This window comes from Acinonyx jubatus, chromosome D4 (genome assembly GCF_027475565.1).
Source record: "Acinonyx jubatus isolate Ajub_Pintada_27869175 chromosome D4, VMU_Ajub_asm_v1.0, whole genome shotgun sequence".
Classification (NCBI taxonomy): domain Eukaryota; kingdom Metazoa; phylum Chordata; class Mammalia; order Carnivora; family Felidae; genus Acinonyx; species Acinonyx jubatus.
In genome coordinates, this window is record NC_069391.1 from 62,422,213 (window position 1) to 62,547,564 (window position 125,352).

A 125,352-nucleotide genomic window follows, 5' to 3' on the forward strand; every position below is an offset into this window, starting at 1 on the left:
TCCATCACCTTACATGATGATTCATGAAGAGTTTCCATGCTCATCTACCTCTGACTTATTGAAAACTTTAAAGAACCTTTAAAGATCCAAGAATGTCAGTCAATTGTCCAGAGTCACCTATATGACAGATCTGAAAATCAAAGTGCCATTATTTGGTGTCAGGTCCATGTTTCAGTTCATTTATGTTTAATGAAGAGTAGTGATCTTTTATGTGGCGGTTCACAGTTTGTTTATCCATTCACCAACTGATGCATATTTGGATAATTTTCAGCCATGAACATTTATATACAGGTTTCTATGTGTGGACATGTCTTCACTCTCTTGGGTGAATACCAAGGAGTGAATGACATTGCTGGATCTCATAAGAAGTGTATGTTTGGCATAATAAGGAGCTGTCATACTTTTTCAAAGTGGCCGTACCATTTTTCATTTCCATCAGCAAGATGTGAGGGGTCTAGTTGCTCTGCATCTTCATCTGAATTTAATGATGTCAGGTTTTTCTATTTGAGCCATCATATTGCTTTGTAATGGTATTACATTTTAGTTTTAATTTGATTTTTCTAATGTATAATAATGAGTATGTTTTCGTTTGTCATCTGTTCCTTTTTGATGAAGTGCCTATTTGATCTTTACCTCATCTTAAAAAGTTGTTTCTTACTGATTTCAAGAGTTGTATATATGCTACAAAAGTTTTTCCAAAGATAATGATTTGTAGATACTTTCCCTTAGCCTGTGTTTTTTCATATTCTTAATAGTATTTTTCAAAAAGCAAAGGTTTTTACTTTAAGGAACAAGAAAAACCTCAAATAAACTAACCTTAAACCTAAAGGAACCCCCCCCCAAAAAAAACCAACAACAACCTCAACAAGTGAAGCTGAAAGCCAACAGAAGGAAGGGAATAATAAAGATTAGAGCAGAAATAAATGATATAGAAACAAACAAAAAACAGTAGAACAGATCAATGAATGAAACCATAAGCTGGTTCTTTGAAAAAATTAATAAAATTGATAAACCCCTTGCCAGGCTTATGAAAAAGGAAAGAGAAAGGACCCAAATAAATAAAATCACAATTGAAAGAGGAGAAATAACAATGAACAGCATAAAAATATAAACAATAATATAAGAATATTATGAAAAACTATATGCCAAAAAATTGAACAAGCTGGAATAAATGGATAAATCCCTAGAAACATATAAACTTCCAAAACTGAAACAGGAAGAAATAGAAAACTTGAATAGACCGATAACCAGCAAAGACATTGAATCAGAAACACAAATCTCCCAACAAACAAAAACCCTGGCCTCACAGGGGAATTCTACCAAACATTTTAAAAAGAGTTAATGCCTATTCTTCTCAAACTATTCCAAAAAAATAGAAAAGGAAGGAAAACTTCCAACCTCATTCTATGAGGTCAGCATTACCCTGATACCAAAATCAGATAAAGACTCCACCAAAAAAGAGAACTACAGGCCAATATCCCTAATGAACATAGATGTAAAAATTCTCAGCAAAATGCCAGCAAATCAAATCCAAGATTCACTCACCATGTTCAAGTGGGATTTAGTCCCAAAATTCAAAGGTGGTTCAATAGTCACAAATCAATGAGCATGATACACCACAATAATACAAGAAAGAATAAGAACCATATGATCCTTTCAATAGATGCAGAAAAAGCATTTGACAAAATACAAACATCTATTCATGATAAAAACTCTCAACAAAGTTGGTTTAGAGGGAACATACCTCAACATAATAAGGGAGCCATATGCAAAAAATGCACAGCTAATATAATAATCAATGGGGAACAACTGGTAGCTTTTCCTCTATGGTCAGGAACAAGATAGAGATGTTCTCTCTCACCACTGTTACTTAACATAATACAAAAGTCCTAGCTATAGCCATCAGACAGCACAAATAAATAAAAGGCATCTAAATCAGCAAGGAAGAAGTAAAAGTTTAACTATTTGCAGATGACATGATACTCTATATAAAAAACCTGAAAGACTCCACCAAAAAATTATGAGAACTGATACATGAATTCAGTAAAGTCTCAGGATACAAAATCAACATAAAGAAATATGATGCATTTCTATACACCAATAATGAAGCAGCCGAAAGAGAAATTAAGGACTTCATCCCTTTTACAATTGCACCAAAAACCATGAGATAGCTACTAATAAACCTAACCACAGAGGTGAAGGACCTGTACTCTGGAAACTATAAAACACTGATGAAAGAAATTGAAGAAGACACAAAGAAATGGAAAGGCATTCCATGCTCATGGATTGGAAGAACAAATATTGTTAAAATGTCTATACTACACAAGGCATTCTATACATGCAATGCAACCCCTATCAAAATACCAACATCATTTTTCACCAATATAGAACAATCCTAAGATTTGTATGGAACTTCAAAAGACCCCAAATAGCCAAAACAATCTTGAAAAGAAAAAACTGAAGGCATCACAATTACAGATTTCAAGTTATGTCACAAAGCTGTAGTGATCAAAACAGTATGGTACTGGCACAAAAATAGACACAGATCAATGGAACAGAATAGAAAACCCAGAAATGAACCCACACCTATAAGGTCAATTAATGTTACACAAAACAGGAAAGACTATCCAATGGGGAAAAGACAGTCTCTTTAACATACGGTGTTGGGAAAACTGGACAGCAACATGCAAAAGAATGGAACTGGAGTACTGTCTTAGACTATATACAAAAACAAATTCAAAATGTATGAAAGACCTAAATGTGAGACAGGAAACCATTAAAATACCAGAATAGAACACATGCAGTAACCCTTGTCATCAGCCACAGTAACTTCTTTCTAGATATGTCTCCTGAGGCAAGGGAAACAAAAGGAAAAATAAACTATTGGGAGTTCATCAAAATAAAAGCTTCTGCACAGCAAAGGAAACAATCAACAAAACTAAAAAGCAACCTTTGGAATGGAAGAAGATATTTGCAAACAACATAACTGATGAAAGGTTAGCATACAAAATATATAAAGAACTTAAACAGCTAAAAAACAAATAATACAATTAAAAAATGGGCAGAAGATATGAATAGACATTTTTCCAAAGAAGATATCCAGATGGCTAACAGACACATGAAAAGATTCTCAACATCACTCATCATCTGGGAAATACAAATCAAAACTACAGTATGACCTCACACCTGTCACAATGGCTAAAATCAACAATAAGAAACAACAGATGCTGGTGAGGATATGGGGAAAGGGGAACCCTTCTACACTGTTGAGAATGCCAACTGGTGCAGCGTTCTGAAAAATGGTGTAGAGTTTCCTCCAAAAGTTAAAAATAGAACTCTTCACCCAGAAATTGCATTACTGGTATTCACCCAGAGAATATAAAAGTACTACTTCAAAAGGATACATGCACCCCAATGTTTGTAGCAGCATTATCGACAACAGCCAAATTATGGAAATAGCCCAAGCATCCATTGACACATGAATGGATGGCAGATGAATTTATATATATATATATATATATATATATATATATATATATATATATATATATAAAATGGAATATCACTCAGCCATAAAAAAGAATGAAATCTTGCCATTTGCAACAATGTGGATGGAGCTACAGAGTATTATGCTAAGCGAAATAAGTCAGTCAGAGAAAGACAAGTATCATATGATTTCACTCATATGTAGAATTTAAGAAACAAAACAAATGATCATAGGGAAAGGAAAAGAAAGAGGGAGGCAAACCAAGAACCATACTCAACTATACAGAACAAACTGATGGTTACCGGAGGGGAGGTATGTGGGAAACAGGTTAAATAGGCGATGGTGTTAAGAAGTACACTTGTGATAAGCACTGGGTGTTGCATGTAAATATTGAATACCTGATTTGTACACCTGAAACTAATATTATACTATATGTTAGCTAATTGGAAATTAAATAAAATCTTAAAAAAAAAAGAGCAGAGGTTTAAATTTATCAATTTTCATAATTTTCAATGCTTTTATTTCATGGGTGTATTAATCTATTTGGACTGCCATAACAAAATACCACAGACCAGGTAGATTCAACAACATAAGTCCAAGAGCAAGATGTGATCAGTATTGGTTTCTGGTGCAACCTCTCTTCCTGGCTTGCAGAGGGCCACCTTCTGTGTCCTCACATGGCCTTTTATCTGTGCACACACACAGAACGAGAGTGTTCTCAGGTGCTTCTACCTCTTCCTCTAAGAACATCAATTCTATCAGATCAGGACCCCACCTTTATCACCTCATTTAACCTTAATTACCTCCTTATGGTCTGGCCCTATCTCCAAATACAGCCACATAGGGGTTAAGGCTTCAACATACATGGGAGACACAGTTCAGCCCATAACAGTAACTTATACTTTTTTGTGTGTCTTATCTAATATTTGCCTAATATGGTCACAAGCCTGTCACTTTTTTTTTCCTTTTATAAGTTTGAAAGTTATAGCACCATTTGTTGAGAAGTATATACCTTCTCTGTTGGATTGCCTTGGTTACCTCTGTTGGGAATCAATTGAATATAAATATGTGCCTCTGAAATACAAGTCTGGTTCTGAGTACTACCTCCAGGGTTTAAATGGATCTCTTTATTGATTCCCCATTACCCTAGCAGAGGACCCAGAGTGAGGATGTGTGTACCCTAGTGAGTCACTGGTATACAGGAAATGATTATGGGAAGCTTATTTATAATGACTTTATCTTTAAGAAGGTACTAAGTTTGGGGCACATGGGTGGCTCAGTTGGTTAAGCGTCCAACTTCAGCTCAGTTCATGATCTCATGGTTCATGGGTTCGAGCCCCGTGTCAGGCTCAGTGCTGACAGCTTGGAGCCTGGAGTCTGCTTCAGATTCTGTGTCTCCCTCTCTCTGCTCCTCCCTTCCTCTCTCTCTCTCAAAAATAAATAAATATTAAAAAAAATTTTTAAGGCACAAAGTTTTATCAGTAGTAATATTAACTGGTAGCATATGTACATATTTTTGAAATATATACAGATGAATTAGGACACGAAAATAATATTGATACTAATTGTGTGATGCCTCAGAGTATAAGACAGAGTTAGGTTTTTAATAACATTTTATAATTTTATTTATTTTATATTTTGTTTTAAACTGTTAACAGTAAACATTATATAAGAGTTTTCAGAGGTCATGTCACCAGTTTCTAAACACTCCAGATTGATCAGAAATGTGCTGTTACAGGCAGCACCATCATTCAAGGATGTGACTGTGGAGTTCACCGAGGAGGAGTGGAAGCATCTGGGCCCTGCTCAAAGGACTCTGTACAGACACATGCGCATCCCGGTGGATGAGCAGACCTTGCCACGTCATTGCCTCGAGAATGCAATCCTGTTTTTCATGATTGCTACTTTTATCATATGTGTCATATCCTGTTCTGTTTCTACTAATTAACTTTTCTCCTGGTTAAGGGTCATATGTGCCTTCTTTGCATGCTTTGTAATTTTTTTTATTAGATTCTAGTTGTTATGGATTTTACATTATTGGGTGCTATATTTTTTGGTATTTTAAAATGTTTTGGGGCTTTCTCTGGAATAAAGCTATGTTATTTGGAATTAGTTTGATCCTCTCAAGGTCTGCTATTAAGCTTTGTTCTGTAGGATTCAGAACACCTTCTGGTTTAGGGCTAATTTTGTTCCAGTACCAATTTTGTTCCTGTAGCCTTCAGGTTATTCTACATATCCTCCATTAATTAAGAAACCTTTCCACTCTGGCTAGTGGGATAAAAAACTTCTTTTTTCTGTGTTTTCCACTCTACACCTTCCGAGCAGTTCTTTCCCTAACCTTGAATAGTTTTCTTACATGCAAGCACAAGTCCATACTCAGCCAAAGATTCACAGAGACCTTTCTGCAGATCTCATGGCTCTCACTTAGTGCAGCTCTTTCCTCTCCAGTGTTTTGTCTGGCAAATTCTAGTTGCTTCAGCATTCTAAACTCCTAACATTGTCTCCTCAACTTATTAAGACTGTCAGGCTTTTTTTTGGAGGCGTGGGCGGGGCGGGGGGTGGGGGTCCCTTTGTTATGCTGTGCCATAGAAATTTTCCAAACTCTGGCCAAAATAGGGTTCACCCAAGTTGTTTCCTTTTTCCTAAGAGTTCCCTGTCATTGTCCGATTTTGCACTGCCTATTGTCCAATTTTGTATGGTTCTCTACTTTGTTTGACATGAGGAGGTAAAGTGAAATCCCTATGTGGTCCCTTTTATAAAACCCAAAGCACCTGGGCCATTTTTAGAAGTTAATATTATTTTGTCCTGAGATTCAGGGATCTAAGGAGATTCATTCTTTTGTCATCTCCTCAAAAATGAGCACCTCAGATGAATCCCATCAATGTGCAGCTCTTAAGCTATAGCTTCCTTTACATTCAGAAGTATTGAAGCACATGCAGCTGATCTAAATCCTAAATTATTTTCCATTTATAGAGTACAGTATTAGAAAAACATATGTGATCTTCAAGTTGGAGGAAGGAGAAAATCCATGGTTATTAGAGGAAGAATCTCTAAATAGGAGCCAGACAGATGAGTTATTGAGTACTAGCAGAAGGTATCCAGGGAAAATTAAATCCAAAGTGATCAGTTACAGATAGGAATTTTTAGAGGTTTTTATCTTTGGAAATTAACAAAGAATGGATTCAGCATACTATGGAAGGTGAAAGTGTAACATAACCAATGCAGTGTAAACATATTGATTCTTTCATCTTTAGAAGCTAGAAGCCCAATTATATCATTTACAACTGACAAATCAAGTTATAGATTTGTATTTAATAGTAAAATGATAAAAACTGAGAAACATTTTAAAAGGCGCTAAAATAAGGATTAAAGGATGGTTAGAAAGAAAGAAAAAACATTAATTTTATCATTGGTTCTATAATATGGAATTATTAGATACTATGGAAATAGAAGATTCATAAAATACAAAAGTTTATAATAAAGTATTATAAAGTATAATAAAGTATTATAAAGGTACTTAGTAGAGCAGAACACAATATTTTGTAATTATAGAAGAAAAATCAATGGAACAATGAGAACAGAACTATTACTAAAAATATTTTTTTCTTTTACTTTTTTACAGTATAATTCAGCATAAAGTACAACAAATTTATCTGCCACATCAACTAATATAAAGTTACCTATTAAGTGCTATCAGATTGTAAAAAAGAAAGATATCCAAAAATAATGCAGACTGTTTGAAATATAAAATAATACATTAGTAAGCCAATAAATGTACAAATAATTCAGGGTTTATTTACCTAGCTGCCACATGTTGAATTCAAACAAAACAATATTAAATCAGAAAACCAGCACTCAAATGATGTTTTTAAAAGACCAGTTTCAAGGGATAGTAAAAGTTTTAAATATCTGTGTATCAAATAAGTTATCAGGATCCATAAAAACATTGTAAGAGCTATAAGGATAAAGGGAAACAAATTAGGTATAGTAGACCTTAATATACTCCCAGATTTTATACCAAATGTAGTAGAGAGCAATTGAAGTTCTGGAACAAAGGTTGGCAATACAGTACAATACAATACAAACAATACAATACAAAGGTTGGCAATACAGTGCAATAACTACAGGCCTTGAGCTGAATTCAACCTGATACCTGTTTTTATAAATTAAGATTTTGGAACTCGGCCATTTCAGTTCTTTTATGTATTGTCAGCTACTGCCTTTATACTACAAAGGCATAGTTGTCTAATGACAGGGACCACATGGCCTACAAAGTCTGAAATATTTATTATCTGGCCTTTTACAGAAAAACTTTTTGCTAATCCATACTCTAGAACAATGGTGCTCAACAGAAGGTGATTTTGCCCACCACAGGACATTTAGCAATCTCTGGAGATATTTTTGGTTGTCACAACTGAGAGATGATATTACTAGTATTTCATGTAGAAACTAGGGATGCTGCTAAATATCTTATAAAGCACAGGACAACCACAGCTACCTCCATCATACATGCACACAACCAAGAATCATCTGGTCCAAAATGTTAATAGTGACAAATTTGAGAAACTCTGCACTAAAATATATACATAGAATATTTAAAAAGTGAACCTAATAAATATCTAGATGCATCTTTTAAACTGTGTGCTCTAAAAATAATTAACCAATGTTGACGGTACATTCAGAAAATATAAAAGTATATTAGAACCAAAAAAAAACTTTCAATAAACTCCACAAAATACAAATATCACAGTTCAGTAAAATTAGAAATTGAAAATAATGTAAACAAAACTAAAATCTGATCATTTAAAAATCTTGAAATGAAATGAAATGAAATGAAATGAAATGAAATGAAATGAAAAATCTATTCAGATATGTAAGCACAACTGTGGAGTAGGAGGCTCCAAGCTCTTGTTTCTCCCATAGAACTACTGGGGGGGGGGGGGGGAATCCTGTCTGAACCAACTTTGTCATAGCTGTGGAAAAAGTCAAAGGTTTATAGCAATCAGGCAAACATCTGATCAAGAAAAAACATCTTCAAACTAATAGGAAAGTTTTGTGACACTTGTACTCATTCCTTCCCCTTGCAGTCATGACAGTGATTTTGGTGTTGAAGCAGCAGCAGCAGTTCAGTTTCCAGTTCCCTTCCTTGAGCTGGGAACAAAGCAGACCTTTCTTGAAAGTTGTGTGTACCTGTTTTAAACTGGGAGATACAAGGCACATGTCTGTTACATATAACTTGGAAGTTGGGCAGATACATGGTGGGAGCTGCTCTTAATACCTATAAGATTCACAGATGTCTGGGGCAAGAGATTACAAGTGAAAATATATAATAGGCCATTTGAGGTCTGGAGAAGCTGAGGTGAGACTGTTTAAGAAATTAGAACATTCGGTAGCAGCCATGTATACAAAGGACTTTAGAAAGCCACATGCATGCCCAGAAAGACCTAAGAAGACTTTAAGCTTTCACCTTGGGTTGATTCCTAGGCTCAGGACAAATTTAGCTAAGTGCTAAAGGACTACTCTAACATAAGGTCAATTTGCAAAGCCCAAGGGGAGTTCTTGGTATTCAGGGAAATCTTTGTTAAAACATTAGCTAAACATGAGCTAAAGGAATAGAGACTTCAGTTACCACACAGAGCAAAAAGCAGTTTTTGCAAAAATAGATGAGAAGTCTCAAAAAATGGAGTACTACAGTCTTTGACAATCAAAAAACTAAACACCAGACCCTAAAGAATGGGGAGAATCTGAATTCCAGAGTTACCATGTTATAATAGTCAAACAAATAATTTTCAACAACAACAAAAAATCACACATAATATGGTGATCCCAGGAGAAGAGAGAGAAATAGAAAGATTATTTTAAGAAATAATGGCTGAAATTTCCTCAAATTTGCTGAAAGATACATATCTACAACAAGGTGAACAAACTCCAAGTTGGATAAACTCAAAGAAACTCAACTTGGGACACAGTATAATCAAATTACCAAAAGACAAAGACAAAAAGAATCTTCAGAGCAGCAAGAAAGAAACAATTCATTACTGCTTCATTGATAGTCTCAGCCTATCAATAATGACAGCAGCTAGGAATTCCTGAGGCACTCCCTTGGGCCCATGCTGCTTGTGACACTTCCCAGCTGGAGCCAATGTTGTAGTGGGACCAGCCCTGGCAACTCTTATATGATTATAAGCTGCACGTCAGAAACAACTGTCAGGGAACTTTGAAAAAACAAGGCTTTCTGAAAGGGGAACTCAATGGGTGGAGGAGGCTTGACTCCTTATTTAGTTGTTTAGCCAGTAGTTCTGTCATACTGGGGGCAGTATGTTTATTCAAGATGGATATCTTTGAAATGGATGTCTCCAACAATCAAAGCTTAATGTCAGCCTCTTACACTATAATCAAAAAAGCTAATGTCAGGCACTTACACTATAATTACTTATAAGGGATCTTCAAGGAAATTATCAGGTAATTTCTAATAAGAAACCTTGGAAACCAGAAGACAATAGGATTGTATATTTAAGGTGCTAAAAGAAAAAAAAAAAAATGTCCAGCCTGAAATTCTATATCCAGCAAGACATTTACTGAAAAACAAGGCAGAAATTAAGACCCAGATAAACAAAAGCTGAGGGCAGTCATTACTACTACACATGCCCTTTTAGAAATACTAAAGGAAATCCTTCAGGTTGAAATGAAAGAATGCCAGACAGTAATTGGAAGCCACATGAAGAAATAAAGATCTTTAGTTAAAGTAAACATGTGGGCAAGTACATACACCAATATTATTGTAATTTTGGTTTTTAACTTTTTTCTACTGATTTTAAGAGACAGATACATAAAAAATAATTATAAGTCTATGTTATTATACACATAATGTATAAAGATGTAATTTCTGATATCAGTAACATAAAGAAGAGGAATGGAGCTATTTGGGAGGAGATTTTTTGTATGCAATTGAAGTTAAGTTGGCATCAATTAAAATTAGATTGCTCCAACTTCAACATATTATATATAACATCTATGGTAACCACAATAAAAGTATCTATAAAATATACACAAAATGAAATGAAAATGGGTTCAAAGTGTATCACTACAAAAATCAAGTAAACACAAATGAAGGACGTAATGGAAGATATGAGGAGCAAAAAAGCTGTAAGACTATACAAGGAAATAACAAAATATCACAGGTAAGCCCTTGTTTATCAGTAATTACTTTCAGTGTAAATAGATTAAACTCTCAAGTGGGTAGTGATTAGCAGAATGAATTTTAAAATGATCCAGGAATATGCTGCTTACAAATGACATACTTTGGATCTATTTCAACAAAAGTGAAGGGATAGAAAAAGATGTCCTATACAAATAGTAACCAAAAGACAGCTTGGATGCCTATACTATTATCAGATAAAATAGACTTTACATCAGAAACTGTCACAAGAGACAAATGAAGGTGATATTTTATTGATTAAAGAATTTATTCACTGAAATAAATAACAATCACTAATATACATGCACTGAACACCAGACCTCCAAAATTTATGAAAAAATTGACAAAATTGAAAGGGGAAATAGGTAATTCTACAATTACAGTTGGAGACGCCAATACACATAATCAGTAATGAATAGAACAACCAGTCAAAAGATTAATAAGGAAAAGATTATTTGAACAACCTGCAAACTAATTAAACTTAACAGATGTATAAAGAACACACCACCAAATAACAGCAGAGTGTATATTTTTCTCAAGCACATGTGGGTCATTGTCCAGGGCAGATTATATGTTAGAACACAAAACAAATCTTAATAAATTTTAAAAGAATAGGGGGGGTGCGCCTGGGTAGCTCAGTAGATTAAGTGGCCGACTTCATCTCAGGTCATGATTTCGTGGTCCGTGAGTTCGAGCCCCGCGTCAGGCTCTGTACTGACAGCTCAGAGCCTGGAGCCTGTTTCAGATTCTGTGTCTCCCTCTCTCTGACCCTCCCCCATTCATGCTCTGTCTCTGTCTCAAAAATAAATAAACATTAAAAAAAATTTAAAACAATAAAAGACTGAAATTATAAAAAAAAAAAACCAACTCTTCTCATCACAAACCTAGAAAAAAAAAACAAAGAAAACTTTAAAATTCACCAATAAATGGAAATTAGACAACACAACACTCTTTAAAAACAAAAAACAAAACAAAAACAAAAAAACCCAGAAGACAAGAAACGTCCCAGTCAGTATATCAACAGCATCAGGGTAAGCAAGAAAAGGACTTCACAAAGAGACTGACATTTACACTTTTTGACAAAACTGAAATACACTGAATTACAGAGCAAATTCACTAAAACAATAAAGAAAATCTGTCCTTGTGAAGGTTATATTTTTACCCCCCCAAAATTGTTTCAATTTTGATAATTACACCACACACTGGTTAAGAAAATAAAGCATGGTATTTAGCAACAGGACAATCCTAACTACCTTGAGAGACACTGTGCTCACACTCACTGGCAACCACTGAAATCAGCAGGGCCAGGCGCATAGATGGCCACCTATTTCTCTGCATAAGCCACTGCTGTCTCCTTACTGAAGCTCTGGATGGTGAGATCATAGACCACCTCCTCTACTTTTTTCAGATCATACTTGAAGCCATCACAGCAATTCCTCAGGGAGTCATTTTTCGGGTTGGGAAGGCAGAAGCTAGAATTCAGTTCATTAATGAAAGTGTAGATGTGGAGGATCTGGGAGTAGCCTCCAACAGTCACACTGTTGACAGAGAGCCTTGAAAATTCACTGGCAAGAATTAGAACTCCTGAAAGATGATCTTCTACATCCAGATGAAATCCTTTCTCCCAATATGGCTCACTGCCAAGAACTTCAGTAACCACTTCTGGAGTCATTAGTGTTTCTGATTCCAAATACACAACAAATGTTACCAAGAAGACCAAAAGCTGCAGCACAAACCCCCAGTGCTCATGAAATCCGTAATACTGTTCAGCAGAGAACTTGGTCTCTGAAGACATTAAATGTGTTTTTACTGTACCAAAGTGTTCTCAAGCTTTCAAACACCTCTTTGGAATATCCTGAAAACCAGGACCCTGCTGGACCCCCTGCAGTAGAGTTAAAATCGCTCAAGCTGTTTGTTATAAACTTTGTACAACTTTTCAGATTTCCTCTTAGATGTCCTGCTTGGCAGCCAAAAAGCCCTGCAGCTCCACGAAGATCTCACTCACAGACATGCTGCCAGCTGCACAACAGTCAGCCAGTGCACACAAGTGTGACCACCAAAAAGTATTTCAGAGACCACCAGCACATCAGTCACAATACCCAAGGCCACCACCATGTCCACCAGTTCCTATGCTTAAACGACACTCTTAACAAAATAGTGGGTCAAAGAAGAAATCACAGGGAAATTAACAAATACAAAGCAGTGCTGAGTTAAATTTATAGTTGTAGGCTTCTCGGGAAAGTGGAGGAGTAGGAGGATCCTAAGCTCACCTCATACTATGGATACTAGATAACACCCACATCAGTGTAAATAACCCAGAGAATAATCCAAAGACTGGCAGAACTGACTCTCCAAAGCCAAATGTAGAAAAGAGGCCACATCAAGGAGGATAGCAAGAGCAGAGATATGGTTGGGAGCTAAATGGACCTGCAGGACTGTCTGAGGGAGGGACACCATGGGCTCAGAAAGGGGAGAGAACAAGACCCTCATTCCCAGCACTCCAGGCATGGGGAATCTGCACACAGAAGATGAATCTCCTAGAATTTGGCTTTGAAAACCAGAAAGGATGAATTTCATGAGTTCCCATAATCAATGGGGCTCAATACCCAGAACTTTAAAAATCAGCAGGCTTGGCTCTGAGAGAGCCAGAAGAGAGAAAAGAAACTCATTTGTCACCCTTAAAAAGAAAGTGCAAATAACAGCCCACAGAGATACAACAAAGAAGCAGCAGTTTGAAAAATCACTAAGGTATATGAAAGGGAGCAGATTTCAGAGCATGTGCTGGAGGGGCAAAGATCATTGGGAGACTTTTCCAAGAACAAAAGAGCTGGCAGGCACCATTTCCCTCTTCCACCCCCCAGTCTAGGTACACAGACACCTGAAAGAACTAGTTCAGCACCAATATTCACCACCTAAATTTCTAACAACATGCCCCTACCCCCTCTAATATGCCTTGGCTGGAAGCTATCCAAAACAATGCCACAAGCCTGGCAGTGTGCAAACAGCCCCAACAGGGACCAGCACTAATCCAAAGTTAACTCTTGCCCTGGGAGATTGGAAACATAATCACACGCATCAGTTCAACTATGCCCCAGGAGTGGCCTGGGGGAAGATATCAGATCTAACTACAGGCCCCACCCACCAATGAAGGCCTCTCAGGGGACCATGCAGGAAAAGCTCTCTGCAGCTTGGTGGTACTATATCTCTGGCAAACACCTGGTTTGACTCAACTCAAGCCAAAAGCAGCCCCAGACTGACCCACTGATGACACAGGACCCAAACCTTGCTGATAACAGGTGAAGAACCATTGCAGATGACTGTACTGAAGGCAAAAGCAACTCAGCCACAACAGCAGGGTGTGTATAACACACAAAGCACACACCCCTGAAGCACCATGTTCTGATAAACAGGTGACAATGCACTGCAGGGCAAAACAGGATCTCTTCTTCATAAGGCCACTACTTTCAAGAGCAGAAGACATAGCTGACTTTCCTAATACATACAAACAGACACAGAATTAGACAAAAGAGGATACAGATGAATATGTCCCAAAATGAGAGAACAGAACAAAATCAAAGCAAGAGACTCAAGCGAAATGGAGATAAGTAATATGCCTGATAGAGAATACAAAAAAAGAAAAAATGGTCATAAAGATACTCACTGAACTTAAGAATGGAGGACCTGGTGAGAATCTTAACAAAAAGATACAAAACATAAAAAAGAATGAATCAGAAATAAAGAACTCAGCAACAAATTAAAAATATACCACACACAATACATAATAGATTGAAAGAAGCAGATCAGTGATCTGGAGGACAGGGTAATGGAAAGAAAGAAACTGAACAGGTGAGAAAAAAAATAATGAATCAAAATAGACTTACGGAATTCAGCAACACCATCAAATGTAAAAACATTCCCATTATAGGAATCCCAGAAGGAGAAGGCATAAAACTTATTTGAAAAATTAATACCTGAAAACATCTTGAATCTGGGTAGGAAACAGAAATCCAGATCCAAGAGGCACATACAGCCTCAAACAAAATCAACACAAAAGTCCGCAATAAGACACATAGTACTTAAAATGGCAAAAAACAGTGATAAAGAGAGAATTTAAAAAGCAGCAAGAGAAAAGAAAACCGTTACATACAAGGCAAACTCCACAGGGCTACCAACTGAGTTTTCAGCAAAAATTTTTCAGGCCGGAAGGGAATGACAAGATATATTCAAAATGCTGAAAGGAAAAAAACCTGCAGCCAAGAATACTCTATCCAACAAGGCTACAATTCAGACATACCAGGAAGATAAAGACCAAATAGTAACACAAATCAAAAACCAATAACAGATATGCACTAAACAAAGAGAAAAGAATCCAAGTATATCACTAAATAAAGCCAGCAAACCATGAGAGAAGAGAGCAAGAAAAGAAAGTAACAGAGAAGAACTACAAAATCAACCATAAAACAAGTAAAACAAACAAAAAAACAAGTAAAACAAGTAAAAACAAAAAAAAGTAAAAAATAGCAATAAGTACATGTCTACCACTAATTACTTTGAATATAAATGGGCAAAAGTCTCCACTCAAAGGATATAGGGTGACAGAATGGATAAAAGAGCAAGTGCCATCCTTACACTGCCTACAAGAGACACATTTCAAACCTAAAGACACATGCAGATTGAAAATAAAAGGATGGAGAAGTATTTATCATACAAATGGATGTGAAAATGGGTAGCAATACTTGTATTGAACAAAATAACAAAAATTGTAACAAAGAAAGACACTATATAATCATAGAGGGAACACTCCAACAAAAAGATATAACATTTGTAAATATTTATGCACCCCAAATGGAAGACCCAAATACATAAAGCAGCTAATAACAAACCTAAAAGAAGTAATTGATAGTAATACCATAAAAGTAGAGGAGTTTAACACCAATTTACATTGATGGATAGTTCAATCAAATAGAAAATAAACAAGGAAACAGTGTTGTTGAATCACACAGATCTAACAGATATATTCAGAACATTCTGCCTTAAAACATCAGAATATACATTCTTTTCAAGGGCACATGGAACATTCTCCAGAATAGATTGCATATTAGTCCACAAACAAGTCTCCACATTAGGAAATATCAAATTATACCATGCATCTTTTTGACAACAATGCTATAAAACTAGAAATCAACTGCAAGAAAAAACCTGGAAAGAGTCCAAATAAAGGGAGATTAAATAACATGTTACTAAACAATGAATGGGTCAACAAAGAAATCAAGGGAAAATAAAAAAATAACTTGAGACAAATGGAAATGAAAACACAACAGTCCACAATCTTTGGAATGCAAGAGAAGCGGTACTAAGAGGGAACTTTCTAGCAATACAGGAGTATAAGTAAGAAAAATCTCAAATAAACCACCTAACCTTACACCCAAAGGAGGTAGAAAAAGAACAAATGAAACCCAAAACCAATAGAAGAAAGGAAATAATAAAGATTAGAACAGAAATATGAAAAAGAAACTTAAAAAAAATAGAATTCTGTTCTATTCTAGTCTCCTATTTCTAATGAAATCAGGAGCTGTTTCTTTGAAAAGATCAACAAAATTGAAAAACCTCTAGCCAGATATATCCAAAAGAAAGAGAGAGAGAACTCAAATAAACAAAATCAAAAATAAAAGAGGAGAAATATCAATCGCCACCACAGAAATACAAAGGATTAAAAGAACATTTTATGAAAAAGTATATGCCAACAAATTGAACAACCTAGAAGAAATGCATAAATTCCTAGAAATGTATAACATTCCAAAGCTGAAGAAGGAAGAACTAGAAAATATGAACAGACCAATTATCACAATGAGATTTAATCAGTAATCAAAAAACTCACAACAAACAAAAGTCCAGGACCAGATGATTTCACAGCTGAATTCTACCAGACATTTAAAGCAAACTTCTCAAACTATTTCAAAAAATAGGAGTGGAAGGAAAGCATTCATTCTATGAAGCCATAATTACCCTTGATACCACAATGAGATAAAGATACTATACACACACAAAAAGAGAGAATTACAGGCCAATATCTCTGATGAACATAGATACAAAAATCGACAACAAAATACTAGCAAACCAAGTCCAACAATACATTTAAAAAATTCATTCACCCCAATCAAGTGGGATTTTTCCCAGGATGCAAGTATGGTTCAATACTTGCAAACCAATCAAAGTGATAACACTATGAAGAGGATAGAGACACAGTGTGGAGAGACTCTACTCTGGAAGAGGGGAATGGATCTGCATGGTGCCTGGTCTTTTAGGACTTCAAGTTTTGAATCCCAGCTGCACGCCAAAGAAAAAACGCAGGAGAGTTGAGGCACAGAGCGAGCTGACTGCAGTCACTATTCTGTGAGGGCTGCCTGAATAGTGTGTGGGGTGTGAGATCCCCTGTCCACGGACAAAAGATTGGGGTGGCACCATTTTTCCCCAACACCACCACGATGGGACTTCAGAGAGCAACACAGCAGGCCCCAGTGAAGGTAGGACCCGCTTACAAAAAACTCGCCCCCTGTGCCTGCAACTGCTTATTCACTAGGGCAAGAATGACTCTGAGCAAACACAGTGGGCCTCTCCTCCAGAAGACCACCACAGCCAGCAACCCCCATGCACCAAGGGCACTTAAAATCAATTGCTTCAAAATGACACCTGCAGTACTAGCGGAAATAGAACCAAGCTTACTTTCCCACCCCCCATCCCCTTATTCTTTTTTTAATTTTTTCTTCCTTTTTCTCTTGGAATCAAGCTCATAGTCTTGTTTTTGTTTTGTTTTGTTTTGTTTTCATTTTCTTTTCTTTTTTGGGGGGGACAGATCAAGCTTCTTTCTTCTTTTGTTTTTCCTTCTTTTTCCTTTTCTTTTTCCTCTTCTTCTTCTTCTTCTCCTTTCTTTTTCTTTGAAATCAGCCTTATAGTTTTTGGGTTCTCTGGTTTTTTTTCTTCCCTTTGCTTTCCTCTTTTTTGGGGGGATCGGGGTTTGTTTTAGTGTTCCTTTTTTCCAGGCTTATTTTAACAGACAAATCAAAGCAAACCTAGTTAAATGTCCAAAACCCATTGCAAACAAGGCTGAGCTGTGCAGAGGACTGACCAGTGGAAAGAGCAACCAAAACACATTTTGGCAGAGAAACAGTGTACGTAGCAGAATGCACACAGCATACACCATAAACACTTCCTGAAGTGCCAGGCCCTGTACAGTGGATGGTTCCTTTTTCATATAGCCTAGCTCTCAGGTGCAGAAAACATTACAGGCTTTCAAAACACACACAACAAAAACCCTAGAAACCTAGCCAAAATGACAAAATGAAGGAATTCTCCCCCAAATGAAAGGTAAAGAAGAAATCACATCCAGGGTGTGGATGCCCAAATCCACAAAACAGATATAAGGAATTTATCTGAACAAGAATTTAGAACAGTCATAAGACTACTAGCTGGGCTTAAAGAAATGTAGAAGACACCAGAGAAACCCTTGCTGGAGTGATCAAAGGCCTAAACTAGTCACACTGAAATAAATAATGCTATAACTGAGATGCAAAACCGACTGGATACAGTCACAATGAGGACTGAAGAAGCAGAGAAGAAAACAGGTAATACTGAAGATAAAATTGTGGAAAATAATCAAGGGGAAAAGAAGTTGGAAAAGAAATTATTAGATCATGAAGGGAGACTTAGAAAACATAGTGATTCCATAAAATGAAACAGTATCCCTATCATAGGAGGCCCAGAAGAGGAAGAGCAGGAAAAAGGAGCGGAAAGTTTATTTAAAAAATTATATTTGATAACTTCCTTAATCTGGGGAAGGAAACAGGAATTCAAGTCAAAGAGGCATAAAGAACTCCTCTCAAAATCAACAAAAACAAGTCAACACCATAACATATCATAGTGAAACTTGCAAAATACAAAGATAAAGAGAGAATTTGGAAAGCAGTTAGCGACTAAAGATACTTAACCTAAAAGGGTAGACACATAAGGTTAGCAGCATACCTGTCTACTGAAACTTGGCAGGCCAGAAGGGAATGGCAAGAAATATTCAATGTGCTGGCTGGGGAAAGTATGCAGCCAAGAATTCTTATCCAGCAAGACTGTCATTCAGAATAGAAGGAGAGATAAAAAGTTTCCCAGACAAAAACTAAAGGAATTTATGACCACTAAACCAGCCCTGAAAGAAATTTTAAGGGGAATCTCTGAGTACAGGAAAAAAAAAAAAAAGAAGAAGACCAAAGCAGCAAAGACTACAAAGGACCAGAGAACATCACCAGAAATACCAACTCTAAAGGTGACACAATGGGACTAAATTCATGTCTTTCAATAATCACTCTGAATTAAAAATGACTAAACGCTTCAATCAAAAGAAATAGGGTATCAGAATGGATAATAAAAAACAAAACCCACCTATATGTGACTCAGTTTAGCCCTAAAGACAACTACAGATTGAAAGTAAGGGGATGGAAAACCATCTATCATGCTAATGAATATCGAAAGAAAGCTGGAGAACCCATACTTATACCAGACAAACTAGATTTTAAAACAAAGACTGTAACAAGAATGTCATTATATCATAATTAAGGGGTCTATCCATTAAGAAAAGCTAACAATTATAAATATTTATACCCTTAACTTGATAACACACAAACATATAAATCAATTACTCACAAATGTAAAGAAACTCATTGATAATATTACTATAAAGCTAGGGGACTTTAATACCACACTTACAGTAATAAACAGATCATATAAGCAGAAAACCAATAAGGAAACAATGGCTTTGAATGACACACTGGACCAGATGAACTTAACAGGTATATTCAGAACATTTCACCCCTAAAGCAGCAGAATTCACATTTTCCCTAAGTGCACATGGAATATTCTCCAAAACAGATCACATACTGGGTGACAAATCAGCCCTCGACAGGTACAAAGCATCAAGATCATAGCATGCATATTTTCAGATCACAATGATATGAAATTTGAAATCAACCACAAGAAAAAAATTGGAAAGTCCTCCAATACATGGAGGTTAAAGAACATCTTAGTAAAGAATGAATGGGTTAACCAGGAAATTAAAGAAAAATTTTTTTAAAAATACATGAATGCCAATGAAAATGAAAACACGATGGTCAAACCCTTTGGGATGCAGCAAAGGCAGTCCTAACAGGAAAGTATATTGCTATTCAGGGCTACCTCAAGGAGCAATAAAGGTCCCAAATGCACAACCTAACATCACACCTAAAGGAGCTAGAAAAGATGCAACAAATAAAGCCTAAACTCTGCAGAAGAGGGGAAATAATAAAAATTAAACCAGAAATAAACAATATAGAAAGAAAAAAATAGAATAGATAATGAAATTAAATGCTAGTTCTTTGAAAGAATAAATAAAATTGATAACGCCTCTAGCCAGACTTATCAAAAAGAAACAAGAGAGGACCCAAATAGATGAAATCACAAATTAAAGAGGAGAGATCACAACCAGCACTGCAGAAATACAATTATAAGAGAATATTATGAAAACTTACATGCTGACAAACTGGGAAATCTGGAAGAAATGCATAAATTCCTAAAAACTCACACACTACCAAAAATGAAACAGGAAGAAATAAAAAATTTGAACAGACCCATAACAAGCAAAGAAATTGAATCAGTTATCAAAAATCTCCTGGGCCAAATGGCTTCCCACGGAAAATTCTACCAGACATTTAAAGAAGAGTTAATACCTATTCTTGGCTAACCGATCCAAAAAATAAAAATGGCAGGAAAGCTTCCAAACTCATTCTATGAAGCCAGCATTACCTTGATTCCAAAACTAGACAAACACCCCACTAAAAAGGAGAATTATGGGCCAATATCTCTGATGAAACTGGATGCAAAAATTCTCAGCAAGAGACTAGAAAATCTAATTCAATAGTACATTAAAAGAATTATTCACCCTGATCAAGTGGGATTCATTCCTGGGCTTAAGGACTGGTTCAGGATTTGCAAATCAATCAACATGATACACCACATTAATAAAGGAAATGACAGGAACCATAGAACCCTCTTAATAGATACAGAAAAAGCATTTGACAAAATACAGCATCCTTTCTTGATAAAATCCCTCAAGGAAGTAGGGATAGAAGGAACATACCTCAACATCAAAAAGCCATACACAAAAGACGCAAGGCTAACATCATCCTCAATGGGGAAAAACTGAGAGCTTTCCCACTAAGGTCAGGAACACAATAGGGATGTCCACTCTCACCATTGCTATTCAACACAGTACTGGAAGTCCTATCCTCAGCTATCAGACAACAAAGAAAAAAGAAAAGGCATCCAAGTAGGTAAGGAAGAAGTCAAACTTTCACTCTTCACAGATGACATAATACTCTACATGGAAACCCCGAACAACTCTACCAAAAAACAGCTAGAATGGATACATGAATTCAGCAAAGTCACAGGATATAAAATCAATGTACAGAAATCGGTTGCATTTCTGAAGCAGTAGAAAGAGAAATCAAGTAATCAATTCCATTTACAGTTGCTTCAAAATCCAGATACCTAGGAATAAACCTAACCAAAGAGGTAAAGGATCTATAGCCTGAAAATAATAGAAAGCTTATGATAGAAACTGAAGATGACACAAAGAAATGGAAAAACATTCCATGCTTATGGATTGGAAGAACAAATATTGTTAAAATGTCTATACTACCCAAAGAAATCAACACACTCAATGCAATCCCTATCAAAATAACAGTAGTATTCTTCACAGAGGTAGAAAAACAATTTTAAAATTTGTATGGAACCAAAAAAGACCCCGAATAGCCAATGTTGAAAAAGGAAATCACAGCTGGAGGCATCATAATTCCAGACTTCAAGCCTTATTAAAGCTGTAATCATCAAGACAGTACAGTGTTGGCACAAAAATAGACACTCAGATCAATGGAACAAAATAGAAAACCCAGAAATGGACCCACAAAGATGGCCAACTAATCTTCAACAAAGCAGGAAAGAATATCCAATGGAAAAACACAGTCTGTTCAACAAATGGTGTTGGGATTACTGGACAGAAACATGCAGAAGAATGAAACTGGACCACTTTTTTACACCATACGCAAATATAAATTCAAAATGAATGAAAGACCTAAATGTAAAATAAGAAATCATCAAAATCCTACAGGACAAATTAGGCAGCAAACTCTTTGACCTTGGCTAAATCAACTTCTCATGAGACATATCTCCATAGGCAAGGGAAACAAAATAAAAAATGAACTATTGGGACCTCATCAAGATAAAAACCTGCACAACAAAGGAAACAATCAAGAAAACTAAAAGGCAGGCAACAGAATTGGAGAAGATATTTGCAAATGACATATCCGATAAAGTGTGAGCATCCAAAATCTATAAAGAACTTGTCAAACTCAACACCCTAAAAACCAAATAATCCAGTGAAGAAATGGGTAGAAGACATGAACAGACACTTTTTGAAGACATCCAGATGGCTAACAGACACATGAAAAGATGTTCAACATCACTCATCATCAGGAAAATACAATCAAAACCACAATGAGATACCACCTCACACCTGTCAGAATGGCTAAAATTAAGAACTCAGGAAACAACAGTGTTGGTGAAGATGCTGAGGAAGGGGAACTCTTTTGCACTGTTGGTGGGAATGCAAACTGGTCAACCATTCTGAAGAACAGTATGGAGATTTCTCAAAAATTTAAAAATAGAACTACCCTACAACCCAGAAATTGCATTACTAGTTATTTATCCAAAAGATGCAAAAAGACTGATTCAAAGGGACATGTGTACCCTGGTGTTTATAGCAGCATTATCAATAATTGCCAAATTGTGGAAAGTGCCCAAATGTCCATCAACTGATGAGTGGATAAAGAAGATGTGGTATATATATATACACACACACAGTGGAATATTACTTAATGATCAAAAAGAATGAAATCTTGCCGTTTGCAACAATGGATGGAACTAGAGTATATCATGCTAAATGAAAAAAGTCTGTTAGAGAAAGACAAATATATGATTTCAGTCATATGAAGAATTAAAAAACAAAACAGATGAACATAGGGGAAGGGAAGGAAAAAAAGAGACAAAAACAGAGAGGGTGGTAAACCATAAGAGACTCTTAAATACAGAATACAAACTGAGGGTTTCTGGAGGAGAGGTCAGTGGGGAAAGGTCTAAATGGGTGATAGGCATTTAGGAGGGCGCTTGAGATGAGCATGGGGTGTTATGTATAAGTAATGAATCACTGGGTTATACTCCTGAAACCAATACTACATGATATGTCAATTAACTTGAATTTAAATAAATATTTTTTTTAAACATTGCATTTTAAAAAAAAGAAGAGGGTACTCCTGTGTGGTTCTGTTGGTTAAGTGTCCACCTCTGAATTTTGGTTCGTCATGATCTCATGGTTCGTGAGATCAAGCCCCATGTCAGGCTCTGTTCTGACAGCACAGAGCTTCCTTGAGAGTCTCTCTTCCTCTCCCTCTCTCTTTCTCTGCCCCTCCCCCAATTGCACTCTCTCACAAAATAAATAATAAACACTTTTAAAAAATAAAAAATAAAAATAAAAAAGAAGAGGATAAAAACCATACAATCATTTCAATAGATGCAGAAAGGTATTTGACAAAATACAACATCCATTCATGATAAAAACCCTTAATGGAGTAGATTTAGAGGGAACATAGCTCAACATAATAAAGGCCATGTATGAAAAACCCACAGCTAATATCATCTTCATTGGGAAAAAACAAATAGCTTTTCCCCTAAGGTTAGGAACAAGACAAGGATATCAACTCTCACCACTTTAATTCAACATTGTACTGAAAGTGCTGAGACACAACAGTCAGACATGAAAAATAAATAAAAGACATCCAAACTGGTGATGAGGAAGTAAAAGTTTCACTATTTGCAGATGACATGATACTGTATATAGAAAGCCTTAAGGACTTCACAAAAAAAAAAAAAACACCAAAAATGACTAAAACTGATAAATGAATTCAGTAAGGTTGCAGGACACAAAATCAATGTACAGAAATCTGTTGAATTTCTATACATTAATAACGAAGTAGCAGAAAGTGAAATTAAGAAAATATTTCCCATTTACAATTGCACCAAAAAGAATACTTGGGAATAAACTTAAACAAGAAGTTGAAAGACCTATTGGATTCAATTTGCTGTTTTATTGAGAGTTTTTGCATCATGTTCATCAGGGATATTGGCCTGTAATTCTCTTTTTTATTGGGGTCTTTGGTTTTGGAATCAAGATAATGCTGGCTTTCTGGAATGAGTTTGGAAGTTTTCCTTCCATTTATATTTTTGGAACAATTTGAGAAGTAGAGGTATTAATTCTTCTTAAAATGTTTGGTAGAAATCTTGTGGGAAGCCATCTGGACCTGGACTTTCGTTTGTTGGCAGATTTTTGATTACTGATTAAATTTTACTGGTTATGGATCTGTTGAAATTTTCTATTCCATCCTGTTTCAGTTTTGGTAGGAATGTTTCTAGGAATTTATGTTTCTATGTTTCTAGGAATTTATCCATTCCTTCCAGATTGCCCAATTTATTGACATATAATTTTTCTAGTGTTCTCTTATAATTGTTTGTATTTCTGTGGTGTTGGATTGTGATCTCTCCTCTTTCATTCATGATTTTATCAATTGGGTCCTTTCTTTTTTCTTTTTGATAAATCTGGCTAGGGGTTTACCTATTTTATTAATTCTTTCAAAGAACTAGCTCTTAGTTTCATTGCTGTGTTCTAATGTTTTTGTTCTTGTTGTTTCTATATCACTTATTTCTGCTCTAATCTTTATTATTTCCCTTCTTCTGCTGGCTTTAGGCTTAACTTGTTCTTTTTCCAGCTCCTTTAAGTGTAAGGTTAGATTTTGTATTTGAGATTTTTGTTGCTTTTGATGTAAGCCTGTATTGCTATAAACTTCTCTCTTATGACTACTTTTGCTGCACGGCACAGATTTCAGACCATTGTGTTTTGACTTTCATTTCACCTGTCAGAATGGCTAAAATTAACAATAAAAGAAACAACAGACGTTGGTGACGATGCAAAGAAAGGGGAACCCTCTTATACTGTTGGTAGGAATGCAAACTGGTCAACCACTGTGGAAAACAATATGGAGATTCCTTAAAAAGTTAAAAATAGAGCTACCCTATGATCCAGAAATTGCACTACTAGGTATTTATCAAAAACATACAAAAATACTGATTCATAAGGACAGGTGTACCCTGATGTTTATAGCAGCATTATCAACAATAGCCAAATTATGGAAAGAGCCCAAATGTCCATCAACTGATGAGTGGATAAAGATGTGGTATATATACACAATGGAATTACTCACCCATAAAAACAAGTGAAATCTTGACATTTGTAACAATGTGGATGGAGATAGAGTGTATTATGCTAAGTGAAAAAAGTCAGAGAAAGACAAATACCACATGATTTCACTCATATGTGGAATTTAAGAAATAAATGAGCAAAAGGGGAAAAAAAGAGAGAGGCAAACAATAAAACAGACTGAACTATACAGAAGAAACTGATGGTTACCAGAGAGGAGGTTGAGGGGATGGGTTAAATAGGTGATGAGAATTAAGGAGTGCACTTGTTGTGAACACCGTGTATTGTATAGAAGTGTTGAATCACTATATTACACACCTGAGACTAATATTACACTGTATATTAACTAATTGGAATTTATATAAAAATTTTTTAAACCCTACATTGTCCAGTATTAGTACAACCCCTCCATCTGTCTGTTGGTTGTTATTTGCATGGTATATCTTCCATTTTTTTGCTTTCAACCTGTGTGTCTTTGAATCTAATGTGTGTCTTTTGTAAATTGTTATAGTTGGATCTTACATTATTACCTATTTTGCCAATCTCTGCTTTTTAGTTGGGTTGTTTGGACAATTCATATTTAGTGTAGTTGTTAATAGGGTCAGAGTTACAGTTGCCATTTTGTTATGTCTTTAACTGTCTTGTTCCTATTTTCCTCCCTTAATAACTTCTTTTGTATTAAATAAATCTTTTAGTATATCATCTTAATTCCTCTAATAATTTTTTTTACTATATTTTTAACCATTTCCTTAGTGTGTGCTCTAGAAATTCCAATATGCATCTTAACTCATTACAGTTTATTTCAAATTGATGTTAACTTGATTCCCATGAAATATAAAATATTTTCTCCAACATAACTCTATTCTTTTCCCCTCTTGTGCTATTATTTTCATATATATTACATGTGTATATTTTACAAAACCAACATTACAATGTCATAATTATTTATTTACACAAAGTTATATATTTTAAAGAATTTAACAGAAGAAATGTGAAAATATATTTAGATTATTTTATTTTTAACATGGATATTGATTTCTTCTACACTTTTCATTTCTTCCAGTCAATTTGAGCTACCATCTGGTGTCATTCTCTTCTACATTCCAAAGAATTTTCTTTAGTATTTTTCATAAATCAGTTCTGATATCAAGGAGTTCTCTCAATCGTTTTAAATTTTGGAATGTCCTTATTTTACCTTTATAACTGGTAGATAGTTTCACTGGATAAAAAATTCCTTATTAGCAGTTTTTTCTTTCAGTATTTTGAATATATCATTTCACTGCCTTCTAGGGTCATTTTTCTCTGATGGGAACTTAGACATTTTCTATATTGATGCACCCTTGCACATATTAAGTTGTTTTTCTCTTGCTTCTTTCAAGATTCTTTTCTTTGTGTTGTGGCTTTCAACACTTTGGCTATGATGTATCTAGGTATAAATCTCTTTGAATTTGTCCTAATTATGGTTCATTAAACTTCTTGGATGCGTAAGTTAATATTTTTTTAAACAAATTTAGGTAGTTTGAGGCCACTATTTCTTCAAAGAATCACAGTTACTATTGTACCCACAACTTGAGGAAGTATATTAGATGAAATTTTAGACATTTATTGGGAAAGTCTAAGAACTAGGAAATTGGAATGAGTACATGTCTTTGAATTCAAACCATTTAGCACAATGAGTACGTCTTGATCCCATAAGCAGTTTTTTCTCCCTGTGTGAGTCTGTTTCTGCATTGCTGGAATTCAACTATAAGATGAATTTCTAAATTATTACCCTGAACTTTTAAAAAGCCACCACAAGGGGCCGCATGGGTGGCTCAGTCTGTTAAGCGCCCAACTTTGCTAAGGTCATGATTTCACAAGGTTCTTGGGTTGGAGCCCCACATCCGGCTCTGTGCTGTCAGCTCAAAGACTGGAGCCTGCTTCAGATTCTGTGTCTCCCTCTCTCTGCCCCTCACCCGTTCACATTCTGTCTGTCTGTCTCTCTCTCTCAAAAATAAATAAACATTAAAAAAAAATGTTTTTTAAAGTTACCACAAAATAGTATACACTATGTGATTCCTTTTGCATGAAACTCTAGAGAAGACAAAACAAATCTATAGTGACAGAAATCCAGAAAGAGATTTCCAAGATGGAGTTGACTCAACAGTTTAAAAAGTGATCCAATATATTTGGGCTCTCAATAGATGGAATTTATGTCATGTATTCATTCAGATAAGGTTTGAATACAAGAATATCTTCAAGAGAGACATTACAGTTCTGTAATGTCATTTATAAAATTATCACTACCCATACGGGGATGGATGTCAGGTAATTACACCTTCTCCCCCAATCCCTGGTAGAGTGGACTTAGAGTAAGGTCAAGATCAAGGTGACGATCTTTGACAAAGCAGGAAAGAATATCCAATGGAATAAAGACAGTCTCTTCAGCAAGTGGTGCTGGGAAAACAGGACAGCGACATGCAGAAGAATGAACCTGGACCTCTTTCTTACATCATACACAAAAATAAACTCAAAACAGATGAAAGACCTAAATGTGACAGGAAACCATTAAAATCCTCAAGGAGAAAGCAGGCAAAAACCTCTTTGACCATGGCCACAGAAACTTCTTCTCCAGAGGCAAGGGAAACAAAAGCAAAAGTGAACTATTGGGACCTCATCAAAATAAAAAGCTTCTGCACAGTGAAGGAAACAATCAGCAAAACTAAAAGGCACTGAAGGAATGGGAGAAGATATTTGCAAATGACTATCAGACAAAGGGTTAGTATCCAAAATCTATAAAGAACTTAGCAAACTCAACACCCAAAAATCAAATAATTCAGTGAAGAAACGGGCAAAAGACATGAATAGACACTCCTCCAAGGAAGACATCCAGATGGCCAACTGACACATGAAAAAATGCTCAACATCACTCATCATCAGGGAAATAGAAATCAAAACCACAATGAGATACCACCTCACACCTGTCAGAATGGCTAACATTAACAACTCAGGCAACATCAGATGTTGGCGAGGATGCAGAGAAAGAGGATCTCTTTTGCACTGCTGGTGGGAATGCAAACTGATGCAGCCCCCCTGGGGAACAGTATGGAGGTTCCTCAAAAAATTAAAAATAGAACTACCCTGTGACCCAGCAATTGTACTTCTAGGTATTTATCCAAGGGATACAGGGATGCTGTTTCAAAGGGGCACATGCACCCCCATGTTTATAGCAGCACTGTCAACAGTAGCCAAAGAATGGAAAGAGCCCAAATGTCCATCCATGGATGAATGGATAAAGAAGAGGTGGTATATATATACAATGGAGTATTACTCGGCAATCAAAAAGAATGAAATGTTGCCATTTGCAACTACATGGATAGAACTATTATGCTAAGCATAATTAGTCAGTTAGAGAAAGACAACTATCATATGACTTCACTCATATGAGGACTTTAAGACACAGAGCAGATGAACACAAGGGAAGGGAAGCAAAGATAATATAAAAACAGGGAGGGAAACAAAACATAAGAGACTCTTAAATATGGAGAACAAACAGAGGGTTACTGGAGGGGTGGTGGGAGGTGCTAAATGGATAAATGAGTAAGGGGCATTAAGGAAATTACTCTTGAAATCATTGTTGCACTATATGCTAACTAACTTGGATGTAAATTTAAAAAATAAAATAAAATAAAAAATTTAAGAAAACATTTAAATCAGTAAAAAAAAAAGATCAAGGTAAGGAAATTATATTACTTCACTTAGGTGGATTATCTGGTATCCAGGAAGCCCAAAGTTATTATCAGAAAAGAAGGATATGGTCAAACGTCTATTAGTAGTTGGTCGAAATAGCTATTCTCTGCTTTGTACACTTTGCCTTTGGTGTACAACTAGGATCAAAAGCAAGTTAGGGGCACCTGGGGGGCTCAGTCAGTTGTGCATCCGACTTTGGCTCAGATCATGATCTCACGGTCTGTGGGTTCGAGCCCCACATCTGGCTCTGTGCTGACAGCTCAGAGCCTGGGTCTTGCTTCAGATTCTGGATTCTATGTCTCCCTCCCTCTCTCTCTCTCTCTGTCCCCCCCTTGCTTCTGCGCTCGCTCTCTCTCTCTCTTTGTCTCTCTCTCTCTTTCTCCCTGTCTCTCTCTCTCTCTCTCAAAAAAAAAAAAAAAGCAAATTAGGCCTTTGAGGCTTACAGGGTAGTTCAGGTTTCATTGTACTTGGCACACTCTGCAATTTTAAGGCTTTTAAGATTTACTAAAAATCGCTGTTTGTGAGGAGCTGAGAAAAAAAAGGAAGGTTAACTGACTTCTGACAGTGGCTCTCTTTCTCTCTAAATCCTAAGGGGTGGCCCTAATACAACTTACCCCTAAAAAGGAATGCACGCTGTCCTCAGTCTTTGCCTGTACAACCTCCCTTGCTGGTTCCAGGCCTATAGTGAGAATAAAAACCCAGCTATGCTCAGAAGGAAAATTGCAAGGGCTAATCCAGAAATTAAAACACACACACACACACACACACACACACACACACACACACACACGAACTCAAGATCTTGCTCAATAGTATAAGCAGAAACTAGGTAGCATATATGAAGGTGGATCCTTAGGGTATTAGGCCAAGAAGGATGAATTGTTTTTGGACAAGGCCAAATTTATCAATAGATGTATATTCACTGTGGACTCAGGAGCAACCCATGGTGCATTTCATACCAAAGAAATATATACAGACATAACTTATTTAATTGCACTTTATTGCACTTTGCAGATATTGTGTTTTTTACAAATTGAAGGTTTGTGTCAATCCTGCATTGAGCAAGTCTATTAGCACCATTTTCCAACATCATTTGCTCACTTCATTCTTCTGTGTCACATTTTGGTAATTCTCACAATATTTCAAACTTTATTATTCTATTTGTTATGGTGATCTGTGATCAATGATTATGTGTTGCTGAAAGTTCAGATGATAGTTAGCATTTTATAGCTATAAAATATTTTTAATTAAGATATGTACATTGTTTTTTAAGACAAAATGCTATTGCTCATTTATCAAACAATATAGTATAAATATAACATAAGTGTTATACATTGGGAAACAAAAAAAATTCATTTGACTCACTTTATTGCAATATTCACTTTATTGTGGTAGCCTGGAACCAAACCCACTATATCTTTGAGATATGCCTGTGTTTCTCTAATGGGATCCTGACAAATATTTTTTAAAAGCCCTCTGAGTAGTTCTCATGTGAATTCATCTTTTTTTGGTGACCTGAAGGGATCTGCAGTGGTGGCTCTTTGATCCATTGAAATTAAGTAGGTGGCTACCTTATTAAGATATTTCTTAAGATATATATCTATATATGAAATTCTGGGTCTTGGGGCAGGGAGCTGGGTGGCGAAGTTGGTTAAGCATCCAACTCTTGATTTGGGCTCAGGTTTTGATCTCACAGTTCATGAGATCAGGACCTGTGTCAGCCTCTGCTATACTGAGAGTGCAGAGCCTGCTTGGGATTCTCTCTCTCCCTCTCTCTGCCTCTTTCTCTCTCTAAATAAATAAATTAATTAATTAATAAACTTAAAGAAAAAAAAGAAATTCTGGGTCTCATGGGAAGAAGACTAACACAAGTGATTATAACAGGGATTCAGATACTCTTTCCCAGTCCTTGGTATCTCCTACCTTACAGACAGGAAGCTTTGACTAAAGGGCAGACTGGGTTCCTTTGACAAAATTCCTCATAACTTAGTCATAAGTACATACAATTAATCATTCCCCAAGAGTCCCCTAGGGAGGCCTGTGACTATATACCAGTCAAATTGACTTCAAATTGAGTCTACAATGTAGAGTGTCATCATTGGAAGTATGGCTTCTGCAATTACAGTCTCACTTAGCAGTGGCTCTGAAATGTGTGTTGAAATCTTCCCAGTGGGCAGAGTTTAAGTAGGTATATTTAGTTATTCACTTTGTGAAGAAGAGATATGTCTTAAGTTTATATTTATATGAATTCATGTCCAATAGTTCAATTAGTTGTTCAGTGGTAGGGTGCTAGACAAGACTTGAAATTTGGTGACAAAAAGGTCTGGAGAAGATATGTGTGGATGGAATTCTAGAACAGGTATTGAATGAGGTTTATAAATACTTAACTGAGAATAGGGCATTAGAGGGAAGAGTACAGTGAGGTTTGGATATTTATTCCTTTGGCTCTCTGTGCTGAGCCATGTAACAGCCATTATGATGTTTCTCTTCCTAAGGCCACAGCTCTCATAAGAGTGGCCTTTTCCGCCAGATTCTGGTAATTACCTATAGTCACTATGGGCCTGGTGGTGATAATGCCTCCATATCATTACTAGTTACAGGACACTTTCCCAACCCTACCCATGTTTTTCAAGGCCTGTTTATTAGACTCTCCTCAAGGTCCTATTGTTTCTTGACAACTGACACCTCTTTCTTGAGGAGACCTATTAGTCTCCTCATGTTCAAAACATTCTGATCACAAAGTCCATGGGGATAGGGAATTTAATCTCTTTTATTTGATGTTGTTATCCCAGCATCTAGAATGATGTCTCTTGCACAGCAGGTTATCAATAAATGTTTCTTACATGAACATATGTAGTGACCACTTTCTCTCCATTAGCGATCTTTATGTTAAAGTCAATTATGACTGATTGATTTAATATAGTTTGACCAGCATTTTTGTGCTTCTATTTGTAATTCCTTACAGAATGACAAAGAATTATAAACGTCAACAAGAACAAGCAAACTGGTCTATGCACATGGAAATTGAAGGTAACATAAAAATTTGCTGAAATAAGAGAATTCACCAACAATGTTAGTGTATAAAAACCAACAGCTTTCCTATATACATTTACAACTGCAGCACCCCTCTTGACCCCCAGCAGAACCTCTAAATTGAGCTCCAAGGGCAGCAGGACCTGTGGCGATAAAGAGACAGGATGGAAGTCCCAGGTTGAAAAATTATAAAATTATAATTTTACAGCTATATCATTTCAATCCTGAATCAGTTGTCACGCCAATTTTTTTTACACAGTCAATTACATAACTTCAATTTTTTTTCACACTTCACCTAAATAACCATCATTTTAGTATTTTCAATATTCAATCCATATTCACATTTCCCCCTTGTCTCCAAATATCCTGAGGGAGGAAAACACATCAGTCGATAGCCAATAGAGGAGCACCCTCTATTCAAGTTTCACCCTTAACGTATTTGGGCCCAGAGAAAACCTGGGCAGGAGACTATTAAGAACACCAACCTCTAGCTTTCTAAAATGCGGAAATGCCAAAAGAGAGACTTCAAAAGTGGCCGTGGAGATCTATGGGAAATGTAGTCTTGAATCCTTAGGCTTCACCGCGTGGCACTCTGGGAAGAGAATTCGGGCCTCCTTCTGCGCTAGCGTAGTCGTAGCCCCGCCTCCTCATTCGTCTCGGATCTGCTGGCCAGCCGTTTGGGAGCCCACAGGTTTGCTCCGAAAGTAAAGGATGCGCACCTGGGGTGAGAGTCCAGGGGAGGTCTGTATGGGAGAGATGCGCTTGCGTCTGGGGATGGAAGCGGGAAATCTTTGGGACATCCCTGGTAGGCGCCCCGGCCAGCCCTCGGCCGCCGGAAGGCCGGTGGGGGCGTAGACTGAAGAACCCCGGCCCTCGGACTTGGGGCGCGCCGATGGGGCTGAGCCCGGTTCTGAGCAGGTGCTCGGTGAGAGCCTAGGTGTGCCGGGACCGTGTGGTCGGGCCGGCCTACTGCCCGACTTAGTGTTGGCGGGAGGGAAAGTGCATTTATAAAGCTGTTGGTGACCGTGAGTCTGCGGTGACAGCCTGAGCTTCGGAGCCAGAAAAGGCCCGGGTACATTTCAGCAGAGACGATGGAAGGAATCTGGCAGAGAGTCAGGTTTCTCATCTCAAAATGATATTATTAATATGACTGCTCCATGGGGTTGATTTGAAACTTAGATCGAAGTCATAACTTAGACAAGTGCCAAGCCCTACTCACTGAGTAAATAACAACTGCTCTTATAGTTACAAGACACTGTGTTCTTTTCATTTCATTTCAACCGCTTAAAACAAAACAAAACAAAACAAAACCTAGGCTCAGCTTGGTTGAACGATGTGGTCAAGTTTGTCAGGTCACAAACTAGCTGTGAGGAAGTTTGGATTCAGGGACAGGTGTGCTTTACTTCCAACCTCAGGCATTGTCTAAATATCACATCTGCCTAAAACCAGCATTGCAACACAGCACAACACAAAGTGGCCTGCCCCCAAGTCCCCAAGGATATAAGGGAAAGTGAATGTAGATGGAATCTGATGATGTGTCAAAGTATTCTGAGATTTTTAGTGTCTTTTCAGTCCCTTGGGTCAGACAGAGGTTCCTGACCCCTTCTGCATTGCCAGGCTGTCTTTAAGTCTGATATTATAACGAATTCCAAGAGTCATAGTTTTGCCCCTCAAATGAATTATTTTTTAGGTCCATGTCCCAATTGCCTTGAAACAAACCCTTGTGAAGTAGGAAGCAGAGGACCTCTGTGAACAGGAGTCTTACCTGGAAGAGAGGACGCCTCTGACCTTAAGACCTCTCTCTGGAGCTTCAAAAAGACAGAAGGGCCCAGAAAGGAGCAGATCCTAGATTTTCAGGGTCAGAAGCAGTTCCTGATCCCCTTGTCCAGAATAAGCTAGACTTAGTGATAACACCATCTTCAGAAGCCACCACACTGTGTGACAGTAGGGGGTTTGGGCCAGCCTTGAGAAGAGTGATGTGAGCTGGGGTGGCCTGGTGGGGGCAGGCTACTCAGGAGAGGCCACTTCTTGGAGAGCTTGTGAAGGCGAGGTCTGGGGGTACCCTTAACCAGGAAGAGGGAGAAAATTCTGCTTCCCTTAAATGGCCCCCACTCTGCAGATATTGTACTGCTGTCACACCTGTCCATCACCACATGTGACACTAATGATATTATCCTCACCTCACAGGATCTCAGAGCAGTGATAAGGAAAGTGTTTTCTAAAGTTACCTGCTTCTCTTTCGAAAGCTTTAAAGACATTGAACCTAAAAGGTTGAGTGACTTATCTGGGAAAACCCAGTTTGTGAGAGAGGAGAGTACAGTTTACTCTCTCATACATAAGTCACCAAAAACATCTTATCAAAGGGGCCTTTTGAAAAATACATAACAGCTGAAACAAACAATTAAAATTTCCTGTCTTGAAGCAGCCAATGTCTTTTAGTAGGCTTGTCATGAATTGTCTCTACCAGGCGGTAAATAATGTTACTGAGAAAAATAATGTAAATGATGCATGCAAGTTAATTTTACTGGAAGTAGTGTCTCATTCTTTGGTGTATTTTAATTCAACTAATCTTCTGTTGCTTTTCTTTGTGTCATTCAGAAGGACACATGCATTATTGTTAAATCAGAGTTTATGTTTGCTCAGTATAAAACTGCAGATTTAAGCCCATGATCATTTTAGAGTCACACATATGCTGCCTGTACATGATCCTTCTTATGCCTCTTCAACGTCCAGAGGGCCCCACGCCTGCGGGGAGAATGATCCTTGACTGAGGTGCTGAGATTTGGAGAAGTGAATGTAGGAGCTGTAAGGTCAGATCTCAGGACCCCTGTCTTCTTTCTGTCCCCTCAGCTGGACCACAGTTCTCTGCACTCTCCCAAGAGCCACAGAAAATGAACACACCTCAGGTGAGCTCTTCATTTATTCCCCACTTATTATATTGGATTTATGAGGTTTAGAAGGATCAGTGCATTAAATGGAAAAGGAGAACTAGAAATAGGTCACATCAGGGCACCTGAGTGGCTCAGTCGGTTAAGGGTCTGTCTTCTGCTCAGGTCATGATTTCGTGGTTCATGAGTTCAAGCCCCACATCGGACTCTGTGCCTGGAGCCTGCTCTGGATTCTCTGTCTTCCTCTGTCCCTCTGCCCTTCCCCTGCTCGTGCTCTGTCTCTCTCTCTCTCTCTAAAAAATAAATTAATAAACATTGAAAAGTTAAAAAAAAGAAATAGGTTGCATCAATCTTGAGTAAAAATATACACTGTTTTACTATCAACTGTGAAGTCTGCCCTCAGCTTTTGGAAGGAAACCTTTGTTAACGTAGGGTTAAGTTCCCTCCATGTACCAGTTTGCTAAGATTTCATGTTAGTCATAAATATACATTGAATTATTGATTACCTTTTGTGTATGTATTAGAATAAAACTATAGCTTATTTCCTTTAATCTAGAAATACTGTAAATAGTGTATTTTCTAATTTTAATTGAATTCCTGTATAGATCCTCATTGCTAATAAGTGTGGTAAATTGCTTCTAACGTATTTTCCTCAGGCTTTTTGCTAATGCTATATTCAGGGTTTTTATCTCTGTATCCACAAGTTGGTTTAGACTCTACCTTCTTGTTTTTCTGTCCAATTATGGTATCATGGTCATAGTCTCATGAAAGTAAGTGGAGAACTTTTCTGCTTTTCTTTTCTAGGAATTTAGATGAGAAAATTGTATTACATGAGGATTTTGTAAAATTCACTTATAAAGTTGGACCTTACACAGGTTTTTTGCATGGATGTTTGGTTGTTGACTTGTTAGTCATAAGACTATACTGGATTTGTATTGTATTTTTTTCTTTTAAAGACTTGCAGCCCCCTCCCCCCCCCTTTTTTTAATTTTAGAGAGAGTGTGCATGAGCAAGGAGTGGGGCAGAGGGGGGGAGAGAGAGAGAGAGAGAGAGAGTCTCAGACTCCGTGCTCAGTGCAGAGCCTGGGAAGGGGTGCAATTCCATGACCCTGGCATCATGACCCGAGCTGAAATCAAGAGTCGAATGCTCAACCGACTGAGCCAGCTAGGCACCCTGTATTTTTTTCTTAATATAATTTTTGTCATTACATTTTCATAGAAAATTGTCCATTTTTATTTGCATTTTTACATGTATTTTCATGTACTAATTAATAGTATTCTCTTAGGATTTCAAAATCTTTGTTGTATTAGTAATTCCTTCTTTGATCAGCTTTTAAATTTTATTTTAGCATAAAGGCTGCTAATCAGAAAAACACAAAATAGATTCTAGTTGGCCCAGTCCAAATCTAGAATTTCAGGGTCTAAGGGTCTTAATATTTTATGCTGGCAGGAGACTCTAAATATTGGGAATAGAAGAACATATACTTGCTGTATTGTGCTCTCTACCTTTGCATACCCACCTCTCAGCACCCTGTCTTGACAAAAATATACTTTCTCCATTGAGTTACCTTGGCATCTGTGGGAAACCAATTAGTAATGCATGTCTGAGTCCAGAATAGAGTCTGGACTCTATTCACTTCTGATGATCTGTGTTAATCCTATTGCTAATACCATACTACCTTGATGACTGTCTCTTAACAGTAACTCTTGAAATCAGATAATGTGAGTCTTCCAACTTTGTTGTTTTTCTAACTTGTTTGGGATATTCTAGGTCCTTACTTCTTTGTAGACAGTTTTGAAAATCAGCTTGTCTATCTCAAAAAAAGCCTGCTGAGCTTTTGATTTTGATTGCACTGAATCCACAGTGTCTGTAATGTAGATCAACTTGGGAAGAATTAACATCTTGATCGTAATGAGTCTTCCAATTCATGAACACAGTATCTCTTTCTGTTTAGTTAGGTGATATGGAGGATTTTGAGGGTTTTGGGTTTTATCTTTCTATGTCAAAAGGACAATTTTGACTACAGTTCACAAGAATAATACTGTCTACTATCTGAAGATAGACTCTAGACTAGAAGTGGGAACAATATAGGAGCCTACTTCTATAATCCTACCAAGAAATGATGATCGTAAGGGTGTTAGTTACTTTGAAGTGGTCCAACTCTGGATGTAATTTAGGTTAGAGCTAACAGTCTGAGAGTATGTGTTTCTTTTCTACAGCCTTGCAAATAGAGCATGCTGTTAAATTTACCAAATTTTTACCAATGTGATTTTAAAGATCTGTTTTGTTTTATAAGCCTTTCTCTTCTCATGAGTGAGGTGTGGAACATTTTTTTTTGTTTGTAATTCATTTATATTTCTTTCTTGTTGAACTGTTTATCCCTTGCCTGTTTTCCTATTGATGTGCTGATTTTAATTACTGTATCCAGTATGTCATTATAGCGTCTTTTCTGTAATATAAATTGCACAATTTTCCTGAAGTTTTTTGCAGTTTTGCCTTGCTCATTTTTTTTTTGTCATAAAGGCCTTTGATTTTTATGTCAAATTTAGCATTTTTTTTTTCATTTATGATTCCTAGATTTTCAGTCATAGTTGGGTATTTCCCACTCTAACATTGTAAAATAATTGTTCTGTGTAGTACTCTGGAATTTATTTTTTACATTTAGATCTTGAATACATTTTAATTTTTTTTAATGTTTTATTTATTTTTGAGAGAGAGAGGGCATGCGCATGAGCTGGGGAGGGGCAGAGAGAGGGGACAGAGGATCTGAAGCAGGCTCTGTGCTGACAGCAGAGGGCCCGATGTGGGCCTCGAACTCACGAACCATGAGATTGTGACCTGAGCCGAAGTTGGACGTTTAACTGACTGAGCCACCCATGCACCCCCCATTTTAATTTTTATCCTGCTGTGTGGTACAAGGTATAGATTAGTCTTTCTCAGATGGCCATCTGGTTACCCTGTGACTTTTTTTGTATAGTCTTTTTTCACTCATTTGAATGATGTCACCTGTATTCAAATAAGAAATTTACTCTGTTAATTATTCTTCCTATTACACACTTGGTTCTAGGTCATCTTGGATGTTCTTTTCACACTCTTATCATTTCCCTGCTACTTCTGCCCACTTCTATGTTTGTATTAGATTGTGACCAGCATTGTCCTGTTTTGCTTATCTAATACCATCTTACCCACTGTCTTCCAGAATTTGTTAAGATTTTCAGGCCTTCTGCTGGGGTATTTCCCTGTGTTTCTCTTTTGTCATGCTTTTATAGTAGGTTTTGTATTTTACCTGACTGTGGTTTGAAGGCAGGGATGTACTCAGTCTATTCCTTGAACTAGAGGAATCATGCTTATAATTCTCTTTTCTCTTAATTTCTAGTACTCTAGTCTTTCCAATTTCTCCTTCTGCCATTTCAGAATTCTTTCTCAGCCTTCATGGCCTTTCTTTTTCTACCTGCCTCTTAAATTTTGGTATTTCCTTGAATTCCTTACTTGGTCCTTTTCTTTCCTGTTTCTCTGTTCTTTTTGAGCCATTCCTTTTTCTCTGATGACTTCAGTTATCATCTTTAAAATCTTCATTTTCATTTTAGACCTCTCTCTGTTCCAAAATCATGCAACCAGCAATGAAATAAATAATTCCATCTGTATGTTCCACAGGTGTTTTGAGTACAAATGAAGAACATCTGCTTCACCATGAGCCAACCTCTGATCCTTAATTGTTCTTCCAGTCTCTGCATATGACATCAATATACCCAGTTGCTTGTGTAGCATCTCTGTATATAGTTGCACAGGAAAATAATGACCAGGTTTTGTTTCTTGTAGGGATTAGTTTCCCATTTTTCATCATGCCTGAGTATAATTTATGTCTTAAATTGGGTCTTTTGTTTTGCTGTTTAAGACATTGTCCACTGTTAATATAGATCAGTGATTCCTAACTGGAGTCAATTTTGCTCCCCAGAAGACATTTGGCAATGTTTGGAGATGTTTTTGATGGTCACAACTGGGCATGTGGCTGGCATCTAATCAGTAGAAGATAGGGATATTGATAAACATCCTAAAACATACAGGACAGTCTTCCACAAAAATAGCATTATCTAGTCCACATTGTTGGTAGTGCTGGGTTGAAGGAATCCTGTTCTAAAGCATTGCTCCTGAAATATGAGTCTGGTGGTGGGTAAATACTCCCCCAGTCTTACATGTATCTCTTCATTGGTTCTCTGTTACCCCCGCACAGATCTCCAGGTTGGGATGTGTATAATCTACAGAGTGCTCAGTGTAATCTGTTTGTGTAGGGGAAATGTATACAGGAATCCTATTTGTAATAACTTTACCTAAAAAAAAAGACATTAAGCTTTCTTATTATATTAAGTGACAATATATGTATGTAAATTAAAAGTAAATATAAGTAGGGGAGCGTTGGTGTCTCAATCAGTTAAGTGTCCGATTCTTGATTTCGGCTTAGGTCATGATCTCTTGGTTTGTGAGTTCGAGCCCTATGTAATGCTCTATGCTGACAGCACGGAGCCTGCTTGAGATTCCTTTTTTCCCCCTCTCTCTTTCTGCCCCTCCCCATGTGCGTGCACATGTTCTCTCTCTCCCTGTCTCTCTCTCTCTCTCTCTCTCAAACTTTAAAAAAAAGTAAATATAAATAAACCCAAGCACGAGAATATATTTTTTTTTTTTTACTAATCATGTGCATATCCCCAAAGTATAAGACAGAGTTAGGGCCATGCTAGTTATATCCTTTATAGCATTTTGTTTGAAACTCTAAAACAGTAAACATAGTAAGACTTAGTTTCCAAAAGTTTTTTCCATGTCCCTGATTCTGGACAGATTTATTAGAATTGTGCTGTTAACAGGCATCAGTGTCATTCAAGGACATAACTGTGGAGTTCACCCAGGAGGAGTGGCGGCAAATGGACTCTGCTCAGAGGACCCTGTACAGAGATGTGATGCTGGAGAACTACAGCCATCTGGTCTCACTGGGTAAGCAGACCTTACCATGTGACTCTCTTTCAACTGCGTATTCTGGTTTTTATTTTTAAAATGTTAATCACTTTTGCTGAAGTATAAATGATACAATGATATAATGAGGTATAAATAATACATATTATATCATTGTAGCCTCTTTTCTGTAATATAAATTGCCTTTTCACCTTGTTTCCTTTGCTGTCCAGAGGCTTTTTTAGTTTGAAGTAGTCTCACTTGTAATTTTTGTTGCCTGTGCTTCTGGTATCATATCCAATAAACAATTGCCAACACTGATGTCAAGGAGCTTTCTCTCAATGTTTTCTTCTAGGGAGTTTTAGGATTTTCAGGTCTTACGTTTAAGTCTTTAATCCATTTTGAGTTTACTTTTTTATGTAGTTTAAGAGTCCATTTTCATTCTTCTGCTTCTGGATATCCAGTTTTCCCAGTACCATTTATTGAAGAAACTGTTCTATTTCCATTGTGTATTCTTGATACCATGTTTAAGACCAGTTAACTATAGACGTATGGATATATTTCTGTGTCCTCTGTACTACCCATTGGTCTAAATGCTTGTTTTTATGCCAGTACCATACTGTTTTCATTATTCTAGTTTTGTGTAGCATATTTTGAAGTTTGGAAGTGTGATGCTTTTGCAGGAATTTTTACTTCATTACACGGGGTTTGTTATCTCACCACTTCAGGAATGAAGAGGTATGCACAAAATGAGCAGCAAGCAAAAGTTTAGTAGAGTATAAGAGCAGAAAGGAAGAATAGTATGAAAGCTGTTTACATTCACTTTCAAATGCCCACAGACTTTAGGCAATGGACTTTGTTTTATAAGGTTCTAGTGGTGCCCCCCCACCCACTTCCTTCCCCCTTAATCGTTCTCAGGTTCTACCATTATTGGCTTGATAGCTTTAGATGCTGAGTTGTCCATTCCTGATTGACTCAGTTCCATTGTATGAGGGGTGTGGCCATATCATTCCTTGTGGGTCATGTGTTTTATGGTCTACTTATTTTTAGTTAGGTCTTTTATCAAATTCCTGAGGGAAACCTGAGGGGAGTAAGTGGTGTCTCTTACATTCTTAGGAGGAGCCTTATGCCAAGGGGATTTGCTGTGGTCAGACACTCCCAGCATTGTTCTAAAATATGTGTTTTTCCCCACCCAGGGACCTCCGGTCCCAACCTTTCTCTCTCTGCCTACTGAATTCTATCTTTTCCTATCATAAGCTTCCAACATTGTTCTTTCTCAAGGTTGCTATGGCTGTCCAGGGTCTTTGTGGTTATGTATGAATTTTAGGATTTTTTTGGTACTTCTGTAAAGAATACCATTGGGATTTTGATAGGAACTGCATTGAATCTGTAGATCACTTTGGATACTAGGGACATTTTAAAAGTACTAATTCTTAGGGGCGCCTGGGTGGCGCAGTCGGTTAAGCGTCCGACTTCAGCCAGGTCACGATCTCACGGTCCGTGAGTTCGAGCCCCGCGTCAGGCTCTGGGCTGATGGCTCAGAGCCTGGAGCCTGTTTCCGATTCTGTGTCTCCCTCTCTCTCTGCCCCTCCCGCGTTCATGCTCTGCCTCTCTCTGTCCCCAAAAAAATAAATAAACGTTGAAAAAAGAAATAAATAAATAAATAAATAAATAAATAAATAAATAAAAATAAAAAAAGTACTAATTCTTCAATCCATGAATATGGAATGTTTTTCCATACATCTGTATCTTCTTTTTTTTCCATCAATGTTTTATAATATTTAGTATACAAGTCTTTCAGCTCTTTGGTTAAGTTTATTCCTAAGTATTTTTAAATTTTCTTTTCAGATAATTCATTGTTCATGTATAGAAACTATGTTGATTTTGAACCCTCCAATGGTACTAACTTTTTTAGTTTTAATAGGTTTTTAATTTTTATTTTAATTTTTATTTTTTAATGTTTGTTTATTTTTGAGAGAGTTTGAGCACAAGCAGGGTAGGGGCAGAGAGAGAGAGGGAGAGAGAGAATACCAAGCAGGCTCCATGCTGTCAGCACAGAGCCCGACTTGGGGCTCAAATTCACAATCGGTGAGATCATTACCTGAGCTGAAATCAAGAGTTGGCAACTTAACTGACTGAGCCACCCTGGCGCCCCAACAGTTTTTTGTTTTTTTTTTTAGTTGAGTCTTTAGGGTTTTCTACCTATAGAATCATGTCATCTGCGAACATAATTTTACTTTTTCCCTTCAGTTTTAGATACCTTTTATTTCTTTTTCTTGTCTAATTGCCTTGGATAACATTTCCAATAGTATGTTGAATAGAAGTGGTAATGGTGGGCACCCTTGCCTTCTACTGGATCTTACAGGGAAAGCTTTCAGTATTCCCCCATTGATTGTGATGTTAGCTATGGGCTTTTCATATATGCCTTTATTGTATTGAGGAAATTTACTTCTATACCTATTTTGTTGAGAATTTTAATCATGAATCAATGTTGAGCTTTGTCAAATGCTTTTTCTCTGTTTTTTGATATGCTAATATGGTTTTTTTTCCTTTCATTTCTTTGTATGGTGTATTACATAGATTGATTTGCATGTAAACAACCTTGTGTCCCAGGGATAAATCCTACTTGTTAATGATATAAGATCCTTTTAAATGTGCTATTAAATTCAGTTTGCTGGTCTTTAAGAATTTTTGAATCTGTGTTCATCAAGGATATTAGCCTATAGTTTTCTTTTCTTGTGATGTCTTTCTTTGGATTTACAATCGGGGTGATGGTGGTCTCACAAAATGAGTTTGGAAATGTTCTTTTTTCCATTTTTTGAAGGAGTTCAAGAAAGGTTGGTATTCTTTAAATGTCTGGTAGAATTCGGTTGTTGAGCCATGACACCCCGGACTTTTCTTTGTCAGGAGATTTTTGATTACAGATTCAATCTCCTTATTTGTCATTAGTCTGTTTAAGCTTTCTCTTTCTTCTTCTTCCTTTTTTTTTTTTTCTTTGAGAGAGAGTGCGCATGTGCTCATGCACACACAAGAGGGGGAAGGGGGAGAGAGAGAGAGAGAGAGAGGATCTTAAGCTGGCTCCACGCCTAGTGCAGAGCCCGACACAGGGCTTGATTTCACAACTGTAAAATGAAGAATCAGATGCTTAACCAACTGAGCCACCTAGGTGCCCCTCTGTTTCTTCTTTATCCATTCATCTATTTATTCATCTTGTATATTTTTAGGAATTTATCCATTTCTTCTAGGTGAATTTGTTTGTATAGTTGTTCATATTAATCCTTTATGATCCTTTTTATTTGTGAAGAATCTGTTGTAATATCTCTTTTCATTTTTTATTTTGAGTCTTTTGTCTTTTTTTAGTCTAAAAGGGATTTGTTCATTTTGTTTATTTTTTCAAAACACCAACTGTTAATTTTGCTCATTTTTGTATTCTCTTCTCTGTTACATTTATTTCTGCTCTAACCTGTATTATTTCCTACCTTCTTGGCTCAGTTCTTCTTTTTCTAGTTCCTTAAGATGTAAACTTGTTTATTTGATTTTTTAAATTTTTTAATGTAGGCATTATTGCTATAAACTTCCTCCTAATGCTGCTTGTGCTGTATCTAGTAACTTTCAGTACATTGGGTTTTTGCTTTTACTTGACTCAAGATACTTTGTATGTTACTTTTCCTTTCTGACCCAGTGTTTATTCAACTTTGTTGTTTAGCTTCCACATTTTTGTGATTTTTCCTATTTTCTTGCTGTGTTGATTTATAGTTCAGAAAAGATACTCAGAATGATTTCAGTCTTCTTAAATTTAAGATTTGTTTTGTGACCTAACATAAGATTTATCCGGGACAGTAATGTGTATACTGGAGAAAATGTGTTTTATTTTGATGGATGGAAAGTTTTGTATATGTCTGCTAGATCCAGTTGATCTATTGTGTTGTTCAAGTCAGCTGTTTCTTTCTTTATTTTTATGTCTAGATTCATTACCCATTATTGTAAGTGAAGTACTGAAGTTACCTACTTCAGTAATGAAGCAATGAAAATTGCTCTCAGCTTCTCTCTTTAGATCTATTTGGACATACCTCAGAGATTTTGCAGGTTCAATTCCAGACCATCACAATGAAATGAATACTACAATACAGCAAGTCAAATGAACTTTTTGGGTTCACAATGCATTATAAAAGTTATGTTTACGCTATGCTGTAGTCTATTAAGTATGTAATAGCATTATGTCTAAAAAACAATGTACATGTCTTACTTAAAAAAAAAACTGTTGCTGAAAAACTGCTAATCATTATCTGAGCTTTTAGGAAGTCATTATCACTGATAACAGATTGCCATTAACAAAAATAATAATAATGAAAGGTTTTTTTTAATTTTAATTCCAGTATAGTTAATATACAGTGTTCTATTAGTTTCAGGAGTACAATGTAATAATTCAGCAATTCTGTACATTACTCAGTGCTCGTCAAGATAAGTGTACTCTTAATCCCCTTTACCTATTTCACCCATACGTCCCTCCACCCACCTCCCCTCTCCTAACCATCAGTTTGTTCTCTATAATTGAGAATCTGTTTTTTGTTATTTCTTTTTTTCTTGTTCATTTGTGGTTTTTTTTCCTTAAATTTCATATATTAGTGAAATCACATGGTATTTGTCTTTTTCTGATTGACTTATTTCATTTATTAGCATTATACCATCTAGTTAGTTCCATGTGTGTTGTTGCAAATGGCAGGATTTCATTCTTTTTTAAGGCTGAGTGATATTCCATTGTATGTATATACCATACCTTCTTTATCCATTCATCAATTTGTGGACACTTGGGGTGCTTCTGTATCTGGGCTATTGTAAATAATGCTGCCCTAAACATAGGGCACTTCTTCCACTACTGGGTGGAATTACTTGATCATATGGTAATTCTTTTTTTTTTTTTGAGTAACCTCCATACTGTTTTCAACAGCTATACTAGTTTACATTGCTACCAACAGTGCACAAAGGTTCCTTTGCTCCATATCCATTGTTTCTTGTGTTTTTGATTTTAGCCATTCTGATAGGTGTGAGGTGATGTCTCATTGTGGTTTTGATTTACATTTCCCTGATGATGAGTGATGTTGAGCATCTTTCCATTTGCTGTTGGCCATTTGTATGTCCTCTGTAAAGAAATGTCCATTCATGTCATCTGCCCATTTTTAATTGGATTATTATTTCTGTGTGTGTGTGTGTGTGTGTGTGTGTGTGTGTGTGTGTGTGTTGAGTTGTAGAAGTTCTTTCTATGTTATTATTAACTGCTTTATGTGTTTGGGTGCTTCAATATTGGGTGCATAAGTATTTAAAATTGTTATATCTTCTTATTGGATTGTTCCCTTCACAATTAAATAGTGTCCTTATTACAGTCTCTGTTTCAAAGTGTATTTTGTCACTGGTTACCAGAACAGAAGTGGATGTGGGGGATGGATTATATAGGTGATGGGGATTAAGGAGTATACTTCTTGTGATGAACACTAGGTGGTATATGGAAGTGTTGAATCCAGGTGTATATTATACATCTGAAACTAATATTAGATTGTATGTTAACTAACTATAATTTTAAAAAAGCTAAAATAAAATAGTATATATTGACTATTTATTAAATAAATAAAGTCTATTTTGTCCAATATAAATATTGCTACCCTATCTTTCTTTTCACATCCATTTGCATGATAGATACTTCTCCATCCCTTCATTTTCAATCTGCATGTGTCTTTAGGTCTGAAATAAGTTTCTTGTAGGCAGCATATTGATGGGTCCTGCTTTTTTATGCATTCTGTCAACCCATGTCTTTGATAGGAGCATTTAGTCCATGTACGTTCAGTGTAATTATTGAAAGGTATGTACTTCTTGCCATTTTATTGCTTGTTTTATGGTTGTTTTTGTTGTTCTTTGTTCCTTTCTTCTCTTGCTCTCTTCTCTCACTGCTTGCTTGCTTCTTTAGTGATGTACTGGGATTCCTTGCTTTTTATTTTTTGCGTATCTATTACTGATTTCTGGTTTGTGGTTACCATTCAATTTGTATGTAACATCCTTTGCATATATCAGTTTATATTAAGTTGATGGTCACTTTACTTCCCTCCACCCCATTTTAGGTGTGTGTCACATTTTACATCCTTTTATTTTGTGAGTCCCTTGACTGATTTTTATAGGTACATTTATTTTTACTGCTCTTGTGCTTCCTACTTTTCTTTTTTTTTTTTTTTATTTAAATACAAGTTAGTTAACATATAGTGTAATAATGATTTCAGGAGTAGAATTTAGTGATTCATCACTTACATATAATACCCAGTGCTCATCCCAACAAGTGTCCTACTTAATGCCCATTGTGCTTCCTACTTTTCTTACTCCTACTTAGGGTCTTTTTTTTTTTCCCCACATAAAGAGTCTCCTTTAACATTTTGTTGTTATTTGTTTGTTTGTTTATTTTGAGAGAGAGTGAAAGCAGGTGGGGGAGGGGCAGAGAGAGCATTCCTAGCAGGCTCTGTGGGGCTCAATCCCACAACCATGAGATCATGACCTGAGCTGAAATCAAGAGTCAAACACTTTAACTGGCTGAGCTCCCAATGCCCCATTTCTTTCAAGGCTGATTATTGGTCATGAATTCCTTTAGCTTTTGTTTGTCTTGGAAACTTTCTGTTTCCTCTTCTATTCTGAATGATAGCCTTGCTAGGTAGAGTATTCTTGGCTACAAGTTTTTTTCCTTTCAGCACATTAAATATATCATGCTACTCCCTTGTTGCCTACAAAGTTTCTTGCTGAAAACTCAGCTGATAGTCGTAAGGGGTTTAACTTGTATATGACTGTTTCTTTTCTCTTGCTATTGAAATTCTCTCCTTATTACTACTTTTGCCATATTAATTACTGTGTGTCTTAGTGTGGACCTATTTGGGTTGCTTTTATTCAAGACTTTCTGTGTCTCCTGGGTCTGGATTTTTGTTTTCTTCCCAGGTTTGGGGAGTTTTCAGCTATTTCTTCAAAATTTCTGTCACCTTTTCTCTCTGTTATTATGCTTGATGATGTTGCTGAGTTTCCTAAATCTATTTTCATTTTGTATTACTTTTTTTCTCTTACTGTTCAGTTTGATTGCTTTCCATTACTGTGTCTTCCAGGTCACTGATCTATTCTTCTCCTTTCTCTAGGCTACCATTCATTCCATCTAGTGTATGAACAAAAAAAATTTTTTAATGTTTATTTATTTTTGAGAGAGAGAGAGAGAGACAGAGCATGAGTGGGAGGTTGGGCACAGAGAAAGAGAGGGAGACACAGACTCCAAAGCAGGCTCCAGGCTCTGAGCTGTCAGCACAAAGCCCGATGGGAGGCTCAAACCCACGAACTGCGAGATCATGACCTGAGCCAAAGTTGGACCCTTACTGACTGAGCCACCCAGGCGCCCCTCCATCCAGTGTATTTTGAATTTCATTTTTTGAGTTCTTTATCTCTGATTGGTTCTTTTTTATGTTTACTGTCTCTTTGTTAAGGATTTCCTGAGGTCCTGTGAGTATCTTTATGACCATTACTTTAATTTCTCTATCGGGCATATTATTTGTCTCCATTTTGCTTATGTCATTGTGATTTTTGTCCTGTTCTCTCATTTGGGACATATTCCTTTGCTTATTTTGCCTGACTCTCTGTGTCTGTTTCTGTATTAGGCAAGTAAGCTGCATTTCCTGCTCTTGAAAGTAATTGCCTTATGAAAAAGAGGTTCTATAGTGTCCTGCAGTGAAGTATCCCTTGATCACCAGAACCTGGTGCTTCAAAGGTGTCTCCTATGTGTGTTGCTTGTGCTGTCTGTTGTGGCTTAGCCACCTTTCCTTCAGTCCAGTTGTCTGCAATGTCTCTCTGCCTGTTGTGTACAGGGTGTGGTCCTGGTGGTATTAGTGGTCACTCTGGGGCTGCCTTGGGCTTGACGTGAGTCAGACCAGCTATTTGCCAGAGATGCAGCAGCATTGAACTGCAGGTTACTTTTCCTGTTTTGTCCCCTGAGAAGCTTTCTGTGGTGGGTGGAGCCTGCAGTCAGACCAGCTGTCTGCCCCCACTGGGCCATAGTCTATTTTATGTGGTTATCTTTCCCTCTCCCAGGGGCAGGAGTCACTGTGGAGTGTTGCTGACCCTTGTGTGGCTGCTTGCACACTACCAGGGTTGTGGCAGTGCTTTGGATGGGCTCTGGCCAGGAGTATATTGGCCACAGAAGTGCAGGAGATGGAGGTTGGGGGTGGGATGCACTGTGTTAACAAGGTTTGGAAGGGTCTTCTGTGGAAAGAGAGCTGGAGCTGGCTGGAGGGGGTGAGTCCACAGGGAAACGGGGCTGGGGGTTCACTATTAGCAAGTTTGGTAGTGAATGTTGGCACTGTGCTGGTTCCCACATGTTGCTTTGCTGGGGGGTAGGAGAGAAATGGCACCTGCCAACTCCTTTATTCCTGGAAAAGTCTCCCAATGATCCCTGTCCCTCTAGCACAGGCTGCAAGATTAGTAAACAAATTCCCTCCTATATACCCCAGGCTGTTTTTAAACTGCTGCTCCTGTGTGATATCACTGCAGGACTGTTTGTTGTGCTGTTTTTAAGGATGGGGTCCCCAGTTTAAGGAGGGGGACTCAACCCCCTGCTCTCCCAGAGATTAGGCTACTGATTTTTAAAGTTCTAGGTGTTAAATCCCATTGATTGTAAGAACTCAGGAGATTTGGTTCCTCTGTTTTTTTTAAACATTTATTTTTGAGAGAGAAGTGGGTGGGGGAGGGGGAGAGGGAGAGAGGGAGAGAGAGAGAATGAGTAGGGGAGGGGTAGGAGGAGGGGAACAGAGGTTCCAAAGCAGGATCCACACTGACAGCAATGAGCCTGATGTGGGCTCAGACCCATGAACTGTGAGATCATGACCTGAGCCGAAGTTGGATGCTCAACCAACTGAGCCACCCAGGTGTCCCAGATCCTCAGTTTTTAAAGCCAAATGTTACAGGGATTCATCGTTCCCATGTGGACTCTGCAGTATGCATCTGTTTCTCTCTCTTGACATCCACGCTCTTGGCATCCTTCCCATCTTGTTCTATACTCTTGGCATCCTTCCCGTCCCATGGGCCATTTAGCTCCTGACTGCATCTTTGGCCTTCCTACCCTCTTCCATGTGGCATCTTCTCTACCCTTAGTTGTGGAGTTTGTTCTGCCAGTCCTCAGTTGTTTCTGGGTTACTTACATTAATGTGAATGTTATCTAGTTGTGTCCATGGGGTGAGGTGAGCTTAGGGTCCCCCTACTCTGCCATCTTCCTTGGAAGTCCTAATGAAAACATCTGAAATATTTTGAGAATTACCAAAATGTGATACAGACACAAAGTGAGTGAACACTATTGAAAAAATGGCACCAATAGACTTCTCAGTGCGGGGTTGCCACCAGCCTTCAATTTATGCAAGGTGCAATATCAGTAAAGTGCAATAAAGCAAAGCACAATAAAATGAGATAAGCCCATACGTGCGTGTGCGTGCATACATTCTGATGTTAGGTGTGTATATAATTGTGATACCTTCCTGTCAAATTGATCCTCTTATCATTATGTAGTGACTTAGTTTCTGGAGAGTTTTTCACTTTATTTCCATTTTGTTGGTACAAGTATAGCCACTCTGCTTTCTTTTGGTTGCTATTTACATAAAATATCTTTTTCCATCCATTCTCTTTCAGTCTATATGTGTCCTTAAATCTAAACTTAGTTGCCTATAGACAGCCTGTCTCTAGGTCCTGTGTGTGTGTGTGTGTGTGTGTGTGTGTGTGTGTGTGTGTGTTTAATTCATTTAGCTATTCTATGCCTTTTCAATTGGGGGTTTAATCTGTTTACATTTAACTATTGATAGGTGATGACTTATGGCATGTTGTTAAATTGTTTTCTGTCTTTTTGTGGGTTTTTTTTTTTGTCCTTTTCTTCTTGTCTTGCTGTCTTTATTATTTAAAGATTTATGTCATTTGCTTGGATTTTTTTTATCTTCTGTGTATCTATTATAGATGTTTTGTTTGTAGTTAGCTTGACTATTGCATAAAATGTCTTGTAGTTATAACCATCTATTCTAAATTAATAACAACTTAACCTCAGTTGCACATAAAAACTGTACTTTTACTCTTTCTCTCACAATTTATGTTCTTGTCAGAATTCTCTTCATACTATGTATCCATTAACAAATTTTTAAATTAGTTAAAAGTAATTTATATACCACTATTACAGTGTTATCATATTCTGTGTTTGGCCTATTTATTTTTATTAATGAGCTTTATGCTTTCATATACTTCTGTGTTTTCATTTTGATTTGAAGAATTCCTCTGATTAAGTGTTTCTTGTCAAGCAGATCTAGTGGTAATAAACTCCCTTGGTTTTTGTTTGTTTGGGAAAGATTTTACTCTCTTCTTCATTTGTAAAGGATAATTTTGCCAGGTAAGGTATTCTTGGTTGGAAGGCTTTTTCTTTTAGTATTTTTGAATATATGATCCCACTCTCTCCTAACCTGCAGGGTTCCTGCTGAGAAATCTACTAACAGTCTTACCTTCTATTTGATGAGTCACTTTTTGCCTGCTGCTTTCAAAATTCTCTTTGTGACTTTTGACAATTCGATGATAATGTAACTTGGTGTGCTCTTATTTAAGTTGATCTTAGTTAGGGTTCTTGGAGCTTAATGAATCTGGATGTCCATTTCCCTCCCTAGATTTGAGACCTTTTTAGTCATGATTTCTTTAAATAAACCTTATGTCTCTTTCTCTCTTCTCCTGGGACTCCTAGAATGTGTGTATTGGTTCTTTTGTTGGTGTCCCATAAATCCCAAAGGTGTTCTTCACTTTTTTTCATTGCTTCTTCTTCTCTGACTAGATAATTTCAAATGACCTATTTTCAGATTTACAGATTATTTCTTCTTGATGAAGTCTGCTGTTGACATTCTCTATTACATTCATTGTGTTCTTTAGCCTCAGAATTTGTTGGTTTTTAAAAATTTTTTACTTTTATGATTTCTCTTTGTTGAACTTCTCATTTTGTTCATGAAATATTTTCCTGGTTTCACTGAGCTATCTGTGTTCTTTTTTAGCTTGCTGATCTTTTTTAAAACAACTATTTTTAATTCTTTGCCAGCCAGTTCGTAGATCTCCATATCTTTGGGGTTACTGTAAATTTATTCCTTTTTTTTTTTTTTTGGTAGTTTCATGTTTGTTGAGTTACTATAAATTTCTCTCTTTCTTTTGGTAGTCTCATGTTTGTTTTGTTTCTCATGTTCCTTGTAGTTTTGTGCTGATGTCCTTTGTAGGAGCATTCACTTCTTTTAAGCTTACAGACTGGATTCAGTAAAGAAAGACCTTTACTTAAGGGTGGGTATGAGGGGACTAGTTGGGTCGTGTATGGAAGCTGCATCCTTGGCAGGGGTGGGCAGCATACTGTGGACTTAGGGCAGCTCCATTAGCTGAAGTCAGCACTGGAGATTGTTGGCAGTGAAGGCTGCAAATGTCTATAGCAGCAGCAAGAGCTTCTGGGGTCCTGGTGACAAAGGCTGTTGGACTGCCCCTGGTCTCCGTTGCCCCATTGATGGATATCATGGCCATGAGGCTCTCTTTTGGTGCCAGGGTGCAGACACACAGAATGGCAGCACCAAAGTCCAGGACTCAAGCATGTGTTTGGTATTGCCAGGGTGCCATGGCTCCAGCCCCAAAGGGAACACAGTAGTGTCTCCTGCTCCAGAGGGTTACAACAGCATGGACTCTGGGCAGCATAGGCAAAGACTAGAGGTGTCCTTATTGGAGAAGGTTGCAAGCTGTCTTTTGTGACAGTGAGGACTGTTAAGGTTGTTGGTAACAAAGGAGGTCCTTTCTGCTCTTCTTTTTCCCTAACAAAGGAATATGGCTGAGGGAATTCCTCCTGGCACCAAAGGGTGCCATGCTAGAACATGGGGTAATACATGTAAGATGTTTTCTGTGCTTTTCTATGCCACTGTCCTCAGTTTTTGCACTCTACTAGGTTGCTACAATATGTTAATTATACTCTAGAGCTGACCCAGATCTATTTTCATCAATGGATAGTTGTTAGATCATTATTGGGAAACAATAGCTCGGACCTCCTAGTCTACCCTCTTACACTGGAGTCTTCTTCACTTTTTTTATGATTACATTTTCATGATTTATTTATTTTAAATTAGAAATTTGTACCTTTTAACTCCCATCACTTATTTCAAGCCCCTTTACCTCCTGCCTGTGACAACCACCAACCTATTCTCTGTATCTGTGCACTTGATTTTTGTTTTTATATTCCACATATGAGATCATATCCTGTTCATCTTTCTCTGTCTGAATTATTGTACTTAGCATAATGCTGTCAAGATCCATTAATGTTGTCACAGATAGCAATATTTCATTCTTTTTTAGGGCTGAATAAAATTCCATCTAAATAAATAAGTACAAATATATATAAATACATTTTCTTTTTTTTTTTTTTCAACATTTATTTATTTTTGGGACCGAGAGAGAGAGAGCATGAACGGGGGAGGGGCAGAGAGAGAGGGAGACACAGAATCGGAAATAGGCTCCAGGCTCTGAGCCATCAGCCCAGAGCCTGATGCGGGGCTCGAACTCACGGACTACGAGATCGTGACCTGGCTGAAGTCGGACGCTTAACCGACTGCGCCACCCAGGCGCCCCTATAAATACATTTTCTTATCCATTTGCTTATCAGTGGACACTTGGGTTATTTCCATTTTCTTGGCTGTCATAAATAATGCCAAGTGAACATGGGGGTTAATATGTCTCTTCTAGTTAGTGTTTTCATTTTCTTCAGATACTCAGAAGTGGAATTGCTGAATCATATGGTAGCTCTACTTTTAATTTTTGAGGAAACTCCATACTGTTTTCCATTGTGATTGTACCAATTTACATTCCCATCAACAGTGCACTAGGATTTCCTTTTCTCCCCATACTCGCCAACACTTGTTATTTCCTATCCTTTTGATAATAGCCATTCTAACAAGTGTGAGGTGATAACTCATTTCGTTTTGATTTTCATTTCCCTGATTACTAATCATGTTGACCACATTTTCATGTATTTGTTGGCCATCTATGTGTCCTCTTTGGAAAAATCCATTCAGTTGCTCTGTCCATATTTTATTTTATTTTGTTTTTATTTTTTTAATATTTATTCATTTTTGAGAAAGAAACAGAGCGTGAGCAGGGTAGGGACAGAGAGAGAAGGAGACACAGCAGGCTCCTGGCTCTGAGCTGTCAGCACAGAGCCCGATGCAGGGCTTGAACTCACAAACCATGAGATCATGATCTGAGCTGAAGTCAGACACTTAACCGCCTGAGCCACCCAGGCACCTCTGCCCATATTTTAAATAAATTTTTTGGTTTTTGCTGTTGAGTTGTAGGAGTTCTTTATATATTTTGGATATTAATCCCTTATCAGATATATGGTTTTCAAGTATTTTCTCCCATTCAAATAGGTTGCTTTTTTCATTTTGTTGATGGTACCTTTATTGTGCAGAAGCTTTTGTTTTATGTAGTCCCATTTGATTTTTTGCTTTTTTGCTTATGCTTTTGATGTTGAATCCAAAAAAGTCCTCACCAAGACCAGTGTCAAGGACCAAGCCTTTGTTTCCTTCTAGGAGTTCTATGGCTTTAGGTCTTAAATTCAAGTTTTTAATCCATTATGAGTTAATTTTTATATATGGTTTATGATAATGGTCCAGTTTCATAGTTTTACATGTGGCTGTCCAGTTTTTCCAACACCTATTTAAGAGACTGCCCTGTCCCTATTGTATATTTCTTGGCTCTTTTGTAGTGAGTTGATAGACTATATATGCATAGGTTTATTTCTGGGCTATTTCATTGCTGTGTGTGTCTGTTTTTGTGCCAATACCATACTATTTTGATTACTGCAGCTTTGTAATACAGTTTGAAATCAGGGAGTGTGATGCCCCTAGCATCTTTCTCAAGATTGCTTTGACTCTTTGGGGTCTTTTGTGATTACATACAAATTTTAGAATTGTTTCTTCCAGTTCAGTGAAAAATGCCATTGGAATTTTGATAGGGATTGCATTGAATTTGCAGATTGCTTTGGGTAGTATGGACTTTTTAACAGTATTAATTATTCTACTCCATAAGCACAGAATATCTTTCCATTTATTTCTCTTCTTTAATTTTTTTCATCAATGCCTTATAGTTGTCACTGTATAGGTTTTTCACCTCTTTGATTAAATATATTCCTAGGTATTTTATTTTTTTATTATAACTGGGATTGTTTTTGTTTTTTTCTTCTGATAGCTTGTGTATAGAAACACACCAGTTTTCTGTATCTTGATTTTTATATCCTACAACTTTACTGAATTCATGTATTCAAAGAGTTTTTTGGTAGAGTCTTTAGGGTTTTCTATGTATAATGTGTCATTTGCAAATAGTGACAGTTTTACTTCCTTACTGATTTGGATGCCTTTTATTTCTTTTCCTTGCCTAATTGCTGTGGCTAGGACTTCCAATAGGATGTTAAATAAATTAGTGAGAGTGGCATCTTTTTTCCTGATCTTAGAGGAAAAACTCTTCAGCTTTTCACCATTCAGTATGATATTAGCTCTGGGCTTGTTATATATGGCTTCCATTATGTTGAGATACATTCCCTCTGTACTCACTTTGTTGAGAATTTTTTTATCATAAATGGACATTGAATTTTATCAGATACTTTTTCTGCGTATTGATATGACCACATGATTTTTATTCTTCATTTTGTTAATATGGTATATCTCATTGATTGATTTCCAAATATTGAACCATCCTTGCATCTTTGGAATAAATTTTACCTGATCATGCTATATGATCCTTTTAGTGTGTTGTTGAACTCAGTTTGCTAATATTTTGTTGAGGACTATGTATGTTCATCCAGAATATGGGCCTGTAATTCTCCTTCTTGTGGTGTTCTTGTCTGGTTTTGGTATCAGAGTAATGCTGGCCTCAAAATGAATTTGAAAGTGTTCCCTCCTCTTACTTCACATTGTTGTTGTTGCTTTACCATTGAATTTTGTGAGTTCATATAGTCTAGATATAAGTTTTTTGTCAAATGTATAATTTGTACATTTTTATACTAGTCTGTGCCTTGTCTTCTCATCCTCTTCATAAAGTCTTTAGCAGAGTGTAAATTTTTAATTTTGATGAAGTCCGATTTATCAGAGTGTTTTGTTGTTGTGTCTAAGAATGCTTCACCAAGTTTTTGGTCCAAAGTTTTTCTCCACATTTTAAAAAATTAGGTCATTTTACATTTACATTTACATTAATGGTGCATTTTGAGTTAATTCCTGTATAGTGAAGTTTACGTTGAGATCATTTTGTTGCCTGTGGATATCTACTTGTTCTGTACCATTACCTTTCTTCCATTGAATTTTTTCCTTTGCCAAAAAATCAGTTGGCTGTATTTTCATTGGTTAGTTTCTGGGTTTTCTAAATCAGGTAAAGTGATGCTTCCCAAATCATACTTCTTCAACATTGTTTTATCTCTTCTGGTTACTTCAGCTTTACATATAAATTTAGAATAATGTTGTGGGGTTTTTTTGTTTTGTTTTGTTTTTAATTTTTTTTTTCAACGTTTATTTATTTTTGGGACAGAGAGAGACAGAGCATGAACGGGGGAGGGGCAGAGAGAGAGGGAGACACAGAATCGGAAACAGGCTCCAGGCTCTGAGCCATCAGCCCAGAGCCCGACGCGGGGCTCGAACTCACGGACTGCGAGATCGTGACCTGGCTGAAGTCGGACGCTTAACCGACTGCGCCACCCAGGCGCCCCAATGTTGTGTTTTTTAAAATCTTACTTGCTCTGGCAATTACATTTAATGTATCAGTTTCCAATTCTTATAAGAGTTAATATCTGTACTGTGTTACAATCCATAAACAAATGATATATACTTATTTAGATCTTTTATTTCTTTTATCAGGGTTTTATAGTTTTCAGTATAAAAGTCCTGTACATGTTTTATTCAATGTATACCTCAATCAGTAATCAATTTTTGATTATGTTGAGGGATTGTAAATGGCATTGTATTTTACTTTGTTTTCTTATCAGTTGCTAGTTTATAGAATATTTTTATATGTCCTTTTATGCTGAGAGCTTGCTGAACTTTCTTAGGAGTGGTAAGAGCAGTGGTAATTTGCCTTGTTTCCAGTCTTAGAGGGAAAGCATCAGTCTTTCACCAGGTTATATTATTTGGCAGGAGGTCTTTTACATTCTTCATCAACTTGAGGAAGCTCTCTTATTTCTCCTATTTCCAGTTTTCAGAGAGTATTTCTTATGAATGGATTTTGAATTTTGTCAAAAAACATTTTTGTATCTACTTGCTATAATTTTATGGTTTTTCTTATTTATCTCATTAATGTGGTAGACTACACTGAATGATTTTTAAATACTGAATCAGCCTTGCATACTTGGAATAAACCTTACTTGGTCATGTTATATAATTCTTTTTTTGTTGCTAAATTCTGTTTGCTAATATTTCTTTTAATGTTTATTTATTTTGAGAGACAGAGAGAGCGAGCGCAACCGGGGGAGGGGCAGAGAGAGAGAATCCTAAGCAGGCTTTGCACTGTCGGCACAGATCCCAACCAGGGACTCAAACTCCAAAACCATGAGATCATGACCTGAGTCCAGATCAAGAGTTGGATGCCTAACTGACTGAGCCACTCAGGTGCCCCATGTTTGCTAATATTTTTAAAGTAGTTTTGCATCTCTATTCATGAGGTAAATTGGTCTATGGTTTTATACTGTCTTTGTCTTAGTATTCACATCAGGATAATGTTGACCTCATAAAACTGGTCTGAAATTGTTCTCTCCTTTCTATTATCTGGAAGAGATTGTGTGAAAATTATGTTTATTTTTCTTTAAATGTTTGGTAGAATTCTTTTTTTTATAGTAAAAAGCTTTAATTTAATAGACTGAATGTGTTTTTATAGGCAACCAATTAGCAGATTAATGAGCCATTTAACTTTCTTTACTTAAAACCAATAGTCAAGAAAGATGAACCCAAAATGCATCCTCTTATACTGACCAACATAACTAAGTACAAATGAAGTCAGTGGCATACCCCCACTAGCATGCTGCGCTGTATGTCAATAAAACAAGCCCTCCCCCGCCCCAAGCCCTGGCCCCCTGGCAAACATGGATAAATGATGGTGCACTGCACAATGATACCATTAGGTGAGAACTTTGGTTCGTATAGTTGGGTGCCACAGAGGTTGCACTGAAAACCCGCAGCCCGGGCACCCAAAGTCAGTCAGCCATGGTAAGCTCGTGGCATCAGCCATGTTCCTTCCACAACACCAGGTGAATACTGTGGTCAGGCATGCTGGTGGCAAAGACCAAGCCCATGTCATTGTGCCCATCCAGTCCATTGAGCCAGGATGCTTCGCCCGCCAGGAAGCTTGAGCCTCTCTTTGATTTCCTGTACTCTGGCAGAGGCCAGCGGCTAATCAGGCTCTCTGTCCTCAAGTCCATGATATACAGGTAGCGGTTGTCAAACAGCAGAGCAAAGATATCTCCAAAGCCAAGCAAGGCCAAGTTTGCTATCTCAGGAGTCTTGATGACCCTGAGAATATCGTAACTGGCAAAGTCCCACTGGTAGAGACCCAGTGCGGAACTACAGACAATGTATTTGCCATCAAAATGAAGTCTTGGCTGCAGGCAGATACTCCTTTCCTCAGAGACAGACAATGTCTTCAAGCATTTGCAGTTAATTTCTCTCCCAATCGGCCAAATCTTGATCTCATATTTGTCCACACTTAAAAGTATGTAGTCTCCAGGGCTGTGCAAAAGAGACTTGACTTTGCACTTCTGCAAAACCACCTGTACAGAGAAGTCCATCTTTGTAGTAAGTGCATACACTCTGGCACTGTGTCCAATTAATGATGAGGTCTCAAAGGTTTCATGGTCCTCCAGTTGCTTCATTCTCAAAATAGCCTTCAAATAAACCTTCTTCCAGTGCAAAGCGTCCTGAGCAGAATCATCTATCTGCCAGCCCAGATTTTTACATGTAGTCTGCCACACCTCCATACAGGCACTTATCACCTTATTCCACTGTTTAGAGACAAGGCAGCATGTGAGTAAAGTCTGGGGATCGAGCCATTTTAACAAAAACTGAGCTCCAGGTGAAGGAGTTTGAGCAAGTCCCGCTTGAGGAGAGGTTCCAGGTTATTGGAGAGATGCCTGAGCTGGACTGCCCCACTCAGACTAATCAGGTGATCCAGAGTTCCATTTTTTTCTGCAAGTCCGTCAGAGAAAGAAATGTAACAGAAATGTTATCAAGCCATGTCTCAAAGTCCTTTCTCTCCGTAAGGTTATGGAAAAATTTACCTGAGCCAGCGTCTCGGGGCCCGGGACCTCGCGCCGGGCTCACACCAACTAGGCGCGCTCCGGCCACCAGAGCCTCATAGCGGCCAGGTCCGCTCCGCGGCCATGGTGCTTGGACCAGCAGCCGTCTCTCGGGGTCTGCAACCTGTTTGGTAGAATTCTTTAGCAAAAGTATCTGGTCCTGGAGATTTTTTTGTGTGTTTAAATTACAAATTCAGTTTCTTTAATAGTTATTGGACAATTTAATTATCACGTTTAGGTTAATTGTATTATTTTTGCTTTCCTAGCAATTAGTCCATTTTATGTGTCAGATTTATGTGCATAGAGTTCACGATATTATTCTTTTGTTATAATTTTGGTGTCAGTGGGTTCTGTTTTTTATACCCTTGTTTTATATGTCATACTGATCATTTGTCTTATTTTTTCTGGTTAATTGTTTCTAGAAGTTTGTCAATTTTATTCTTTTCATGCAGCTTTCTTTTACTGGATTTTTTAAAAATTGTTTTCTGTTTCCAATTTCATTGATTTCTGCTCTTGAGTTTTCCTTCTGCTGAAGTTGGGTTTATTGTGCTCTCATGCTTTTTTTTAATGTTTATTTTTGAGAGAGAAGGACAGAGCGCGAGCTGGGGAGGGGCAGAGAGGGAGATGCAGAAACCGAAGCAGACTCCAGGCTCTGAGCTGTCAGTACAGACCCCAATGCAGAGCTCAAACCCATGAACCATGAGATGATGACCTGAGCCAAAGTCAGATGTTTAACCAGCTGAGCCACCCAGACGCCCCTATTGATTTGAGACATTTTTTTTCTTTTCTAAAGTAAACATTTAGTGCTATAAATTTCTCAGCACTCCTTTAGCTGTATTATACAAATTGTGTATCAAGTCACTAAAACAGATTCTTCATTTATATTTCCTAATGTATCTCCTCCATGATAGATTACAGTATGTGATCTTGAAGAAATGTATTTAAAACATAACTATTTACTTAATACTCACTAGTTGGTAGATACCTGTGCAATTCTCAAGCTATTTAATAGCACAGCCTTTAATTTTCCTAGAGTGGTTTGAACACTTAGCCAAGCATTCAACTAAGTACTAGAAAAGTAATTATGAACAAAATATAGAATGTCTGCTTTCAGGAAGTTCAGCATTCTAGGGGGAAATTAAAATTAAATTTTATAAGCAAATACAGCTCTGCAAAATGATAAGCACCAGGAAGCAAAATTATACAATGCAGTTTTTCTAATTGCAGTACTTGACTTCAGGGAGCTTAATGAAACCTTTCCATTTAAAAAAAAAAAATGGTGCTATTTGTTGAGGCTGGGTCGGGGAGGGGTTCACTAGACTACTTTTTTTTTTAAATTTTTTAAATATTTATTTATTTTGTTTGTTTTGTTTTTAACTTTATTTCTTAAAATTTATATCCAAATTAATATATAGTGAAGCAACGACTTTTTTTTCAATATATGAAATTTATTGTCAAATTGATTTCCATACAACACCCAGTGTTCATCCCAAAAGGTGCCCTCCTCAATACCCATCACCCACCCTCCCCTCCCTCCCACCCCCCATCAACCCTCAGTTTGTTCTCAGTTTTTAACAGTCTCTTATGCTTTGGCTCTCTCCCACTCTAACCTCTTTTTTTTTTTTTCCCCACCCCTCCCCCATGGGTTTCTGTTAAGTTTCTCAGGATCCACATAAGAGTGAAAACATATGGTATCTGTCTTTCTCTGTATGGCTTATTTCACTTAGCATCACACTCTCCAGTTCCATCCACGTTGCTACAAAGGGCCATATTTCATTCTTTCTCATTGCCACGTAGTACTCCATTGTGTATACAAACCACCATTTCTTTATCCATTCATCAGTTGATGGACATTTAGGCTCTTTCCATAATTTGGATATTGTGGAGAGTGCTGCTATAAACATTGGGGGACAAGTGCCCCTATGCATCAGCACTCCTGTATCCCTTGGGTAAATTCCTAGTAGTGCTGTTGCTGGGTCATAGGGTCGGTCTATTTTTAATTTTCTGAGGAACCTCCACACTGTTTTCCAGAGTGGCTGCACCAGTTTGCATTCCCACCAACAGTGCAAGAGGGTTGCCGTTTCTCCACATCCTTTCCAGCATCTGTAGTCTCCTGATTTGTTCATTTTGGCCACTCTGACTGGCGTGAGGTGATATCTGGGTGTGGTTTTGATTTGTATTTCCCTGATGAGCGACATTGAGCATCTTTTCATGTGCCTGTTGGCCATCCGGATGTCTTCTTTAGAGAAGTGTCTATTCATGTTTTCTGCCCATTTCTTCACTGGGTTGTTTTTCAGGTGTGGAGTTTGGTGAGCTCTTTATAGATTTTGGATACTAGCCCTTTGTCCGATATGTCATTTGCAACTATCTTTTCCCATTCCGTTGGTTGCCTTTTAGTTTTGTTGGTTGTTTCCTTTGCTGTGCAGAAGCTTTTTATCTTCATAAGGTCCCAGTAATTCATTTTTGCTTTTAATTCCCTTGTCTTTGGGGATGTGTCAAGTAAGAGATTGCTATAGCTGAGGTCAGAGAGGCCTTTTCCTGCTTTCTCCTCTAGGGTTTTGATGGTTTCCTGTCTCATATTCAGGTCCTTTATCCATTTTGAGTTTATTTTTGTGAATGGTGTGAGAAAGTGGTCTAGTTTCCACCTTCTGCATGTTGCTGTCCAGTTCTCCCAGCACCATTTGTTAAAGAGACTGTCTTTTTTCCATTGGATGTTCTTTCCTACTTTGTCAAAGATGAGTTGGCCATACATTTGTGGGTCTCGTTCTGGGGTTTCTATTCTATTCCATTGGTCTATGTGTCTGTTTTTGTGCCAATACCATTGCTGTCTTGATGATGACAGCTTTGTAGTAGAGGCTAAAGTCTGGGATTGTGATGCCTCCTGCTTTGGTCTTCTTCTTCAAAATTCCTTTGGCTATTCGGGGCCTTTTGTGGTTCCATATGAATTTTAGGATTGCTTGTTCTAGTTTCAAGAAGAATGCTGGTGCAATTTTGATTGTGATTGCATTGAATGCGTAGATAGCTTTGGGTAGTATTGACATTTTGACAATATTTATTCTTCCAATCCATGAGCAGGGAATGTCTTTCCATTTCTTTATACCTTCTTCAGTTTCCTTCATAAGCTTTCTATAGTTTTCAGCATACAGATCTTTTACATCTTTGGTTAGATTTATTCCTAGGTATTTTATGCTTCTTCGTGCAACTGTGAATGGGATCAGTTTCTTTGTCTTCCTGTTGCTTCATTGTTAGTGTATGAGAATGCAACTGCTTTCTGTACATTGATTTTGTATCCTGCGACTTTGCTGAATTCATGTATCAGTTCTAGCAGACTTTTGGTGGAGTCTATCGGATTTTCCATGTATAGTATCATGTCATCTGCAAAAAGTGAAAGCTTGACTTCATCTTTGCCAATTTTGATGCCTTTGATTTCCTTTTGTTGTCTGATTGCTGATGCTAGAACTTCCAACAGTATGTTAAACAACAGTGGTGAGAGTGGGCATCCCTGTCGTGTTCCTGATCTCAGGGAAAAAGCTCTCAGTTTTTCCCCATTGAGGATGATGTTAGCTGTGGGCTTTTCATATATGGCTTTTATGATGTTTAAGTATGTTCCTTCTATCCCGACTTTCTCAAGGGTTTTTATTAAGAAAGGGTGCTGAATTTTGTCAAAGGCCTTTTCTGCATCGATTGACAGGATCATATGGTTCTTATCTTTTCTTTGATTAATGTGATGTATCACGTTGATTGATTTGCGAATGTTGAACCAGCCCTGCATCCCAGGAATGAATCCCACTTGATCATGGTGAATAATTCTTTTTATATGCTGTTGAATTCGATTTGCTAGTATCTTATTGAGAATTTCTGCATCCATATTCATCAGGGATATTGGCCTGTAGTTCTCTTTTTTTACTGGGTCTCTGTCTGGTTTAGGAATCAAAGTAATACTGGCTTCATAGAATGAGTCTGGAGGTTTTCCTTCCCTTTCTATTTCTTGGAATAGCTTGAGAAGGATAGGTATTATCTCTGCTTTAACCTTTTATTTATTTTTGAGACAGAGAGAGACAGAGCATGAACGGGGGAGGGGCAGAGAGAGAGGGAGACACAGAATCGGAAGCAGGCACCAGGCTCTGAGCCATCAGCCCAGAGCCCGACGTGGGGCTCAAACTCACGGACCACGAGATCGTGTCCTGAGCCGAAGTCGGACGTTTAACCGACTGAGCCACCCAGGCGCCCCTATCTCTGCTTTAAACGTCTGGTAGAACTCCCCTGGGAAGCCATGTGGTCCTGGACTTTTATTTGTTGGGAGATTTTTGATAACTGATTCAATTTCTTCGCTGGTTATGGGTTTGTTCAAGGTTTCTATTTCCTCCTGATTGAGTTTTCGAAGAGTGTGGGTGTTTAGGAATTTGTCCATTTCTTCCAGGCTGTCCAGTTTGTTGGCCTATAATTTTTCATAGTATTCCGTGATAATTGTTTGTATTTCTGAGGGACTGGTTGTAATAATTCCATTTTCATTGATGATTTTTTCTATTTGGGTCATCTCCCTTTTCTTTTTGAGAAGCCTGGCTAGAGGTTTATCAATTTTGTTTATTTTTTCAAAAAACCAACTCTTGGTTTCGTTGATCTGCTCTACAGTTTTTTTAGATTCTATATTGTTTATTTCTGCTCTGATCTTTATTATTTCTCTTCTTCTGCTGGGTTTGGGGTGTCTTTGCTGTTCTGCTTCTATTTCCTTTAGGTGTGCTGTTAGATTTTGTATTTGGGATTTTTCTTGTTTCTTGAGATAGGCGTGGATTGCAATGTATTTTCCTCTCAGGACTGCCTTCGCTGCATCCCAAAGCATTTGGATTGTTGTATTTTCATTTTCATTTGTTTCCATATATTTTTTAATTTCTTCTCTAATTGCCTGGTTGACCCATTCATTCTTTAGTACGGTGTTCTTTAACCTCCATGCTTTTGGAGGTTTTCCAGACTTTTTCCTGTGGTTGATTTCAAGCTTCATAGCATTGTGGTCTGAAAGTATGCATGGTATAATTTCAATTCTTGTATAATTATGAAGGGCTGTTTTGTGACCCAGTATGTGATCTGTGTTGGAGAATGTTCCATGTGCACTCTAGAAGAAAGTATATTCTGTTGCTTTGGGATGCAGAGTTCAAAATATATCTGTCAAGTCCATCTGATCAATGTATCATTCAGGGCCCTTGTTTCTTTATTGACTGTGTGTCTAGATGCTCTATCCATTTCTGTAAGTGGAGTGTTAAAGTCCCCTGCAATTACCACATTCTTATCAATAAGGTTGCTTATGTTTGTGAGTAATTGTTTTATATATTTGGGGGCTCCCGTATTCGGCGATAGACATTTGTAATTGTTAGCTCTTCCTGCTGGATAGACCCTGTAATTATTATATAATGACCTTCTTCATCTCTTGTTACAGTCTTTAATTTAAAGTCTAGTTTGTCTGATATAAGTATGGCTACTCCAGCTTTCTTTTGGCTTCCAGTAGCATGATAAATAGTTCTCCATCCCCTCACTTTCAATCTGAAAGTGTCCTCAGGTCTAAAATGAGTCTCTTGTAGCCAGCAAATAGATGCGTCTTGTTTTTTTATCATTCTGATACCCTATGTCTTTTGGTTGGCGCATTTAGTCCATTTACATTCAGTGTTATTATTGAAAGATATGGGTTTAGAGTCATTGTGATGTCCGTAGGTTTCATGCTTGTAGCGATGTCTCTGGTACTTTGTCTCACAGGATCCCCTTTAGGATCTCTTGTAGGGCTGGTTTAGTGGTGACGAATTCCTTCAGTTTTTGTTTGTTTGGGAAGACCTTTATCTCTCCTTCTATTCTAAATGACAGACTTGCTGGATAGAGGATTCTCGGCTGCATATTTTTTCTGTTCATCACATTGAAGATTTCCTGCCATTCCTTTCTGGCCTGCCAAGTTTCAGTAGACAGATCCGTCACGAGTCTTATCGGTCTCCCTTTATATGTTAAAGCACATTTATCCCTAGCTGCTTCAGAATTCTCTCTTTATCCTTGTATTTTGCCAGTTTCACTATGCAATGTCATGCAGAAGATTGATTCAAGTTACGTCTGAAGGGAGTTCTCTGTGCCTCTTGGATTACAATGCCTTTTTCCTTCCCCAGATCAGGGAAGTTCTCAGCTATGATTTCTTCAAGTACACCTTCAGCACCTTTCCCTCTCTCTTCCTCCTCTGAATACCAATAATGCGTAGATTATTTCTTTTTAGTGCATCACTTAGTTCTCTAATTTTCCCCTCATACTCCTGGATTCTTTTATCTGTCTTTTTCTCAGCTTACTCTTTTTCCATAATATTATGTTCTAGTTCACCTATTCTCTCCTCCGCCTCTTCAATCCAAGCTGTGGTCGTTTCCATTTATTTTGCACCTCGTTTATAGCGTTTTTCAGCTCCTCCTGACTATTCCTTAGTCCCTTGATCTCTGTAGCAATAGATTCTCTGCTGTCCTCTATACTTTTTTCAAGCCCAGCGATTAATTTTAAGAGTATTATTCTAAATTCACTTTCTGTTATATTATTTAAATCCTTTTTGATCAGTTCATTAGCTGTTGTTATTTCCTGGAGATTCTTTTGAGGGGAATTCTTCCGTTTGGTCATTTTTGATAGTCCCTGGAGTGGTGTGGACCTGCAGGGCACTTCCCCTGTGCTGTGGTGTATAACTGGATTTGGTAGGCGGGGCCAAGTCAGACCTGATGTCTGCCCCCAGCCCACCGCTGGGGCCACAGTCAGACTGGTGTGTGCCTTCCCCTCTCCTAGGGGCGGGATTCACTGTGGGGTGGCGTGGCCCGTCTGGGCTGCTTGCACACTGCCAGGCTTGTGGTGCTGGGGATCTGGCGTATTAGCTGGAGTGGGTAGGCAAGGTGATTGGAGGGAGGAGGGGCAGGCTTAGCTCGCTTCTCCTTAGGTGATCCACTTCAGGAGGGGCCCTGTGGCAGCGGGAGGGAGTCAGACCCGCTGCCGGAGGGGTGGCTCTGCAGAAGCACAGCCTTAGGTGTTTGCGCGGAGCAAGCAAGTTCCCTGGCAGGAACTGGTTCCCTTTGGGATTTTGGCTGGGGGATGGGCGAGGGAGATGGGGATGGGCGAGGGAGATGGCGCTGGTGAGCTCCTTTGTTCCCCGCCAAACTGAGCTCTGTCCTCCCGGGGCTCAGCAACTCTCCCTCCCGTTGTCCTCCAGCCTTCCTGCTCTCTGAGCAGAGCTGTTAACTTATGACCTCCCAGATGCTAAGTCCCACTTGCTGTCGGAACACACTCTGTCTGGCCCCTCCACTTTTGCAAGCCAGATTCGGGGGCTCTGCTTGGCCGGCGGGCTGCCCCTGTGCCCCAGCTCCCTCCCGCCAGTCCATGTAGCGCGCACCGCCTCTCCGCCCTCCCTACCCTCTTCCATGGGCCTCTCATCTGCGCTTTGCTCCAGAGACTCTATCCTGCTAGTCTTCTGGCGGTTTTCTGGGTTATTTAGGCAGGTGTAGGTGGAATCTAAGTGATCAACAGGACGCGCAGTGAACCCAGCATCCTCCTACACCGCCATCTTCCCTAGAAAGCAAAATTTTAGTAGATTCCTTAATGCCCTTACCCTTTTAGACCATCCCTCCTCCCACAGCCCTTCCAGCAACCCTCAGTTTGTTCTCCATATTTATGAGTCTCTTTTGTTTTGTCCCCCTCCCTGTTTTTATATTATTTTTGTTCCCCTTCCCTTATGTTCATCTGTTTTGTCTCTTAAAGTCCTCATATGAGTGAAGTCATATGATTTTTGTCTTTCTCTGACTAATTTCTCTTAGCATAATACCCTCCAGTTCCATCCACATAGTTGCAAATGGCAAGATTTCATTCTTTTTGATTTCCGAGTAATACTCCATTGTATACCACATTTTCTTTATCCATTCATCCACCGATGGACATTTGGGCTCTTTCCATACTTTGGCTACTGTTGATAGTGCTGCTATAAACATGGGGGTGCATGTGTCCCTTCGAAACAGCACACCTGTATCCCTTGGATAAATGCCTAGTAGTGCAATTGCTGGGTTGTAGGGTAGTTCTATTTTTAGTTTTTTGAGAAAACTCCATACTGTTTTCCAGAGTGGCTGCACCAGCTTGCATTGCCACCAACAATGCAAAAGAGATCCTCTTTCTCCACATCCTCACCAACATCTGTTGTTGCCTGAGTTGTTAATGTTAGCCATTCTGACAGGTGTGAAGTGGTATCTCATTGTGGTTTTGATTTCTATTTCCCTAATGATGAGTGATGTTGAGCATTTTTTCATGTGTCAGTTGGCCATCTGGATGTCTTCTTTGGAGGAGTGTCTATTCATGTCTTTCTGCCATTTCTTCACAGGATTATTTGATTTTTGGGTGTTGAGTTTACTACGTTCTTTGTAGATTTTGGATACTAACTCTTTATCTGATATGTCATTTGCAAATACCTTCTCCCATTCCTTCAGTTGCCTCTTAGTTTTGCTGATTGTTTCCTTTGCTGTGCAGAAGGTTTTTATTTTGATGAGGTCCCAGTAGTTGATTTTTGCTTTTGTTTCCCTTGCCTCCGGAGATGTGTTGAGTAAGAAATTGCTGCAGGCAAGATCAGAGAGGTTTTGCCTGCTTTCTCCTCAAGGATTTTGATGGCTTCCTGTCTTACATTGAGGTCTTTCATCCACTTCGAGTTTATTTTTGTGTATGGTGTAAGAAAGTGGTCCAGGTTCATTTTTCTGCATGTCGCTGTCCAGTTTTCCCAGCACCACTTGCTGAAGAGACTGTCTTTATTCCATTGGATATTCTTTCCTGCTTTGTCAAAGATTAGTTGCCCATACGTTTGTGGTTCCATTTCTGGATTCTCTACTCTATTCCACTGATCTGAGTGTCTGTTCTTCTGCCAGTACCTTACTGTCTTGATGATTACAGCTTTGTAGTATAGCTTGAAATCTGGGATTGTGATGCCTCCTGCTTTGGTTTTCTTTTTCAAGATTGCCTTGGCTATTCGGGGTCTTTTCTGGTTCCATACAAATTTTAGGATTATTTGTTTTAGCTCTGTAAAGAATGCTGGTGTTACTGTCATAGGGATCACGTTGAATATATAGATTGCTTTGGGTAGCATTGACATTTTCACAATATTTGTTCTTCCTATCCAGGAGCATGGAATATTTTTCCATTTCTTTGTGTCTTCTTAAATTTCTTTCATCAGCTTTCTATAGTTTTCAGCATACAGATTTTTCACCTCTTTGGTTAGATTTATTCCTAGGTATTTTATGGTTTTTGGTACAACTGTAAATGGAATCGATTCCTTGACTTCTCTTTCTGTCGCTTCATTGTTGGTGTATAGGAATGCAACCGATTCCTATGAATTGATTTTATATCCTGCAACTTTGCTGAATTCATGAATCAGTTCTAGCAGTTTTTTGGTGGAAGCTTGTAGGTTTTCCTTATAGAGTATCATGTCACCTGTGAAGAGGGAAAGTTTGACCTCCTCCTGGCCAATTTGGATGCCTTTTATTTCTTTGTGTTGTCTGATTGCAGAGGCTAAGACTTCCAATACTACGTTGAATAACAGTGGCGAGAGTGGACATCCCTGTCTTATTCCTGTCCTTAGGGGGAAAACTCTCAGTTTTTCCCCATTGAGGATGATATTAGCGTTGGGTTGCTCGTATATGGCTTTTATGATCTCGAGGTATGATCCTTCTATCCCTACTCTCTTGAGGGTTTTTATCATCATCTATTGAGAGGATCATATGGTTCTTGTCCTTTCTTTTATTAATGTGATGAATCACGTTAATTGTTTTGTGGATATTGAACCAGCCCTGCATCCCAGGTATAAATCCCACTTGGTCGTGGTGAATAATTTTTTTAATGTATTGTTGGATCCGGTTGGCTAATATCTTGTTGAGGATTTTTGCATCCATGTTCATCAGGGAAATTGGTCTATAGTTCTCCTTTTTAGTGGGGTCTCTGTCTGGTTTTGGAATCAGGGTAATGCTGGCTTCAGAGAAAGAGTTTGGAAGTTTTCCTTCCATTTCTATTTTTTGGAACAGTTTCAAGAGAATAGATGTTAACTCTTCCTAAATGTTTGGTAGAATTCCCCTGGAAAGCCATCTGGCACTGGACTCTTGTTTTTTGGCAGACTTTTGATTACTAATTCAATTTCCTTACTGGTTATGGGTCTGTTCAAATTTTCTATTTCTTCCTGTTTCAGTTTTGGTAGTGCATATGTTTCTAGGAATTTGTCCATTTCTTCCACATTGCCCATTTTGTTGGCATATAATTGCTCATAATATTCTCATATTATTGTTTTTATTTCTGTTGTGTTGGTTGTGATTTCTCCTCTTTCATTCTTGATTTTACTTACTTGGGTCCTTTCCTTTTTCTTCTTGATCAAACTGGCTAGTGGTTTATCAATTTTGTTAATTCTTTCAAAGAACCAGCTTTTGGTTTCATTGACCTACTGGGTTTTTTTTGTTTTTTGTGTTTTTTTTGTTGTTGTTGTTGTTTTTTTGTTTTGGTTTGGTTTTAATAACATTGATTTTTGCTCTAATCTTTATTATTTCCTGTCTTCTGCTGGTTTTGGGTTTTATTTGCTGTTCTTTTTCCAGCTCCTTAAGGTATAAGGTTAGGTTGTGTATATGAGATCTTTCTTCCTTTTTTAGGAAGACCTGGATTGCTGTACACTTTCCTCTTATGGCCACTTTTGCTGTGTCCAAGAGGTTTTGGGTTGTGGTGTTATCATTTTCATTGACTTCCATATACTTTTTAATTTCTTCTTTAACTGCTTGGTTAGCCCATTCATTCTTTAGTAGGATATTCTTCAGTCTCCAAGTGTTTGTTACCTTTCCAAATTTTTTCCTGTGGTTGATTTCGAGTTTCATAGCATTGTGGTGTGAAAATATGCATGGTATGATCTTGATCTTTTTGTACTTACTTAGGGCTGATTTGTGTCCCAGTATATGGTCTATTCTGGAGAACGTTCCATGTGCACTGGAGAAGAATGTATATTCTGCTGCTTTAGGATGAAATGTTCTGAATATATCCATTAAGTTCATCTGGTCCAGTGTGTCATTCAAAGCCATTGTTTCCTTGTTGATTTTTTGATTAAATGATCTGTCCATTGCTGTGAGTGGGGTGTTGAAGTCTCCTACTATTATGGTATTACTATTGATGAGTTTCTTGATGTTTGTGATTAATTGATTTATATATTTGGGTGCTGCCACATTTGGCGCATAAATGTTTACAATTGTTAGGTATTCTTGGTCTATAGACCCCTTGATTATGATATAATGCCCTTCTGCATCTCTTAATACAGTCTTTATTTTAAAGATTAGATTGTCTGATATAAGTATGGCTGCTCCAGTTTTCTTTTGTTGACCGTTAGCATGATAGATGGTTCTCCATCCCCTTATTTTCAATCTGTAGGTGTCTTTAGGTCTAAAGTGGGTCTCTTGTAAGCAGCATGTAGATGGATCTTGTTTTCTTATCCATTCTGTTACCCTATGTCTTTTAATTGTAGCATTGAGTCCATTGACGTTTAGAGTTAGTACTGAAAGATGTGAATTTATTGTCATTATGATGCTTATAGAGTTGGAGTTTTTGGTGGTGTTCTCTGGTCCTTTCTAATCTTTTGTTGCTTTTGGTATTTATTTATTTATTTATTTATTTATCTATCTATCTATCTATTTTTCATCTTTTGTCTCCTCAGAGAGTCCCCCTTAATATTTCTTGCAGGGCTGGTATAGTGGTCACAAACTTCTTTAATTTTTGTTTGTCTGGAAAACTTTTTCTCTCTCCTTCTATTTTGAATGACAGCCTTGCTGGGTAAAGAATTCTTGGCTGCATATTTTTCTGATTCAGCACACTGAATATATCCCGCCACTCCTTTCTGTCCTGCCAAGTTTTTGTGGATAGGTCTGCTGCAAACCTGATCTGTCTTCCCTTATAGGTTAGGGACTTTTTTTCCCCTTCCTGCTTTCATGATTCTCTCCTTGCCTGAGAATTTTGTGAATTGGACTATGATACGCCTTGTTGATGGTCGGTTTTTGTTGAATTTAATGGGAGTCCTCTGTGCTTCCTGGATCTTGATGTCTGTGTCTTTCCCCAGGTTAGGAAAGTTTTCTGCTACGATTTGCTCACATAACCCTTCTACTCCTATTTCTCTCTCTTCCTCCTCTGGGAAACTTATGATTCTGATGTTGTTCCTTTTTAATGAGTCACTGATTTCTCTAATTCTTAAATTGTGCTCTTTTGCCTTAATCTCCCTCTTTTTTTCTGCTTCATTATTCTCTATAAGTTTGTCCTCTATATCACTGATTCTCTGTTCTCCCTTGTCTATCCTTGCTGCCACTGCATCCATCTGTGATTACAGCTCAGTTATAGCATTTTTAATTTCATTCTGGCTATTTTTTACTTCTTTTATCTCTGCAGAAAGGGATTCCAATCTATTTTTGACTCCAGCTAGTATTCTTATCGTGATTCTAAATTCTGGTTCAGACATCTTGCTGATGTCAGTTAAATTCCTGGCTGTCGTTTCTTTGTGCTCTTTCTTTTGTGGTGAATTCCTTCGTTTTGTCATTTTGAAGGGAGAAAAGGAATTAATGAGGTAGAAAAATTGAAATTTAAAAAATTAAAACAAAAAATATTAAAATTAAAAACACACACACAGAAAAATCAAATAGATGATGCTAGATCCTAGTTGTGGTTTGGTCTGGGTGTAGAAAGTGATTTGACAGATTAGAGAAACAAAAAAAGAGGGGGAGAGAAATGAAAAAAAGAAAAAAAAGTAAATCGTTTGATAATTTGAAAAAATAAATACACTAAAGTAGACTAAAATACACAAAAGTAGAGAATATAGTAGAAAAAAATTATAGAAAATTATTTTTAATAACAATTAAAAAGAAATATGAACTTTTTTGTTTTCTGTATTTAAGAAAAAAGAAATGAAAAAGAAAAAAGATTAAAAAAAAAAAAGGAAAAAAATTGTGTGAAAATTTGAAAAAGTGAATACACTGTAGCAGACTGAAATAAAATGATGGGAGTAAGATAGAATTTGAAAAAAATTACACAAAAGCAAAAAATATAGTAATAAAAATTAAATAAAAATATTTTTAAAAGAAATTGAAAGTAAAAATGAAGTTTTTCCCTTTCTGCATTCAAGAAAAAAAAAATGAAAAAGAGAAAAAAAGAAAAAAAAATTGTTTGAAAATTTGAAAAGGTGAGTACTGAAGTAGACTAAAATAAAATGATGGAAGTAAAGTAGAATTTGAAAAAATTTACACAAAAGTAAAAAATATAGTAATAAAAATTAAAGACAGATGTTTTTAATAAAAATTGAAAATAAAAATGAGTTTTTTCTCTTTCTGTATTCAAGAAAAAGAAAAGAATTGTAAAAGAGAAAAAAGAAAGGAAAAAAAAAATTGAATAGATGAACCTAACAGATTGAAGTAGGACTGAAATTGCTTCATTTTCCCCTAGAGGTCAGTCCATGTAGCTCTTTATAGTCCATAAATTAAGCTGTCAGTGAGGTTTGTGTTTCTGAACAGCGAAGTTGGCCCAGTTGGGCAGGGTTCAGTGTAACAGCTCCGCTCTCCCCTAGATGGCGCTGCTAGCCTACTGGGGTGGATTGTTGCGGTGCTTGTCGGTGCGCATGCGCAGGAGCGGTGAAAAATGGTGCCACCCAGCCACCCAGTCTGTTTTCCCAGATCAGCAATCGCACACTGGTCCCTTCCTCTTCAGCTCTTGTCCACTCCCCGCTTTTCCACTCTCCGTGACCAGGCCCCAGGCAGTACCTCTCTCCCAAGTTTTGTCTCAGATGCGGTTGTTTTCCCCGGCCTCTTACTTTGAAGGACTGTGGCTTTGACCCTCTCCGCCTCTCTGCCGGAGGGTCTCACCAAGCAATGGCTGAATGAGCAATAGCCGAATGTCAGCTGCACCCAGAAATGTCCGCTGGACCCTGCTGTTGCCGGTGCCCTGAGACTGTGGCCAGGTGCCAGCCGGCCCCCAAAAAATCATGAGACAGTGTAGCCTCAAGGTTTCAGGGACCTTGGAAAATTGCAACACACATCTGGCACCAGGCTTCACCCTCAACAACCTTGCTCCAGCACCAGCGAATGTGGCTGCCTTCCAGGGTCTGCTGGGACCAGGTGGCTTCAACAGTCTCTACCAAATGTTCTTCCAGCAGTGGAACCGCTTTCCCTGTGTGGCCCGAGAACCACCTGGACCCCACTCTGTTCCTGGCGATTCACCTTTCCCACCAGAGCATCGCCAGTTATCGAGATGCGGAGTTGCTCGCCAGGTATCGAGCCTTTGCGCTCCCCTTGTTTACAGTTTTAATGGAATTTAAACCCTCTCCTTTCTCCTTTCTCCCTTTTTAGTTTAGTCTCTGTGGCTGTTTCCAATTTTCCACTTTCTCTCCAGCTGCTTTTGGGGAGGGATGCTTTTCCCACATGCTCCCCCCCTTCCCAGTCTCCATCCTCTCTGCCCGCAAAAGGGGTTCCCTACCTTTTGAGGCTTCTTGCTCCCCAAGTTCAGCTCTTCACATCATGTACCTGCTGAATTCTGTGGTTCAGGTTGTGCAGATTGTCGTGTTAATCTTCCAAGCGGTTTTCTAGGTGCGTAGGATGGTTTAGTGTTGGTCTGGCTGTATTTCACAGAGGCGAGACACACAAAAAGCTTCCATGCTGTTCTGCCATCTTGCTAATGTTTGTTTATTTTTAAGAGAGAGAGGGAGACAGAGCTCCAGAGGCAGAGGGGCAGAGAGAAAAGGAGACACAGATCAAAGCAGACTCCAGGTTCTGAGCTGTCAGCACAGATCCCAATGCGGGGCTCAAACTCATGAACCGTGAGATCATGACCCGAGCTAAAGTCAGACGTTTAACCAACTGAGCCACCCAGTGCCCCTCTACTTACTATTTTTATGGACATTTTCAAACTCAAAGAAAAAGGAAGGTTGAGATAAAATGATACTTGAGCAAATCTTTAAGGAAAGTATAGGAATAACTAAAATAAGGAGATATGAACATTTCAAACAGAAAAGAACAAGTACCAAGCTCCTTGTCAGAAAAGAAGACAGCACAGGGTCCTAAAAACAGATTAACAAGACTGGAACAAAGAAAGCAAGAGGTCATATGGCACAAGATGTGAAAGAGAAGATAATATATTTTCTTGAATCCATATTTGGAAGTTTTTAAGCGATCAGTAGCCAGTGAATGTTTAAGTAAGATAGTAATATTGCTACAACTCTCTTTAAGAAATACAAATCAGATGCATTAACTTTTATCAACATTTCAGCTCTAGGAATTTATCTTAAAGCTATACCTGCATAGGTATAAAGTAATATGTATACAAGGTTATTCATTACAGCATTGCTGGTAATAACAGTAAAATATAAACAACCCAAGTGTTCATCATTGACTAGTTAATAAACTTGGGTTGTGTCTACCCACAAGTGAAGATTATGCATTCATAATATGAACAAGAGTTTACACATAGGTAAGGAGGAATATTCCCATATAAAATCAAAAAGCGTGAAGCAGAGTAGTGGGTATAAAAATCTCTCTTTTGAGTAAGAAAGAAAGAGACAGGGATTATGTAATTGCTTATATTTGCAAAAACGAAGCACTGGAAGAAATATCAGAAAGTAATAAAAGGACAGGAGGGGAATGAATGGAGGAGACAAGAATGGAAATGAGACTTGGAATATACCTTTTAATAGTTTATTTTACATATTCTTAAACTACACTAAATTTAAAAGCAGTTCTTAAGTGTGAAAATTTCAGAGACTGATGGTTCCAAATAAGATTAATTAGATATACTTCACTCTGTCCCACACTTTAAGTCCATCTAAAACCCTAGACACTAATTATAAAGCAAACATAGGAAGACTTTGGACAGTGGAATGAACGAAGGAAAGAGATTTGCTAGTGATCTCAGAATCCAAGAAAGAACACCCAGTTTCTTCTTTTTTATTTTTGCCTAACACATCTAAATTCAGTACTGGATAAAACCAACAACTCAGACAACCTGATCTGTGCAAGCCAATGTGCATAGACAAAAAAAATTCCCAGTAAAGACTGCTTTCTCTAGACAAGTAAAAGGAAAGATAGCTTAGAAAGAAAATTTCAGATAATTGCTTTACTTCAGCTGTACACCATGGGGAAAAGTTATGTGCCTCTATCAGTAAAGATTGACTTCTACCACTATTCTGCAGTAACAAAGTACCCCTCCAACTTTCCAGTGGGATGATGTCAGAGGAGGACAAGTAGAGAGCCAGGACTTTCACCACTTGTCAGTGGGTCAGCAAACACTGGCCTACCTCGTGTCAGCAGAGGCTAAGTGGAGAACCTGGACTCCAAACCTCTAGGAGTAAGAAACAGTATCCCTCTCTCTCCAGTTGCCACGCTGTTAGAGGAAATATACTAAAACTAAAGGTGAAAAAGATCTGGAATCTTATAATGCCTAGAATTCCAGAATACATTTAAAATAATAATAATAGTAATAATAATAAAAATAACACTCTGTGAGGTGATTGTAGCATATGAATAAGTTAATGACAACATTAGTATAAGGGATGGCAAGGGCCATAGGAATACTCTGTTGTAAATTGCCTGCACTATATGTGAAGTGGTATGGTTATGGTGTTGTTTTAAGATAGACAAAGATTACTTAAAAAGGTGTCATATAAATAGTAGGAAATCTCTAAAAAGATTTTAAAACAAGTATAAATGATATACGAAGAGAAGGAATAAGATGGATTCATACAAAATGTTCTTTGAAAGAGAAGGCAAAAAAAAAAAAAAACCCACAAGGAATTGGTGGGGAAATATCAAAGAATAAACACAATGAATAGAAAAGTTACAAAAATTTAATCCTACTGTATCAGTAAGTCACCACAAATATGAATGGTCTAAAGACATCAAGTAAAAGAGATTGTGAGATAGGATTAAAAAAAAAAAGGTAAGAGGGAACTCTATGCTGACTATAAGAAATATACTTTAAATACAAAGATCAGAAAGGTTAAAAGCTAAGACATATAGAAAAATATACCATGCTAACACCAATCAAAAGTTAAACTACATTAACTTCAGAGAGAGTACACTTCAAAACATGGAAGATTTCCAAACATTACCAGTATATTACACACTGATATAAGCAATCTACTCTCTAAGAAGACATAATAGTTCTAAATATTCATGCACCTAGAAACAGAGCTTCAAAGTATATGAGGTAAAAAACTGATAAAACCTAAAAGAAATAGACAAACTTGCTCTTTGTCTCTATTCCATTAGTATTGATAGATCAGGAAGGCAGATAATTGCTAAAGATGTAGATGGCCTGAACATCACTAGCAACCAACTTGAATCTATTGACATATATGAAGGCTATCCAACAACAGAAGAGTACACATTCTCCTGAAGTGTACATGAAGCATTCACCAAAATAGAGCACATTCTAGGCCAAAAAACATATTTTAACGAATTTAAATGTGTAGAAATTGAAAAATATATTCTCACATTCTATCAGAAGTAGATAAGAAATCAAGTACAGAAAGATAACTGGAGTATTCATAAATATTTAGAAATTAACCAACACACTTCTAAATAATGCATCCGTCAAATAAGTCATGAGAAATTCTGAAAATATTTTTAAGTGAAAATAAATTTGTGTGATGCAATTAAGCAGTACTCAGAGAATACTTTATACCATTAAGTGCACAGAATAGAAAAGAAGAAAGGTCTAAAATCAGTAAATTGAGTTTCCACCTTAGGATACTAGAGAAAAGAAGCAAATGTAAGCAGGAAAAGGAAATTATGAAAATTGGAGCACACTTTACAATTGCACCAAAAACCATAAAATACCTAGGAATAAATCTAACCAAAGAGGTGAAAAATCTATACACTGAAAACTATAGAAAGCTTATGAAAGAAATTGAAGAAGACAGAAAGAAATGGAAAAAGATTCCATGCTCCTGGATAGGAAGAACAAATATTGTCAACATGTCAATACTACCCAAAGCAATCTACATATTCAATGCAGTCCCTATCAAAATAACATCAGCATTCTTCACAGAGCTAGAACAAACAATCCTACAATTTGTATGGAACCAGCAAAGACCCCGAATAGCCAAAACAATCTTGAAAAACAAAACCAAAGCAGGAGGCATCACAGTCTTGTACTTTAAGCTGTATTACAAAGCTGTAATCATCAAGACAGTATGATACTGGCACAAGAACAGACACTCAGGTCAATGGAACAGAATAGAGAACCCAGAAATTGACCCATAAACATATGGCCAACTAATCTTTGACAATGCAGGAAAGAATATCCAATGGAATAAAGACAAGTATCTTCAGCTAGTAGTGCCGGGAAAACTGGAGAGTGACATGCAGAAAAGTAAACCTGGACCACTTTCTTACACCATACACAAAAATAAACTCAAAATGGATGAAAGACCTAAATGTGACAGGAAACCATTAAAATCCTCGAGGAGAAAGCCAGCAAAAACCTCTTTGACCTTGACCGCAGCAACTTCTCCAGAGGCAAGGGAAACAAAAGCAAAAATGAACTATTGGGACCTCATCAAAATAAAACCTTCTGCACAGTGAAGGAAACAATCAGCAAAACTAAAAGGCAACTGAAGGAATGGGAGAAGATATTTGCAAATGACTATCAGACAAAGGGTTAATATCCAAAATCTACAAAGAACTTAGCAAACTCAACACCCAAAAAACAAATAATCCAGTGAAGAAATGGGCAAAAGACATGAATAGACACTTCTCCAAAGAAGACATCCAGATGGCCAATTGACACATGAAAAAATGCTCAACATCACTCATCATTAGGGAAATAGAAATCAAAACCACAATGAGATACCACCTCACACCTGTCAGAATGGCTAACATTAACAACTCAGGCAACAACAGATATTGGCGAAGATGTGGAGAAAGAGAATCTCTTTTGCACTGCTGGTGGGAATGCAAACTGGTGCAGCCCCCCTGGGAAACAGTATGGAGGTTTCTCAAAAAATTAAAAATAGAACTACCCTGTGACCCAGCAATTGCACTTCTAGGTATTTATCCACCTTATTTATCCACGGGATACAGGGATGCTGTTTCGAAGGGACACATGCACCCCCATGTTTATAGCAGCACTATCAACAGTAGCCAAAGTATGGAAAGAGCCCAAATGTCCATCCATGGATGAATGGATAAAGAAGAGGTGGTATATATATACAATGGAGTATTACTCGGCAGTCAAAATGAAATCTTGCCAGTTGCAATTACGTGGATGGAACTGGAGGGTATTATGCTAAGTGAAATTAGAGAAAGACAAATATCATAGGATTTCACTCATATGAGGACTTTAAGACACAGAACAGATGAACATAAGGGCAGGGAAGAAAAAATAATATGAAAACAGGGAGGGGGCAGAACATAAGAGACACTTAAATATGGAGAACAAACAGAGGGTTATTGGAGGGGTTGTGGGAGGGGGATGGGCTAAATGAATAAGGGGCATTAAGGAATCTACTCGTGAAATCATTGTTGCACTATATGCTAATTTGGATATAAATTAAAAAAAGAAAAGAAAAAAAAAGGAAAAAAATTAGAGCACAAATTAATAAAATTGAAAATAGGAAAATGATAGATAAAAATTATCAAAACAAGACAAATTATTTAAGATGTTTAAGAAATTGATTAATCTCTACGCAGGCTAACAAAGAGGAAAAACACAAGTTAACAATATCAAATATGAAAGAAGGGTCATGACTACCGTTGTACAGATGCTAAAAGTATAAGGGAATACTATGAACAGCTGTAGGCCCATATATTTGATTATTTGGATGTAATAGACCAATTCCTTGATACACAAACTTCCAAATATACTCAGGAAATCTCTAACTTGAGTAGTCCTATATCTATACAAGAAATTTGATTTAGATTTTAAAACCTTTTAGAAAAGAAACACCAGACACAAGTGATTTCACCAGTGAATTCTACCAAACTTTTAAGCAATAATACCAATTCTACACAAACTTGCAGTAAAGTAAAAAGGAGGGAAACAATCCCTACCATTTTGAGTCAGTATTACTCTAATATTCAGTAAGAAAACTACAGACTAAGATTTTTCATGAACATAAATTTAAAAATCTTTTATAAATGTTAGGAAACTAAATCCAGCAATATGTAAAAGGGTAATATATCCAAAATGGTTTCATTCAAAAAAGTAAGGTTGATTCTACATTTGTAAGCTGGTCAGTGTAAATCATCACACTAACAGATAATAAGAAAGACTATATGATCATATCAGTGTGAGAATAAAAAGCATTTCATAAAATCACAAGCCATTTGCTGTAGACTGAAATGTGTCCCCTCAAAATTCATATGAAATACTAACCCTCAGTGTGGTGGTATTGGAGGTGGTGCCTCTGGGAGATGATTAGGTCATAAGGGTAGAACCATCATAGATGGTACTAGTGCCCTTATAAATGAGACCCCAGAGACTTTACTCACCCTCTCCAACATATGAGGACACAGTGAGAAGACAGCCACTTATGAAACAGGAAGCAGAGCCTCACTACCAGCTTCTTGATCTTGAACTTCCTAGCCTCCAGAACTATGAGAAGTAAATGTTGTTTAATACCAGTAGCTCAAATGGACCATGAAGAAAAAGTAACCACTGAAAAAATTAGGAATAGAAAGATAATAACAATAAAAGATATATATGAAAAATCTAAAGCTAAAATCATATTTATTGGTTGGAGACAGAACCCATTCCCTCTAAGTTAGGGAATAAGGTAAGTTTTCATTTGTCATTACTCTTATTCAATGTCTTACTGGAAGAAAAAGGAAAAGCCTACATATTGAATAGAAAGAAGTAAAACTATCTTAGCCTCAGATGATATGATTTTCTATCTAGAACCCCTCCCCCCAAAAAAAGTTTCTGGAAATAAAAGCAAATCTAGTAACTTTACAGGATTGTAAGCTAGTTTACAAAAGTTGCTTTCCTGTATATCAGAAATGAACTGTTGGAACTTGACTTTTTTTTTTTTTAAAGTAACAATTGCACAAAAATAAAGGAAGTACTTAGGGATAAATCAAGCAAAATACAAGATGTATTTGCAGAAAACCATAAGACATTGATAAAAGAAGTCAAAGAACATTGAAATAATTGAGAGATGTTTTGTATTCATGGATTGAACAATTCAGATTAAGATGTCCATTTTTCGAGTCATCTAAGATTCAAGGTAATCTCCATCATGATCCCAGGAAGTTCTTAGTAACAAACTGATTCTAAATTTTATATGGAAAATAAAGGACCTGCCATAGCCAAAATAGCTCTAAAAAGAACAAAGTTGGAAGAATAATATTTCCCAATTTCAAGGCTTAGTATAAGCCTGTTGTAATTAAGATAATGAGATACTGGGGCGCCTGGGTGGCACAGTCGGTTAAGCGTCCGACTTCAGCCAGGTCACGATCTCGCGGTCCGTGAGTTCAAGCCCCGCATTAGGCTCTGGGCTGATGGCTCGGAGCCTGGAGCCTGTTTCCGATTCTGTGTCTCCCTCTCTCTCTGCCCCTCCCCCGTTCATGCTCTGTCTCTGTCCCAAAAATAAATAAAAAACGTTGAAAAAAAAATTAAAAAAAAAAAAAGATAATGAGATACTGGCAGAAAATACTTTTATTATTCAATGGAACAGGATGGAGAGACCAGATAGATCCACACAAATCTAATCGAATGAATTTTGACAAAAGTGATAAGTGCAAAGGCAACTCAATGGAGAAAGGATAGCCTTTTTAGGGTGCCCGGGTGGCTAGGTAGATTAAGTGTCTGATTCTTGATACGAGCTCAGGTTATGATCTCACAGTTTGTGAGACATGTGGCTCTGTGTTGACAGCATGGAGCCTGCTTGGGATTCTCTGTCTCTGTCTGTCTGTCTGTCTGTCTCTCTTTCTCTCAAAAATAAATAAATATAAATTAAAAATTTTTCAAAAGGACAGCCTTCTGTTGAGTAGTGCTGGAACAATTAGATGCCCATGTACATATATATATTTTTAGTGAACTCAAATTCAGGCTCCATATCTTACACAAAAATTGACTTAAATTGGGTTATAGACCTAAAGTAAAATGCAAAACAAAAGCTTCTAGAAGGTAAAAAGAAAATTTAGGACCTGGGATTGTTGATGAGTTTTTACATACAAAAGAGTGATGTCAGCAAAATGGTGGAAATTATAACCTCTCATTCCCCGATAGAAACATCGAAAACCCAACCAAAAACTATCTGAACCAATTTTTTGAAACCTCTGGGCAACAGGTTTACTGTAACCAAACAAACACACAATTAAGAAAAAGCCATCTCCAAAATGGTAGGAAGGTCTTAGTGTTTTTACTTAATCCTACCTCTCCCCAATGTAGTGGTGGTCAGGCAGCAGTGCAGTTCACAGGTCCTCCCTCAGATCAGAGGGAGAACACACCTTATTTTTAAATTGTTAGCTAGCTGCTCTGACCTGTATGAAGGATACCTGGAGGACTGACTCAAGGTGCTTATCTATTTCACATAATAAAGAATGCAGGCAGGAAAAGCAACCGAGTCTTGCTCTTAAAAGGCTGAAGGTGGACTACAAGTCCACACATGCCTGGGGTAACAGATTATGAGTAGAAATACACAATAGTATATTTCTCCCCCCAAAGGAAAAACTGGGCCAAGACTCTTAAAAATTAGGACATGCAGAAAATATAGGAAAAAGAGGAGGGAGGAAGATGGTGGCGTAGGAGGACACTGGGCTCACCGCGTCCTGTGGATCACTTATATTCCACCCACACCTGCTTAAATAACCCAGAAAACTGCCAGAAGACTAGTAGAATGGATTCTATGGAGCCAAGCATAGACAAGAGGCCCACAGAAGAGGGTAGGAAGGGCGGAGAGGCGGTGTGCGCTATACAGACTGGCAAGATGGAGCTGGGGCTGAGGGGCAGCCCGCTGGCAAAGTAAAGCAGAGCCCCCAAGTCTGGCTTCCAAAAGCCAAGGGGCCAGACGGAGTGTGTTCTGACAGCAAGTGGGACTTAACATCTGGGAGGTTATAAGTTAACAGCTCTGCTCGGAGAACGGGAGGGCTAGAGGACAACGGGAGGGAGAGTTGTTAAGCCCCCGACGACAGAGCTCAGCTTGGCAGGGAACAAAGGCGCTCGCCAGCGCCATGTCCCTTGCACATCCCCCAGCCAAAATCCCAAAGGAAACTAGTTCCTGTCAGGGAACTTGCTTGCACCGTGCAAACACCCAACACTGCTTCTGTGGATCCATCCCTCCGGCAGGTCTGACTCCCTTCTGGTGCCGCAGGGTGCCTCCAGAAGCGGATCTCCAAAGGAAAAGCGAGCTGAGCCTGCTCCTCCCACCCCTGTGCACCTTGCTGATCCACCCAGGCTAATACACCAGATCCCCAGCACTACAAGCCTGGCAGTGTGCAAATACCCCAGACAGGGGCCACACCCCACAGTGAATCCCACCCCTAGGAGGGGGAAGAGAAGGTACACACCAGTCAGACTGTGGCCCCAGCGGTGGGCTGGGGGCAGACATCAGGTCTGACTGCCCCTACCAACGCAAGTTATTCAAGACAGCACAGGGGAAGTGCCCTGCAGTTCCACACCACTCCAGGGACTATCAAAAATGACCAAAAGGAAGAATTCCCTTCAAAAGAAATTCCAGGAAGTAGCGACAGCTAACGAACTGATCAAATACGATTTAAACAATATAACAGAAAGTGAATTTAAAATAATAGTCATAAAATTCATCGCTGGGCTTGAAAACAGTATAGAGGACAGCAGAGAATCTATTGCTACAGAGATCAAGGGACTAAGGAACTGTCAGGAGGAGCTAAAAAATGCTATAAACGAGCTGCAAAATAAAATGGAAACGACCACAGCTTGGACTGAAGAGGCGGAGGAGAGAATAGGTGAACTAGAACATAATATTATGGAAAAAGAGTAAGCTGAGAAAAAGACAGATAAAAGAATCCAGGAGTATGAGGGGAAAATTAGAGAACTAAGTGATGCACTAAAAAGAAATAATCTACGCATTATTGGTATTCAGAGGAGGAAGAGAGAGGGAAAGGTGCTGAAGGTGTACTTGAAGAAATCATAGCTGAGAACTTCCCTGATCTGGGGAAGGAAAAAGGCATTGTAATCCAAGAGGCACAGAGAACTCCCTTCAGACGTAACTTGAATCAATCTTCTGCATGACATTGCATAGTGAAACTGGCAAAATACAAGGATAAAGAGAGAATTCTGAAGCAGCTAGGGATAAATGTGCTTTAACATATAAAGGGAGACCGATAAGACTCGTGACGGATCTGTCTACTGAAACTTGGCAGGCCAGAAAGGAATGGCAGGAAATCTTCAATGTGATGAACAGAAAAAATATGCAGCCGAGAATCCTCTATCCAGCAAGTCTGTCATTTAGAATAGAAGGAGAGATAAAGGTCTTCCCAAACAAACAAAAACTGAAGGAATTCGTCACCACTAAACCAGCCCTACAAGAGATCCTAAAGGGGATCCTGTGAGACAAAGTACCAGAGACATCGCTACAAGCATGAAACCTACGGACATCACAATGACTCTAAACCCATATCTTTCAATAATAACACTGAATGTAAATGGACTAAATGCGCCAACCAAAAGACATAGGGTATCAGAATGATAAAAAAACAAGACGCATCTATTTGCTGGCTACAAGAGACTCATTTTAGACCTGAGGACACTTTCAGATTGAAAGTGAGGGGATGGAGAACTATTTATCATGCTACTGGAAGCCAAAAGAAAGCTGGAGTAGCCATACTTATATCAGACAAACTAGACTTTAAATTAAAGACTGTAACAAGAGATGAAGAAGGTCATTATATAATAATTACAGGGTCTATCCAGCAGGAAGAGCTAACAATTACAAATGTCTATCGCCGAATACGGGAGCCCCCAAATATATAAAACAATTACTCACAAACATAAGCAACCTTATTGATAAGAATGTGGTAATTGCAGGGGACTTTAACACTCCACTTACAGAAATGGATAGAGCATCTAGACACACAGTCAATAAAGAAACAAGGGCCCTGAATGATACATTGATCAGATGGACTTGACAGATATATTTTGAACTCTGCATCCCAAAGCAACAGAATATACTTTCTTCTAGAGTGCACATGGAACATTCTCCAACACAGATCACATACTGGGTCACAAAACAGCCCTTCATAATTATACAAGAATTGAAATTATACCATGCATACTTTCAGACCACAATGCTATGAAGCTTGAAATCAACCACAGGAAAAAGTCTGGAAAACCTCCAAAAGCATGGAGGTTAAAGAACACCGTACTAAAGAATGAATGGGTCAACCAGGCAATTAGAGAAGAAATTAAAAAATATATGGAAACAAATGAAAATGAAAATACAACAATCCAAATGCTTTGGGATGCAGCGAAGGCAGTCCTGAGAGGAAAATACATTGCAATCCACGCCTATCTCAAGAAACAAGAAAAATCCCAAATACAAAATCTAACAGCACACCTAAAGGAAATAGAAGCAGAACAGCAAAGACACCCCAAACCCAGCAGAAGAAGAGAAATAATAAAGATCAGAGCAGAAATAAACAATATAGAATCTAAAAAAACTGTAGAGCAGATCAACGAAACCAAGAGTTGGTTTTTTGAAAAAATAAACAAAATTGATAAACCTCTAGCCAGGCTTCTCAAAAAGAAAAGGGAGATGACCCAAATAGAAAAAATCATCAATGAAAATGGAATTATTACAACCAGTCCCTCAGAAATACAAACAATTATCACGGAATACTATGAAAAATTATAGGCCAACAAACTGGACAGCCTGGAAGAAATGGACAAATTCCTAAACACCCACACTCTTCGAAAACTCAATCAGGAGGAAATAGAAACCTTGAACAAACCCATAACCAGCGAAGAAATTGAATCAGTTATCAAAAATCTCCCAACAAATAAAAGTCCAGGACCACATGGCTTCCCAGGGGAGTTCTACCAGACGTTTAAAGCAGAGATAGGGGCGCCTGGGTGGCTCAGTCGGTTAAACGTCCGACTTCGGCTCAGGACACGATCTCGTGGTCCGTGAGTTTGAGCCCCACGTCGGGCTCTGGGCTGATGGCTCAGAGCCTGGTGCCTGCTTCCGATTCTGTGTCTCCCTCTCTCTCTGCCCCTCCCCCGTTCATGCTCTGTCTCTCTCTGTCTCAAAAATAAATAAAAGGTTAAAGCAGAGATAATACCTATCCTTCTCAAGCTATTCCAAGAAATAGAAAGGGAAGGAAAACCTCCAGACTCATTCTATGAAGCCAGTATTACTTTGATTCCTAAACCAGACAGAGACCCAGTAAAAAAAGAGAACTACAGGCCAATATCCCTGATGAATATGGATGCAGAAATTCTCAATAAGATACTAGCAAATCGAATTCAACAGCATATAAAAAGAATTATTCACCATGATCAAGTGGGATTCATTCCTGGGATGCAGGGCTGGTTCAACATTCGCAAATCAATCAACGTGATACATCACATTAATCAAAGAAAAGATAAGAACCATATGATCCTGTCAATCGATGCAGAAAAGGCCTTTGACAAAATTCAGCACCCTTTCTTAATAAAAACCCTTGAGAAAGTCGGGATAGAAGGAACATACTTAAACATCATAAAAGCCATATATGAAAAGCCCACAGCTAACATCATCCTCAATGGGGAAAAACTGAGAGCTTTTTCCCTGAGATCAGGAACACGACAGGGATGCCCACTCTCACCACTGTTGTTTAACATACTGTTGGAAGTTCTAGCATCAGCAATCAGACAACAAAAGGAAATCAAAGGCATCAAAATTGGCAAAGATGAAGTCAAGCTTTCACTTTTTGCAGATGACATGATACTATACATGGAAAATCCGATAGACTCCACCAAAAGTCTGCTAGAACTGATACATGAATTCAGCAAAGTCGCAGGATACAAAATCAATGTACAGAAAGCAGTTGCATTCTCATACACTAACAATGAAGCAACAGGAAGACAAAGAAACTGATCCCATTCACAGTTGCACGAAGAAGCATAAAATACCTAGGAATAAATCTAACCAAAGATGTAAAAGATCTGTATGCTGAAAACTATAGAAAGCTTATGAAGGAAACTGAAGAAGGTATAAAGAAATGGAAAGACATTCCCTGCTCATGGATTGGAAGAATAAATATTGTCAAAATGTCAATACTACCCAAAGCTATCTACGCATTCAATGCAATCACAATCAAAATTGCACCAGCATTCTTCTTGAAACTAGAACAAGCAATCCTAAAATTCATATGGAACCACAAAAGGCCCCGAATAGCCAAAGTAATTTTGAAGAAGACCAAAGCAGGAGGCATCACAATCCCAGACTTTAGCCTCTACTACAAAGCTGTCATCATCAAGACAGCAATGGTATTGGCACAAAAACAGACACATAGACCAATGGAATAGAATAGAAACCCCAGAACGAGACCCACAAACGTATGGCCAACTCATCTTTGACAAAGCAGGAAAGAATATCCAATGGAAAAAAGACAGTCTCTTTAACAAATGGTGCTGGGAGAACTGGACAGCAACATGCAGAAGGTGGAAACTAGATCACTTTCTTACACCATTCACAAAAATAAACTCAAAATGGATGAAGGACCTCAATGTGAGACAGGAAACCATCAAAACCCTAGAGGAGAAAGCAGGAAAAGGCCTCTCTGACCTCAGCCGCAGCAATTTCTTACTTGACACATCCCCAATGGCAATGGAATTAAAAACAAAAATGAACTATTGGGACCTCATGAAGATAAAAACTTCTGCACAGGAAAGGAAACAACCAACAAAACTAAAAGGCAACCAACGGAATGGGAAAAGATATTTGCAACTGACATATCGGACAAAGGGGTAGTATCCAAAATCTATAAAGAGCTCGCCAAACTCCACACCTGAAAAACAAATAATCCAGTGAAGAAATGGGTAGAAAACATGAATAGACACTTCTCTAAAGAAGACATCCAGATGACCAACAGGTACATGAAAAGATGTTCAATGCCTCTCCTCATCAGGGAAATATAAATCAAAACCACACCCAGATATCACCTCACGCCAGTCAGAGTGGCTAAAATGAACAAATCAGGAGACTATAGATGCTGGAAAGGATGTGGAGAAACGGCAACCCTCTTGCACTGTTGGTGGGAATGCAAACTGGTGCAGCCGCTCTGGAAAACAGTGTGGAGGTTCCTCAAAAAATTAAAAATAGACCGACCCTATGACCCAGCAGTAGCACTGCTAGGAATTTACCCAAGGGATACAGGAGTGCTGATGCATAGGGGCACTTGTAACCCAATGTTTATAGCAGCACTCTCCACAATAGCCAAATTATGGAAAGAGCCTAAATGTCCATCAACTGATGAATGGATAAAGAAATTGTGGTTTGTATACACAATGGAGTACTACGTGGCAATGAGAAAGAATGAAATATGGCCCTTTGTAGCAACGTGGATGGAACTGGAGAGTGTGATGCTAAGTGAAATAAGCCATACAGAGAAAGACAGATACCATATGTTTTCACTCTTATATGGATCCTGAGAAACTTAACAGAAACCCATGGGGGAAGGGAAGGGGAAAAAAAAAAAAAGGTTAGAGTGGGAGAGAGCCAAAGCATAAGAGACTGTTAAAAACTGAGAACAAACTGAGGGTTGATGGGGGGTGGGAGGGAGGGGAGGGTAGGTGATGGGTATTGAAGAGGGCATCTTTTGGGATGAGCACTGGGTGTTGTATGGAAACCAATTTGACAATAAATTTCATATATAAAAAAAAATTAGGACATGCAAAAGTAGCTGAGAACAGGGGAAATTTAGAAAGCCATATGCATGCTTAAGCAAGACACATACTCAGAAAAGATCTAAGATCTTAAGCTTTCTCCTAGGGCTGATTTCTAGGCTCATAGAAAACCTAAATAAGCAGTAAGGGAGTACCCCAGAATAGAGCCAATTTGCAAAGACTAGAGAGGCAGCTTTTCTCTTTTTTTGCATTGTTTTTTTTAGTTTTTTGTTTGGCTTAGTTCCTAACATTCAAGGAAATTGTGTAAAAACATATTAGTCTGAGTATAACTAAAGGAACGGCCTTCAGTAATCGTGTACTACAAGCAGTTAACATCACAAAAATAATTTGGAAAAGTCTCAAACAGACTGTTCTATCCTCCAATAATTTAAAAAAATAGCAAGCCCTGACAAAGGGGGAGAATCTGATTTACAGAGTTACCACATTAAGAATTAAATGCCCAGTTTTTAGCAAAAAAAAGAATGAAGAAAAAAATATGAAGAAACAAGAAAACAATGACTTCATTTAAAGGAACAGAATGCACCTACAGAAACTGTGTCTGAAGAAGCCGAGATAGTAGACTTACTAGACACATGCTTTAAAATAATTACCTTAAATATGACCAAAGAGCTAAGTGAAAACATGGAAAAAGAACTAAAGGACATCAGCAAAACAATATTTGAGTAAAATTAGAATACCAACAAAGAAATGGAAGTAATAAAAAGGAACCAAACAAATTCTGCAGTTTAAAAGTATAATATCTGAAATGAAAAACTGACTAGGGAACTTCAACAGCAGATATCAGCAGGAAGAAAGAAGAACTAGTGAACTTGAATATAGGACAATTGAAATTACTGAATCTGAGAAGCACAAAGGAAAAAGAATGAAAAAAACATGAGCAGAGACTAAGGGACTTGTGGGACACTATCAATAAAGAAAAATAACAAAAACTGGGGCACTTGGGTGGCTCAGTCAGTTAAGCGTCCAACTCCAGCTCAGGTCGTGATTTTGCAATCCATGAATTCGTGCCCCACATCAGGCTCTGTGCTGACAGCTCGGAATCTAAAGCCTGCTTCAGATTCTGTGTCTCCCTTTCTCTCTGCCCTCTGCCGCTCGCACTCTGTCTCTCCCTCTCTCTCAGAAATAAACATTTTTTAAAAATTAAAAGAAGAAGTAACAAATGTATAATGGGAATCCCAAAAGGAGATGAGAAAAAGGAAGTTATTTAAGGAAATAATGGCCAAAAACTCTTCTAGATTTTATTACAGACCTGTATCTACAAATCCAACAACCTCAATGAACTCCAGGGAGGATAATTCCAAAGAGACCCAAACTGAGGCACATAATCTGTGAAAAGACAATCTTGAAAGCAGTGAGAGAAGTGACTCATCACTACAAGGAATCTTCAACACAGTATTAGCTAATTTCTTCCCAGAAGCATTGGAGAAGAAAAGGCAGTAGGATGGTGTATGTAAAGTGCTAAAAGAAATAAAGTGTTAAGTGACAGTTTTGTATCCATAAAACTAGGAAGAGATTAAGACATTCCCAGATAAGCAAAATCTGAGGGTGTTCATTACTACTGGAGCTACCCTATGAGAAATGCTAAAGGGAGTACTTAACGTTGAATTGAAAAGATGCTAGCTAGTTACTTTAAGTCATATGAAGATGTAAAGATCTCCAGTAAACAAAATATATGGACAAATATATAAACCTGTATTATCTTAAGTTTGGTTTATAGCTCTACTTTTGACTTTTACCAAGTTTAATAGACACAAGCATAATAATTATAAATTTATGTTATTTGGATTTATGATAAATACAGATGTAATTTGTAACATCAGTAACCTAAAGGTAGGATTGAACTGTAGAGGTTTTTTAATGTGACTGTAGTTAAGTTGATATAAATTTAAATTAGATTGTTGCAATCTGATGTTATATTTAACCTCTTTGATAACCACAAAGAAAATATCTACAGAATATACACAAATAGAAATGAGAAGAGAATCACAATGTATCAGCACCAAAACAAAAAATCAACCTATGGTGGCAGTAATGGAGAAAATGAAGGCAAAGTAGCTATGATACTTATAGAAGCCAAAAGCAAAATGGCTCAATTAAATCATTCTTTGTCAGTAAATACTTTAAATGAAAGTATTTAAAAAGTAAGAGATTGGGAGAATGAATTTTTTAAAAATGAGAAAACTGTGCTGTCTATAGGAGACAATTTAGACCTAAAGACACAAGTTGAAAATGAAAGATGGAAAAAGATATACTATCCAAATAGTAACCAAAAGAGAGTAGAAGCTGTACTAATATGAGACAAAATAGACTTTAAGTCAGAAACTGTTATGAGACAAAGAACATTATATGTTGATAAAAGGGTCAGTTCACCAAGAAGACATAACAGCTGTTACATATATGCACCAAACATCAGAGACCCCAAATATATAAGCAAACGTGAACAGAATTGAAAGCAGAAATACACAGTTGTACAGTAATAAACACTTTAATACTCCACTTTCAATATTGGACTGAGCAACCAAAGAAAAACAGGACTTGAACAACACAAGAAACCAATTGAACTGTACAAACATATAGAAGATTCCAGTCAAGGGACTCCTGGGTGGCTCAGTTGGTTAAGCATCTGACTCTTGTCATGACTCAGGTCATGATCTCATGACCATGAGATCAAGCCCCATGTCAGGCTCTGCACTAAACTGGAGCCTGCTTGGTATTTGCTCTCTCCCTCTTTCTTTGCCCCTCCCTTCCCCCATTGGTACATGCACACACTCTCAAATTTAAAAAAGTAAAATAATTTAATTAAAAAACGAAGATTCCAGTCAAATGTAATACACTATGTATTTCTCATATGTACATAGTTCATTCTTCAGAATAGACCAAAAATAAAAAGTCTTAATACAATTTATTTTATTTTTATTTTAGAAAGAATAGGGGAGAAGATCAGAGGGAGAGAATTTCAAGCAGGTTCCATGCTCAGCATGGAGCCCAACACAGGGCTCGATCCCATGACTTTGGGATCATGACATGAGCTGAAATCAAGACTTGGATGCACAACTGACTGAGCCACTCAGGCACCCCAAGTCTTGATACATTTTAAAGATTGAAATCGTATGCAGTATCTGTTCTAATCACAATTAATGAAAATACAGAATCAATGACCATGGAAAATGAATGTCACAAATAAATGGAAAATAAATATCACACTTTTTTTTTGTTTTTCCAATTTTTATTTAAATTCTAGATGGTTAATATACAGTGCAATATTGGTTTCAGGAGTAGAATTCAGTGATTCATCACATACAACACCCAGTGCTCATCATAACTAGAGCCCTCCTTAATACCCATCACCCAGGGGTACCTGGGTAGCTCAGTTGGTTAAGCGTCCAGCCCCTGATTTTGGCTCAGTTAATGATCTCACTGTTGTGAGAGCGAGTCCCACAGGAGGCTCTGCACTGAGCATGGACCCTGCTTGGTATTCTGTCTCTCTCCCTCCACTATGTACACACATGCTTGCTCTCTCTTGCTCTCTTTCTCTCTTTCAAAATAAATAAAAACAAATACCCATTTCCCAGCTAGTCTATTACCTACCCACCTTCCTCCATCAACCCTCAGTTAATTCTTTATCATTAAGAGTCTCTTATGGTTTATTTCCCTCTCTTTCCCCCCCTTCTATATGTTGTTCTGTTTTGTTTTTTAAATTTCACATGAGTAAAATCATAATTCTCCAACTTATTTCACTTAGTATAATGCACTCTAGCTCCATTCATGTCATTGCAAATGGCAAGATTTCTTTTTCTTTTTTGATGGCTGAGTAATACTCCATTGTATATATACCACATCTTCTTTATCCAATCATCAATCAGTGGGCATTTGGGCCCTTTCCATGTTTTGGCTATTGTTGATAATGCTGCTATAAACATTGGGGTGCATGTACCCTCTTGAATCTGTATTTTTGTATCCCTGGGTAAATACCTAGTAGTGTAATTGCTGGGTTGTAGGGTAGTTCTGTTTTCTGTTTTTTGAGAAAACTCTGCTGTTCAGTGTGGCTGCACTCTGAGTTTGCATTCCCACCAACAGTGCAAGAGGGTTGCCTTTTCTCCACATCCTCACCAACACCTGTTGTTTCTTATGTAGTTAATTTTAGCCATTCTGACAGGTGTGACATGGTGTCTCATCTTGGTTTTGATTTGTATTTGTCTGATGATGAGTGATGTTGAGCATGTTTTCATGTGTCTGTTAAAAATCTGGATGTCTTCTTTGGAAAAATGTCTATTCATGTCTTCTGCCCATTTCTTCACTGGGTTATTTGTTCTTTGGGTGTTGAGTTTGATAAGCTCTTTACAGATTTTGAATACTAACCCTTTATCAAATTTGTCATGTGCAAATATCTTCTCCCATTCTGTAGGTTGCCTTTTAGTCTGGTTGATTGTTTCCTTCACTGTGCAGAAGCTCTTTAACTTGAGGAAGTCCCAATAGTTCAGTTTTGCTTTTGTTTCCCTTGCCTCTGGAGAGACATGTCTAGTAAGAAGTTGTTCCAATGGAGGTCAAAGCGATTGCTGCCTGTGTTCTCCTGTAGGATTTTGATGGTTTCCTGTCTCACATTTAGGTCTTTAATCCATTTTGAATTTATTTTAGTGTATGGTATAAAGAAGTGGTCCAGTTTCAAGCTTCTGCATGATGCTATCTAGTTATCCCAATGTCACTTGTTGAAGAGACTTTTTTCCATTGGATGTTCTTTGCTGCTGTGTTAAAGATTAGTTGACCATATAGTTGTGGGTCCGTTTCTGGGTTTTCTGTGTCTGTTTTTGTGCCAATACAATACTGTCTTGATGATTATGCCTTTATAATATAGCTTGAAAGCCAGAATTGTTACAGATTTTAGAATTGTTCTAGTTCTGTGAGAAATGCTGGTGGTATTTTGATAGTGATAGCATTACATGTATCGATTGCTTTGGGTAGTATAGACATTTTAACAGTGTTCTTCCAATCCATCCAATGGAATGCTTTTCCATTTCTTTGTGTCCCCTTCAGTTTCTGTCATAAGTGTTCTATAGTTTAGAGTACAGATCTTTTATCTCTTTGGTTAGATTTATTCCTAGGTGTCTGTTTTTTGTGCAATTGCAAATGGGATCAATTCCTTGATTTCTTTTTCTGCTGCTTCATTAATGGTGTATAGAAATGCAATCAATTTCTGTACATTGATTTTATATCTTGTCACTTTGCTGAATTCATGTATTAGTTCTGCAATTTTTTGATAGAGTGTTTCTGGTTTCCTACATAGAGTATCATGTTGTCTGCAAATAGCGAAAGTTTGACTTTTTCCTTGCCAGTTTGGATGCCTTTTATTTCTTATTGTTAGCTGAGGGAGTCTAAGACTTCCAATACTATGTTAAATAGTAATGGTGAGAGTGGACATCTTTGTCCTTTTCCTGAGTATAGGGAAAAAAGAAAGAAAAGAAAGGAAAAAGAAAGGCTCTCTGTTTTTCCCCATTAAGGAAGATATTAGCTGTATTTCATATGTGACCTTTATGATATTGAGGTATGTTCCATCTATCCCTGCGTTGTTGAGGGTTTCTATCAAGAATGGATGTTGTATTTTATCAGATGCTTTTTCTGGATATGTTGAGAGGATTGTATGGTTCTTATTCTTTCTTTCATTAATGTGATATATCATGTTGATTGATTTGTAGATATTGAACCAACACTGCAGCCCAGGAATAAATCCGACTTGATCATCGTGAATAATTCTTTTCATGTACTGTTGGATTCAATTTTCTAATATCTTGTTAAGAACTTTTCCATCCATGTTCATCAGGAATATTGACCTGTAACTCTCCTTCTTAGTGGAGTTTTTGTCTGGTTTTGGAATCAAGGTGATGCTGGCCTCATGAGTCTGGAAGTTTTCCTTCCTTTTTTTTTTTTTTTTTTTTTAACAGCTTCAAAAGAATAGGTGTTAACTCTCTTTAAATGTTTGGTAGAGGGATGCCTGGGTTGCTCAGTCAGTCAAGCCTCGGATTCTTGATTTCGATTCAGGTCATGATCTCAGTTTGTGGGTTTGAGCCCCATGTTGGGCTGTCACTGACAGTGCAGATCCTGCTTGGGATTCTCTGTCTCTCTCTCTCTCTTCTCATCCCCTTCCTCCTCCCCCTCCTCTCCTTCCTCTTCCTCTGCTTGTGCACGTGCTCGCTCTCTCTCTCTCTCTCTCTCAAAAAATAAACTTTTAAAAATAAATAAAAAATATAAATGTTTGGTAGAATGCCCCTGGAAAGCCATCTGGCCCTGGACTCTTGTTTGGAGATTTTTTATTACTGATTCAATTTCTTCAATGGTTATAGGTCTATTCAAATTTTCTTTTTTTTTAATGGTTTTTATTTAGTTTTTGAGAGAGAGAACGTAAGCAGGGGACGGGCAGCGAGAGAAGGGGACAGAGGATCTGAAGTGGGCTCTGCGTTGACAGGTTGACTGCAGCAAGCCTGATGTGTGGCTTGAACTCATGAATGATGAGATCATGACCTGAGCTGACGTTAGACAGTCAACAAACTGAGTCACCCAGGCACCCTAGGTCTGTTCAAATTTTTAATTTCTTCCTGTTTCAGTTTTGGTAGTTTGTATGTTTCTAGGAATTTGTCCGTTTCTTCCAGATTGCCCAATTTGTTGGCATATAATTGCTTATAATACTCTCTTATTGTTTGTTTTTCTGTGGTGTTAGTTGTTATCTCTTCTCTTTCATTCATGATTTTATTTACTTGGGTCCTTTCCTTGTTCTTTTTGATAAATCTGGTTAGGGGTTATCAATTTTGTTAATTCTTTCAAAGCATCTGCTCCTAGTTTTGTTGACCTATTGTACTGTTTTGTTTTATTTTTTTCCCAGTATCATTGATTTCTGCTCTAATCTTTATTATTTCCCTTCTTCTGCTGTTTTGGGGCTTTATTTGCTGTTCTTTTTCCAGGTCCTTTAGGTGTAAGGATAGGTTGTGTATTTGAGCCATTTCTTCCTTCTTTAGGAAGGCCTGGATTGGTATATATTTCTGTCTTATGACCACCTTTGTTGCACCCCTGAGGTTTTGGATTGTTGTGTTTTCATTTTTACTGGCTTCCATGTAGTTTTTAATTTCCTCTTTAATTTCTTTGTTAACCATTCATTCCTTAATGATATTCTTTAATCTCCAAGAATTAGTGGTCTTTCCAAATTTTTTCTTATTGTTGACTTTAAGTTTCATAGTGGTGTGGTCTGAAAATATGCATGGTGTGATATTATTCTTTTTGTACTTGTTGAGGGCTGATTTGTGACCCAATATGTGATCTATTCTGGAGAATGTTCCATGTGCACTCAAGAGGAATGTGTATCCTGCTGCTTTAGGATGGTATATTTTGAATATATCTGTTAAGGCTGGTCCAGTGTGTCATTCAATGCCATTGTTTCCTTATTGATTTTCTGCTTAGATGATCTGTCTATTGCTACAGGTGGGGTGTTGAATGCTATTATTATTACAAATGAGTTTCATTATGTTAACCATAAATATAAACTCATTTGTAATAATAATACCACAAATTTATTTATATATTTGGGTGCTTTCAAGTTGGGGGCATAAATATTTACAGTTGTTAGATCTTGGTACATAAACCCCTTAATTATGATATAATGCCCTTCTTCATCTCTCGTTACAGTCTATTTTAATATCTATTTTGTCTGATGTAAGTATGGCTACTCTGGCTTTCTTTTGACATCCATGAGCAAGATAGATGCTTCTCCATCCCCTTTCAATCTGCAGGTGTCTTTATATCTAAAATGAGTCTCTTGTAGGCAATGTATAGATGGGTCTTATTTTCTTATCCATTATGATACCCTATGTCTTTTGATTGGAGCATTTAGTCCATTTACCTTTGGAGTGATTATTGAAAGATAGGAATTTAGTGCCATTGTGCTCTCTGTACAGTTGGTCTTTCTGGTGATGTTCTTGGTCCTTTCTAGTCTTTGTTGCTTTTGGTCTGTTATATTTTGTTTTTTTCTCCACTCAGAGTCCCCCTTAAAATTTCTTGCAAGGCTGGTTTAGTGGTCATAAACTCCTTTAGTTTTTGTTTGTCTGGGAAACTATCTCTCCTTCTATTTTGAATGACAGTCTGCTGGATAAAGAATTCTTATGCATATTTTTCCAATTCAGCATGTTGAATATATCCTGCCACTCCCTTCTTGCCTGCCAAGTTTCTGTGAACAAGACTTTCTTTTTATTATGCTTGCATGGTACTTTTTTTTTGTTTCTTTTACTTATAGTTTATTTTACTTTGTTCCTTTTAATTTGTTCCTTTTACTTATAATTTATATGTGTCTTTAATGTGAATTTCTTGTATACATCATATATTTGGGTCTGGCTTTTATATCATATCTGTTAATCTCTGCCTTTAATTGTAATGATTAGACCATTTATGTCTAACATTAAATGTACCATATGGCTATTTGCTAGCTATTTTTGCAATTTTTTTTCATTTTTCTGCTTTTGCTGCTTTTTTGGATTAATTGTATATTTTGAATGATTCATTACATCTAGATTAGTGGTTTATTAGCTGTGACTCTCTTCTGTGGATATGTGGTTGCTTTAGCACTTACAGCATACATCGGTAACTTACCACAATCTACTTCAAATAATTTTTTCACTTCATTTATGAGAATTTTGTAGTTTTCCATTTTTTACCTGCTACTTTTTATGCTATTGTCATTGTATATTTTACATATACATACATATGTATAACATATATTATAAACCTTACAGTGTGTTATTTTAAAAGATAATTTACCATTTTTTTTAAAAAGCATTCTGAAAATAAGAAAAGTATATTTTATATATCATCATGTTTCCAGGTTATTTCTACCTGATAGCAATTTTCTTCAGTCTGAGCATTTCTTTTAACTTCTCCTGTAATATATGTCAGTTGGTAATAAATTCAGCTTTAACTGAAAATGTGTTGTATTTGCTAAATATAGAATTAAAGGTTGACTTTTTTCCTTCAGTACTTTAAAATTGTCACTTCATTGTTTTCTGGCTATATAATTTCTGACAAGAAGTAGGCATTCATCTTCATTTTTGTTCCTCTATATGTATTGTACCTTTCCCAGTCTACTTAAGATTTTCTTTTCATGGAATGAGATCTAGCCATTTGCAATAACATGGATGGACCTAGAGGGCATAATATTAAGTGAAATAAGTCAGTCAGAGAAAGACAAATACCATATGATTTCATTCCTTTTGGAATTTAAGAAACAAAACAAATGAACAAATGAACCAAAAAAGGCCCAACAAAAAGAGCAGACTCTTAAATACAAAGAACAAACTGGTAGTTGCCAGAGGGGAAGTCAGTGGGGGGAATGATGAAATTGATAAAGGGGATGCAAAGTAAATTTATCTTGTTGAGCACTGAGTAACATATAGAATTGGTGAATGATTATATTGTACACGTGAAACTAATATAAAACTATGTTAATTATATTTTTAAAAAAAGATTTTCTGTTGATATTATCAGCAGTTTTTAGCAGTATGATTATAGTGTACCTTGGTGTGGGTTTCTTCATCTTTCTCCTCCTTAATTCATTTAGCTTTTTGGATCTAAGGGTTTGTACACATTATCAAAATTTGAACATTTGCCCATTATTTCTTCAAATGTTTTTATCTTTCTTTTTTTCTTCTGAAATTTTTATTGTACCTGTGTTAAACTACTTGATATCATCACACAGGTCACAGATAACTAATTCTGTTTATTATTTTCTGGTCTTTATTCACTGGGTTTCTTCTTTCATAGTTTTTTTGTTGCTGTTGTTTTTTGGGTTTTTGGGGGTTGTTTTTGTTTTTGTTTTGCTATGCCTTAAAGTATCCATTATGTTATTTATCATTCCTTATGTAGTATCTATTCTCTTCTTAATCCCATTTAGTGTTTTCTTGTTTGTTGTTTGGTTGGTTGGTTTTCTCATTTCAGATATTTTTTATATTTAGGATTTTAGTTTGGAAATTTTCAAGTAAGTTCTCTTTTGTTCTCATCATGTTTATGTTTTTCTTTCTCTCCTTGAACATATGGTGTATATTTGCAGTTTTAAATGGCCTTGATTATTTTATCATGTGTTATTTCTTACTCTGTTGCTACTGATTGATTTTCTCCTCAATAAAAGTTGTATATCCTTACTTCTATTCATAACTCGTAATTTGTTATTGGCCGCTGGGTGTTGTGAACTTTATATTGTTAGTTTCTAGTTTTGCTGTATTATTTTAAATCTTTTGAGGCGTTTTCTGATGTACAATTAAGTTACTTGGAATTAATTTGATCATTTCAAGGCTTGTTTTAAGCTTTGTTACATTAGATTCAGAGCTCACTTTAGGACTAATTGGCTCCTCTTTTAAGCAAAAGACAATTTTCTGGTATTCTTCCCAATTGGCCTTGAAGTAGGAGATTTTTCTACCCTGCCTGGTGCAGCAGAAACTTCCTACATTTGTTTATGCTTTGATGATTTTTTCAGCCTACTCTGATTCACTGGTCTTTCCCCAGCCTTAAGTATCTCTTACATACTTGCACAATTTAGGAGACTCTTCTGCAAATCTCTAAGACTGTATATCACTATACCTTTTTCTTTTCTGCTGTTTTATCCGTAACAATTCTAGTTGTCATGGATTCCTAAAAATTTAATTATGTCATTTCAACTTACTGAGTCAGCCAGGCTTTTTTTTTTTTTTTTTTGGATCTTTTTGTTATGTAGGATGTAAAGTCTTCTGGGCAGTAAGCTGTGTGATAAGGGAAATTTTCAACTTTTAATATTTGTGGGCCCTGCTCCTGGGCTTCCAGGGAAGCTATGCATTAACATTTACCAAGGTAAAAATGACTTGGCAAAACCTCAAAGCATTGGTTCTATTTCTGCCCCAAGCGTACATCTGCTTCAAATAAAAAAAAAAAAAAAAAAAAAAGGAACATTCCAAACATAAAGATAAGAAAAACAAAACAAAAAACTCTCCCTGGTTCCCATAAGATTAAAGTCATACAACCTTGCACATAATAAAAACATAAGATAAAGTCTGTAGCTTTCTGGAATGTCCTTCCTCTTGATTTGTGACTCTTTATGTAAAGAACATATATAACCGTGCACCAAATGTTCCTTCCCTGGAGCACTCTCATCCTTGTAAAGATTGTGTATCGGCAGTTGTCCTAACTTGGGTTCAAATACAATTCTTCCTTTCTCTTTAAAAAAAATTTTTAATGCTATATTTTAATTTTGAGAGGGAGCACAAGCGAAGGAGGGGCAGACAGAGAAGGGGACAGAGGATCTGAAGCAGGCTCCACACTGACAGCAACTAGCCCAGTGTGGCTCAAACTCATGAACCATGAGATCATGATGTGAGCTGAAGTTGGAAGCTTAACGCACTGAGCCACCCAGGAGTCCCTCTTTAAAAATTTTTTAAACGTTTGTTCATTTTTATTGATGTGTGATAATCATAGGACTCACCTCCTTTGTTTTCCTCTTGTAAGTATCCCACCAGACTGCCTGGTGTCTGAAGTCTAAAAACCAGTTTATATAGTTTGTATGCTTTTTTAAATTCTGCTATGGAGGGGTAACTCAGTTCCTTTCACTCTGTTATGGCAAGTTTGGGAAGTCCTTCTGAAATCTTGTTTGAAACACAGGCATTAACTGTTTTAGAATTTAACATCACTTAGGCTTGTGATTCGGGGTTTTAAGATAGATCCTTGATGAGCCTTAAAAAATGTTTTTTGTTATCACTTCCCCCCTCACAAAAATTGTCATGAACACCCTGAATGTTCCACTTTTGAAACTACACCTTCCTTCACATTCTGAAACAGTGAAACCTGTGCAGCTAACTCAAGTGCTAAATTATTTCCCTTTTACAGGGTACTGCTTTACAAAACCAGAACTGATCTTCACATTGGAGCAAGGAGAAGATCCATGGTTATTTAAGAAAGAATTTCCAAGAAAAGGCTCCCCAGGTGAGTTATTGAATACTGGCAGAAGGCATCCAAGAAAATTAGGTACAAAGTGATGAGCTAGAAGTGAGCAGTTTGAAACATTTTGCAGTACTGTCCTTTTTACAGGCTTTTACATTTGAAATTGTAAAAATAATAGATCTAATAAAATGTGGAAGGGGCCAGCTAACACAAGGAATGGATTAAGCATGTTTATATTCTTACCTTTAAAAGATGGGAGCTAAGTATCCCATTTGAAGCTGAAAAGTAACGAATTTTGCATACTTAACAGTAAAAAAGATAGAAACTAAAGTTAATAAAACAACTAAACTTGAGAGTCAGCAGATCAGAAAAGAGAAAGGAATGATAATTATTTTTTAATGTTTATTTATTTTGAGAGAGAGAAAGAGACAGAGTGTGAGTGGGGGAGGGGCAGAGAGAGGGAGACACAGAATCTGAAGCAGACTACAGGCTCTAAGCTGTCAGCACAGAGCACAATGTGGGGCTCAAACCATGGGCTGAAGACCACGAGATCATGACCTGAGGCGAAGTTGGATGCTAAACCGACTGAGCCACCCAGGTGCCCCAGGAACCATGATGTCTTTCAATTTTTTTAATGTTTATTTATTTTTGAGAGAGAATGAGCAGTGGAGAGTCAAAGAGGGAGGGAGACACAGAATCTGATGCAGGCTCCAGGCTCCAGGTTCTAAGCTGTCAGGCCGACATGAACTGTGAGATCATGACCTGAGCCAAAGTCAGATGCTTAACCAACCAAGCCATCTAGGCACCCCAGGAACCATAATTTTATCATTACATAATAATTAATTACTAGAAGCCATCTAAATAAATAGATGATTAAGGAATTACATAATGTAATTGGAAAGGATAATTCCTGGAGCAAACTGCATCCTTCCTAATTATTAGAAGTTAAACGTGTTTGAGCAAAGATAGAAAAGTTTCTTATAAAGCTGTATAAAGAGTCCCCGATAAATTGTGTGTCAACTATACTTCAATTAAAAAAAAAAAAAAAGGTCCCCAGGACAACCACTACATTCACTGATTCTCTTACTCAGCCTATAGTCATACTCATAGCTAAGATTTATAAAGTGAAATGATTGGTACAAAGCAAAATTAACAAAGAGAAAATGGACAAAGTCCAGAGGAAACAGGTGCAAGCTTCCATCGCCCCAGCAATGAATGTGGCAACACATGTGAAATGTTGTCTACCTGGAAAGTTCATTAGCGACTAGGTTCTTGGGAACCATTTCAAAATCTAAATTCCCAGATGCCAGCCAAGGATTAATCTTGCAAGCACACCTTCTAAGGTAATAATCTCAGGCCTGCTGTGTTAAGTGTTCTGCACAAAAGCTATGCAAATATACTATCTAATATACAGTAAGGTAAATCTATCTGCCATATCAACTAATGTGTGAATGAATTAAATTCACCTATTAAGATAACATGCCACCAGATTGTATCAGAGATATGCCTAAAAAGTAACATACAAAGTTTGAAATATAGTCATGAATTGTTAAGCCCAAAATGTAAAATAAGATCATGTCAAAAACAGAGAAGAAAAAGGACAGTTTGATAAAGCTAAAAAAGATCACATTTAAAGGATATGTGAAAGTTTTGAATATTGGTGCACCAAATAGATTATCAAGATTCAAAACAAGAAACAGCAAGAGTTATAAGGAGAAGTAGGTGTACATTAGATGCAGTAGACTTTAATATGCCGCTCTGATTTCATACCAGACCCAGTGGAGTCTAGAATAGTGCTCAGGAAACTATCCCTAGGTCATATCCTGCCTGCAGCTTTTTTTGGTAAAGAAACATTTATTACAACACAGCCATATCCATTTGTTTATGTATTCACACTGCAGAGTTGAGTAACATGGGTTTGAACTGCACAGGTTTTCTTCTATGTGGATTTTTTGTTCAATAAATACAGTACAGCACTATAAATGTATTTGCCCTTTCTTATGATTTTCTTAATATTTTCTTTTCTGTAGCTAACTTCATTGTATGAATACAGTATATAAAAAAGAATACAGGGTATAATAATGTGACATACAAAACGTGTTAATTGACTTTATGTTATTGGTATGGCTTCTGGTCAACAGCAGGCTATTAATAGTTAAGTTTTTGGTGAGTCAAAAATTGTAATGCAGATTTTCAACTACGTCGTGGGGTGGGGGTGGAAGTTGGTGCCCCTAAACCCCATGTTGTTCAAGAGTCAACTATAATTGCAACAGAGACTACATGACCAGCAAAGCCTGACACATTTATTCTCTGGCCTTTTACAGAGAAAGTTTGCCAACCTCTGATCTAGAAAGTATAAATAGCATACTTTATAAAATGAGTCTATTAAGTGTCTTTCTAAACTCTATTCTGAAAACAAAAAATAAACCTGCTTTTAAATGACTTTGGAATATTGAGAAAATGTACAAGCATTTTAGACAAACATCAATAAATTCCACAAGGTAGAGATACTATTGTTTAGTAACACTGTAAATTGCAAACAATATGAGAAAAGTTAAAATTCCTCTATCTTAAAATCAGTGATGAATATATATCTTAAAAACCTATTTTATCGGGGCACCTAGGTGGCTCAGTCAGTTAAGCACCTGACTCTTGATTTCTGCTTAGGTCATGATCTCACACTTCACGAGTTCTAGCCCTGCACTGTTGAGTGCAGAGCCTGCTTGGGATTCTTTCTCTCTCCTTCTGTCTCTGCCCCTTCCCTGTATTCCCTCATGCTCCCTCTCTCAAAAATAAATTAATAAACTTAAAACCTATTTTACCAAAAGGTAAATCAAAATTATACAATATCCAGAAAATTTTTTAATGAAAAACATGTTTTAATTACAAACTTTGGACTGTAGATAAAGTAGTGCAGAATTTTTAGTCTCGTATACAGTTGACCTTGAACAACACAGGTTTGAACTTCATTGATCTCCTTATACATGTATTTGTTTTTTCAATACATACAGTACAATACTATAGATATATTTTTTCTTAATAACATTTTCTTTTCTCTAGCTTACTTTATTATAAGAATACAGTATATAATACATGTAACTTACAAAATATGTGTTAATCAACTGTTTATCTTATTGGTAAGGCTTCTGTCCAATAGGACTATTAGGAAAGTTTTTGGGGAGTCAGAAATTATACACAGATTTTCAACTGCAAGTGGGAGTCAACACCCCTAAGCCCTGTGTTGTTCAAGGGTCAAGTGTACTTATTTTAACAAGTGAGAGAGTTGTAAAAGAAATCTTAAGTAAAGCAAAAGATATAATAAAAACTATAATGGTATAAATTATAAAGCAAAAGGTAGTTTTGGAATAAAAATAAATAATGTAGCTAACCTCGGCCAGAAAAAGGAAAGAAAGCACATTACTCATAAAATTTGGAACAGATTCCTATTTCTGTAAAATAACCTTGGAATACTTTAGCCTATACTTTATCTCTTACTTTTGTAAACTTCTAACCCATTTGATGGATGTGTCAAAGATAATGAGATATCTGTGCCAGATAGCATATGGTTATCAAATGAGATCCCCTCGTCCCCAAAAGGATGGTCTGTTTTATTTTTCCTTACTCTGGTATGTGTATGTATATATATATATATATATATATATATATATATATACACACACACACACACACACACACACACACACACACACACACATGATAAATATTTTTTAATAACATTGTGGATTGATTCCAAACCCAGGTGGAGATAACTATTTCATATTTATTCATACAGAAGACATTCATAAATGCAATGCCCAAGTAAAATTTCTGGGACTTTTGAATTCTCAGTTGTAGGTCAGCAATTGATCTGAGCCCTTATATGTGCAGAGCTCTCTAGGTAATTCTCTAGGTAATTCTGAGGCACACTGCTTTTTATGGACCACTGACTTTACATCAGAGAAGGATCCAAAGAATATCACAGTGAGGGTTTCATTTTGGAAAAGTGAGCAAAACTACATAAAATATATTTCATATCATATAAGGTGCTGTTAATTAAAAAATGAACCAGTATTATAAGTACATCCAAGAAAAAGAAAATGCTGCTGATTTAACTATGGACTTGCCATCAATTTTAAGATGCCTCCTGATTTCAGTTACGGTAGTTTGCTTTAAAAATCATGGGTCACGATGGGTGCTCTCTATATCCCTTGTTAAAATGAATGATATAGGCAGAATGATACTTCTGTCAGATTTTAAAATAAATGTTGCTTAAATTTGTGAGAAGATATTAGAAGCCTTTTTGTTGATGTTGTTGTTGTTAAGTTTGGGGAAGATAGCTTTGCTGTGCCTGGAGGACATCTAGATTCTATATAGTCCTAAGGCTAGAATGGAGGGTAATTTACGGAAACTTATAAATATAAAATTATATGGAAATGAACCAAGTAATGGGGACTGATATCTTATCAAGATTAGAGCAGAAGATACTGTGAACTGGTAGAATGATAGCCAGAACACATAATGTTCATGCAGTTAATGTGAAACTTTCTTTCCCTAAATCACTTAAATCTTTCATCTCTTGGTCCCTAGGGCACTGTTTTCAAGGCTTTCACATATTTTTACAATAGGCCTGACATTTTTGCTAGAAGTGTGGGTAGAAGCAGGAAAATAAATGTTAAATATGCACAGGAAACATATGGTAAATAAATACAAAAGATACTTGTTTTTAGGGCCAGTTTGGAACATGATCCTTTAAGTTCTTGTGGTCAAAAAAAAAAAAAAAAAAACCTAGATATGCTGAAAAACAGAATCAAGGATTGAGCAAGCAAGGTATTTTGGGGGAAATTATGAGCAAACACATTGAAAAGAGAAAAGTTAAAGTTTGATGACCAAGAGATAGTCAGTATTGAACAACTCTGATATACCAAGGTATGAGAACCAGGATAGAGCAGTGATTCCCAATATAGATGGAAAATTACTTAACTCCCATCATTTTTTCTTTTCATACTTCTACTGATACACTTGTTTCTGAATGATATACAGAGAGAATAAAAGCATGACAAGTAGAATTATTTTTTTCACCATGAGGAATTTGGTGCCATTATAAGTTAATTTTAGTGTTGTTGTATAGACTGGAAAAAATGGAGCTCCAACTGGAATCATATAGACTAATGATTATGCTCCCATTGCAATCTGTATTTCACGAAGAACCTAGACTCTGGTATTTTTTCCTAATGCATATTCTATGTCAGATAAATCCACTGAAGGCCTTTAATCTATTTAATGCCATAATCTTTGCTAAATTCATCCCATTCTCTGTTTTTTTCTGTTCTTTTCTGTTTCTAAGATCCATCTCTCTTGAATATATTCTCCATTCTCAGTTTTTCCTTTCCTTTATATCTTCTTCTTATTTATTTCTAATTACTTCTCTTTTTCTACTACAAAAAAGAGAGAATATGTACTTGGAATTACTGTATTATTGCAAAACTTAGCCAGAAACCAAGGAGTCAAATACATAATAGGGCATGTATCTTTATGTCCCATTCCATAAGTGTGTTAAATATCATAAAGTATTTTTAATTTTCTCATTTTTTAGAAGAATACCAACCTAATCAACTCTCAGAGAAGAGCCTAGAAAACCAAGGCAAATATTTGTGGCAAGTTTTATTCACCAACAGATCATTGACTACAGAGGAAGAGTTTTCAGGAAAACCATGTAATCTGGACATAAACAATTTAACTCCAAGAACAATGCCCTATAAATTTGACAGTACAGGACCTGCTTACCTACATCTCAGCTCAGTGGCTCCACATTGTCAGTATTCAAGAAAGAAGGTTCATGAGCTTAATGTATGTGAGAAATGGCTCCTCAGTATTAAAGAGGGAAGAACTAATACTGGAGAGAAGTCTTTTGTTTGTAGTAAAAACGTGAAAGCCTTTAGTCATAAAGAGAAGGTTACTCAGTATCAGACAATTCAGACTTTGCAGCAAGCTTCTGAATACAATGAATGTGGAAAAGCTTTCCTTGAAAAGACTGTCCTCATTACATCTAAGAGTACCCACCCAAAAGTGAAATCTTATAAATTTAATAAATTTGGGGGAAAACAATGTGATAAGTCAACTTTTATGGTCTCTCATAGCAATAATCCAGAGGAGAAGAGTCATTATGAGCTTAATGAATATGAATGTACTGAAAACAGAAATAATTTCAGTAGGGTCACTCAGAAAACTGACACAGAAGGGAAATCTTTCAACCAAAAATCACAAATTAGAGAACATCAGAAAATTCACATAGGAGTGAAACCCTTTGAATATGGAAAGAATTTCAACCATAATTCAGCCCTCCCAGTGCATCAGAGAACTCACACAACAGACAGATCTGATTATGACACATGTACAGAGACATTAGTTTGTCAGTCAGCTTTCAACATACATCAGAGAACTCCCATAACAGAGAAACCATATGAATGTAATGAATGTGGAAAATCCTGCTCTATGAATTCATTTTTGATTCAGTCTCTAGCAAGTCACACAGGGGAGAAACCCTATGAATGTCACACATGTGGGAAAGCTTTCAGTGAGAAGTCACGCCTAAGAAAACATCAGAGAACTCACACAGGAGAGAAACCATATAAATGTGATGGTTGTGAGAAGGCTTTCAGTGCAAAGTCAGGCCTAAGAATACATCAGAGAACTCACACAGGGGAGAAACCTTATGAATGTAATGAATGTGGGAAATCTTTCAACTATAAGTCAATCCTCATAGTACATCAGAGAACTCACACAGGGGAGAAACCTTTTGAATGTAATGAATGTGGAAAATCTTTCAGCCACATGTCAGGCCTAAGGAATCATCGGAGAACTCACACAGGGGAAAGACCTTATAAATGCGATGAATGTGGGAAGGCTTTCAAACTGAAGTCAGGTCTAAGAAAACATCACAGAACTCACACAGGAGAGAAGCCCTATAAATGCAATCAATGTGGGAAAGCTTTTGGTCAAAAATCACAACTCAGAGGACATCATAGAATTCACACAGGGGAGAAACCCTACAAATGTAATCATTGTGGGGAAGCTTTCAGCCAGAAATCAAACCTCAGAGTGCATCACAGAACTCACACTGGGGAGAAACCCTATAAATGTGATGAGTGTGGAAAAACTTTCAGGCAGAAATCAAATCTCAGAGGACATCAGAGAACTCACACAGGGGAGAAACCCTATGAATGTAATGAGTGTGGAAAAGCTTTCAGTGAGAAATCGGTCCTAAGAAAACATCAGAGAACTCACACAGGGGAAAAACCCTATAATTGTAATCACTGTGGAGAAGCTTTCAGCCAGAAGTCAAACCTCAGAGTCCATCAGAGAACTCACACAGGGGAAAAACCCTATAAATGTGATAAATGTGGGAAAACTTTCAGCCAGAAATCAAGCCTTAGAGAACATCAGAAAGCCCACACAGGGAGTTAAACATATGAATGTTAAGAATATGGAAAAACTTTGAGCCAGAAATCAAATCTCACAATACAAAAGAGAAAGAATCCCTATGAATACAATCAACACTTGCAAGTTCCTCTGTAAGATACCAACCTTCACAAACATCAGAGAACTTAACAGGACAGAAATTCTTGGAATATATTTTCTGTGGGCAGTCTTTCACCCAGAGTGCAGTCCTCATTATGGATCAGAGAACTCAGCCAGCAAAGAAAATGTAAAGATAATGAATGTGAAAAATACTCTGTACTCAATCCTCAGAAAAATCACACTGCAGAAAAGCTCTGGGAATGTATAAAAATGTGAAAGCTTTGTATCAGTAATCAAAACTTCCTCATCATCAGAGAAATGATTCAGTGGGAAACCTGAGAATGTAATAAGTGTTGGATAACCTTTAGCCAAAAGTCAGCTTTCTTAGTACAACAGAAAATATATAGAGACTAGAGATCTAATCAATAAAAACAAAAAATGAGGCAATGGATGTGAGAATCCTTATATTATAAATCAACCCTCAATTTGACTTACACAGAAGTAATCCCCGTATGCCATAATGACTAGTAATTGTTCACAAAAACAAAAAACAAAAAAACCCCACCATTTCCTCTCTCCCTCATGCCACACCTAGTCTAAATTTCTCAACTAGTGCCACCCAAATGGGGTCATGTTAGTAATCTCTGGCTAGTGGAATATGGGGATCATTGACAAGCCTCGTTGAAAACATCCCTCAAATTCCCAATGTTTTCTCCTGTCCCTTATCATAATGGAGTGGAGATTGCCCTCAGTGAAACCATGGGGGTCATATGCTGAAAATGGGAGAGTACAAGATGGAAGGAAACAGAAAAAGAGTGACTGGAATAGAGTTTTCTCCTCCATGTACACAGACTTTTTGCGGCAAGGAAATAAACTTGTTCTCTGCTGAGTTACAGATTTGGGTATACTTAATACTGACATATACTCACCAACCCTCAGTAAAGCCTATGAATATGATTTCTGTGGATATCTGAACTCAACGTATATCAGAAACCTGACACAGGAGAAACCCCTGACAACATCCTGAATGACCATAGTTTATATCCACAACTCTTCATCAGTCAGGTAAATATCAGTGGAAGAAATCCAACATTTGAATATACACAGGAAATCCTTTACCAAAAAAAAAATGGTTTCTCATTAAATATCTGATAATTGAATTGTAAATGTATGAAAGTTTTCAACAAGTCATCAAACTTTAATCTCTCTCAGAATGTGTTACAAGGAAAATCTATCAATTTGAGAAAGGTAAGTAATGGTGTTTACTTAGACGTTGTTCTATGAGACTGTTATTTCATATCTATTATTAAGACAGTTACTGAAACATAACAGTGTTGATACAAGATTCACTAGAATAATAAGCTTTAGAAGAATAAGAAATAAATTGCATAAACTGAACAGCATTGAATGTATGTGATTATTTTCTGAGTTCTCTAATTTTTGTGTGGGTTTGTATACATGCATACCACTTACCAGGTGTTAGTTAATATGTATACTGGAACTCTACATCATTGTAGTATAATTATGTACCTTGCTCATTAACTATTCTGACATCAGCTACGTTTTGCCACATAGAGATTAATAACAAATAAACCTTTTACAGAAAGTATCTGAAAAGTGAGAATCCCATACTACATGTACATATAGGAAAGGCCATTGTTACTAACAGTCTCTTCAAAGAAGCCAAACAACGTTTTCTGTGTACTTTTGTATTATCTCGGGGTCACCAAAACATTTAAGCACATTTAACCAATCACACACACACACACACACACACACACACACACACACACACATCTTCATTGTCACTGATTGTTTTCTCAGAAGTGTCAAGTATACTGAGGAGCCCTTTGTAGGCCTTCTTTACTTATGATACTGTGCTTTTTATTTCAAGCACTTAAATTTTATTAAACTTTCCATATTTCTGCTGAAATAACCTATCTGATCTTGGATGTTGTCTAGCTTTTCTATTAGAGTCGTTCTGTATGGCATTTGGCATTCTCTGGCTCAGTTAAGCAACTGCTTGAGCCCTTGCTTCCTTCTCCCTGCAGGCACCTAGCTCTCCAGACTGTGGGGGTTTTTTGTCCTAAAATGTCAGATGTTTGATGCTTTCAAGAAAACTTGTTAAATTAAATTCTGCCTAGCTGGGTTTTTTTTGTTTTGTTTTATGGATGGGAGCAGTGCTCTTTCCTGCTCTCTACTTACCTGAGCTAAAACTGAAAGTTGTCACTGGATTTTGATAAATGTTCCAGCATAATTTGATGGGGAAAGGATCAAAAATGGTGAGAAAATAACTGGATATTCATCTATTTTAAATGTACCTTGATGTTTACATCATAATTAAATATTTATTAAAAAATGAAACAGACCTAAACAAAATAGCTAACAGTACAAAATTTGTTAGAAAACAGAGAAAAAAGTAACTTCACTTTGAGACCAGATTTTTAAGATGTAACAAAAAGTATGAAACAGCAAAGCAAAAAAGATAAGTTGGAGTTTATGAAAATTTAAAGTGCTTTTCAAGATTTTATTACGAAAATGGAGAAAAACACAGATTAGGAGAAAATGTCTCAAATAGATCTGACAATTATATCTGACAAAGGACCTGTATCCATGATATGTAAAGAATATTAATAATAAAAAAGAATTTTTATAATGCAATAATAATACAAACAACCTAGGTAAAATGGGCAGAACAGGAAGACAGTTCACAAAAGAAGATATATAGATAGCTAATAAATACTAGAAAAGATGTCCAAAGCTTCAGTAATCAAGAAAGTGCAAATTAAAATTGTAATGCGATAGCATTACAGTTCTTTTGATAGTTCCTTATAAAGTTAACAATATTACACCTACAACCAACAATTTCAGGTCTAGATATTTACCCCCAAAGAAACATAAAAAACTATACCAAAAACTTTTTGATAGTTTTTTTTAAAGAATTTTATTAAGATATTCATGGAACTTTTATGCATAATAGCCCCAAATTAACCAAAATGTTCATCAATAGATAAATGTGTGTAAACAGTGATATTACCTTACAATGGAATAGCACTCAGCAATACAAATAACTACTAATGGATGTATCAACATTGATAAATCTCAATGAGATTAGACTGGGAAAAGAAGCCAAGCACAAGAACGTAGAACTCTATGATCTCAATTAATGAAATTCAAGAGAAGACATCTAATCTAGAGTGATAGGAAGCAGATCATTGGTTCCCAAGAGTGGAGGGTGAGGATTCACTGGGTAGAGGAACAAAGGAATGTTTTAGTGTGATGGAATATTCTATATTTAGATTATGATAGCATTTACAAAGCTGAATAAATGTTCACAACTCATCAAAATGTGCAAAAAATTAATATACTTTATATTTCATAAATTACATATCAGTACAGTTGATTTGAAAGATCATAGTGAACTTAAAATCCCCAGTACATTATGAGACCCAGTACCAAGTGGCTTGTTGACTTTACTACTTGGGTATTTATTCCCCCTTTCCCCTCCCTGTTTGTCTTTGTGACCTTAGGCAAATCAGTTCTCCTTTATGTTCTTCACTTTCCTCATTTGTGAAAGGTGCATAATGATAGTAATTACCTACAATCCATTTTGAAGCATTTTCTGAGTTAATCTGTGTCAATGACAGATTTACCAAACCAAGGAGTGCTTGAGTGATACTTCTAACAGTCAACCACACTAGTAATATGTTTTTATATGCTATGTTTTGGTGGGGAAATGCATATAATTTTTCAAAATAAGTGTGGCATAGCCTGCTCTTTGCCATATTTTTCCAATGTTTTTATAGTATTTGGCTGTGAATTCCACCACCACCACCACCACACACCCCCTCCTAGTACTGCACCTCCTAGTACTGTTTTTATTGTATCCCTTGATTTTGGTGTATTGTCTTTTCCTTTTCATTGTTTCTAAGTATTTTCTAATTTCCCTTGTGATTTCTTTTGTGATCTGTTGTTTGTTTAAGAGAATGCTGTTTAATTTCCACAAATTTGAGTTTTCCAATTTTCCTTCTGTTACTGATTTCTGACTTCGTCCTGCTATGGTCATAGAAGAGCCTTTGTATAATACCTTTCTTTTTAAATCTATTGAGACTTCATTTTTATCCTAACATTTGGTCTCTCCTGAAGAATACTCCATGTGCACTTGATACAAATGTGTATTTTGTTTAGTATTGTGTTCTATAAGTGTTAGAGCTAGTTGGTTTATCTTGTTCTATAAATGTTTGTTAGATCTGGTTGGTTTATTTTGTTATATAGATCCTCTATTTCCTTATTTATCTTCTGTCTGGTTGTACTATCCATTATTGACAGTGAGATATTGAAATCTCCCTGTTATTGTAGAAATATGTTTCTCCCTCAATTCTGCCTATTTTTGCTTCTTATAGTTTGATCTGTTATTATGTGTGTAATTGTTTGCAATTCTTAGATCTTCTTGCTCTATTGCACCTTTTATTAATGTATAATGTATTTTGTGCCAAACTTTTTTTTATTTAAAGTCTATATTGTCTGATATTATAGGTATCCAGGCTCTCTTTTGGTTACTGTTTGCATAGAATATCTTTTCTATCCTTTCACTGTCAACTAATTTGTGTCTTTGGATCTAAAGTCTCATGTAAATAGCGTAGAGTTAGATCAAGGTTTTGTTTTGTTTTGTTTTAATCCATTCTGCCAGTCTCTCACAATTGGAGAGTGTACTCCATTTACATTTAATTACTGAAAAAGAGGAATTAACTTCTATTGTACTTCTATTCATTTTGCTGTATGTTGTCTATATGGCTTATTGGGTTTTTTGTCCCTCATTTTCCACATTCATCTTTTTTGTTTTGTAGACTTTTTTTTTAGTGAAACATTTAAATTACCTTCTCATTTCCTATTGTGCATATTCAAGAGCTATTTCTTTGTGGTTACCATGGGGATTACATTTAACTTCCTAGTGTTATTGCACTCTATATCAGCTTAACTTCAGTAATTTACAAAAGCTCTTGCCTCTATACAGGGATGGAGGGATGGAGATCCCTAACCCCTTTCAGTTATTGATGTCACAAAATTACATCATATGTTGTGTCTCCAAAACCATTAATAAGGGTTTTTTTATGCATTAGTCTCAAATCATGTAGAAAACAAAAAGTAGAGCTATCAACCAAAATTATAATACTACTTTTTATACTTTTCTATATATTTATCTTTACTAGAAGTCTCTATTCTTTATATGACTTTCAGTTACTATCTGGTCTCATTTACACCTGAAGGACTTCCTTTAGCATTTCTTGCAGGGACGTATAGTTGTTATAAACTTTTATTATTTGGTTTATCTGGAAATGCCTTATTTTCTGCCTCATTGAATGATGATTTTCACAGATACAGGATTCTTGACTGGCAGTTTTCTTTTTTCCTGCAGCATTTTGAATATATCAACTCCTGGCATCCAAAGTTTCTGATGAGAAATCTGCTTACTTTCTTATTGGGACTCCTTGTATAGGATGGTTCGCTTCTCTCGCTGCTTTCAAGATTCTCTCTTTGGCTTTCAAAAGTGTGATTATAATTTGCCTCAGCGTGAGTCTTTGACTTTATCCTGATTGGGGTTTGTTGAGCTTTTGGTATGTTTATGTTCACGTTTTTTCATCAAACTTGGGAAATTTTAAGTTATTATTTCTCTAATGTTTCTGCCCCTTTCTCTTTCTCTTTTCCTTCTCAGACTCCCACATTGTGTATGTTGGTACACTTCATGGTGTCCCACGGGTCCCTTAGGCTCTGGTCACTTTTCTTACATATGTTTTCTTTCTGTTTCTCAGACTCTTATTTTATTTTATTTATTTTATTTTATTTTATTTTATTTTATTTTATTTTATTTTATTTTATATGAAATTTATTGTCAAATTAGTTTCCATACAACACCCAGTGCTCATCCCAAAAGATGCCCTCTTCAATGCCCATCACCTACCCTCTCCTCCCTCCCACCCCCATCAACCCTCAGTTTGTTCTCAGTTTTTAAGAGTCTCTTATGCTTTGGCTCTCTCTCCCACTCTAACCTCTTTTTTTTTTCTTTTTTTTTCCTTCCCCTCCCCCATGGGTTTCTGTTAAGTTTCTCAGGATCCACATAAGAGTGAAAATATATGGTATCTGTCTTTCTCTGTATGGCTTATTTCACTTAGCATAACACTCTCCAGTTCCATCCACGTTGCTACAAAGGGCCATATTTCATTCTTTCTCATTGCCACGTAGTACTCCATTGTGTATATAAACCACCATTTCTTTATCCATTCATCAGTTGATGGACATTTAGGCTTTTTCCACAATTTGGCTATTGTTGAGAGTGCTGCTATAAACATTGGGGTACAAGTGCCCCTATGCATCAGTACTCCTGTATCCCTTGGGTAAATTCCTAGCAGTGCTACTGTTGGGTCATAGGGTAGGTCAGACTCTTATTTTAAATCCATAGATTCTTCTGCCTACTTAAATCTGCTTTTGAATCCTCTGTTGAATTTTTCATTTCAGCTACACTTCAGGTCCAAAATTTCTTTTTGGTTCCTTTTTATGTTTTCTGTCTCTTTATTGATATTTCCATTTTGACATTATTTTCCTGATTTTGTGCATGTTTTCTTTCAGCTCCTAGAGTATCTTTAAGACAGTTGTTCTATATCTTTGTCTAGTATAGGAGCACCTGGATGGCTCAGTCGGGTAAGCATCCGACTTCAGCTCAGGTCATGATGTCACAGTTCATGAGTTCGAGCCCCATGTCAGGCTCTGTGCTGACAGCTCAGAACCCAGAGCCTTCTTCAGATTCTGTGTCTCCCTCTCTCTGCCCCTCCCCCTCTCATGCTCTCTCTCAAAAAATGAATAAACATTAAAAAAAAAGATACACCCATACAATGGAATAATATGCAGTTGAGGAAAAAGATGAGGTAGTTTTACATATTTTTCCCAAAGAGCATGGCCATAAAACAATGTAAGTATAAAAGCAAGCTGTAATTGAATATTTTTTGCTCATATTTTGGGTTTTTTGAAAAATGTGTTTGTGTTTTCAGGACTGCACTGAAATCAGTCTAGAAAGCTAAACTCCATTTAACAGAGTGGGGAGGAGAAGGTGAGGAAGTTGTCATTTTCCATCAGTTACTGTTTTGGTTTTGTTTGAATAGTGCCTCTTTATAAATGAAAAATAAAGTGGTTTAGACTTTCACTTTTGCCTTGGAGATGCAGAAAGCTGAAAGTGTCACTCCCACACTAAAAGCAAGGAGCTTGCAGGAAAAAAACAGAACTTGAGCATTTGTTTAACAAGGGCACCTGTTACAAAGACACCATTTAGAACTGAGAGATTCAGCTTTATTTTTTAATTGAAAGGCTGAAGACTGAGATGGGCTATGGTAAGAATGTGAAGAATTCACATGGAGTCCCCATACATGGGGGTTTACACTGTCTTTCAGATTTTTCTTTACAGACTTCACCAGGTGCTCACAGAGATTACCTGAGAGATCCTTACTCTACCCAGGCCATCTTCCCTATCTTCCCTGTGGAACAAAAGCCTAATTCTTCAAGAAATATTGTAACAAAAATGGTAGCCTTGGGGCTCTGATGGAAACTGACTGCAGCTGACTAACTAAAAGATATAACACCACAACAGAAGAAAAAAATCTTGGGGTGCCTGGGTGGTTCAGTCAGTTAAGTGGCCGACTATTGATTTCTGCCTGGGTCATGATTTCAGAGTTCCTGAGCCCTGCATTGAGCTCCATGCTGATAGCACAGAGCCTACTTGGTATTCTCTTTCTCTCCCTCTCTCTCTGCCCCTCCCCTGCTCATGCTCTCCCTCTCAAAATAAAGGAGGAGGGAGAAATACAAGTGAGGCCTACCATACTGGAGAGGTAGAGTACTTGTGAAAGCCATACACCTGAGACCCAGGTTCATAGTGCGTGCATGAGACTGAAGCCTAACCTGAACATCATAGAACATACTCACTACAACACTAACAAGCATCTCATACAAGTAACAGTGGCATATGGATGGAAGAGCTACAAGAGACATTCTCTCTGGGGAGCAGTGCAAAGGGAAGACTGAAGGCAAACTGGGGACCAATACTGAGAATTTTCTGGCAACTTAGCCCACACCCTAAACACAAGTTACCACTAGTGTCCTTGTGGTGCACTGAGAATAAACTACAGCAGTGAGAAACTTCAAACCCACCCAGCTGCTGACTAGATGAACATAAAACCCCACAGTAAAGGCCTAGGAGAAGGAAGGGTGTGCTCATCTCCCAGCATTAATGTTTGAAATGTCCATCTTTAAATTAAAAAGTATGAAACATGCAAAAACGCAAGAAAACACACAGTCGGAAAATACAAAGCAATGATCAGAAAAAAATTCAGATGAAGTTGGTACTATTAGGAAATTTAAAGTGTGAATAATAATAAAGACAATATTGGAAAAGGTACACAACATGCAAATTGGAGAATTTCAGAAGACAGAAAAAACTATTAAGAAAGAATGGGATGCAGTACTAGAAATAAAAAAAAAATAGTAACAGATAACACATCAGTAGACTTAACAAAATTCAGGAAAGAATCAATGAATTTGAGAAAAAAAGAGTGAAAGAAAAAACAGAACAACCAAGACCTATGGGGCAATATCAAACAGTCTACTATATACTTATTTGGAATCCCAGAAGAAGAAAAAACAAGACAGAAGAAATGTGTACTGTAAGAAAGAGCCTGACAGCTTTGTTTATTGTAATGTAAGTTGCTTGACATTAAGCTTTTGATTGCTACAGCATCCCTTTCAGACATCCATCTCAAATAAACACGTTGCCAGATACACAACTGGATAAAGGGCCAGACCACCCAACCCATGAATTTCCCCTTTTTATTTTTTTAAATTCGTTTTTAAGTTTATTTATTTTTGAAAAAGAGAAAGAGCAGGGAAGGGCCAGAGAGAGGGAGACAGAGGATCAGAAGCAGGCTCCGTGACAACAGAGAGCCTGATGCAGGGCTCGAACTCACAAACCATGAGATCATGACCCCAGCTGAAGTTGGACTCAAACTGACTAGGCCACCCAGGTGCCCTTCCCCTTTTTAGGAAGCTCTGAGTAACCTAGATAACGGACCATTTGAGTGACCATGCTTTTCCCTTCCCACACCCTAATTCCCACTCTTGTTTTAAATTCACCAATAAAGAGTGAACTTGTGAAACCCTAGGCAACCCACCCTCAACCCCAATATAAAGCAGAACCCTAAGTCCCTGCTCTCTCTCTTGCTCACTCTCCCTTTCTCTCTCCCACCCTCACCCCTGCAACCTCACCATTTGGCCCCAGGCATGCCATATATCCTCCAGGAATTGTAATAAACCTTGCTTTTTTCAAAGTTACCTGATGGTTGTTTCTGTGGTGTGTCTTGCAACCAAAAGAACCACAGAGGTTCTATAGTTTATTAAATGTACAACAGCATTATGTGTAAAAAAAAAAAAATTACACACTCTTATTTTAAAGATATTTTATTGCTAAAAACCAGCTTTCAGTGAGTCATAATCACTGATCACAGATCACCATAACAAACAAACAATAAAAAGGTTTGAAATATTGTGAGAATTATCAAAATGTGACACAGAGACACAAAGTGAGCAAATGTTATTGGGAAAACAGCATCAATTGACTTGCTTGATGTAGGGTTACCACAAACCTTCAATTTATGGGGAGGGGGGGTGCAGGGAATGCAGTATCTATATAGTGCAAAAAACTGAAGTGCAATAAAATGAATTATGCCCATATGTATTTCATTGGCTGAAATGCACCATAGGCCACTCCTGAGTCCACTGGGGCAGGAAAATATTAACTGTAACTGATCAATTGCTAGAGGCTAAGTATGAACAAATCTGAAAAGTTTTAAAAGCTTCAGAGGGGCACCTGGGTCTCTCAGTCGGTTGAGCGTCCGACTTCAGCTCAGGTCATGATCTCGCAGTCTGTGACTTTGAGCCCTGCGTCAGGCTCTGTGCTGACAGCGCAAGAGCCTGGAGCCTGCTTCTGATTCTGTGTCTCCCTCTCTCTCTGCCCTTCCCCCGCTCATGCTCTCTCTCTCTGTCAAAAATAAATAAAACATTTAAAAAAAAAAAGCTTCAGAGGGAGGGCACAGTCTTAGGGGAGCGTTTTTTTGCAAGTTTTCCTCCATTACTTCTATCAGATTCTCACAGTGAAGATTGGAGAAAGTCCTCTCATGCTTCACTCAGGGGAAAGAGAAAAGTAGTAGCCATTTTGCAACAAGCCAGAGCATTCTGTTCATCCTAATATAGTCTGCCCTCAAAGGAAACTATTTTACCAAAGCCTAATCTGTAGAGATTTTATCAGAAACTTAACTGACTTGTGGAGAAATACCCAACTCCAGCCTCCTCTAGCCATCCTGATGCACCTCAAGATGGAGAAGGGGATTAATAAGCACCTATGAAGTACACTTGTAGTACACACTCCAGGTGTACAGGTTCACTGAAAATTTAACTGAGACCTAATAATTATAGGACTTTAGAATACTTCCTCTCTCCCACTTTATCATAACATGACCAAAGGCCTATGTACCAGAGTTCTTTACATCCAGTACATCTTATCTGGCTTTTAACAAAAATTTGCAAGGCATATTGAAAACAAAAACAAAACACTGTTTGAAGGGAAAAAGCAAGCACAAGAAGCAGCTAGATATGGGAGGAGTATTGAAATTATCAGGCCAGCAATTTAACTATGACTAATATGCTAAAGACTCTAAAGGAAAAAAATATGCAACATGTAAGATCATCTGAGTAATGTAATCAAAAAGATAGAAATTGCAAGAAAAACTTCAAAAGAAATGCTAGAAATAAAACACACATATAAAAAATGTCTTTGATATACTCATTAGTGGACTAGACAAGGCTCAGGATATAATATCTGAGCTTGCAGATATATTAACAGAAACCTCCAGTACTAAAAACCAAAGAGAAAAAAAAATGGAACAGAATATCCAAGAAATGTGGGACTATTACAAAATGGATAACATACTAATAATGGGAATACTAGAAGGAGGAGGAAGAGAAAAAGAAGCAAAAGAAATATTTGAAGTAATCATGACTGAGAATTTTCTCAAATTAATGTCAGACACCAAATCACAGATTCGGGAATCTCAGAGAACACAAAGCAAGATAAATGCCAAAAAACAAAAGCAAAACAACAACAACAACAAACATATACACAGGCATATAATATAACTCAGAAAATAAATGCTAAAGAAAAAAATCTTTAAGAAGTTTTTCTGAAAATCTGAAAGAAGCCAGAGGAGAAAACACTTTACCTATAGAGGAGCAAAGACAGGAATTACATCTGATTTCTCAGAAACCATGAAAGTAAGAAAAGAGTAGAATGAAATATTTAAAATGTTGAGAGAAAAAACTCACAAACCTGGAATTCTGTATCCTGCAAAATTATCTTTCAAAAGTAAAGAAGAAATAAATACTTTTTTGAACAAACAAAAATTGATGAAATTTTTACCAGTAAGCCTGCCTAGCAAGAAATGCTAAACTTCTTAAGAGAGAAGAAAAAGTATATAAGCCTAATTCATATCTACATAAAGAGCATTAGAAAAGGAATGTGATAGTAAAATAAAAACTTTTATTTTTCTTACTCTTAATTGATCTAATATAACAATTTGCTCAAAATAATAGCAAAAATATATTAAATAAATTATAGTTTATATATAAGTAAAATGAATGATAGTAATATTATAAGCACCAGGAATGAGGAATCTAAAACATTTTGTTATTACAAGGCACTTTATCCATGAAGTGATATATTAAAAGTGGACTTGGAATAGCTGTAAATGTACATTGCAAACTCTAGGGCAACCACTAACAAAAGTAAAAACAAACAAACAAAAAAAACCCCTGTAATTGATATGTCAAAAATGAGAGAAAATAGAATCATGTAAAATGTTCAATTAAAAACACAAGAGGCAGGGGCGCCTGGGTGGCTCAGCCAGTTAAACATCCTACTTTTGATTTTGGCTCAGGTCATGATCTCATGATTCACGGGATCAAGCCCCGCATCAGGCTCTGCGCTAACAGAATGGAGACTGCTTAGGATTCTCTCTCTCTCTCCTTCTGCCCCTCTCCCTTCTCATGCTTTCCCTCTCTAAATAAATAAACAAACAAACAAACACACAAAAGACAAAAATAGGAACAAAGAACAAAGGCAACAAATAGGAAACAATAACAAATATGGTAGATATTAATCCAATTGTATCAATAATTACTTTACATGTCAATGGCCTAAATATACCAATAAAAAGACAGAAATTGCCAGAGTGCATCATAAATATGATTCAACTATAGGTTGTCTACAAGAAACCCAATTTAAATGTAAAGGTACATATAAATTAAAAGTAAAGGGTTGGATGGGGCCCCTGGGTGGCTCAGTCGGTTGAGCATTGTACTTCAGCTCACGTCACGATCTCATAGTTTGTGAGTTCCAGCCCCACATTGGGTTCTCTGCTGTCAGTGCAGACCCCACGTTGGATCCTCTGTCTCCTCTCTCTGCCCTTCCCCTGTTCTCTCTGTCTCTCAAAAATAAATAAACATTAAAAAAAAGAAAGAAAAAAGGATGGAGAAAGATATACCATGTTAACACTAATCAAGAGAACACTGCCAGGTGGCCGGCTGGCTGAGTTGGTGGAGCATGCAACTCTTGATCTCAGGGTTGTCAGTTCAAGCCCCCAGGTAAAGATTACTTTAAAAATAAAATATTAAAAAGAGAGAAAGAGAACACTGTAAGACCTGTATTAATTTAGACAGAGCAGACTTTAAAGCAAGGAAAATTATCAGGGATATAAAGGGACTTTATGTAATGATAAAGGGGTCAATTCTCTAAGAAGTCATAACATTCTTTAATGTGTATATACCTAGCAACAGGGAATTAAAATACATGAGGCAAAAACTGAAAGAACTAGGAGAAATAGATGAATCTACTATTACAGTTGGAGACTTCAATAGCCCTTTCTCAGAAATGGACAGAAAATCAGTAAAGACATAATTGAATTCAACAGCACCATGAATTAACTGATATAATTAACACCTACAGACTCATTTAACAACAGCAGAATACACATTCTTCTCTCAAGCTCACGTGAAACATTCAGTAAGATAGACCACATTCTACATCTAAAACACACATCAACAAATTTTAAAGAATAAAAATCACACAGTGTAATACCACAATGGAATTAAACTAGAAATCAGTATAGAAAGATAGCTGGGAAATTCCAAAATACTTGGAGATTAAGCAATACACTTCTAAATAACAGATGAGTCAAAGACGAACTCCTGGGACACCTGGGTGGCTCAGTTGGTTAAGTGTCTGACTCTTGATTTCAGCTCAGGCCATGACTTCATGATTTGTGAGATCAAGCCCCACATCAGGCTCTGAACTGACAGCACAGAGCCTGCTTGGGATTCTCTCTCTTCCTCTCTCTCTGCCCCACTTGTGTTCTATAAATAAATAAACAAACATTTAATGAAGAAGAAGACGGCATAAAAACACTCAGATCAATGGAACAGAATAGAGAACCCAGAAATGGACCCACAAATGTATGGCCAACTAATCTTTGACAAAGCAGGAAAGAATATCCACTGGAATAAAGACAGTCTCTTCAGCTAGTGGTGCTGGGAAAACTGGACAGCGACATGCAGAAAAATGAACCTGGAACACTTTCTTACACCATACACAAAATAAACTCAAAATGGATGAAAGATCTAAATGTAAGACAGGAAGCCATCAAAATTCCCAAGGAGAAAGCAGGCAAAAACCTCTTTGACCTTGGCCGCAGCAAATTCTTACTCAACGTGTCTCCAGAGGCAAGGGAAACAAAAGCAAAAATTAACTATTGGGACCTCATCAAAATAAAAAGCTTCTGCACAGCAAAGGAAACAATCAGCAAAACTAAAAGGCAACCAATGGAATGGGAGAAGATATTTGCAAACAACGTATTAAAGGGTTAGTATCCAAAATCTATAAAGAACTCAACACCCAAACTCAACACCCAAAAAACAAATAATCCAGTGAAGAAATGGGGGAAAGACATGAATAGACACTTCTCCAAAGACATCCAGATGGCCAACTGACACATGAAAAAATGCTCTACATCACTCATCATCAGGGAAATGCAAATCAAAACCACAATGAGATACCACCTTACACCTGTCAGAATAGCTAACATTAACAACTCAGGCAACAACAGATGTTGGTGAGGATGTGGAGAATAAGGATCTCTTTTGCATTGTGGTGGCAATGCAAGCTGGTGCAGCCACTCTGGAAAACAGTATGGAGGTTCCTCAGAAAACTAAAAATAAAACTACCCTATAACCCAGCAATTGCACTACTAGGCGTTTATCCACAGGATACAGGTGTGTTGTTTCAAAGGGACACATTGCACCCCCATGTTTATAGCAGCACTATCAACAATAGCCAAAGTATGGAAAGAACACAAATGTCCATCCATGGATGAATGGATAAAGAGGTGGTGTGTGTGTGTGTGTGTGTGTGTGTGTGTGTGTGTGTATACATATACATACGTATATATACATACACACACACAATGGAGTATTACTCAGCAATCAAAAAGAATGAAATCTTGCCATTTGCAACTACATGGATGGAACTAGAGGGTATTATGCAAAGCGAATTGAGTCAGTTGGAGAAAGACATATATCATATAACTTCACTCATATGAGGACTTTAAGACACAGAACAGAAGAACACAAGGGCAGGGAAGAAAAAATAATATAAAAACAGGGAGGGGGACAAAACATAAGAGACTCTTAAATATAGAGAACAAACAGGGTTATTGGAGGGGTTGTGGGAGGGGGGATGGGCTAAATGGGTAAGGGGCATTAAGGAATCTACTCCTGAAATCATTGTTGCACTATAAGCTAACTAACTTGGATGTAAATTTAAAAAAAGAAGATCTCTCAATAGAAATTTAAAAATTTTTGAACTAAATGAAAATACAACTTAGCAAAATTAGGGGATGCAGTGAAAGTGTTTAGAGGGAATTTTGTAGCCTTTTATGAATATATTAGAAAAGAGGAAAGCTCTAAAATCAGTAATCTAAGATTCTACCTTAGAAAACTAGAAAAGAAAGAATAAATCTAAAGTAAGCAGAAGAAAAGAAGTAATTAGGACAGAAATCAATGAAATTGAAAACAGGAAGCCAACAGAGAAAAACAATGAAGACAAAAGCTGATTCATTTAAAAGATAAAATTGATTAACTTCTAGCCAGTCTAAAGAAAAAGAGAGAAGACACAAGTTACTAATATCAGAATTGAAAGGACATCACTACAGATACTGTGGACATTAAAAAGATATTAAAGGACTAGTATGAACAACTCACCCACAGATGTTATAACCTAGATGAAATGAACCAATTCCTCAAAACACAGAAGGTACTAAAATTCACACAAAAAAATAAACAACCAGGATAGGCCTAATATCTATTAAAGAAATTAACTTAATAATTACTAAACTTCAAAAACATAAAGCACCAGGCCCAGATGAGTTTACTGATGAATTCCTCCAAACACTTAAGAGATTATACCAATTCTTTACAATCTCTTCCAGAAGGCAGAAGCAGAGGGAATACATGCTATTCATTCTATGAGGACAGCATTACCCTAATACCAAAATCAGACAAGGACATTGCAAGAAAAGAAAACTGCTGACCAATATTTCTCATTAACATAAATGCCAAAATTATCAAAATATTAGCAAATTAAATCAAATGTATAAAAATAATTATATATACAACCAACTGGTTGATCCCAAATGTGCAAGACTGGTTCCACATTTGAAAACCAATGTAACATAACATAATCCCTCATACCAACAAGCTAAAGAAAAAGATCACATGTTCATATCAGTAAATGCAGAAAGAGCATTTAACAAAATCCAATACCTATTCATGATAACTCTCAGCAAACTAGGAATACAGAGGAGTTTCCACAACTTGATAAACAAGATCTACAAAAAACCTACAGCTAACACCATACCTGATGGGAAGAAGCTTTCCCACTAAGATCAGGAGCAAAGCAAGGATGTCCCCTCTCACCACTCCTTTATGACATAATACTGGAAGTCCTAATAAATACAGTAATATAAGAAAAGGAAATAAAACTGATTGGAAAGAAAGAAATAAAACTATCTTTGTTTGCAGATGACATGATTGTGTAGAAAATCTGAAAGAATAACAAAATTCCTGGAACTAATAAGCAATTATAGCAGGGTTGCAGGATACAAGGATATGTACAAATGTCAATTATTTTCCTATACAACAGCAATAAGCAAGTGTCATTTGAAATTAAAAACATAATGCCACTTACATTAGCACGCCTCCAAAATGAAAAAATTAAATATAAGTCTAACAAAAATGTACAAGATCTATATGAAGGAAACTACAAAACTGATGAAGAAATGAAAGAATAACTAGACAAATGAAAAAGTATTCCATGTTTATGAATAGGAAGAATCAATATGGACAGCATGTCAGTTATCCCTAATTTGATGTATAGATTCAATGGATTAAATGTAATCCCAATTAAAATACCAGAAATATTTTATGGATACAAACTGATTCTAAAGGTAATGTAGAGAGGCAAAGGACCCAGACTAGCCAACATAATATTGAAAGAGAAAAACAAAGTCATAAGATTGACACTACCTAACTTCAAGACTTACTGTAAAGCTACAGTAATCAAGATAATGTGGTAGAAAGAATGGTGAAAGAAAAGACTAATAGATAATGGAACAGAACAGAGAGCCCGGAAATAAACCTACTAGTCAACTGATTTTTTTTTCATTTTATTTTTTATTTTTTAAAATTTACATCCAAATTAGTTAGCATATAGTGAAACAATGATTTCAGTAATGCCCCTTACCCATTTAGCCCATCCCCCCTCCCACAACCCCTCCAGCACCCCTCAGTTTGTTCTCCATATTTATGAGTCTCTTCTGTTTTGTCCCCTTCCCTGTTTTTATATTATTTTTGTTTCCCTTCCCTTATGGTCATCTGGTTTGTATCTTAAAGTCCTCAGATGAATGAAGTCATATGATTTTTGTCTTTCTCTGACTAATTTCACTTGGCATAATACCCTCCAGTTCCATCGACGTAGTTGCAAATGGCAAGATTTCATTCTTTTTGATTGCCGAGTAATACTTCATTGTATATCTATACCACCTCTTCTTTATCCATTCATCCATGGATGGACATTCGTGTTCTTTCCATACTTTGGCTATTGTTGATAGTGCTGCTATAAACATGGGGGTGCAATGTGTCCCTTTGAAACAACACACCTGTATCCTGTGGATAAACGCCTAGTAGTGCAATTGCTGGGTCATAGGGTAGTTTTATTTTTAGTTTTCTGAGGAACCTCCATACTGTTTTCCAGAGTGGCTGCACCAGCTTGCATTGCCACCACAATGCAAAAGAGATCCTCATTCTCCACATCCTCACCAACATCTGTTGTTGCCTGAGTTGTTAATGTTAGCTATTCTGACAGGTGTAAGGTGGTATCTCATTGTGGTTTTGATTTGCATTTCCCTGATGATGAGTGATGTAGAGCATTTTTTCATGTGTCAGTTGGCCATCTGGATGTCTTTGGAGAAGTGTCTATTCATGTCTTTCCCCATTTCTTCACTGGATTATTTGTTTTTTGGGTGTTGAGTTTGATAACTGATCTTTGAAAAAGGAGCAAAGATAACACAATGGAGAAATGACAGATTTTTCAATAAATGGTATTGAAACAACTGTATATCCACATGCAAAAAAGAAGCATCAGGACTTTACATCCTTTACAAATATTAACTTGAAATGGACCAGAAACCTAAATGTAAAGTACAAAGATAACATAGGAGAAAATCTAAATGATCTTGGGTTTGGCAATGACTTTTTAGATAGAACACCAAAGACATGATTCATAAAAGAAATAACTGATAAACTGGACTTCATTAAAACTAAAATTTTCTGGGGGTGCCTGGTTCAGTTGGTTAGGCATCCGACTTTGGCTCAGGTCATGATCTCAAGACTCTTGAGTTCAAGCCCCGCATCGGGCTCTATGCTGACAGTTCAAAGCATGGAGCCTGCTTTGGATTCTGTGTCTCCCTCTTTCTCTGCCCCTCCCGTGGTCAGGCTCTATCTCTCTCTCTGTCTCTGTGTCTCTGTCTCTCTCTCTCTCAAAAATAAATATTAAAAAAAAACCAAATTTTCTGGGGTGCCTGGGTGGGTCAGTCTATTAGGCGTCCAACTTCAGCTCAGGTCATGATCTCATAGTTTGTGGGTTCAAACACCGCATTGGGCTCTGTGCTGACAGCTCAGAGCCTGGAGCATGCTTCAGATTCTGTCTCCCTCTCTCTCTGTTCCTCCCCCACTCATGCTCTAGCTCTCTGTCTCTCAAATATAAACATTTTAAAATTTTTTCTGTTCTGCAAAAGTCACTGTCAGAAGGATAAGGAGACAAGCCACAGACTAAGAAAATATTTACAAGAGACATATCTGATAAAGGACTGTTACCTAAAATATGCAAAGAACTCTCAAAAGTCAACGATAAGAAAACAAACAACCTGATGAAACAAACAATGGACAAAATATCTGAATAGACACCCACCAAAGAAATCTACAGACGGCAAGTAAGCATAAGAAAAACGTTCAACATCATATATTATTAGGGAATTGCAAACTGAAACAATAAACATCAATACACAACTATTAGAAAGGCCAGATTCAAAACACTGACAACACCAAATGCTGGTAAGGATGTGTAAAAACAGGAACTCTCATTCATTGCTGATGAGAATGCAAAATGGTTCAGCCATTTTGGAAGACAATTTGTTAATTTCTTACTGTACACACTATACCATGTGATCCAGCAATCACGCTCCTTAGTAGTCACCCAAATGAGTTGAAAACTTATGTCTGCACAGAAGCTTG

The 125,352-nt window shown here is 37.1% G+C and overlaps 2 protein-coding genes and 1 pseudogene across 2 annotated transcripts; 1 reads left to right on the plus strand and 2 right to left on the minus strand.

Annotated features, from left to right (window-relative positions):
• Positions 1–12,009: 12,009 nt before the first annotated feature.
• LOC106971468 (translin-like) lies at positions 12,010–12,696 on the minus strand (annotated as a pseudogene).
• Positions 12,697–32,444: 19,748 nt separating this feature from the next.
• Positions 32,445–107,760, plus strand: LOC106971489 (zinc finger protein 782). The gene is made up of 5 exons (XM_015068307.3): positions 32,445–32,554; positions 34,681–34,736; positions 39,575–39,701; positions 98,791–98,886; positions 104,438–107,760. The coding sequence occupies exons 1-5, from the start codon at positions 32,542–32,544 to the stop codon at positions 106,306–106,308; spliced, it is 2,163 nt and encodes a 720-aa protein (XP_014923793.1). The 5' UTR covers positions 32,445–32,541; the 3' UTR covers positions 106,309–107,760.
• On the minus strand, positions 56,566–97,560 carry LOC128312272 (F-box/WD repeat-containing protein 2-like). The gene is given in 4 exon segments (XM_053205441.1): positions 56,566–57,785; positions 57,788–57,911; positions 57,914–58,147; positions 97,516–97,560. Coding segments are annotated over 4 exon segments (1,236 nt in total). The 3' UTR covers positions 56,566–56,952.
• Positions 107,761–125,352: the final 17,592 nt, after the last annotated feature.

What these genes read in the sequence shown, in the direction of transcription:
- LOC106971489 (XM_015068307.3), top strand. An exon ending in CAGCCATCTGGTCTCACTGG is followed by an intron (nt 39,702 to 98,790) that starts GTAAGCAGACCT and finishes TCCCTTTTACAG; the next exon opens with GGTACTGCTTTACAAAACCA. An exon ending in TCCAAGAAAAGGCTCCCCAG is followed by an intron (nt 98,887 to 104,437) that starts GTGAGTTATTGA and finishes CTCATTTTTTAG; the next exon opens with AAGAATACCAACCTAATCAA.